The following is a 121,103-nucleotide window of genomic DNA, read 5'->3' as shown; positions in this document are numbered from 1 at the left end:
GGATCTCAAAATCATACAGTCATTGTTGGAAAGGGTTCAAATACACAAAAAATGCTGGAAAACCAAAGAATTTGTGGGACCTGAAGGATTTTTCTGAAGAATAGCAGGCAGTTCAACTGTTCAGGACAAACAAGGGACTCTTGAACAACTATCAGTAAACAAAAAAACACAGCTGTGGATCATTCAGGTAACAACACAGTATTAAGAATCAAGGGGATGTAAACTTTTGAACGGGGTCATTTTTATAAGTTCAACTATTATTTTCTCTTGTGGACTATATGTAAACCTCTTTTATGTGAAATATCTTATTCAGGTCAGCACTAAATAAACAATAACATGCATTTTGTATGATCCCTCTTATTTTGGTAAAATAATAAACATTTTGCAGATTCTGAAAGGGGTATGTAAACTTTTGACCTCAACTGTATATATATATATATATATATATATATATATATATACATATATATATATATATATATATATATATATATATATATATATATATATATATATATACATATATATATATATATATATATATTAACTACATACTTATTTAATGACAACTAAGTCAAATTAAAGGCGTTGGCATAAAGCGAGTGTGTCGCATCAGTGTGCATTTCAAGCGGGAAAATTGAGGCCACCAGCCAAAACATTATTAATGGGAGATGGGGGAAGGGGGCAGGGCTTCCAGGTGGTGTCAGTTAATAGCTGAGTATGCAAATGTCAAAATATGCCAAATGAATACACCCTTTTGGTGTATTTTTGCTTTCTAGCATACTTCCATGTTAAAAATGCAGACGTCCTAAACATAGGGTTCTTCAATCTTTTCCACAAATGGCTGATGTGGCTGCAGGTTTCTTGGTAGCTGATTGGAGACTGAGATGAACTGATTAAACAAGTGAATTAGGTTTGGGTCCTTCTTGGTTGGAGTGAAAGCCTGCAGCCACACTGGCCCTTTCTGGATGAGATTGAAAGCCCCTGTCCCAACGCAAAAAAACGCATAAAGGTCGTCAGATCAGATTTTTGGTATTTTCCATCTCACCCCTCCCCTGCACCCCCACAAGTCAGTGTTTCCAAATACAAAAATAAATGATCACATAAAACAAACCATTAGCCTATAAGCCAAATGGAAAATAACTACACAAATTAACTTGATCTCCCTTTCCATGTTTTTTTTTTCTGATGTCAGATGAGGGATGATTTTGTTAACTGACTACTTAAAAACCTCCTACAACACACACAAACAAACAATGTCATATGCATCTGGCACCCCAAAGCTTGAGATATTGGCCCTCTATTGATTTCCATTTGATCTGAACATTGTAGAAATAAACACATTCTATACTTTTCTTATTTCCCGCATGAGTCAGGTCATGAAAAATGTGTATGTACATGTGTGTTCATATGACTTTACTATTCTCCCTGGCAGACAAGATTTTCACATTTCTATTTCACTATATGATCACTAAGGGAGCATTCTGCTTACATTTCAATAAACCCGATACACAAACCCACTCCCACACTGCACACTCACAGAAAAACACTGATATTAACTCAGGGAGGTATACAAAAATAGATGATAAAAGGGAGGGGGTATTCTGACATTTCTGTTCTGCATAAACAGAGAGCTCTACAGGTAAGATGGAGAATATCTGCAGGGATAAAATATTCATACAGTCCAACACAACATCGAAATGTGCTATAAAGGCATATAAACTTTTAGAGCCTGCTAGGAACACAGCTCTCACTATAATGTAACGTAGCTCTGTATATACTGTAGAACATCCAAATCCTGGTCTAGGTACCTCGCAGTGTCAAGTTTAGCAGTGTCAATTATTGACCCACCACACTCACTTCAGCACAGGAACCGCTTGTTAATAATATGATAATAATATGAGAAAAATCAGATGTGTTAGAGCAAGAAAAAGCACTAAATCTGAGATTAAACCTGAGTTTAATGTTTATTCACATTAATAGAAAGAGGCATTATTTAACAAGCTATCCATATACAGTATACTGTGTCACTAAATTACATATCTTGAACATGATGGGGTAATCATCCGTTCTGGCACTGATGGACAGTTCTTCTAGTTCCTCCCTGTATTTCCTGGAAACTGGCATTCCAGCTGCTAACAGACTACATTTTAGTATGACTCAAGGCTAAATATAGGACTAACTAAAAGCCTGAGAGCACAGCAAGTTTGTAAATGGTGTCTAGGTGTTGCAGTGATGATATGTGTCCTGTGAGGACAACCTTGCGGGGAAAGCACGAGTTTACCTTGTGAATGAGGAGAGAGGTGTGAATAGGATCGCATCACAGAGACCTGGCAGCTTTACAGACGCAATGATGCACATTTCTCTCAGGTGACCTTTCCTCTGACCTGCCAGAACACCATACAAATTGCCACCAGAGACCAGCCATGAACATCTCCTCTATGAAACGCCACATCGACTCACTTTCAGTTACACTGTCTTAAGGCTGCTGCACACAAGCTGCATAACTGACGGATGAAAAATGCATACTACAATAATCAAAAACATGCAATACTCTGTGCCAACTTGTGTTGGTTTTTAAAGTCAAACCAAGTCTAATTTCTAGGGTTTTTTTTGGATGTGTTAAAAATGCAGTTAGCAGTAGTTCATTCATTGCATTAGTTCATTCACTGTTTTCGATGGAGGCTTTACAGTATTTCCAGCAGCAATATAGATTACTGTATTGACATATGGAAGTACAGTACTGTGCAAGTCTTAAGTACTTCTAAAGAAATTTTGAAAAAAAATATGTATGGTAATGTATCAAAAGAACTGCACTGAGCAGTAAACGGTAAAACAACCAATTAAAACATTTAATCAATTCATTATTTGTTTTTGCATTTAAAACTGCATTCATTGTCTTAGTATGCTGTTGTGCAGTTAGAACTTGTTTTCTTTGGTGTTTCCTTGTCAGAGGGTGAGTTACAACCTTTAGTCTAATGCAGCGTTACTACAGTTCTTCCTCTTTCTGCAGCCTTAATGACTTTTTTTATCAGAAAATAAAATTGCTTATTATTGTGCATTTCTTTAAAGTAAAATAAAAATATTTCCTTGTAACATGTTTGAATAAAGTAGGCATGAAGTAGACATGTAAGACAAAAAAAGCAGAGTGTCTAAGACTTGCACAGTACTTAATGCAGTCAGGTTCCAAGTTTAAGCTCTGTGAGCAGATAGACTGACAGAGCTAAAATGGGGATAAGAGGTGGTGACAACTTAAGGGCTTTTCACACAGGAGGTGACAAATCACTCTCCGGCTCCATCTGTCTGATCAGAATTTCCCACCACTCAGCTTAGCTTTTCATTTTATAAATGAAAGTCATTAAAAAGTATTTTAAAATACTTCACCAGTATAGACAGTGGGTCTACATACAAACAGAAATAAGAGCTATGTTACATATTTGATTGTGATTTTTTGGAATTCGTTTTTAATGTTAATCAGTTGTAAAGTTGTTTTAGCTGGATAGATAACATTAGCTGTGTCTGGCTACTTTTGGAGTTACGTGTTGTTCTTTGCTAGCCGAATTGTTCCAATGGGGATATGCTGCTCCAACCACTTAGAACTCTACATATTTTAAAATAAAACAAAAATTTTGAATTTCACTTGACCATCTTGTTATTAAAATAAAATTTACTACAGTTGGCAGGTCTTTTAAGCAGTTAGCGAGTTAGCTATTTAAAAAGTTATTTAAAAGCTAAGCTAACTGCTACTATTTTTTTGTGATCTGAAAAAGCATGAGAAACATGCTTTATGTTTGACAGCATGCTGGGTAGTACATTAATTTAAAAAACACCAATGTAGGTTAGTATGTTAATTTAAAAAAATACACTAAAATCAAATATGAATAAATTATTTGAAGGGAATAACAAGTAGTTTCCCAGTAGACCACCAAATATATATATATATATATATATATATATATATATATATATATATATATATATAGTGACACTACATACTTATTGAAACTTTACTCCTAAACAACCATCCTCATTGTTTTGCTCTCCTAAACTCAAAGTAATAATTTCTTTCTTCACAATTTCATAATTTGCCAATTTCCCCACCAGCCAGCTCATACAACAGCTACCAACTGGGGAGGACAAAGGCTAGCACATGCTTCCACCAAGACATGCTCATACGGCATGACAGGCCAGTGTAACACACTCAGAGGAAAATGCTATCTGCCTTATTCTGCTCACATAAGCTCACAGAAGCACTGGTGTTGTTCTGACTGAGAGAGTAATGAGAGAGAGATTAACGCTATCCCTCCCACGCAGACAGCATAGGAAGTTTTCTTCTCTAGACTCCTGACCACGGATGGCTGTGGAACCATCATGATTCAAACTCACAACCTCCCAACAATAAGGCAAACGTTTTCTGTTGTGTCAGTATGGAGCCCCCAAAGTAACAATTTTATAAATTTAAAAAATCCTTTTTTTTTTTTGTACTTACATTATCAACTCGATTGTGCTTAATGCACTTACTACATAAATTTAATATTTGTTTTGTTGAAATGGATGTTATCATGGATGGCTAACCAGTTAATGGAAGTGCATGATAGCCTAATGCTTGTTGAGCTAGTGGAACAATGCAGGATAGTTACCATATTTTGGCTGTGGGGATATGTGACTTTTGGTTGGTGGAAAAAATGGTGAGTTGTGGTAGCAAACTTCATAAACCCCTGTGCTTAATGAACACTTTGGCGTCTATTTAGAGTGAATTTGGCAAAACTAAATCATAAAGTGTGTTTTAATTTGCTTTGTTTATATTATGCAGTGCCCCCTCACCCCCAATGATTATTTCTCTTTTTGCAGTAGTGCAACATCATATTTACGCATATCAGAATGGGATTTTTTTTCCTGCTCCTTTTGAAGTGACTCTCTATAGAAATCAAATTAAATAAAGTATTAAGATGTCCTCGGAATTATTTGAATCTAATTTGATCTAAAACTGCTTAATTGGTAATTATTCACTCCCTCAGCCTGAATTAGAGATTTCAGTTGTCTCAGATGTGTCTATGTGAGCTTTGCACATTGTGATTTTGGCATTTTCTTCCATTCATCAATGCATATTTTCAAGCACTCTCATATTAGATGGAGATTGTTGGTGGACGGCAATTTTAAGGTCATGCCATAGACTTTCAATCTTTTTAATTCTGGGCTTTGACTCGGTCATTCCTAAACCCAATTTTTTCAAGCCATTCCTTTGTAATTTTTTCTCTGTGCTTTGATTCATTGTTCTGTTGGAAGTCCCCTCCACAAGTATTGGAACCGCAAGGCCAATTCTATTGTTTTTGCTATACAATGAGACATTTGGGTTTGAGATCAAAAGATGAATATGAGATGATAGATCAGAATTTCAGCTTTTATTTCCTTATATTTGCATCTAAAATGTGTTAAACAACTTAGAACATGTCACTTTTGGTGGCAGACCTCCCAATATTTAGGTGAGCAAAAGTACTGGAACAGATAGTTGTAAAGTAAATTAAAATAAATAACACTTAATATTTGACTCACAAATCCAAATATCATCAAACATCACCAAACTGTTGCATTCTTCTTTTGTGATTCTTTTCCAGGCTTGTCCCACAGCTTCTTTCAGTTGTTTGTTTTGGGGGGTTTCTCCCTTCAGTCTCCTCTTCAGGAGGTGAAATGCTGCTCAATTGGCCTGAGGTCTGGTGTTTGAATTGGGCAGTCTAAAACCTTCTACTTATTTTCCCCGATGAAGTCCTTTGTTGTGTTGGCAGTGTGTTTTGGGTCATTGTCTGGCTACATGATGAAGTTCTCAATTAGATTGGATGCATTTCTCTGTAAATTGGCAGACAGAATGTTTCTGTAGGCTTCTGAATTCAATCTGCTGCTATCATCATGAGTTGCATCATCAATAATTGTCTTGCTGCATGATGAAGTTCCTCCCAATTTACATAAAGATTAGTGAGCTCATTCCAGAAGCAGCCATGCAAGCCCAAGCCATGACATTACCTCCACCATACTTGACCAATGAGCTCATATGTTTTTGATGATGAGCAGATCCTTTCTTTCTCCACGCTTTGGCCTTTCCATCACTTTGGCAGAGGTTAATCTTGGTTCCAGAACTTGAACCTTGACTTTGTGGCTCATCTCTGTATTTCTTTGCAAATTCCAGTCTGGTCTTCCTATTCTTACTGCTGATGAGTGGTTTGTATCTTGTGGTATGGCCTCCATATTTCTGCTTTCAAAGTCTTCTTTGAACATTGGATTGTGATACCTTTTGATACCCTGCCCTGTGCCCAATGTTTCTGTGATCAGGTGCTGTTTGTTTTCCTTGGTCCTATTCCATGCCTGGTTGTTAGTACACCAGTGGTTTCTTTCTTTTTCAAAATGACTTGCATTTCTCCTAAAGACAGCTCCCTTGTCTTCTTGGTTTATCCTTTTTAAATTCACAGGTGAAACCCAGGGCTCAAACCAAGAGTAGAAATTCAGAGCTATTTATTGTTTAAACAATCAGTCTAACAGGGCACACCTGGGCAACAAGAAACACCTGTCAGTCACATGTTCCAATATTTTTGATCACTTGAAAAATGAGTGGTTTCAAACAAAATGTTCTAAGTTGTTTAACACATCTAGACGTAAATATAAGGAAATTAAAGCTGACATTCAGAACTATTGTCTCATATTCATATTTCGATCTCAAACTCAAATGTATAGCAAAAACAAAAGAATTGCCTTGCCATTCCAATACTTTCAGAGGTGACTGTGTACATATATACAAAGCCTAGATGCTCCACAGGGGCTAATAGAGAGGAGGATGGTGGATAAACTGAATTCAATTCTTACCAATGTCACATTTGTGATGTCGTCATTCTTACCTTAGTTGGCTAATTTTTATCTGTTCATTGCTGCAGTTTGTAATACTGTATATACCCTCACCGTCCACTTTATTAGGAACAACTGGACACCTGCACATTCATGACATTATCTAATCAGCCAATCATGTGGCAGCAGTGCAATGCAAAAAATCATGTAGATACAGGTCAAGAGCTTCAGTTAATGTTCACATCAAACATCAGAATGAAGAAAAAATGTGATCTCTGTGACTTTAACTATGGCATGGTTGTTGGTGCCAGATGGGACGGTTTGAGTATTTCAGAAATTGCTGATCTCCTGGGATTTTCACACACAGCAGCCTCTAGAGTTTACACAGAATGGTACGGAAAACAAAAAACATCCTGGGAGCAGAGGATCTGCAGGCTGAAACACCTTGTGGTGATTGTACAAGGTGTCCAAAAAGTCAGGAACCAATGGGAATATGTTGACCAAAATCCTCAAAAACATGAAACAGTGGCTGAAAAAATGCATAGAGTATAAGTGTGAATATGTAGAGCATAAGTTGTAAATAATAAATACTAAATGAAGTATATGTAGTTTTACTCTCACTGGTTCCTGACGTTTCAGATACCCAGTATTAAGCAGTGTTTATGTAATTACATTTGAAATTGTCTTTTTGTTACCACCTATACCAGTCTAGCACTCTAGCACTTCGACTCTTGTCTTTCAGGTTATGAAACCTTGCAGAGTCACGAGCCACTTTATATCTTTGCAGCTTTAACTATTTCAGGAGTCACTCTGGATAAAATGATCTGCTAAATGACTGAAAATAAATGTAAATGCAAATATCAAGTATCAATTAATTCTTGAGATGATCTTATTCATAAGTATATCACAAGATAAGAATCAGAAAATCAAATAAAAAAAATGTAAGTAAAATGTAAATAAAAATGGTGATGAAAAACAAATAAACCATGCAGGCACAGGCTCAGCTCTGATTAATTAAGCACCATGTCATTAATCTGAGAATGCCCTGTGTGCACGTGTGTGTGGCAGAATAGGTGTGATGTGTCTTGGCAGGGTCCCTGTGAGCATGGAGAGACTGGGTCAGGGGAGACAGCCCTGGCCAAGTGTTCCTAGGTCTCTTGAAACTAAAGAGCCAAGGGCAAATGAATAAATAAACAATTCCTTCCAATATGCTGCCCGCTCCCATGTTGTTGGCAGGCTGGGAAAACTCGCGAGTCCAGTCACTCTGTGCACATTTGTAAGACAAACAGCACTGATGTGCCCTTCCCTCCTCCATGTCTCTGTCAGAGCGGAAGTTAGTGAGTATACTTTATTTTTTCATTATGGAGCCTTGTAGTGTGTTAGAAAGAAACAAAATAATTCAATTGAGCCTGAAGAAAAAGACGATGTGAGGAGAAATTGTGGAGGATGCAGTGATGGGAAACTGGTTCTCATGGCAGCCGTTGCTCTCACACACTTCTACCAGCTTATTGTTCACCGTCAGGCTGGTGATTATATTCTAACCTTGACATCACAGCGGCTTGTAAATCAGCAGCTGGGTGCCACCAGCACTTCATTGCTGACATGCCAAACACACTGGGTGGGCTACAGCATATTAAAGTGGATATAAGCAGCCTAAGTACTCAATGAAGTATGATCACAACAACTCGACCCCTTAGAATCACTGGTCACAACCTAACAGGATTTGTGGGCATCACGCAGTTTAAATTCCAAACACTACACACTGCTTCACACCTTGGCAGTTATCAGCTACTAAGATGCAGCTAAAGACTTATTTATTTACAGAGGTATAGATGAATTCTAGTAGAATCAGCATATGGTGCTATTTATCAAAATATTCAGATCGAGAGAGATCAATGTGAAACATATTCTAGCTTGAAGCATGATAATAACTCCTTTCATATTTTATTCATGCAGTATTGCCTCCTCATTACACACCTTAGCATTGTCTCATCTCAGCAACTGTGGCATTGCTTTGTGGCCTTGGTGAGGTTTGTACCCAAATGCAACAAACACACACACAAACACATAGGCAGGCATGTGCAGACACACACACACACACACACAGCTCCAGGGACCCATCTGCTTCCCCTTTATTAATTCATCAGGCTTAACCATGCAGCTTTTTATTACATTGTTAGGTCTGAATTGGAATCAAACACTTCTGTGATTCCCGGCTCTCCTTAGATCTCTTCATTTCTAACACACTTCTCTCTTCGCTGTTTCCAGATTATACACCAGACTGTATAGGGGCTGAAAATATACATTAAATTTATACTATATATAAATCAAGGTCCAATAAAGACAAATCAATATCTCCTACAAAATGCATAGCACTGCATTGATCTTACTGCAGAAAATATTGCTTTGAAAGGGTTAAGTATTCATAGCTCAACATGATAGGTCTTTAGTGCAGAGCAAACAAACAAAACACTTCTTTATCATAAAGACTGGAGATAATAATTACAGATTAAACGGATGTGTTAACTATTTAGCCTAAATCGACAAGCATTTCTGGCCAGTCCAACACAATGTTGGATCAACACAGATTTGAGAATCACGCCTGCCCTGAAAACAACTGGACAAACCCATTCTTCATACTGGCATATGAATGGCAGTTCCTGTGGCCAGCTGCTCTCTAACTGAGCCAGCTGACTCTTACACTTAACAGCCAGTAGATCTGTAGCGCTGGTTTCAGCCATCTCCAGTCTGGCCAATACACAATGAAAAAGTAAAACATGCTTTCATTTCTGCACTCTGAGAGCTACTGGCATCTGCCTTACCACAAGCACAACACTGCCCTCCAGTGATTACTGCAGCAATATAAAGAAAGCGACAGAGAATTCATTACTCGGCTGCCATGTGATATGAGCTGAACTAATATTAATATTCAGACAAGTGCACAAATCATCATTGCTTAAATGCAGGCAGGCATATTTAGTAAAGACACGCAAGCAAATGCTGATATATAAGTACCAGATGAGTCAAGTTGTATCAATAAATGTAGAGTAAAAATGCCAATACAGCCATCTGGAAAAAGATGTTATTTAAGTATTCACATACCCATTTAGAAAGACCCTTGTCTTGCAAGGTAACTGTAAATTTACGTTTTAATACAACTACGAACAATACCAGAACGATACCATTGTTTTTGCCTTGCATACAAACTCCACAAGGCTTATATTTTATAATGCGGTGCCGCTAGAAAGTTTGTGAATCATTTTTCTGTATTTCTGCATAAATTTGACCTGAAATGTGATCGGATCTTCATCTAATCCTAAAACTAGATAAAGAGAACCCAAATTAAACAAATGATGCAAAAACATTATAGTTTTTACATTTATTTATACCCTTTGAGCAGCAATAACTTCATTCAAACATTTCCAGTAACCGGTGATAAATCCTGCACAGTGGGTTGGAGGAATTTTGGCCCATTCCTCCTTACAAAACTGTAACAACTCAGTGATGTTGGTGGGCTTCCTTGCATGAACTGCTCTTTTTAGGTCCTTCCACAACATTTCTATTGGGTTAAGTTCTGGCCATTCCAAGATGTTAAATTTCTTCTGCTTTAACCATTTCTTCGTAGACTTACTTGTGTGCTTAATGTTGTTGTCTTGCTGCCTGACCCACTTACGGTTTCAGTTAAGCTTTAGATTAGATGAAGATCTGATCACATTTCAGGTTTTCATTTACGCAGAAATACAGAACATTGTAAAGGGTTCACAAACTTTCTAGCAGCACTGTATATAATCCATTCTAAGCTTGATAAAAGACGAATTGTGAGTTTTTAAGGGGTTTACTTGGCATCTGCTTATGATAAAAAAAAAGTTGCTGGTTGTGATATTAGAAGTAAAACAATACAGTGGCCTAAATAGTTGCTAAAAAAATAACTTTTTCTCAGTATTACGGTCAGCATGCCAACAAAAAAAATATAAAACTTAAGCTTATGCTCCCTCAAAGACTGTAAGACAAAACAAGTGCAAACTTGTTAGATGTGCCTCTTCAACCACACTTAATCACGCTGAGTGCCATGGAGGGACACACAGACATCAAAGACTCACGTTCCCCTCACAGTAATGACCACAGAACGTGCACTTGTGCCATTACAGCCCTTGCCCTCCATTCAGCTAAAGGAGCTTCGGTATGACTCTGGGTCACAACCTGCCAGCATGGCATGTCACTGAGGCAAATGGCTCTTTAAGCTTCTTGTCTCCTCCAGCAAACAGCCATGTCATCATAATCACACCACAGGAAGACAGATATGTTTTGACATGTCAGCCAAGGAGCTTCCAGGCAGTGGGACATGGGCAGGAAACAACACTGATACCGCACGCCAGGCACTGCATGATATCATAAAGGTTTTTGAAAGGGTGCATAGACTGGACTGCCAGAGAAATCCACACAAGAAGAAAGTCTTCTTAACGATAGAGTTCTGGGGGCAGACACAGAACATAAAACGCAAGACTGTCAGCCAAAAGTCAAATGGCAGATGGAAAATATAACCCAACAAACTACCCACAAAACCCCACCCCCCAAAATACTCCTTATGAAGAAATACTATCAGAACGAAGCAGAAGAACACACAGAGGCAGAAAAGTGAATAAATAGAATACATTAAAGTGCAAATCAATAAATTAAAGGTTTTTCAACAGTCACCATTCTGGAAACTGATACCTGTGATTTATTGATAAATATTTAAGCAAATATGGCAATACAGGAACATATTTAAGCAAATATGGCAATACAGGCACAAGAAAGTCAGAATATGTTCTTCAAGCCACCCTAAATGAGGTGCCACTATCATGACAAAGTCAAAAACCTACATAAAAGCACAGTTTGGTGATTATAAACAATTATACATAATTATGTAAAAGGCTGTAAGAAATTGGAAGCTAATTTAGGATCTAAGAATATCATATCATTTCACCACATGGTACTGTATCACATCTGTTAGCTTGGTGAGATGAAGGATTTCATTAAAGATTCATTAAAGATTGGTGGAGAAAAAAAGTAATGCCTTTGAGTGTAAAGCTGATTAAGCCACAGTGCAGTACAAGGCTTGTCTCCAGCCCTGTAGTCTGAAAACTGAACAGATGATAAAGTATCTGTGGGAATCCATGTGTCTGTGGCCACGCTGGTTCTCTACTGTTGTGTCTCCAAACTCTATATACAGTATTTATGCCCACATTGTTTATAATGGTTTTAAGGTAACTGCTCATTCGTGCTACGTCTGTCCACTAGTGGTTACGGGGTGGTTTTTCCCAACAGCCTTTTGGACCACAGTCTTATTTATGTGTTTTTAGAAAATTCTTACATCATCTCGGTCTTGCTTCTCTCCCATGATGATGTGGTGATATTTTACATTTCCTTTGCTAATTTGCCCTCTTTGCATACTTCTCAAGGGAAATTTGGTTTCCTCAAACATGGCTATTTATTTTACTTAAATGAGGCACTAATTCACTCAGTTCGTGTAATTAAAACAATGCACACAACAGAGTGGCATTTTATTTAGCAACTAATTGTGCTGACACCGGGGAACAGGGTGTTTTATGTATTCACTTTCTAGGAGATTGGGGTGGAAAAAATACAGGATCTCTGCTCGTCTTTAATTTGTAGTCTGAATTTTAAACAGGCCGGAGTTAATCAGAGCTCTGTGGGGGAATATCACATTACCTTTTAACATCACAGATGAATGTATAATTACACAATGGATTCCCTGTTCCATCAGACATAATGAAGTTCTTGTTTACCAACAAGTGTTTTTAATATGAACAAATCAATTAAGTAATTTACGCTTAGCTACACCCTGGCAAACACTCTATTGTCTTCAGAGAACAATTACCTGCTATAGGTTAGTTTACACCACATTTGCTGATAACACTGTCATGTGAATACATGTAAAAATTGAGAAAGTAAAGAAAGTATGTAATAGATTATTACTTGCCAGTGTTTGATGGTGAACACCGTAAATAAACAAACGGCTAATTTTCCAAACCATTCACTGCCCTGTTGATTTTATAAAAATCTATAGCCTGTAGCAAAATATAATCTTAATTATTATCCATACAAATTGTCTGTTTATGTATTAGAGGGGAAAAGCACTGAATCCAAATCTATAAATGACATACATTAGGACTGTCAGAATTCATATCAAATAATCCAGCTGGCTTTGAAACTAGGATCTTAACTTTCACTATCCTTTATAGCCAAGGGAGCCATTAGGACACAAAAACCCTAAGCAGAGGCCAGATTTCATTTTATGACTATTACTGGTGCAGCTGGTGATAGAAGTAAATTTATCTTGTGTGAAAAGGAATCTCCTTTGCCTGTGTTTATTGTGAAAAGGTTGAGGAGTACTTACACATTAGGACTGCAACGCAATCTGGGTCGCGCTGCTTGAAATCATAACCACTTATCCTGAGGCCGAGCTTTTCTCCATGAGCCCCTCGCTGCTGGGGATCTGCCAAGCAGAGCAGAGGAAAATTGGATAGAGAGCTCTGTCAGTGATAGCGGAACATCTTGCTGACACTTTGGGTAATGTATTTTGAAGTCTCTGTTATTCTAATGACCTTGTGCGATTTTGCTTTAACCACCATTACAATTACATTTTACTTTCGGTCACAGATCGGGGCTTCGATGTCCCAGGAGAAAGACAGAATTGCTCAATTTGAGTCGCTTTTTGAGTTGCACAGAAGAAATCAGGCTCCTGGCAGCTTTCACTTGGAGGATATTCAGTTTCTACCATAAAAGAGGAACATTTTCATCAAGACAATAAATCTTATTTTTGGTGTTTGTTCTGTATCTCATATTCTGCAGTTCTTCCCAATTATGCAGACTGATTTATTTTTTTCTGCATTGTTTTTTAATCTTCATGGTCAGCGAGATGAGAAGGCTGTAGTTGTGAAGTAAACAGTGACTCTTCGGAAAGCCTGCTCAAATTACCTTTTCACACATTATCAGAGCCTGACAGGTTGTTAAAACACAGATATTTTATCATCCAATTTCAATGGCTTTGTAGGCAAAATGTGAGAAATGAGCAAGGAAAATGGGGAAGTAAGGTATTTCCATTAGAGCTATATCTCACATAAAAGGAGTTGACCAAGAATTTGCTCTTATTGAGTATAGCACTCCCCTGTTCGTATATATCACCTCCGCTGAAGGATGGTTATTTGTCTCTGAGAGCTGTTTGCTCAGTGGACTGAGAGAGTTTCATTTCAGCTGAGAAACACAACAAAGCACATGAGCCTTGCTACCTATTATAGTTCAATTTCAAAAGAAATGGACAGGGAGTCAAAAGCACTCCCCAAAACATTGCAAATTAGACATCAAAGTTTAAAAATGATCTCTCTAAAATGTTGTTCCTCCACAATTATATCAGTGACAGAGTTTTTAATGGAGGTCTTTTTTTTAACACAGCATTCTTAAATTCATTTGGTCAGAAGGTGTTGATTAATTTTCTATAACAGCACGGCTCTGACAGTAGTGCCAACTCTAAGGCTATATGTTATATTACTCTATATTAATGTGCTTGTTCTAAAACATTAGCATTTGTGTAGAAACAGCTCATTCACAAAAACTTGCAGAACAGATGTTCCACATAATCTAAGCCTAATAATAAACAAATAGAAGAATGTGTGGTTATTCATCAAAGAAGAACATATAATCAGTGATATGGTGAAGCTTTCTGTAAGGAGATGTTTATTTAAAATTTATGGAAAGAGTTCCATACTTTCCGAGTTCCTTATCCGAGTTCCAAAAATAATCATTGGCAAATTGCTTCACTTTAAGTGTGTTATTTGATTCTGCTTAGCACTGGCCACATCATACATCCAGACATTTATAATTTTCCAATAACAGCAGACCCTCTCATGTTTTATGGCTTATTTCAAGCCCATGTCAACTCATTTTCATAATTAGCTGCTTACTGTTATCTATATCTTCTGTGGTGAATTTAGCACTGATTGTAAAAGAAAGAACAAAGAAAAATAAAGAAGAATCTTTTTTTTCTTCAATTTACAGATTTGTAAATTTCTATGGTCTGATGTTTTCTTCTGGCTGATTTGAGTTACGAGGAACTACATTTGTTAGCGGTGACATCAGGTCTACGAAAATACCAGTCAAAAGTTGCCATTTGCTTACATCAGCATCAGCAAACTGACTTCTTACCTGGTCACTCTGCCTCTTTATGCCTGAGCAAAACTGCATCTAGATAGAAATTTGAGCAGTTGTCATAATATAATAGAGCTTTTGTTTAGAAAGTAAGACTCAAAAAGGTTAACAGAAACAGCTATAAAACTATAGTATACATGTGTGTATATATACATGTATGTGTGTGTGAGTCTACCTGGTAGAAAGTGGACAGTTTAGATGTAAGTGCCAGAGTCATAGGTTTCCCAGGCCTCCACAGACGAATGGTGCTGTACATAAACGCAGCCCATTTGCAAGCGGAAAGCTGCAGTGGACAGACTAAACAATGCTGACCCTAAGCCTGACCTAGCCAGTCGCCATGGCGCTGTTGCCCCTGTGGCCCCAGCAGTCAACCCCAGCCTGGTAATGAACTCTAGTCACAGGCTCTGTCTCCATAGTGGAGCCCTGAGCAAACTGTGTGTAACCTATATGAGTGTAGTTTTCTTAAGAATTCAGATCTCCTTTTATGCATACTAAAACCGGGCAACATACAGCTGAGTGGCTTTCTTTGTCCACAGTACTTGTGAATACAGATTGTGTTTATTCACACATAAGCTACAGTAATCAATTATAAAGTGACAGAAGGGGGCTATATACTTCAGGAGACATCACTTAATTATTGTAAATATTATTCGACCGTAGCACATTGTCTTGCAAATGCTCATATGGATACGCAGACACATTTTATTACCTATAAAAATGAATTATAGTATCGAGATCACTCAGTCTAGCTTAATTTTTTACCAAATTACCTCCAAGGCTGATCTGATCCCCAAAGGTCAAACCACAGAAGACCAAGAAATACCAAGAAACACCTATTCCACCCCCACAGGGAGAGATTACCAGTGCCTGGTTTTTGTCAAACACAGATTCTCACGCTTGCCATGAGCATAAGCTGTTAAAAAAACAAACCCCGTGTTGCAGGCTCATTCTTTTCCCTTTACTACTGGAATTTGTTAAACTTGTGGATCTGGCTCTCCTATTCAAGATTCAAGTCTATACACGCTGTCCTACTCGGGGCTTAAACTCATATTGCACATTCAGTTGAGGTTTACTGCTGAACCCTTACACAACGTATAAAAAAAAAAAAACTTAAATTAAACAGGCTTTTCAAAGCAGCCTTCTCAATGCTGGATCACATCTGAATCCTGGCCTGAGGGCACATCATTAGTCGGAGAATCAAAATTTCTAATCCTCCATGACATATCTGACTCGCACGACAAAGCATCTCTGATGAATTCAAAATCTAAGTCATGTTCTACCAACCTGACCTAATCTTTACAAAACCAAAAAGAAAAGACTCTTTAAGGATGCTTTCATTGATGCTCTGTTGAAAAGCCCTTCAGAGCACAGGGCAGGGTGAATCAGATTAGACGTTTGGAGGTGAACTATCAAGGCGAGCAGCCCTGCAGGTTTAATAGCTGCAGCACAAGCAGCCCTAAACAAGCTGGAGGCCCGTTGACACTCGGCAGCTCCAAGCCACTGCGCTGATGGGGCTGCATTGATGTTCGGATTAGGGCACGCCTCTGTGATCAAGTGCTCAAACACTAGATAAAAATGAGAGAAACACCCTTTAATCCTCCCAAACTCCCCTTTAAATAGGATTTTAAGGCATATCGTCTCAAGTGACTTCTTTCTACAATGGCCCAATGTTTTGGGATTAATTCAGATGGCATTTCAGACATGGATTTGTTCAATTTTTGGACAGCTACAATGAGTGTGTACAGATGTCTGACTTACTTGAGCAATTATTCTGACGTGCTGATCAGCTAGCAGTGATGGAGAGAGGTTTTTAATCCACCACTGACCATTCAGACACAAAGAAAACCAAATGATACATACATTCCAATTGGTGCTATATTACACATGTCTACAGATGTGTGTAGTACACTTTTTCCCTAATCAGCTTTTATTAAGTTTGGTTAAAGCATCCCAGAACAATTGCAATTCAGATTTGCACTGGTTGTGCCCAAGGTCATCACCAATTTGACTGACAGCTAATGACAACAAAGAAGCATGACATATATACACAATAAATCTTCATCTGTGTTAGCCTGTGTTGATTCTGGGAGTGTAGAGTTTAAAGGAACTTACATTATGCTTCGCAGCCAAAACAGTAAGGGAAGGCATGGGAACTCCACAAGGCCCAGCAAAATTAGGCTACATTCTCATTACGAAAGGCTTATTTATGAGACTGGCTCAGAGCTCTTACTTCTCTTAATAAGGTAATGTGAGAAGACGTAAAAGGTCATTAGTTCTTGAGAACAATTACGTTACTGACTGGATTAGCTGGGTGCTTTAAGAAATCATAGCATACCTCAGTAAAGAGTGCTCAAATGGGCCTAGTTTGATCCTTAGTATTTTTATATATTATGTAGAATGATGGATAGATGGATGGATGGTTGGATGGATGGATGGATGGTGCATGTCAGACAAAAAATATTTTCCTGTGGTACAAAATATATTGACCATTACACTTTACACTGACACAGGAGACTCCTGCCATCAATGTTAAATAAATATCTCCTTACAGAAAGCTTCACCGTACGAATGAATATACATTTTTCTTTGCTGACATTTTTAATCCATTTATTATTAGTCATAGATTATATGCAGCTTCCACTATACAAGTCCCTATGAATGACTTGTTACTATAGAAACAATAACACATTAGAACAAGCACATTAATGTAAACCTGTGATTTGAACTTAAGTTGGTGCTATTGTCAGAGCTGCTGGTATAAAAAAATTAATCAACACTTTAATCAACTCAGGCTGGGATATAAATTGTCATGGTCAGTGGCAGATTTTGCATTAGTCTTTGTCTCCCTCTGTTGGATTGACTAAATTCCACCAGTATATAAATGATCCTCATTCTCAGTAACAGAATCTGAGAAGTCAGTAAAATGGTGAAAAAACCAAGCTGCCTCTGTGAAACTGCAGTTTGCACAAACTGAAAGTTTGGATTTGGAGTGTTGGTCAGGTCTAACATGTCCACTGCTCTGACAGGCCTGGAGTCATTAATCACCGGGCTGAGTGGTGGTGGTGTGATGGAGGCAGGGGCTCTGATTACGTCCTGATTAAGGCCTAGTGTGTGTGTGCATGGGAGCGTGTGCTGTGCTGATTACGTCCCCAACACCCCACAATGTGTCTCCACATCAGCTTGGAGAACCACAGGAAGCCACAGAAAGCCAGTGTGTGAATGTGTTGGTGGGCCACTTAATGGGCTTGTTTATGCTGAGCTCAGCAGGAAGAGACTTGGAAAAAAGCAACAGAACTGTCCTGTAGTCCTGTCGTTACACAAACACTTCAAGCACTTAGTAAATATGAAAGAATAAACATGTTTTGATAGTGGCAATACCATATGGGGGAGGGGAGGTGAATGGTGACAGAAGACGCTAGCTACAAATGAAAGAACAATACACAGCTAACTAATGTTAGCAGATTCAAGCGGCTTATAATTAAGCAACATAAGTTAACATAAACGACACAAGTCGACTTTTGTGTTAAATTAATTCATGGTGCAAGTAACACAGTGACATTCAAATTACAAGACTTAGTACCTAATTCACTAAGTTCTCCTCTGTATTTACATACTCGCTCTTCGCAAATCGAACTACATGTCCAGGCGATGACAAAGCCTAGCCTGTGGAGAAGTGGTATGGCCCATGGTAGGGGTGTGATGGGTGTTTGAAAGCGTGATTTACATGTGTCAGTACTTAACATTTTAATGTTTAGTTGTAAAATTGTTCAGCAGCTGAAGTATTAAGAGCATTTTGTTTTTTCTTTATATTATTTGAAAAGTCAAAGTTAAGTCTCAATTAGAGGGGGTAGAGCTCCCACCCCGCATGCACAGTAATCCTCAACCAGATCACGCACAGGTTTTCGTACTACTGAGAATATATAACGTGTACAGTTTATTAGCGCCGAAAAATCGCTATTGTATCGACAAATAAAACGAACTTTTCAGTGGTTGTGATAAATAACAATAGGTACATTCATCGTATCGTGCCCTATCAGCTGTTTGAATCTTTTATGTCATTACAAGTCCTCTGTAAACAAGGTCAAGGCCTCTCCTGTCCTGGTCCTGCAGTGCTTTTTCACCACACTAATCCCATGCACTGAGGACCAAATTCAATTTCCATGCTGCCCGCTGAGTCCATAAACAACACCGGAGAGCATCTGGGGCAATTTATGCGCATTTCAATTGAACCTCCCATGTCCGGAAATGGCACTTTGTAGTTGTCACAATCAGTTGAACACGGTCAAGGCAACATCTCTGTTTTAAATGCAGTCATTTAATCTACTCTTATTTGCCCAGGTTGGTCTGATCAGCTATCAGCTACCAAAACACCCAAAACACAGTCAGTAAGATTCTCTAACTGCCTTACTGTTGAGTTAGAAAGAAAGAAAGAAAAAGAAAAACAACTAAAATCGTTTTGGCAGCTGGTCACTGTTCAGACCAAGCTGCATTTTCAGCAGGAATAGCACTTTATATATATATATATATATATATATATATAAAGTGCTATTCCTGCTGAAATTCCTGCCTATTGTATATAGATATATATATATATATATATATATATATATATATATATATATATATATATATATATATATATATATTTACAATACTGTGCAAAAGTCTTAGGCACATGCAAAGAAATGATTTAGAGCAAAGATGCCTTCAAAAATAATGAAATTAAATGTTTCTACATTTAAAAAAATACTATAAAGAGCAGTAAACATTTTTTTCGCTTAAAAAATACTAGTCTCAGGTACAATTTGTGCAGTTTTATAAGGAAATGAGCTGTAAGTGTTACTGAGCATCTTGCAGTAACAGACACAGTTCTTCTGGAGACTTTGACTGTTGCACTTGCTTCTTATTTTTGCAGTAAAACCCTTCATGCAGCCTTCATTATGTTTTTTTGTCTGAAAAGTGTCTCTTATATAATATGCTGCTTTCTTTACCAACATACAAACATTTTTGTACTCAATCAACAATGCAATATATATATATATATGTCTGATGAATAAATGTAAAATTGAGCATAAGCTTTAGCTTGAGTGGGGTAGTATTCTGTTAGAGTCAGGATCACTTTATCACTTTCAGAAGAAACAGATCATCAGATGCTTTTCTGCTGTATTGGTGAGAATGAAGTGGATCATATCTATTGATTAGGAGATGCTGCTTCGTATTGAGATTATATACTGGTCTATTCCTGATAAATATTTACTTAAAATCATGCTTCATTTGAGCTTGTTTGTGTTATCACTGAAATGCGGTCACAGTAAACAAAGATAAGCCTCAAAACCACCTTGTTCACCTCTGTGCTCCTTTAATCATTTGTTTATTTAAGTAACCTTTGAACTTCGTGTAGGCGTTTTCCATTTCAGGCCCCTGATTTCAGTGGATAGCGTCTGGATGTGCACTGATACACACAAGCATTTCACAAGCAGTGAGCTTTTCTTCATCTTGACAAAGCAATTGCAAAAATCAAAGGAAGCACACTTACAAGGCTACCAGAAACCCTGTATTGCGAAAAAGATGCAGTGTGTGTAATAGAAGCTGGGAAGTCAAAAGGTCAGAGTTAGTTTTGAAGGTTACTGTTCAACCCATTACTCTTGGGTAATGAAGTGCTCCAGCTCCATGTGACACCATGCTGGCATTTCTGGCTGCCCCACACTCAAAGCAGCTTTCTTTCGTGCTATCAAAAGGCCTAAACACAAAATTTGTCCTCTCTGACCTGGCTGTTACCATGGGACAAGTCAAACAGACATATTTCTACCCATGCTCTATAACCCGAGGGCAATGCTGAGTGTAATTATACATCAGGCACACAGTCTGGCCTGGCTCCTCATAAACACAGGCCTCACAGCTATTCCAGCGCATTCTCTACACGCTCATTTTCTTTAGCCCCTTGCTGGTTTTTTCCCCTTTAAATTTCCATTCTGTTTGGCTGTCCCTGCATTTGTGCAATTTTAAACAACAATTTTCATAATCCATAATGTAATTACATACTGTATTATGTGTGAAGCAAGAAGCCTATTATCACAAATTGCCTACATATTATTATTAGTGCAATACCTTAGAACAGAGTCAAAAAAATAAAAACATATTAAATGTTTTATGTGATGCTAGAATGTCTCCCCTACTGAATAACTTAAGAAAAACATAGAAAAAATATACTGATATATATATGTTATAAATAAAAAAGGGTCACTGCTGCAAGAAATGTGAACGTAGTTTGTTTTCTTTATGAGTGATTATAGCTCCCAAAACACAAGCCGAGCTAGTCAATACTAGTTATTTTCCAGCTTCCTTATTATTTGACTAAATTGATCAATAAATGTTTGAGATTTTCAAATTACTTTACTGTTGAATTCTTTTCTTTAAAAATAATTTCTCTACAATGTACCATTAGTATGGGTTTTCATAAATTGTCTCTGTTCTTATAGCACTGACCAGTGGGCAAAGATACTCTACCATTCTGACCAGCTCCAACTTGTGTTCTGGTAGATGGTAGCTGATCAGATCAAGCCGGACTTTTCAGCAGCGAGGCTAATAAAAAAACGTGAACTCTGACATTTCTGCACATCAAACTTAGTGAACAAGAGGGATGTTCTTAGCATATACATTTCCTTCTGAAAGTATGGAACTGCAAGACCAATTCTGTTTTTTCTATACACTGAAGACATTTGGGTTTGAGATCAAAAGATGAATATGAGACAATAGATCAGAATCATTTCCTGATATTTACATCTAGATGTGTTAAACAACTTGGAACATTTAGGTGAGCAAAAGTATTGGAACAGATAGTCTTAAAGTAAATAACACTTAATATTTGTTTGCATATCATTTGCTTGCAGTAACTGAATCAAGCCAGTGACCCACTGACATCACCAAACTGTTGCATTCTTCTTTTGATGCTTTTCCAGGCTTGCACTGCACCTTCTTTCAGTTGTTGTTTGTTTTGGGGGATTTCTCCTTTCAGTCTCCTCTTCAGGAGGTGAAATGCTGCTCAATTGGGTTAAGGTCTGGTGATTGACTTAGCCAGTCTAAAACCTTCTACTTTTTTCCCTGATGAAGTCCTTTGTTGTGTTGGCAGTGTGTTTTGGGTCATTGTCTTGCTGCATAATTCTCTGTAAATTGGCAGACAGAATGTTTCTGTAGACTTCTGAATTCATTCTCCTGCTACCATCATGAGTTACATCATCAAGAAAGATTAGTGAGCCTGTTCCAGAAGCAGCCCTACAAGCCCAAGCCATGACACTACCTCCACCAAGCTTGTCCAGTGAGCTTATATGTTTTGGATCATGAACAGATCCTTTCTTTCTCCACACTTTGGCCTTTCCATCACTTTGGTTCCGTAACTTCACCTTCTGATTCTTACTGCTGATTAGTGGTTTGTATCTTGTGGTATGGTCTCTATATTTCTGCTGTTGGTTACTTCTTTGAAAGATTGTGATACCTTCATCCCTGCCCTGTGGAGGCTGTTGGTGATGTCACTGACTGTTGTTTTTGTGTTTTTCTTCACAGCTCTCACAATGTTTCTGTCATCAACTGCTGTTGTTTTTTTCACAGACCTGTTCAGTATCTGGTTGTTAGTACATCAGTGGTTCCTTTCTTTTTCAGGACATTCCAAATTGTTGTAATGGCTATGCCCAATGCTTGTACAATAGCTCTGATCAATTTTCCCACTTTTCTCATCTTCAAAATGGCTTGTGTTTCTCCTTTAGACTGCTTTCTGGTCTTCATGTTGGTTTATCCTTTTTAACATGAAAATGCAGTCTTCACAGGTGAAACCCAGAGCTCAAACCAAGAGTAGACATTCAGATCTATTAATTGTTTAAATAATCAATCTAACAGAGCACACCTGGACAATAGGAAACACCTGTCAGTTACATGTTCCAATATTTTTGATCACTTGAAAAATGGGTGGGTTCAAACAAAAGGTGGCATGTTCTGAGTTGTTTAACACATCTAGATATCAGGATATGAAAGCTGAAATTCTGATCTATCATCTCATATTCATCTTTTGATCTCAAACCCAAATGTCTTCAGTGTATAGCAAAAACAACAGAATTGGCCTTGTCTTTTCAAGGGGACTGTATACGGACGTAAACATCTCTCATCATTCATCTGACCCTCACTTTACTACGTCTAAAACAGTGTCAGTGCATTATTAGCTTTTATTTAATTTTATGTGTAAATCTTAATTGTCTTTATTCTTATGTTAGAATATATTTTAAAAATGCTATGAATAACAGGTCCTCTGTTGTCATTTGTGCAGTCAACCACTAGATGGCGCTGAATATTAGGAAATGCATTTAGGCTTCAGTCAGTGAAGGAGTGGCTGCTGAATGCTGAAGTGAAAGAAGTGTAGTGTTCCTGTGCATCAGGGAAGGGATTAAATTTGCCTAAGGTAGTGCACTATAGGAGCAGAAGGCTTTCAAGGGGGAATCAAGGGGGAAATTCCTCACACATGTTGCTGTGATCTCCTAAACAACCAGGCAGAACCAGACAGAAAAGACAAACCCATGTGTGTTGTGTTCTAAAAGAGATGTAACAGAGATATGTTGACAATTCCTTATATATACATACACACACACACACATATATATATATATATATATATATATATATATATATATATATATATATATATATAATCTATATCCTATAGAATATATATGGAATGGAGATCCGGAACTATATTCCAGGGGTTTTTAAACTTTTTATAGTCAAAGACCCCTTGAAATGTAAAATAAATTCCATGGACCCCTTCAGTACAGATTTATTTCATGAACATTAGTTAAATGTGTACAATAATATTGACAAACACATTAGGCCAAAGTTAACATTATTTATAGACCTGCTTGTTATGGTAGTTCGGCCATTCAATTCAAGTGACCAGTCAAACAGGCTAATAACTATAATAATTCAATAATAAATATAATAACTTTAATAATGGTGCTTTATCATTTCCACCACTGTAACTACAATAAAGAAATCACTGACCTCCTGGCTATGGACCCCACTTTGACAGTGATGATAATGTAAATTCTATCACAGCACAATGGTGATAATAATGTTAACATATTACAGTTTCATAAAAAATGCATTCATGTTAAAATGATAAAAATTCTTCATCAAAGGCAATTGCTAACTGCTGTGAATATTCATTTGATCATTAAGGCAAAATGTGTTCATGCTGCTAATTTAAAGGTGTTACTGTATCATGTATCATTGACAGATAAGAATTAGAAGATATTTTGCTATTATGTTATTTCTGAGACTGTCAGACAAAAAATACTAAAAATGTAAGGCCAATTGTAGTCAGTTAAATTAAGCACTTAACACAGAATCAAATTTATCCTCAACTTGTTTGATAGCATTTCAATGATGTCAAGGTTCAGAGCTCCACACAATAACACACACTGATCAGCACTGTTCCTACAAAGCTGCCATGCATGACCATTACCATTCCAAATTTGCAATTTAAATACCCCACAATAGAGGGCTTCCCCTTTCAACAAAGATCAAAAGTAGAAGTCTGTTAGAAAGCTAAATCTGTTAAACATACAAATAACCCTTGAGAAACCCCATATATGACACACTATTATCACAGATTCTGGCATCCCAAATGCACATCTATGAATGATGTTTTTAACCATTAGAAAAGTCTTAACAGTCAGTAAGATAAAGCAGCTGGAAAACAGCAAAATTTGGGGAGTTCAAGAGAAAGAATAGACTATGCAGACTGCGCTGAATGTGCGTGATGTTTGAGAAGGGGGTGGTAGGGCTGTAATTACATGCTAGACTGTAAAGCACACCACCCCCAGGCCTCCAGGGAAGCGCTTGTAAAGGAAGGAAGGAAGTCATTTTTGGAGCCTAAACAGAGAAAGCCTCAGGAAGAAAAAAGAGAAGAAAAGAGAAAGAAAGATAGAGAGGTTAGGAGGGGGGGAAAGTAGACCAAAAACAGACAAAGTTTAAGGAAATGTAAATGTGGCATGGAATTATGGGCGCATTAGAGGAAGAGGCACAGTTTCCAAGCCAGGAATAGAGGAAGAGAGGCAAGGACGAGGTGGAACGTTATAGCTCATTGTCACACAATGCTCTCTTAGCCTTTGGCCATGACTGTCTCCACACCAAGGCTAGGGAGGGTGGGAAGTAACCCAACTTAGCACAGAACACTTCCTGTAGCACATGATCAGTGACAACCCCTCATGGGTCTCATTTACTTGATTTCAGGATTAAAGGACCAATATGCAAAATTAAATATAATATGTAGTGAAACTTGCTTCCAGTTGTTATTTGTGAGGGGAATTTCTGTATAGCTATCATTGATCTATACGTGGGCTGTTTTTCTAACAATGAAAATAAAATGCAATATCATTGGGCAAGGCTTAATACTTTTGGGTTAATGTCATGAGCCACCTTTTTGCAATAGCTAGACAATTTGGTAATTTTTTTCCACTTTCCCAGACAAAGGACATTTTACTGGCATTGCAAACAACACAGACCTTTTCCTGGAGATGTCAGAAAATGTGAGGATATCTTCTTTATTTACAGTTTCTTTACTCACAAAAAAACTATCTAAAAACTTCTAAACATGGGATTATATGTATATGTTTCAATCCGCTAAAGTGACTATATCTTGCTCTGAGTAGCTCATTTTGTCACACTGTACATTTCCCATCAGAAACTGGTGCACACAAGTGCAGAGAACCTATAAGACCTATAAGAACCTATAAGATTGCAACCTTCATGATCCTGAATCTTGTGGCCAGCTAAGTGTACAAAGTGTTTCATCTAATGTACATTCTTTGTGGGCCATGGATGGAGTGTCTGAGGCCGAGCCTACTTTTGGGTCAACAGTCAAGCAGTTTTACAACAATCACCAAATGACAATAAAATAGGAACATCTTGGTGGTAGATTTTTGTAAGTAAAATCAATGTAACCGCTAGAATATCAAGATTATACATAATGCGAATGTTCATGGTGCTTTGGTGAGCAGTGCTCAAATGGCTAATCGGTGTCACAAACACTCCTTGGAAACAGATCACTTGCTCTGGGACTGGGTCAATAACATGTTATAGAAATGTTGTGTTTGGAGTTGGGAGTGCTGTTTGTTGGTTGATTTTGATGAGCAGAGTGCTGTAGAACAGAGGGGGAGGTGAACACACACTGCCAAAGTCCTAACACGGAGGCACTGCAGGGAGCTTTGCAAGGGACAGACGGGTATCATGTTCACATTTGTTTCAGATTTCAGCCATGTAAACAAAGGGAGGCAGGCAGACACGCCGGGGCCCGTTTAAATTAGGCCCCAATAAGATCTGTTGAAACCACCCCCCTCCCTCCCCTCCTCCTGCCCTGAGCTGTACATAAAGCCCAAATCCTTTGATGGGCTCCAAGTTTGATCTTGCTAACAATTATTGTTGTTTTTGTAATTATTCCCTGGTTCGAGTTATAAAACGTGCAATGCTTTGGTGGAATAGGAGGGGGAGGGAATGAAGCCTTGTGCTCACTCACACACTCTTGCACATGCAGAGGGAAACTAGGAGACATAGCAAAGTTCCCACATGAGGCTTAACTGTGCCCAAAAATTACATCATCCTCTATAGGGTTTGTGTGTGGGAGAACGTAAAAGGGAAGGAGGTCCAGAGAGTGAGCTGAATCTTCTTTTTCTCATATGCATTCACTTGCCTAAAAGTCCTCCCTTTAAAAATAACAGGAATAAATTAATGTCCATTAGGATAAAAGGTACCATATATTAAAGTTAGTCTTAAAGTTAGCCTTGAAATAACACAAATATGAAGCCAAAGTGAGATCAATTTGATACAATTTTTGACAATAATATTTAATTCTTGGGTTTGATGTTGAGGAAGTGCTCATTGAATTAAGTGCATGGAGTGCAGCTCCACTCTGCTGCAGGGTCCCCAGTCTGTTTACACCACAACTGGCTGGAGCAGGTCTGAGCAAACAAGTAAAAAAAAAAAATAGCATGCATTAAGTGAACCCGGGTCTAAGGAGCTCGACAGCACAGATCAAGCCAGACTTTGTTAGTTTCTGGAAGCAACTTCTGGGTAAACCAAGCAGCCATTGAAAGGCGGAGGGGCTGTATAGAGGCTGTTTTGTGTGGCAAGGTCAGTTATGGATGTGTGGCCAGACTGGGGAGACTGGAAACCTTGCAGTCCCTCTCTCTTCCTCCGTGCACATGCAGTGCCTCCCACCATGCCCACTGGCAGCCAGAGATGGGGTTGATAAAGCAGCTTTTGGCTTGGCTTCTGCTGACCAGTGTGGGAAAGCGACGGCTCCTCCCAATCTAGGCAGAGGATATGGGGGCCAGCAAGTGTTATCTGTGCACAATAACATCCTGGTACGTGTTGCTTACCACAGTGTTCCCTTCCAGTAAAGCAGGACACAAGAAAGAGGCACTCCGATGGAGGAAGTACATCATCAGACGTTAGCTCGAGGACAGTTAGTGATGCAAACTGAATTTGAATCTGTGTACATGACAGAAATACCAGTTATGAGTTCATTCTTATAGGCAAGCAACAACATCCAGAGCTAAAGTGAACTCAAACTGATATAAGCGTTAAAACACTGATGGCTGAATGAAAGAAAAAACAAAAACCCAAAAAGAAACCCAAATAAAATGGCTCAGAGCAGGTATCCCAGAGTCTTTAAGAGAAAAGAGCACCAGGTTATAGGTGCATGTATTCAGACAGTGACCTCTGGTCTGAAGTAGCCAGATGGTGCAGCAGCAGCAGGGTCTGAATGAACACAGCACAACATCCGCTACAGGATGTAAACAACAGGTGGAGAAGCAGTCCAAACAGGCAAACAGGAAGCAAATTCAGACAGCTGTCTTACACTCCCACCAGACAGGAAATGTGGGGCCGAATCTTTAGGTTGTGCTTGATGTGTTTCTTTCCAAAGCATTGTAGTCTGAAATACAAAAAAAAAAAAAAAAAAAAAAAAATCACAAAACAAACCAACAAATAGCATCTTGCTGGGTTTTGCAGCCATTTCTGTATGTCCTGTGTCTACTTGACGGCACAAGCGCTTATAAAACACATAACAAGGGCTGCTATAGACATGTAGTGGGCAGACTTTTTTTTTTTTTTTAAAAACAACCAAGAAAAAGGGAGGGGAAAAAAAAAAGCCTAAAGGAAAAGAAGCATCTGGGCCACGTTGTTCAGCTCTCCCTAAGATGGGAGCAGGAAGGCTTTCAGCAGAGGTAAAGAACAGCTTTATTTCAAGAAGCAGGAAAATGAAAAAAGTGAACTCATTATGAGAAAATACGTCGTAAATGTTTGCACATGTGGAGTTTGATGCTATTTGCAGTCATCAAGTTGCATAGCAGGCCAAGCCTTTGGGGACATTCTTCCCTCTTCCAATCTCCCACCCGATAATCATCCATGTGCTTTTTCAGAAACATCCTGAAAAAATAGCTTAATGTCCTCTCTGTATTTCACATGGCCAGACTGAGGTATGGGTCTGAGAAAGACGCATGTACATCAGTAACACACCACACAATTCATACATCTACTTCATCCTGAAGGCCACCGTGCTTGTAAGCATGGCTCAGATTATGCTTATTTCTCTATTATAGGTTATGCAAGGACAAGCAGCTCGCCTGTAAACTGTGACGGCATTGGTGACAAGCAGCATGAACACAGGACAGAGCCAATAAGTGAATTTCTGTTTTATTTTTATTGGGAGCTAGGACACACATGTAGAACTACTTACTGGCCAGGCCACACTTCTGGTAGTTCTGACATGATCTACCTGTATTTACAAAGTACTTTCTTTCTTTTGTCCTCTCAAAAGCAAAGAGCTTCATTGAACATACAAGTTAGAAACAATAAAAAAAAATAGAAATAAAAATGTACATCATACACTTGATATAGTTTTTTTTTTTTTTTTTGCTTTTTACAGAGGTAAAAATTCTTATTGTAAAAAACAAAACTAATCAATACAATAGGGTTTATTTAATCTTTCTTTTAGTATACAAGGAGACAGATTAACAATATGCTTCAGGCACTTTTTAAACATGTAAAATGTGTGTAGTAGCAAGACTGCACTGTGACAGATGTACAGACTTCTTTTTTTTGTTTTGTTTTGTTTTAAACCACAGGTATCCCGGGCTCTTAGTGAAGAGGATGATGTTTATTCAGTATTGCCAAAGCTGATGGAGAGCCAAAAAGGATGTGCTGTGGATGAAGGATACAGTGACACTCCTCCCTAACCTCCCATGTACTGACAGACATTCTACATTTTCAGTGAGACACAGCTGTGTTTGTAATGTACTAATATGACTGTAGCTCCCATGAGCAGGGTGAATGTTATGGTTTAAACACAGACATTAGTAATAGCCATGTACATTCAAAGACCGAATCGTGCACATACAGCTTTACTAGCTAAACCAGATAGTATTTCTTCATTGCATGATTTTTATGAACAGTGACTGAATGATTGCAATGTCATTCACGGGTTGGAGCAGGATATAATGTCTGAGACAGACTATACACACGTACCAGAGCTGCCTCACAGATTGTACGATGCCATTTATCCCTACTATGTCCTTCTACACTTTAAACACATTCTCTTAATTAAAAAAAGGCTCATTTGATGTGATCATATTTGATATATTACAAAAATATTCTTCACTTTCTCTTGATTTAAAACAACTCACAAAGATGCGTCTGTCTTATGAGTAAACGTCGTGGCAGACACAATGAAATTGCCATCACTTTTTTTTTTTAACCAAAATTAAGGCTTTGAGAAACATCAGAGATCATTTTGGCAAATGTCCCTCTAATAGGTGTCCTGTTCTTTTAGTTTTCCTATAGAGCAGGATCAGTTTTGAAAACGAGAAAAAGAAAAAAAATTTTCCACTAATTTTAAAGTGTTAAAAGCCACATGTCGGAGTGGGGAAACAGATACTCGTCATGCATTTCACTCCAAGCATAATATACACTGTTCCAACTGGGCTCCTTCTACTCTCTCATATGACCAGGCTTCTAGTTCAAAAGCCAAACTCTATGTCCATATTTCCTTCTCCCTTTGGCTGGTGATTCAATTGACTAAGAAAATAAATATGACAAAAAACCCAATAAACAATCTTTGGATATCAATTATGGTCATTTAAAAGAGCTCCTTATCCACTATTCTAATCAACAGAAAGCAAAAAGTCCACAAATGTGGTTGTGGATATAATAATCAATTTTAAACATATACATATGAGTATACAGTATTTACATATACTCACACTGCAGCTTATGTAAAATTTGGCTTAAATACAATAACAACAATACTATGCTGTAATACAATGTTCTCATTCCTTTACAACACACATGCAGGCTTCTGCACTATTACACGCACACACACACACACACGCACGCACGCAGTCCCAATCAAGCGCGCACTGTGAACCTCACTACAGGTTTAGTGTCTCAAGCTAATCTCACTGTTATTATTTAGTAAGTTTTGAGGGTTTCAGATAGATTACACCTCAGTTAGCTGGCCATGGCAAACAAACCCAAAATCAAACAACTGATTCTGCAATCGAGTGCACGCACAATTAAAAATAAAGAATTCAAGTTCTTGAAACTAAAAATCAGTGTAAAAATATAAAGTACCTGCATAAGTAATGCTTAACAAGTTGGCTCCAAAAGGGCCACCTGAAAAAAAACAAGAGCCATTTTTTTCACCAGGAACTGAAGAGAACGTCCAGAAAATGAGAAAAGGAAACATACACAGGAACGCACATACACACACGCACGCACACATTTATATAATATAATATATATTCATATTTATATAAAAAAGAAAAAATATTCAAGCCAGTTAAATGCACCATTTTTGTTCTTTTTGTCTGTCTGGAGTAGGAATTGAGACAGACTAAAAAGGAAACTGAAAAGACACGATGAACTTTCTTCCTGCCTCCTGTTGCCTTCCTCAATGCCGCCATTTATCTGGGTGCGTTCAGTATGTGATATATTGGGCGGGATCAGTGTCAGGGGTCATGCAGCGGCCTTGTGCTTCCCACCACAGCAGCCACAGGCCACGGCACATCGGTGACAGGCGTGCAGCGGCGGGTAGCAGCAGAGGCAGGGAGCGAGCAGTGCAAGGCCGAGTAGGGCAAGCCAGCGCAGGCAGAAACGTTCGTCGGCCGTGTCGCATGAGCAGGGATCAGAGTAATCGCCCTCCGGATCCGACATGCAGTGGTAGAGCAGGCTATCTGCACACCACATGCAGCTGAAGCGTCGGATGCACACACGGGCCGGGTCTGGAGCATCAGGGCAGCGGCCTCGGCCATTCTCCTCATGCCGGAAATAAACGCCGCAGTAGACGCAATGTCGCCGCTCACCCAAACCCTCTTCCTCATCCTCCTTGTGTTTGAAGCTGATTGGCTGAGAAACCACAGCTCCGCCCCCGGAGCCTCGGCGAGGGCCCTTGCTCAGCTCTGACCCCGGTGCATACGGATAGCTGTAGTCATGCTTGGCTGGTGCATCGCCCTTGGCGAAGTGCACGTAAGAGTCGAGACCCTGAGCACGCGCTGCTGCATGCCGGTAGTCCTCATAGCCTGAGAGCCAAGCACGCTCACGTGGGTTTATACGCACAACCTCCTCCTCTTCATCTAGGAAGCTGACACGCCGTGCCAACCTGGGTGCTGCCTGCAGGACAGACACAGCAATTAAAATTTTAAAATGCACATGTGCTGACTAAAGTCAAGTCAAAATCAGAAAACTTTCAGAAAGTGGGGAAAACATGATGCAACATAAGAACACAGTATGCAAGCAAAATGAAATAAATGTACAAAGAGCACAATAAAAGTCTGAGCACTACAACAGGTATAAAGTATTTGAAGACTGTAGCCCTTATGCAGGCTCATAAGTCAAATGAAAAAAGAGGGGTCTAAAGATACATACATATGTCTTAGATAAGCCAAAGTCAAATGTGTACGAGAAGTGTATCTGATCTGTCTAAACACCACCATATCCATTTGCCAGATATGTGTTTATTAAGTTTTCTGCCTCAGTGCTGTCACCCACCTGGTCCAGAAAGTAGCGCTCTGAGGTCCTGTACTGCTCATGGAAGTGACCCAGAATGTAGTGATGGTGATGCCGGTGTGGTTCATAGAAGGTGGAGGTGGTCAGTGGCTGCATGGCCTGCTCCTTTTTCTGGGATGAGTTGGACGAGCTGTCAGTGGCGGTCTGTGGCACAGAGGGGGTGGGGGGAGGTCCAATCAAAAATACAGCTTAATGATCAGATAAGTTCAGAGCAAAGTAAAGGGTGAGGTGTAAATACAGAAATCAAAGCAGCATGAGGAAAAAGATGTGTGGTCCAGTGTTCCAAGGCAAGATAAGACACCAAAAAGGCAGGTGCTGTGCTGCCTAAGTTTAGTTTTCCATGATCTCATGGGCTACACTGTTCTGTAGCTATTCACAATACACTACACAAACACATACACACACATCATTGTAGTGAAACAGACATGGCTCAACTTCAGTATGCAATTTACAAGAAAAAAAAAAAAAAAAACCCTTAGGCCACAAGATTTGTAAAAACTTCTCTGAAGTCTCCCTGTTATTAGAGAAGCTCTAAATGAATACAGGCTGCTCAATTTTTGGCCATCACACACGAAACCCAGAGCTCTAGCCGATGACATCACCAGGCAGAGATCTATGGAGGCAAATACTTACTATAGGCAGCTCTTTTTCTGAAGGAGGAAAAAGGGCCTCTGAAACAAATTAACTTTCAAGAGCTCCATTAATGTGACCACATAAAGTGATTACACTAAATCACGACCAAGGGAAAAAGTTACTAATTATGCATACTTTGCCCAGCCAGCTTCCTGAAAGATGAAGGCATGTGCTGTAACACCATGTATGTGTTACTGTGCACACTCAAGAGTGTGTGTTATGAAGTCAAGCAGAAGGGAAGTGAGGGTGGATTTGTGCAGCAACGCAGCAGCCACGCTCACTGCCAGGTAGGAGTAAAAGAGAGGCCCCAAAACACAGCCCTGTTTCAACTTGTCTGAGAGTCAATGGACATGGGCCTCTCCCTCCCTCATTTCCTCCCTCCCTTTTCAGCCTGGCCACAGGTCTCACATCCAACATGTGAACAGCAATGCAGCCCTTTTTCTCCCAGGCTGCTCTCCAATGAAAACTTCGGCGCGCTTGCAAGACACAAAACATAAGAGTGGTGCAGACAGCCAGCTGCCTGTGGAGAGAGAGAGACAGACAGGCAGACAGACAGACAGACAGGCAGACAGACAGAAAGGCAGGCGGACAGACAAGCTGGCCGGATGAGACACAGCCCGAATCATTAGTGGCTGAGATTCTGGATGTGTGGCTTCCTTTTTGGCTGCATTGCTTGCGTCCACCACTACCGCCTCCAAAACCACCACCTGCCAGGTGAAGCGTCTGTGTGCGCAAACACAGCTTCCTGAACACTGCATACAGCCAAATGCACTCCTACACAAATATTAGACTTGAGTAAAATATTGGTGAGGTATTAATGAAGTATATTGTTCATCAGCCTACATGCACATAGACCTCAGCACTGAGTAAATATAACTGCTCACAAAACTGTAGCCAGTGAAAAGGGCTTTGTAATCTCCCTTTTTAGGACCAACTCACTCAAAGAGTTCACAGACAGCAGGCTTAAAATAAGATCAGCTCAGGACAAGAGAAAGGGTTGCTGAAGTTCCACTCAAACTGAACTTTTCCTTTTTCCATGTGTGTCTGAATATGAACAGAAGCGTTTGTACTGGGCTCTCTCTCCAGGTTCCAACCCAAAGCCTCGACCGAGCCGGCCTGGTCCATGCTTCCCCTCCATGTTCACATAAAGCCCTCAGAACTGTGGGCCAAAAATAATACAGGCGTCCCTCACAGCATTGCCAAGAGCCTGAGCCAACATGATTTAAAAATATGCTTAGAAGGATAGCTGGACCAGGCCTGCTAGAGATAATTGAAAACACAGACCCTTTCGAATGTTTACAAGGCAGGCCCGAAAGCGCCAGGCCCAAGCTCCCAGCCCAAGAGGGAGAGGATGGAGAGCTCGAAACTGAGTGGGAACAAAACAAAGTAGGAGAGAGAGAGAGGACAGAGGGAAAGCAGACGCAGCAAATTTAACCAAAACGATTAACCTCTTTTTAAAAAATCAGTCATCTTATCAAAGGGCTCTAAAGTTAGTGGTGTGGTAGAGATAAAGAGGGACTTCAAAAGGCACATGTGGCTTGACTCCAATTCAAAGGCATACCTTCCTAGCAAGCACAGCAAATACAGCAGTCTTAATGATTTGCAATCAGTGGCGCAGTGGGGGAGGACAGCGAGATAATGAGTGGGGGAGACAGAGCTGGGCAGGGGCCAACACATTTGGGGGACTGCAGACCTTTGGGTAATTTCACAAATTAGCCTCTCTTCATTAAGTCTAAGAGTCAGAGTGGCGAACCCTACAGCACCAAACCACACCAGAGCACATCATCTAAACTCTGACCAGCATGAGCACCACCACATGAGACATTCTGTGACCCTATAAGTCATAGTAGGGGCAAAAACACTTTGTAAGACAAAATCATACCAGAGACTCTTAGAGGAGCAGAGAAATAAAAGAAAAAACATCTGTTGTGTCTGATGCCTCAAAAAAGAATCAGAGGCTATGAAAGTGTAGAAAATGGCAATTATACATATAGTCTTTTTATTCGTGTACTCGAGCAAAAAGTCTCATACTTTATAAGTCTCAAACCACTTAGATTGAAAAGCATTTAGTGTAAATGTACCTGCTTGTCTAGTGTGATTTGTCCTGAGTACCATCACCTAAAAAAGACAGATGATCAACCCAGGGGGAAGAATGGGTACAAGAGGGAGGAATGAAGGGACTCCTCAAATTTAAGAAAGAAAAAAAAAAAACACTGATTCCATCCCTTTTCTCCTCCCTCTCTCCAGGACTGTTAGTCCTTCATATCCCACTTCCTTTGTGTGTCCTCCAGGGCCCTGGCTGTGAGCTCCCTAAACAGTGAGGCCCTTCTCTCGCCTGGGCTTTGCTGTTGTAGCACAGGAAGTTGTCAATCACACCCTCCCCCTTCCCCTTCCCCACCCCCTTCCCCACCCCCTTCCCCAGTCAACAGGCAGCCAGAGTCAGAGACACAGCCTTTTTCTCAAACAGTCGTGTGTTTACTGACCCAACCTGAATCACTCTGTGTGCAGCAATGGAACTTGCATATATAACCCACAAACACACCTCAATTCAACACTTAGAAGGTGAAAACTTGGAAAATAAAACATGTTAACATGTTTTTTTATTGTGGTTTAATATTGTGCTTATCTTTCTGTGGCATATTATCGCTCTATACTGCGACACCACAAGTTTCAGACTCTGACTCAGATGTTTCAGTGTTCCAAAGCATGGATCATGTCTCCTGATAAAACACACATCTGTCCTATACACCATAGCAACACAATGTACCATCCACCAAACATCTACAAGCACCACCTTTGTGTGTGACAATGTTGATTCTACAGGACTGACCTGTCACACATTTTTTGAAAGAGAGGAGTTGTAAACAGTGTGTGAGGTGGATTGGCTTGCTCAACCGCTGAGTGCACTGCAGGTGACTCATGCAGCGTTGGTCTTTTCTCTCTTTTTCTCCTGCATGGGACGTTAATGTTATGGCTGATGCAACAGAACCATGCGAGGCACGTGTACACGCCCCCACCCTGGCTAAAAGCGCACAGGTTACACTGACTAAAAGAATGAAGGACTTCTGCTCTGCTTCTAAGGAAATACAATACATAATCAATTCTCAAGGCCAGTGTTGTTCCAGTATGAGTGGCAAGACTTCTACAAAGTGTGTGTGTCTATGTGTGTGTATTTAAGTGACACACCCTGTTAACTGGAAGCAGTTCAACAGTCTCTGAATGACTCCTCTGCCCCGTTCTGAATGAACTAAAATAGTCAGGGGTTAAGTATAGGTTAGCTCAGGAGAAATAATTTGGGAGGAATGCACACCCAGGACCACCCCCCCACCCCCCCATACACAATCTTTTGGAGCTGTAAATCTGGAACAGCATTTCCCAACAGCAATATTTGGAAAGGTCATGCGTAGCCCCAAATGCACCAGTGCAGCTTGGTGCAGCCTTGCTACAGACCATTATCTGCTCCCAACTCAAGAAAAAAAGAAAGCTTCTTAATAAAGCTGATACAAAATTGCAAGTGATTTGAGCATATTGCAACAACTGCCTACCCCCTTCCCCAACCACATGGTTCCGATTCAAGAGAATTGTCCTGAATGCATAAATTCCTGGAAATGGAAAGGACTGTGGATTGAGTTTCCCTTAAAGTTTGGGGTGCCTGGCTGAGCCATTGACTCGTTTTGGCTCAAAAGTGAGACAGACAGCAAGGGAAAGAGGAGCCGTGAGGTTTCCCCTGCACCCTCCACCTCCCTCTCCCGCCACCCTGGGCTGCAGTAAATCAGGATGGCAGTTAGCTAGAAGGCAGCTGCTAATGATAGTTTTACAGAGGGGAGCAGGAAGTCACCTCCTGACCCCGCCTGCTGCTCCTTGTCTACCATGACTGGTACCAAAATGGGAACAGAAAAGCAAATTCTAAAAAAGCAAAGCAAAACCAAAAACTACAGGAAACCTGCCCCGTGTTCCGCTACCATCCCACCATCTCCGCTGAAACAAAGGGCCACCTTTCCCGCTGCAGCCTCTGCAGGGTAAAAATATCACAAGGACCCAGCCTTTTCTGGGATGTTTCACAAACAAAAAGACAATAAAAAAAAACAGGAAAAAACAGCTGGAGGGAAGTGGACTTGTGTGAACTATGTGGGTGAGAATGTTAAAGTTAACCTTGCAATCTCTCTGGTTCACTTAAAGCACACACAAACAATCTGATTACAACATACTAACAAATTACAGTGGAATGCATTCATATTGTTGAACTGTTTTTTTAATATGAGCAGGACAAAGGATGTGCTTTCATACTGGAACTGGCAAACTGTGTGGTTTGAGAGGTAAAAGTGGCTTACTGTGAAAACATCGTCGTCTCCTAGTTCAGCTTCATTCTGGAGTGTTGAAGAGGAAGTTGTGGAACCTAAAATACAACACACACACACAAAAGAGACATGACCGGACAGAACCTCACATATCCTGTCTGTTAGAGGCGGTAAGTGAGGGTGGGGGATGGAAAGACAGCGGAAGAGAGAATGCACACAAAGGGACAAACTGAGAGCGAGAGAGAGCGAGAGAGAGCGAGAGAGAGAGAGAGAGAGAGGGTGAAACACACAACTGATCATGTGACTGATCGCTGAAGGATGAAATCCAACTCTGAGTGACCATTCCAGTGCAGATCTCTGAGGCCTGTATCACGTTCAACATGCGGCTTGGAAGCAATATAGAATCGTGTGTGTGAAACGGTCACTATCGGGCCCTGGTCTAATACTGAATGCTGTCCCTTCTCTTCCTTTCAAACACACCTGCTTCAGCTAGTTAAAATGATCAGTTATCGTGTGAGTAGTTAAGGCGGGTGTGTAGTAGTAGCAACAAAAGCTTAGCCTCCCCACTTTTGTAAATTGCACTGAAACCTGCTGTCGTTAGAAAGGTAAGAATGGCTAAGCTGTGTTTTTACTCTCACCACGCTACCTTCTGTTATGTCCTCCAGGGCTTTCCGTACCCCTCGGTCAAAAGCGCGGGCATCAGCAGGACTCTGGAACGTGAGGCCACACTTTTTGTTGTCAACCTTCCAGTGATGAAACGTGGGCGTGGCCTTGGTGTAGATAAGATCTTTCCTCACAAAGCATTCCAGGACCACCTGGCAGACAAAACAACACCACCCATCACCAACATCCTACCAGCATGTTAGCACTGTAATAATGATGTAGCAAAGTGCACAAAGACCAGTCACACTTCAGTGGGCAATGGAAATGATGAAGCTGTGCATATAGCATGAGGCATAGTTCTGGTGTACTGAACCCAGTGAAACAACGGATTCGGGTTTCTACCTGCTTGTCTTTGAGGCGCTCTCCATGGATGAGGAAGTCGCTGTGGCCGCTCAGCTCAGCGGGTGCCACCTTGCAGACACCGACTCGGCTGAGCCCTCCACCCTCCTGTGCTAACCAACCCCCACTCGAGTCATCCCGGGTCATTACCACCGCTTTGACGCGTACGATGTAACTGTCACTGAGAATAAAAAGAGAGATAGAGAGAAAGAGGGAGAAAGAAACAGTTGGGTCTTAGTAAATAGTACCAACAGTAACCCAAGGCTTCTGCTATAATCTTAAAGATACTTTACCATAGAACTTTAGTAACGAAACAAAGAAAAATTGCTAACACTTTACACTCTTGTAACTCACATTACTTAGCGCTTAAATTAACATGAACAAACCATGTACTTTAGCAATAATACACCAGAAATTAACAAAGTAACTAACACTTATATGTTCATACCATCAATGAGGAAAATTAAACCAACAATGACCAATATGGAGCAACACCTTGTGTATGAGGTTGTTAAATGGCAAAATACCAAACTGAGGCTGAAAAGCAATTCCAGTATTTATACCTGGAGACCATTAAGTTCAGTAAGTTCAGTAAGTAAGGAATGTGCTGTAATGTAAGTTTTGTAATTTATGTGAACTTTATATTTAGTCATGGATTGAATAAACATTAGTCATTTCATAAGCATTTACACATAGGTGCATTAATACGTGTAAACTTGTCAACATTGCTTAATGCTGGCGTTCATGGTTTATTAATGTTAACTAATGTAAGTTACTGTAAAGCATTATCAAAAATCCCTCTTTAGGAAATAATGAAGATTATGCAAATCCATTTCACCATGACCTCTACCAGATGAAGAGTTGGAATGGTATATTACTCTCCCCAAGCATGTGAGCAGGGCAAACTGTGCACCCACTTGTATTCATCCAGAACTTTGCACAAAACAAAACAGAGCAACTGTGTTATGTCGTGCATACCAATGAGGCAATCAAGTATCAACACAGACAGCATGTTAGTTTGAGTAACTAACTCAGTGAGTGGAAACGCTACTCGTGGCCACGAGACAATAACACAGAAGGAAGAAAATAGCTCCCTTTGACGTATTTGCACAGAAACTAGTCAAATAGCTCGGATGCAGTTTACTTTTACATTCACTCGACTTAGCAATGCAAACAGCTCAGTGAGTCTTCTCTCCTATTCTTCCTCTGTAATGCTTAGCAAGCCAAGAGTCAGCCTTATATGGTAATCTAAGTCAATGTGTTCAATAATTAACTAGAGTGAGAGAGGGGAGAGAAAGTGAAGGAGAGAGACGGACAAAGAATGGAAGAAATGACAGGAAGGAGGTAAGGCCCGTCTGAATACTACTGGCTCACTCAGAGATGACTCAGAATGATCAACCAGTCAATTATTCTTTCAAAGATGACTAAAATGACTAGTGGTCAACTAGTGGTAGTACTATACACTCATCTAACACTTTGTTAGGAACACCTGTACACCTACCCATTCATGCAATTATCTAACCAGCCAATCATGTGGCAGCAGTGCAGTGCATAAAACCATGCAGATACGGGCCACCAGGTTCAGGTAATGTTCACATCAACCATCAGAATGGGGAAAATATGTGATCTCTGTGATTTTGACTGTGGCATGATTGTTAGTGCCAGATGGGCTGGTTTGAGTATTTCTGTAACTGCTGATCTCCTGGGATTTTCACACACAACAGCCTTTGGAGTTTACTCTGAATGGTGCAATAAAGAAAAAAACATCCAATGAGCAGCAGTTCTGCGGAGAGAAACACCTTGTTGATGAGAAAGGTCATTAGAGAATGGCCAGACTGGTTCGAGCTGACAGAAAGGCTACAGTATCTCAGATAACCACTCTGTACAACTGTGGTTAGCAGAAAAGCATCTCAGAATCTACATGTCAAACCTTGAGGTAGATGGGCTACAACAGCAGAAGACCATGCCTGGTTCCACTTCTGTCAGCCAAAAACAGAAAGCTGATGCTGCAGTGGGCACAGTGTTTCACCAAAACTCGACAGGTGAAGACTGAATAAATGTAGCCTGATCTGATGAATCTCGATTTCTGCTGAGGCACACAGATGGTAGGGTCAGAATTTGGCGCCAACAGCATGAATCCATGGACCCATCTTCCATCTTCCAGCATGATAATGCACCATGTCACAAAGCAAAAGTCGTCCCAAACTGGTTTCATGAACATGACGATGAGTTCAGTGTTCTTCAGTGGTCTTCCCAGTCACTGGACCTGAATCCAATAGAACATCTCTGGGATGTGGTAGAACAGGAGATCCACAGCATTAAAGTGCACCTGAAAAATCTGCAGGAATTGCATGATGCAATCATATCAACATGGTGCTGAACCTCAAAGAAATGTTTCCAACATCTTGTGGAATCCATGCCATGAAGAATTGAGGCTGTTTTGAGAGTAAAGGGAGGCCCTACCCAGTATTAGTATAGTGTTCCTAATAAAGTGCTCAGTGAGTGTATATATAATATATACTGTAATAGCATTATACTGTTACATTCATAAATTGCAGTTGGTGTGTTTTGTGAGAATGCTCCAGAGAATGTCAGTAAGTTCTTCTGAAGAAGGCTGGCACAAAAAGAAAACTGAAACTCACTTTTTAGTTATTGTGATGTGTTCTCACAGGTCAAAAAAATCTTGATACTATCAGCTCTGAAAATACAGTTTCATAAATAAAGGTCTGCTACATAAAAATAAGCTGAAAGTGGATGTGGCTTATCACACAAGATGCATGCTGGTGACATTATGCCACTGTAATAGCTTATTAATCAATAGCCACTTGATAAGTAGATCATATATGATTGGGAAAATAATGATGGTGAAAATAATATTCATTAATTTTAAATTGCCAACGAAAGCACCACCACATAGCAATAACTTTTCAAGCTAGTAGGACTTTATGTTCTATGAACAATGTTGCAGTTATTTACCCAGAGCCCATCAGAGTCTTAGTTTTTGTTAGAATATTTTAGATGTAATAAAAAGTTAGTTATTATTTAATTGGTGAATAATCCTGTTTATGTTAGTTAATTAAGGATTGTGTTCCACGTCCATACATCCCTGAGGCATGACAGACCACTAGCAGATGGACATGACCCTAATAGCTCTCAAGAGTAAGACCAGCCATGTCTTTGAAAGATAGCAATGGTGATGGAGAGCAAGTAGATTACAATAAGGGTCATGAAGCCTGTAGTTCAGGCACCAGGCCATATTGCTCCTTTAACATGTTTTTTCCTGCACTGTGTCCCTCTTGTGAGAAAAGAAAAAAAAAGTTCTTTAAATGTTGAGATGGACATTAAAGTTAGAGACATGTATTTGATCATTTTTATCGAGGGTGTTTGTTAGCCAGGGCTGGATACAGAGCCAGTGCCTAATCTTAAATTGCTGGGGGTAAAAAAAAAACAGTAATATTATTTTATATTAGCACTACATTCTTTGTGTACATAAAAAAATTGGGAAAATGGCCATGGGATTGAACTTTAATGGTAAAATACTATCTGAAAACCAAATGTAAAACTTGCCCCAGTTATTTTCATGCTGCAGGTGGATTATGTAACAGTTCGGGTCTTAACCTGAGGGCTGGTTATTCAAAAGGTTTATTAGTTATATGAATCTGCAGTGACTCCAGCTCTCTGTTAATGGAAAGGGGAAAGCAGTATATGCTAAACATTACAGCAGGAGAATAGAGAATAGAGCTGCCATGCATCAGCAGCTCTGGAGAACGTATCCAGTATCTTAGTGAAGGGCAGAGAGCTGGTCAGAGGAAATCTACGCCACCTCCAAAATTTATAATGGAAACATCAGTATTGCCTCCCTGGAACTTGCTTCGGAACAAAAACTAGTTATAAATGAATAATACTTGGAGTACTGGGAAGTAGTGAAATTATAGAAACGCTGCTAACATAATCCTGTTTTTCTTATGCGTCTGTGTGAGGAGTGTGACTGTGCTGATACACCCACTCACCGAACAACCTACACAGCACACACACTCACTAAACGCAGGGAAAACAAAAATCTGAAAAAATAAATAAAGATTTTAGTCAAGTTGACAACAGTGCTTGCTGCCACACATGCAGTAAAGCTCTACTAAGGGAGGCAATACAAGCAATTTGGCAAAAACACCTGTTGAGAAAGTACAATATAAAAACTACAGAAATGTACCGTCCTCCTACTTTCACAGTCACATCAAGCTCATCCAATGCAATTATGCCTTAGCTACAAGAAACAGATAAAGAGCTTGCTAATTCTGTTTCTTTATAATAAAATATAAAGCATGTTTTTGAGGACAGCTCAGTTAGTTCTGTTTGGAAACCAGAGTGAATGGGAATCTACTAAATTAAACCTTACTGAAATAGACACATGACAGAACTTGGAGCACTTGTCACTTATGCAGCCAACAGAGAGAAAATGTCAGCGATATGTGTGTGTGTGTGTGTGTGTGTGTGTGTGTGTGTGTGCGTGTGTGTGTGAATGCGTGTCCGAGTGAGTCATCCGTCCCATCTGTGATGTAGAAATTCACAAAAACACCTCTCTTTCCGCTTTTCTTTTTCATCTTCTGGTCTGGAGCCATCACCCCCTCACCCGCGGATGGGTGTCCACTGACAGGGCGCTACCACGCAGGGAGCACGCAGCAGGCTCCAGATGATGTACAGCACTGAGCACTGCAGCACGGAGTGTGTTTGACCTCTTGCCAAATACCTTCATTTTATCCATCACTTCACAAGCATTGGGGCAACCAAAATAATGCATTATTTAACATTCTTCAGCCTTTAAACCCCTTGTCTTCAGCTAAACATTTCTTTACATTAAATACTGTGTTTAACAATCTTGGTGGAATGTAAGCTTAAGACATTTGATTGTAGTAGAGAAATCTCAATGGAAGTTACAAACAGCCACAATTCATTATAGGATCTTGTTTATCTTTGCAAGATAACCAAATTTCCAGCCACTAAATTATCATTACATAACACATCGGGTGATATAAGGACAGCACACAGTTTGTGTAATACTCTACTTTACATAATTAATCCTTTAGGCAAGCACATTCTACCATGCTGCAGGAAAGCAGACTGGAACAAGGCTGCATTTGCCATTATCAATCCATACAAGTTTGTCCTATTACCCAAATGGATTATTTTATAATTATAAATATATATATATATTTATAATATATAATTTTCGCATACTATTATTTTATATATATATAAAATATATATATATTTATATATATATAAATAATAGTATGCGAAAATTAAAAAGGGAAGTTAGAGAGCTTTTTTGTGTAGTCTGTTTATTGTCAAAGACAGAAAGGGCTTGAAGGCAATCTAGGACAAATACAACAAGAAAATAGCACATTCTTTTCAATTACTTTCATATGCTCTTATAAGTGTTGCTGGAATATAATATTTGTTCTTACTGTGTGATTCACATGATGCTGTTTTCTAGAGTTAAGACATTAATTTAGTTTTCTTTCTTGTACCAGGATAAAAGAGTGAGCACTCTGCTCCTCTACTACTGATCACTTTGACTTTCACCCCACGAACACCTTCATCTGTGAGGATTTTTCCCTTAAACATAAGAACATACTACAACTAAATGCCTGTGTGCTAGATCTAACCTCAACATCCACGTGTCATTTCTGTATTATATTAACACATTTTGCTAGCAATTCATAAATAAATGTCACTCTAATTAATAGTAAAAGACTTCCTAGTGGAATAAATAATTTCCATCCCTTTTCATTATACTTTTTCAACATGTCAATGCAACTGAATACATTTCATTCTCAAAATAAAATGTTCATTAGTAAATAAAAATACATTTCATTATCAAAACACACTTTTCTGTATTACGGTAGTGAAATGCTGAAACCTGTTACCCAGTAGTCCGATATGAAGACAGACAGACACATGAACAGACATGTACAAAGACAGATAAACGCACAAAGAGAGACAGATAGACATAAAGTGATCCTGTAACGGACACTGCCTAGTTTGCAGCCAGCACCAAATAAAGCAGCATGCAGAAAGCTGTACTAGACTCAAACTGATTAATTAAAACTGTTTAATTTAGAAGCAAGATCCTCTCACTAACATGAGCAATTGGCTGGACCTGTTTCAACTCATATCATACTTCCAGGTATAACTTAGAAGATGTGTTCCTGGGCTACACAGGCTATATATCACCACTGCGCTTACGCAATCACACAGCAATCAATTTAAAATGACAGCACATACTAGACGATATTTTACTCACGTTTACAATGGATATCGTTTGTCACCACACTATTCTATCCAGCTTTAACTCTGTTGCTTCTATCCATATACATCAACATGGGAAGATATTTAAAATTTTTGGCCAGAAGGTCATGTCAAAGATAAACATAAATAACATACAAGCTGTCTAAACGCCCTACAGGACAGAGCATTACACACAAGGCCAAATCCCACAAGCGTTCCAGCCATTCAGAGCCACGCTGTTACTCTACACATAACCTCACCTTCCACTGATGTTCATCTTTCTAAAGCTTAGAACTATGTTTTGCATTCCCATTTAGCATTCTCTGACACAAAACATTTGTGACGTGACACCAAAAAATGGGGGTTATAATATTACAGACCTTCGACGAATGCAAATCGCACATACATACACAAGCACAAGCATGCCCACACACACGAGCAGGAAAATGTACAAAGGCATCTGTAGCCATGACTCCCTCTGTTCAATTCCATCCCAGGCTGTAAAGTGTTTCATTGTGTGTCTGTGTGTGTGTGTGTGTGTGTCACTGCAATTTCATATCCATGCAATGGCAGAAACACTCAGAAATCTTTAAAAGCAACACACAGGAGGTCCCAAGTCAGTATGATTACAACTAATTTGAAGTATAGAGACTGTGGGGCTATCCTTATGCACAATATATTTATTTATTAATATATTTATTTATTTATTTATGTTCGAATGAATATCAGAACTAATGCAACTACATTAGATTGTAATGTGTATATTATAAAATTATATTGCTATCTGTTGAGATATGTAATGTGATATGAATATAGTCATGACATCACATATGTAAACAGACCTCCAAGTATTTAGCCTGCCATACATCAAATACAGAAAATTTTGTGGGATCTTTCATTCATCTACTTGGAGTGATTTAAAGATAATGGCAGGTTACATAACAGAACATGTCTGATTCCTCACTGTGCTTGCAATATACTCTAACTATAGAATGTCTGTGATTTGTTATAGTGGTCTTTTGACAAAATTGTTCTATCCCATGTTATACCCCATGTAGGGTGGAAACAAAGTGATTTATATATACTGTGTACTCACACACACTCGCACACAGAACACATTATTAAGAACACTATAGTAATAGTGGGTAGGGCCTCCCTTTACTCTCAAAACAGCCTCAATTCTTCATGGCATGGATTCCACAAGATTCCTTTAAGATTCAGCACCATGTTGATATGATTGCATCATGCAATTCCTGCATTTTTCAGGTGCGCTTTCGTGCTGTGAATCTCCTGTTCTACCACATCCCAGAGGTGTTCTACTGGATTCAGATCCAGTGACTGGGAAGACCACTGAAGAACATTGAACTCATTGTCATGTTCATGAAACCAGACTAAGACGATACTCGATACTCAAACAGGCTGTGGCATTCAAGCAATGGTTGATTTGGTATTAACGGGCCAAAAGTGTGCCAAGAAAACATTCCCCACACCATAACACCACCTCTACCAGCCTGGACTGTTGACACAAGGCAGGTTGGGTCCATTGATTCATGCTGTTGGTGCCAGATTCTGACCCTACCATCTGCGTGCAGAAATCGAGATTCATCAGACCAGGCTACTTTTATCCAGTCTTCAACTGTCTAGTTTTGGTGAACGTGTGCCAACTGCAGCCTCAGCTGTCTGTTCAGACTGTCAGACAGAAGTGCAACCTGACGTGGTCTTCAAGGTTTGATGTGCTGTGCATTCTGAGATGCTTTTCTGTTCACCACAATTGTACAGAGGGTTTATCTGAGTTACTGTAGCCTTTCTGTCTGTTCTAACCAGTCTGGCCATTCTCCATTGACCTCTCTCATGAACAAGGTTTTTCTGTCCGCAGAACTGCTGTTCACTGGATGTTTTTTTTCTTTATTGCACCATTCTGAGTAAACTCTAGAGACTGTTGTGCATGAAAATCCCAGGAGATCAGCAGTTACAGAAATACTCAAACCAGCCCATCTGGCACCAATCGTGCCACGAACATAATCACTGAGATCATGTTTTTTTTCCCCATTCTGATGGTTGTGAACATTACCCGAAGCTGCTGGCCCATATCTGCATGACTTTATGCACTGCACTGCTGCCACATGATTGGCTGATTAGTTAATTCCATGAATGAGTAGGTGTACAGGTGAGTGCTCAGTGAGTGTATATGCCTGGAAGGCCCAGCTGTCTGGTGTGATTTTAAAAGGAAATAACCTAGGTCAGCTGCTTACATCATAAAAGAAGTTACTGCTGACCACTAAATTCCAGTAAACACAAATATTTCCCTGACTAACCACGGAAGGAGAAATAGGGACGTCCATGGGACAACACAGTGGTTCTTTCCGATTGCACCACAGACAATAAGCTTGTTCTACTGCCAGGTTTGCCTTCAGTGACCAGGCTATGACTACAAGGGCTGTTCCGCTGAAATGCAAAAATGACAGTAAACACCACAGAATCCCCTGTGTACGTGCTGGATGGAGATTCTCACGTATGTGCTAACTGGCAAAGGGACAGAGAAAGGAGAAGTTAAGATGGAAGCCGTCAGATTTTTCCCTCCACAGTTGTGCCTATTAGATCATGATCAGGGGACATCCAGGTCTAAAAAGTACACATGACTGTACCCATTCTCACAGTCTTAAATAAGTTGCCAATACTACCCCAAGTGAACAATGAAGGACACCAAGAGTACAGACTAATCCAGTCATCTCTGAAGCCTATAGAACATGTAAACGCTTATACTGTTTACTAGGATTAATCAAGAATGAAGATATTAGGCAATCTACAGGAAGTTAGATTAGTTCATATTGTTATCTACAGTTGTTTCCAACATCAAAGGGCCACTGAGGTGTAATAGTGAAGACAGCCATTTTACACATTTTACACTCTCTAATAGCACCAAATGCCACCAAAAACACACAGAATCACACACTTTGGGTATTAGTCACCTATTTATGGAGAACTTTTAAAGATGGCAAGCTGCAATTAATGACTCTTTCTGGTCTGGCTAGGCTGAGGGTGAGTAGGCGTGTGCTCGGTTTGTGGATTAGGCAGAAGGTGGTAGATGGCTGCACAGAAACACAGTAGGCTTTTTTCTCAAGTCCTACCAGTGGAGGAGGGGAACCTGAAGCACCTTTGAACCTACTCACTCCTTTGTAGGGAGACTGTTAAAAGAGTAGATGCCTGTGGTTTGAAACGATGTGCTTATTTCAAACTCCTGGTCATTCTCTTTCCTTCGTCTACATAAAGTCGATGCTGAATGCTTAAACCGGATACTTAACCTCCTTCTTTGTTTCATGCTTGGATGATTCCTCTCTTATTAAGCGGTTGGAATAATGTCTGGACATTTTGATCAGTACTGGCTTGCTTCTTTGATCATTTTAATGGTTATGTGATGGCTCTGTGTAGCAGTCTACGTACTATAAGTTCAAAAATCCACGCAAAAACATTTGAGTTAATCATGGCGTTCCGAGTGTTTGTAGGAGGCTCTGAGTGCAGCCCACAGCGCTCCCTTCCTCAGCCTGCAAACCATGGCACTGATCACCCACACGTGTGCACACACCCACACACATTCCCACACGCCAGAAACTTGCAATTCAGAACAGCATCCAGCCAAACTGTCTTCTCTGTCCACGGAAAACAAAACAGAGAGCCACAAGTGCCGCAGCATGGGGAGGAGACGGAGAAAGAAACCAAGACAGCAAGGAGGAGGGAAAAAAAAACAGTCAATCACACAACAATCTGGAAAAACCAGACGTGACAGGGCTTACCGGCTGCTCTCATTCATCTCTGCGCATCCAGTGGTGTCGCTCAGGGCATCGGCAGTACGAAGAATGGAGGATGAGCTCGGCCATGGGCACTGGAGCCTCAGTCCTTGGCGTGCACAACCAAAGCTTCAGCTATTCTCACATACGACGAATGATTCAGTCTCCTTGACAAACACGGCGAGCGGTGGAGGATGAGTCATCGGCAGGCAGCCATTCTGCCTTCAGCCGCAGGCCTACAGCCCAGTGCTGCTTTCGCTCTCAATCCCTATATTCTTTCTTTCTCTCTCTCTCTCTCTCTCTCCTCCCTCTCTCTCTCTATCTCTCTCTCTCTCGCTTTATTCCTCTCTTGCAATCTCAAGATAAGAGTGAAAGAGTATATGATCTCCACACTGCATAGGTCCAACACACCTACACCTTAAGCTAAGACTACATCCAATGACACCCACACATGCTGTGGGAGGTGCATGTGCATCTGTGTATGTGAGAGAGACAGAGATCAACCTAACATGAAACAGTGTAGTGACTGTGTATCTCCACATCAATCCACCTACATGCACACCACTATGTTTCTGAAGCCTATACAAAAGCATATGCTTTTAACATTCCATACGGCCATTTAGAAGGAGAGATTCAGATGTACCTATAGAAAAACGTTTGTAACAAATGAAAGGGTTTAGTACTTAAGAACATTACAACATGTCAGCCTATTTTATTCCCCTTACATATATGTGAAATACAATCATTACTGTATCTGTCTTTTAAGGCCTGTAAAGCACCAACACTAGAATTCCTGCTCAGCTTCAATAGGCACACATAACTCAAAAGCAGATCTAATACCTGCAAGCCTTTCATGTGCCATTATCTGTGTGCTCACGTGAATCGTCAGGAAACAGTACAAAGAAATGGCCAAATCCAAAGGAGGAGCTTTTGAGAGCGCCTGGAAGGAGTAGATTGTCATGATAACCCAGGTCAAGCCACCTACAATAGAAGGCTCATTTTTTTAATGTTGCTGTCTACCTGTGGCAGTCTTTAGGTTAAATCTAGCACTCTGAATAGTTCAGAGGTTTAAAACCCTGAGGAAACCCATAAAGCTTCCATGTAGAACCCTAGGACATAATTACTCTCACAGAAAAGTATGTAGATCGCTTCAACAAAGAACTGCTAAGCATCCAAAGAACCCCTGAGAAGCTCCTTTTTTCTAAGAATGCATGAGACTGAAATGTCCAGCATAACTTTTAAACAGCATGGCAACAGTCGGAAGTTAACGATGGTCCAATTATAAGGAGGGTACTACGTACAGAGAAGAATGGCTGCCCAAGTAGCATAGATCAATGTCCAAGAAACAACTTCCCCCATTAGAGGAAATGTTAAAGATGTACACTGATAGTTATTGTTATTCACCCCAGTTTTGTGCAGCTGAAAGAAATGTAGACGTTGGCAGACATGTGAACACATGAGCTGTCACATGAGGATGTTGGAATGGTGAGTAAAGCCAGTACGATTTGTATCAGATACTTTTTGTCACTTTAGGGCAAACAAATGCACAATGATAAGGTCTTCTTAACCTTTTTTAAAGAGAAAATAAGATTCTATTTGTCAAACAATTTTATTGAGTATTGAAACTATTGTTAGTGCTAATGCACTGTAGCCACAGAGCCTTGTTTTACTTGGAATTAGAGATGGCATTAGTGTTGGGAGGGTATCAATGGATCAACTATTGGAGGAAAACAAAGAACCAACCCGATCCCATTCTCTAACAAATCCAGCCTGAGATATCACAGAATTGCTTGTAGCACTACGTAACCAAGCTCCTATGTAAAGTATGTCGAGAGATAACAGTAGCCATCATTGTCACCTTGATCACCTTCCCATTGTCCCAGTGATGATAAAAATAAATCTGTTTTGGGACACTTTCAGCGTGATTACATATTACTATTATATATAGTAATGCAAATAAAGTTAGATTGTAGTTGGTGGATCACTGTGTCAGTTAAGATCTTCTCTGATTCCCCTGGCAACAGTAAACTGAGCAGAAAAACTCTGCCACTCTGTTACTATCTGTGATGCTGCATTTTTTAAAAAGACTTAAAGTGGACAGCAGTGTGCCAGCTACTGCATAGAAAAATGATGATGTTGTAAGAAACTGAACAAAAGTACACTATTAACATCAAGCCATGCAAAGTTTAAAGCATTCAGACTTTTCTAGTTAATCATTAGTGTTGAGTCACGCGATGGCAGAACTCTTCTACTGGTTATGTGTACTAATTGGTTTCAGAGCTGTTAAAGGAATTTTAGTGGATTGACATCGAATATGTTAAGAAATTTAATATTTATGAGTTGTTTTTTTTTTACGTTTCTTTGAATAAAAAGAGCTGCAGTTCCATGGCTATGCATTTGTAACTGATGGCTATGAGTGCCTGGGCATGCGGAGATGACCATCTTCAAAGAAGTGTTTCATTCAACAGTATCAGTATCAGAGGAAAAAGTGGCACTGTGCCATGTCTATTTGGAACAGCGATCAACTTATCAACTTTGTCTTCTCTATCCTAGTTCACGGCTACACAACATGTAGTTATGTTTTATAATCGCCAAAATCACCACACAGTAGACACGGTATCAGTACGGTACACTCTTAGCACCATAAAGAGCTGAAAGTTCTTTGACCTTTATAGGTTCTATGTTGAACTCTACAGCAAAGATGTTCCCTTTCAGAAAAGATGACAAGTAGAAACACTTTAGAAAGCTAAAAACATTACCCACCCAAGACAGTTGCAAAATAGACATTTTGTTGGTATCACCTCCTTGCTCTAACCATACTGAGAAAGAAAATACATACTTGTACACGAGCACAGTACTACGTTAGGCTCCATGCGTCAACGCAACATAAGATCTCAAGCATTACGGGTTCGTAACAATTCGGGGTCAGAACTGCTTTTGAGAGACATCCAATACAAACTTCAGAAAGCCCTGAGCTTTCACAGTCTTTCAGAGCAGTAGGAACACATTAGCTGCAATGAAACAATGAATCCGGGCAGTAAACAGAAAGGCATGATATGTGAAAGTGCACATTTTATTGTTGTCCACTTAAATAAAATGGCAGCATTACGACTGAGATGGCGATGTTTCCGTTTTTGCTGTGGCTTCATCTGAGGAAGATTATACACAATCATATTACCAGTGGAAAACATTTAATGAGGGATTCTGAATTTCTTCAGAGCTCGATTAAAGCAGTATACTCATATGACTCTTCTCCAACTTGTCTCTTATTACGATTTAAACTTTTTTTTAGCTGGTTACAAGGTTTAAGTAATTAAACACTTGCTCCATATAAACAGCTCCACTTTATTAACTGATGTGAGGTTGCAACTTTCCTGCCCAGAACCGGGTAAGACCACTGAAAACGCCCTCTCGACTTGTAATTTCAATTCATCAACTTGGAGTAGTCTTCTCAACTACCAGTTCCCTCCCCGTTTATAGAGTGACATCAGACCAACATGGCTGCACACACTGCGAACAGTATAAAGTAACACTGACCATCCTAATCATTTAATCATCTAATCATCAACATTAGAGTTATCACTAACGTTAGCTGGTTAGCTTGTTGCTAACACTACTCCTTATTGTCTGCTGGCTAGCTTGTTGCTAAGCTACTCGCCATTGTCCGCTGTTATTGCTGTACTGCAATTTCAGTCTAAAATGTTGCATGAATGTTTGAAGTTCACTATATTGGAACAGCACCAATAGCCACTCAGGCCTGTAACTGTAAAGTTTGGTTAAAGATGCTTTTTATGAGCTTTACACATTCTGACAGAGCAAACAAAAGACACGCTTTCATGGAGGCATCCATGGTTTTTTTTCCATTTCGCACATCGAATGTGCCAAGCTGGGAAATGATGTCATTATTTCTTGCAATTTACCACTTTCAAGACACCACAAATGCAGCATAAGCATGTTTACGGAGCTTCCAACCCTCCATTCATTCACACATCATACAGTCACAGTAGAAGTGAGCAGCTGATTTGGACGATTCTGCATCAGAGAGCCACTTTCCTTGCCGCAGTCTGTGCCATCCCAAGTACCTTTCCAAAGCTGTAGAATTGAAGGCATCTGATGCCTGTTCAAATAGAAGTATAAAAGGGCCCTAACACTCCACAGATAAACTGGAACAGCAAATGTTGGAGAGGAAATAGCTTTTCAAGTCTGTTATATAATTTTGACCACAGAGCACAGGCCTGGTGGTTCAACAGTGGGGCTGATTCAGGATTGCATGTTATTTAGACCCTGCAAACTGGCACAATCAACAAAGGTCACAAAAATCATTTGTACTGTTTGGTTGCTGAAATTAAGTATTTGCTTGTCAAAAAACTCATAATGGTAAAATTCAGGTCCCAAACATTATAAAGGAGGGAAAATTAGTATAAAATTTCACGTATTTATTTAAGCAAGTTTATTTATTTTTCACTTAAATGTCTCATTCATTGTTATGTTCACTTCATTCACATCCAGGATAACTACATTTTCTTTAAAGACACACTCCAGCATAAAAGATACTTAGGACATGGAATAATAGGACATAGCCTAAGTATGCCTATGACAGTAACAGGATTTTAGCCCTAAACCTTGTTCATGTACACTTCCACAACAAAGTTGGCCAACTCTTAACTGAACACAGCACTGTGCTGGGTGTGGATGATAAATGAGTTGTAAATCCACATGGTGGATATACTTTCTGATACAGCGATTTTTCCGGGTGAAAATTTAATTAGTAGCTTGTGCTCATAAACTAACGACAGTTTTTGGCATTTCCTAAGTCGATGTAACTGAAATCCATGTTTGCTGTGCCATTCTCACAGTGCACAGGCTCTGAAATACCTTCATGAAGTTTTCTGTTCTAGACACAGGCAGTTTCTGATTGGAGTCAAAGTTCTGTATCATCACCACACATGAAAAGAGACTCTAAAACCACAGGCAAAGGAGGGGGGGAAAGCCTCAGGCATAGTGGCTTCCGCCCTTTTTGGCAGGTGGGTTGAACAGTTGTACCAAACCTGATAAGGGCAGACTGTTACTTCCTCAGATAAGGCTTCACTAACCCTGCCTGGCCCACGCACAACAGCAATCCAGCAGCATGAGAGGGGAAAACACACATGCACGCGCACACACGCACACACACACGCACCCTTATTTCTTCGGAAATCTATCTACTATTATTTTCTGCAGTTATAAGATGTAGTGTATCCCTTTTTTCACAGCAGATTCACCACTGTGTACATTCCATGCAGTAAAACATTAGAGGGAGGCAGACAGTAGCATTGCTTTATTTCAATTTCCAAAGTAACTGGGTGCAGGATAGTTTCAGACATAGAGCCCAATTTTGGCCCTCAACAGCTATAGTTTAAAGCAATTTAACACAACTGGTTTCTGTTATGAAACTCTGAAACTCACATCACATAACAGGATTGTGCATTTCACTGTACACGTGAGAAATGAAAAGTGAAAAAGAAATATAGAAGTATACTAGTTTGAGAGCAAAATCACAAAAAAGCAAAATTTTTATAATACATTTTTAATGGAACTATAAATAAATAGTATTTATAAATAAATATTGACACAGATCATTTAGAAGCGCTATACTTCCATGCTGGTATTTGAAGCAATCGGCCGGTGTGTTGACACGCTGAAACATTTCAGCAGATGAGGCATAGCAACCTCTCCAAACAGGTGTTCTTATTTCTGCACTATAAGGAAGCAAATGATTACATTTTTGCCTTCACTATGTGCAGCATGAAAAGCTGTTTTTCACTGAGCACAACTGATCGTCAAACTCACTTGATTTGTAGATTACAGATTTAGGCCATACACTGCCAACACAAACCTAAATAATACCTCAATGCATTATCTAGGGAAGGCGTTAACTGCTCCTACTGACCCTGGACTTATTTTTGAATGGACGGTTATAGAAATGGACTAAGCAGGATGCCTGTGCAGTTGCTTCCACAGGCCACATACACATTACCATATGAGAGTGTCGAAATGAAAAGGGCCTCGTTTGCTGTGGCAAGGCTTTAAAAGGGGAGCATTTTGTCAATTGTAAAGAAACAACAGGTTCAATAAAGCACAGATAATGGTTTCCTGTCTGGGACATGACTGAAGGACTATCAGCGCTCCCTCCCAGCAGAGACCACGGCAAAAGGGTGGGGGGAAAAATGACAAGGCACTCATTCTGTGTGAGACTGAGGGCCCTGTTTGGACAGGCCTGTTTTACAGCAGCGGAGTGGCCTACACAAATAAACCATCACATTTTACTACTCAACTTGACCAATAAAGTTCGAGGAAACAATCAAATTAAAAATTAACAGCCTGACTGGCTGGGCAAAGAACATTTGGTCTTTTCCGCTGTTCTACTCAACAGGAATGAAACATAGACCTACAGAACAATGGGACATCATAAGGATCCAGTAATGAGATGAGCGATAGTGCTCTAAAACTTCTTTTACCAATTTAAAGAACTGTTCTGCTCACTATACACTTTCCACTTCTTTGTATCGTTAAGGATTCTTAGCTTACTCTTCCAACACAGCAAGCAAGCAAACTGCCTGCAGAGGTCAAGATTCGTTCCATATGCATTTTACAGTGCTGACTCACACAGTCATTACGTAGGAATCAAATATTACTTGGCTTTATCAGACCACTTAATGTAAACTAAATCAGTTTTACTCTATTATGACAATAAATCGTATGAAAACGTTAAAAAAAAAAAAAAAAGTATGAAGACATACGTCAGCTCAAAAAGTAATGCAGTTGTATAAAAATGACTTATAACAGCTGAAACTACATGGATTTTTGTACTCAAACATTCAGGATATGATTTTAACAATGACCAGAAGGCTGCTGAGATCCAAGTGCATGAATCAACGTGTGAAAAGTGGGTGAAAATGAATGCGTCTTTGTGAACTGATTCATTCACACCATTCTGAACTAAAGAACATGGCATGCTTCTTTTTTTTTTTTTTTTTTAGGTTGAATGCAGATTCAATTAGTAGGAGGAAGAAGCCTCTGAAATGTATTCTCAGCCACACGCCACGTGTCTGAGGTGTTTTCATCATGCAACTGGAAGCACAAGTAAACTTTTCAAAACACTTCAGGACAGCATTACCTCAAATCTAATTCCACCAAGAAATAAAGGCTATTTGTATGAAACGTCAAGCTTTAACGCATTATGTTCTCATTTGGAACGTAAGCCGATTTGAGCAAACCTAATCTTGTTCAACTGGACGCCAAAAAAAAAAAAAAAAAAAAAAAAAAAAAACACCAGCCATGTATCCTCTTACAGAAAATGAAGTGATCATCAGTGCACATCTTAAATCAATGAAAGAGGCATAACACATATCACTTCTCAAACCACCTTCCACTGTGTTCCTCATGTGGCTGAGATGTCGAACACTAGCACGTATTAAAAACAATGCTGAGATGAAATAACTGGTTGACAGAAATCTTTGTGGGTCAAATTAATTCCTGAAGTGTACGCTTCTGTCTGAGGTGTACATTACTGTCACAAAAGCTGTACAGGGGATTAAAGCCCATTTCCATATTTCTGCTAAACTGATGCATACTGTATTAGTCATTAACTCTGTAACTCTACAGGTTTTATACTGTTAAAGGACATTCACTGAGACTATTTAGCACAGTCACAAGGTTTGTACAGCTGTAAAAAGTTAAAATTTAATTGAAAGCAGAGCCTGGCCCTGTGAGTCACACTGAAAATGAGGATGTGAAATCGATTCTTGCTGTGCAGGATTGCCCATGGCTACATTGACCTTTAGCTGAATGCCATTTCTTCATCGTGGTCTTCCTCTGGGCCAAACCGAGCACATGTTTGTGTTGTGCAAATGCTGCCAGGATGAACACAGTGACATGGCTAGCCACTGGGTATGTCTGTCCATGCTCAACTGTGTGACAGTGTGGTGAGGTAGATCACCCAATTTCAGTGTTACACGGGGTTTAAAATAATGTTTTTTATTTTTATTAAACGAGTTAGTTGAATGCTAACTGATGTAGCGAGTATACAGCTACTGGCTAGCACAGCACTCAGAGCTAACCTTTATCCTATAGCTTACTGCTTTCCCACAGCCAGCACACAGGAAGCTAGCTTAACTCTTTCAATTAACTGCTTGTCTGTAATGCTCAAGGAATTAAACAAAAAGATATATATATATATTTGATGATATTTAGGTGCTCAGTATTTTAAATAGCGTGTTTCCAGTCGCTTCAGAAAATCAAACTTGATCCAAAATATCTCGCGCGAGCCAGATGGATGGCCGTGTCCCAAACCGAATACTGTGGTACGAAGTAGGAGGCAAAACAGTACATGATTTAGTCGCATTATTTATTAGCGGCTAGTGCGTGTCTGTGGACGCTGAGCCTGTGTAGCCTGCTGAATGGAGCGCGGCCTGGCGCTTCAGCTCTTTTATGAATGAGAGCAGCGTCAAGCGTGGAGAGAGGAAAAAAAAACAAAACAAAAAACCCTCCCTCTGCCCTCTTCCGTAGGACAAAACTGCGTTCATTCAACACTGAGGCCTCAATTTTCTGCTTTTAGAAACTTAGCCGTAAGTTCTCGCGATAGCTGCGCGCTGTATGCACGAGTCAGGTAAATCAGTCTGGAGCTCAGAAAGGCCTGACGAGAAGCCCAGAACCAAGCCTTACATCCAAGCCCTGCACATACAGTCTACATGCACAGGGAAAATAATGAAATGTGCATTAAAAGACAGGATGCTTTAGCAAAACAAGAAAACATTTTACACATGAGCTTTATCAAATTTCACTGAGGTTCATGGGCCAATAAATACAATAAAGCCAAATACATGTCAAACAAACACACACAACTTATATATATATATATATATATATATATATATATATATATATATATATATATAAAATGTGTGTGTGTGTGTGTGTGTGTGTCTGTGTGTCTTTCCCACATGCATAAACTCTGCAACGCAAATGGCAGCAAGCCTTTTTTTATGAATGAAGCACTGTATGCAAATGAGAGCGATTCAAAAGCTGGGGGAGAGGGAAAAAAACACAAATGGCGGATGCACTAATATCATTCAGCTCTCCTGGTCTTTTCAGTGTGCTGCATGTGCACAAACGTGCAAAACGCCACATAAAGTGCAGGGAAATAAAGCGAATCCCTCATTCAGAAGCTAAATGTGCACGTAAAGCTCGCGAGACGTGCACGAGAGGAGAGAGCTTTTTACGAAGATTAGTAAATGCCTTTAGTTGAAAATGTATCCGAACCGCCCCACTCGCTCCACTCTTCCTCCCTCCCCTGAGAAGCAGAGAGAGCCCCAGTCCTCCCCCCACCCCGCTTTCCAGCTCTCTCTGTCAATACAAAGCATTTCAGCAGAAAGAGTTTGTTCAACTTTGGCCAGCGGCGCGTCTGATCCGCTCGCGTTCAGCAGGCAGATGCGCCACAGGCAAGCGCGTGCACAGCAACCCACAGCAAACAACTGGCTGTGGACTCAGCAGAGAAGCAGGAAAAAAAGGATTCTGCACCGTGTACTTACTCGTTTGGGTGTGTTTCTTCAATCATTTTCTCGTTTCACCTAGCACAAAATCCCACAGCGGGTGCACTCTTTTCGCTCGTCATTGTTTCTTGCCACCCTTTCCCCCAAAATAAATCCCTCACATGTCACTGCACTACTACTGTCACTCGGTTAGCCCTTTTCGTATTCGGTTTGTTTTTGTTCTCCTCTTCGTCCCTCCGTTCCTGATGGCTTTTCGTCTCTCTTTTTTTCCTCCGGAGCTAACCAGTTGCTGATGAAAGTGGTGAAGGACGCCAAATCCGCAGCCGCGAGTGAATAAGCCCTGGTTATTCTTTCCCGTAAGGAGCATTTGCATGGATTCCGGACAGGCTGTGGTGCTAAATGCGCGGTTGATGTTGCTGAGGGTGGCCCCGTACGAGCCCCATCTCTCATTACTCCATGTTGGATTGTGCAGCAGAGAAGGCGAGCAGGCACACAGCACACAGCGCGCGCAGGGCGGAAGTGATGACGTCACAGCGCACCCCGTTCGACTGCAGGCTCAACGGCTTACAGACTGCGTCCAAACCCCTCACTGTACTTTCCACACTACTGCACACACTACAGCACACACTACACTGCTTAACCTGCTGTTTAGTACAGAAGCGGGACTCCACTATAATCTCAAACCACTGCTTTAGACACCCCGACTTTATTCCAGCTGATCCATTACCTGGAAATATTCAGCTTTACAACAAAATGAACGGCCACTGCACTAACTAGAACTGAGACTATTACTCCAGCGAATGGGTCTGAAGTGGTGCTTTTCTGTGCCTTTTCCTGCTGTTAATCAGAAGCAAAGGTGGCCAGCCAGCCCCTCTGGCTCCGTCCCAAACCGCACACTACCCCGCTAACTAGCAGCCTACGTCACAATGCAGTTGGGGTAAGATTGTGAATACTACACGGAGGCTTCTTCTGCTTTTCGGGACGAAGCCTTTATCAGTGTCCCTCCTGAGAACGCTGAGGAGTGAGAGCGGCTTTAATCAGGCTTTCTCACTTCTGACAGAGATGTTAAACAGGTCCGGTCCAAATTCCTCGCTGATCACTTGACATCAGGGGTGTTCTCAAAAAGATCATTCAATCACTGCTGTTTTCTAAACCAGATATCATCACTGCTTAGTCTGATTTCTGTCTGTCACACAGAAAGTGTTGTACACTCGAGTACTCTTAGCACACTTGACAATAGTTAATTGTTTTGGCAGTCACAATGGACGTTATCTACCAGCGTTATTTGGATGCCACCATCTGGTCAAAACAGACATTTTTACCCTTTTTTAAAACTGAGGCCATTTACACTGCATGCAGGCTATTAATCAACACAGTTTAAATAAAGGCCCCGTTTTGTTTTTTCTTCATTCTGAAAGGCAAACATTCACAGACTGCTTAAAAGTGCAAAATCTCATCATTTTACTGAACCAGTTTCTTTTGAATGAATACTGAATGAGGTTAATGTGTAAGTATTAACAACTGCAAAAACTTCAGCACACAGATTCATGTGTAAAGAGCCCCGTAAAACACTATCATGAAAATAAACAAAAAGATCCAGATTATTTAGAAATCATGGTCTTTATTTAAATCAGCATTAGGCAGTTATGCTATGATCAAAAAAAGAGCAATAGGAGATCCAGCCACATCAACTGCCCTTGGCACCAGATAAACATTTATGGAAATGTACATACAGACAGCAAGAGGTGCCTCAAGTATACATGAGGCCCCGACACTCACACATGAAAAAAAATTAACCCCATAATATTTCCATGTCTATCCATCACATATTTATTCATTTCACAAGCATCAGTCATACTAGATTCCCCCTTCGGTTACAAAGTGACTCATTTTGTCTTAACTTTACTAGACTACACACTGATGCATTCTATGCCAGACAGTCTGAATAATGCACTGCAAAAGACAAAATGTAATGCAAAAAAGGCGCGAAAAGGCTAAACAATTTCCTCATATATATATATATATATATATATATATATATATATATATATATATATATGAGGAAATTGTTTAGCCTTTATAAAAAATCATAATAATCTTCTGGAATAGCTGGAAGATGGAAAGGACTAGCTAATGCCCATTTTAAAGGGATCGTTCAGTAAATGCTTAAGATCAGGGAAGGGGAAAAAATGGAATAGAATACAATTTTAAGCTGAAAAATAGAAAAATACAAAATTAATTTTAGCCCAACACATCAAAACCCTGAGCACAAGAACTCATTAATGACAAGCACTTGACACCTGGACAAGGAGAGAGGATGACGGGGAGAGACTGAGAACTGCTTAGTGGGTCCCCTCACACAGAGAAAGATCGATGTTATGTACACAGAAGAGAAAACAATGAACTATCATTGAACTGAGTTGTTCAGTTTCACCCCACATTGTCTTTTCCCCAACAAAAATTCCATAGAGGGTAGAACATTTCAATCTTACTTTACTGGACTGGCATGACAGAGCTGTCACAAGAAGCCTTCTCCACTTTTATCAGTTTTTATCATAATGCATTAAAGTGGTAATGCGGCTCATTTTGTATTGAGACACTTTACTTTGGTGTTAGAAACCCATTCTTCGCTGCAATACTGCAGAAGACCGGCTTTGTTTTGAACGAGACAAACACTGACATAAGTTGAAATGACTGCTTGTGACAACTTTACGATCTGGTGCATAAGGATAATAACAGAGAGCCCAAAAATATGGATGCCAAACTCCTCACCTCCCTCCCCAGCAGCCCTAATACACCTCCCGGTCTGTCCTTCCCAAAAGTGATCATGTGACTCAGTGGCACGAGTAGCAGAATGCAGGAGGTGAGAGCTCTAGCGACACACAGCTGGACAGATGCTCTGGATATCCTATACGTGGGAGAGTGGAGAGGACGCAGAGGGTTTAGCAGACGCTAACAGTTTATCTGACTGTGACGCCGAGCTTCTCAAGCACGCGCACACCCTTCTCCTGATACTCCTCCCTCGTCAGCCAGAAGTTGTCCTTGTCCTTCATGATGTCAGCCAGCACAGCTCCACCCAGGAACACCATGTGTTTGCGCCGTGGAGGATCTTCAATCCGGATCTTGAATTTCTGCAGGGTGTTACATAGACACGCTATAAGTATAGTGCAAGAGGAAATTGTCTTTCTGTTCAGCACTATGAGAACATTTTTAGTTCAAGTAATTCCAATATATTATTTAGTTTTTAATTAAAATTATATTTAAATGAATACTTTTAGAAATTAATGTGTTACTTTCAGAAATTCTGTTATTAAAAGGTACAGTTTTAATTTAATTGCTTTTGTTATTTGCTAGTCTCATAACTGAAGCCATTTTAATTATATTATTTCTGGCCTGGAAAATTAGCTTCATCCTACTCCAGGGCCTCATATTGGAACTGCAGTTCATCTCACAGACAATAGAGGGCTCTAGACATCATGGACTGCTCCATTAATAGGTTTTTAATGCCCCTGACAGACAGCACAGCTTGCTTACTATATACACTTTAGGCCAGGGATATTATACAGAATATAGTAGCTTAGACCATGTATTATAGGCTACACTTTTATTATCTAACCAACAAGAAAAAAACATAGGTCTACAATGGCTACGAAGGAAACAAATGCCTTTATGAATAAATATTTCATATTTCAAATCCTGGCAAATTGTGACTGAATGATGACTAATTTATGGTCCTGGAAAATAACAAAACTGTCCAAAAAACTCTTAAATAGCACTTAATGTCATAGGTAAAACAGTCCTATAAAAATGCACTTTGACAAAATGCATTATACCACAGCTTAGCCGAATTCTCAAATCTGAATTACAGCTTTATATTAATGTTCTTAATGGTTATATTAATGGTCTAATATGTTATTTGTTTCTATAGTAACAGTACAGGTATTTCAGATGCTCCATATAAGCCAAGCCTAAAAGTAAACGGTTTTTAAAAATGTGTTATTGTTTAACAAAGAAAAACACAATCGTTCATATGGTGAAGTCTTTCGTTAGGAGATGTAATTATGTAATATTTACGGAGGAAGTGTGAGCGAGGGTCAACACTTTGTAACCGTCACGGCGCTTTGTAAAGTTTCCCAGCATGGGAAAGTTTTTGGGACAGAGGAGCTTACGCTTACTGGTTTCACCACAAGCTGCTTTTTTTATCTCATTAACTTCAAGAGAGAGAAAAGGAGATACTGGGGAGGGAATGGTTGTTTACCATTGTTATAATGTAAGTGCTAACAGGAGCTAACATTGTCTCACGGATGTTCCACAATATTTAATGTAACTATAAACCGTTAAAAGCATGGTGTTATTCATTAATAAATACAAAACTGTAATCGCTGGCAAATCACTGCTGAATAAGCATAATAACACTTATAGCACTAATAACACACTCTGGACCATGCTGCTATACAAAAATAACCTGCTTTATGTTGGGCAATATCACACCACACTGGCATGTATTATTTTTGTATAACAGCCTGATCCGTCTTGTGTTATTCCTTATGTAAAGCTGCTTGTAGAAAACTAATAACAGTATAAAAGACAGTTGCATATGATTCTGCAAATTCCCTCTATCTGAGCCCTCTCTTCTATAAAAGCTACACTATAAAGGACGGAAGGGCACAAAAGTTGTATGTAAGCAGACAATGTGTTACTTTAGTGAGGTTTAGTATTTAATAACACCATTAGGGAACACAAATAGCTACAATCAGTCAAACCTTTATGTCCATAAGATGTTCAGTAAAATGGCAGGATGATTATGGCATTTATTAGACATATTCTTGGATTCTTTAAATACTACAGACAAGGTCAGGATTACTTTAGCTAAACCTGCCATTTTTCAGGTTATTTTCAGAGTTGCCCCAGTAACTGATCTAAAATTTGTGCACTCCTTCGGGCATGAAAATATCCAGAATTTCATGAATCTCACTAAGCCTGCTTTCTGGAATGGACCCCAGCAGTACTCAACGCCAGCCCTGGAGGTTTTCTTTCCTCCTACACACCTGATCCACCCCATGAAAGTCTTGACAATGGAGAAAACTTTAAAGACTGTAGGGCAAAGAGTTCTTTTTTCCTTTAGTTTCCTACTCTGTGAAAGTTTAAAAACAGTTGGCATATAAGGATCTCAAGAAAGAAGAGTTAATGAGATTGTACACAACAGATATGCTGCCCAACCAGATCAGCTGATTCAACAAGCAGCTCAGAGTTTCCTTAAAATGCTTTTCCAAGCTAATTCTAAATTCAGAGAGCAAAAATTTGAGTCAGAGCCCAGGCTGTGTGTGTGTGGTGCCCAGGTCTTAGTGCTGTACCACTGGCCAGCTCACACACAGACTGCCAGGAGCACTCAGAGTTCACACAGTTCCACCTGCTGGTCAAGAGGCAGTACTTCAGCAGATTTGCTGTGCAAAAAATAGCAAGAAAATGTAGGTGTGATGGTACTGGACATTACGCATCACATGCTTTTAGAAAGTACACAAAAAATAGATAGCATAGCATAAGCGTGTTCCTGATGGATTTTAGTTTTGTGTTAGATTGAGCATACTCACAGAGAGCTTGTCCACATCCCCTTTAAGCACCCGCTCTAGATAGAGCTGCTTGAGTTCCCTCTCCAGTCGGGAGGGCAGGCCTGGATACATGGTAGAACCGCCTGAGAGAACAATGTGTTTGTAGAACTCAGCCCTAAAGGAGAGAAGGAAAGGCACATTATATCAAAGAAAAAAAGAAATTTAAAGGAGGGTTAAAAGGTGCAGCTGGTAATGTTGCTGTTGAATTCTCGAATCTGATTGGTCAGAAGGGGTTGATCATCTATAACAGCTGCTCTGAAAAGAGTTTGTCATGTCAGGCTCTGTGTGTGTGTTAGGGGTTGCATAGAATAGTTAATCAACACATTCAGTAGTGATAAGGAGAGGTTAAACTTAACTTACTGTACATACATTAATATAAACATCTATGAAACAATAAACTTGGATTAAGAACACCAGAAGGGCCAGAGTCCAGCACAGTTTGGCGATTTCCTTGCTCTAATATCCGATTCAACTCATCACTTACCAAGTTTTAATATGAGTTTTATATAAAACTGTCCTAGACTCTGACTACCCAGGACTTGGGCACCTCTGAAATAAACTGACTTTACCTGGTGTCGATGTCTGCTGCCTGAATGGTGTTGAAGAGCAGCTCAGCCACTCCCACTCCCTCCACGTTAATCAGATGAGGCTGGAAAAGAGCCTCAGGTGCCTCAAACCTCTCCCCTCCGACCTTTATCACTCTGCCATCAGGGAGCTACAGAAAAATAAAAAACAATCTGAAATTAAAGAATATTTATGATAGGACAAGTCAACCAGTCAATTTTAAATGTCATCTTAAAATTTCCACTTTAAACTGCAGTGTCATGTAGACTTCAGTTTGGTTCTGCACTTTCTATCCAGCAGAGATTGAGCAATATTAAAGTACTTCAAAATTTGTCCTTCTGTGTGTTAGTATATGGATAGAATGTCACTTAAAAAAAGACTTTACAATCAAACACTCCCTTCTGACTGGTCAGCTGGACCTGAGCCACAGGTCTGAGTGGGATCCCAGAGTCCAGCAGTGATGAGAAGATGGCGGAGTGTTGCGTGGGCACATAAAGAGTCCATTGAGGGGTGTCCAGATGTGGAAACACCCAGCGGCCCAGCTGGGGAAGGACTGTAGCCACGCAGGAAATGATGTTACATGCTAGTTAAGCAGCTCTAATGCCACACTGACCTCTTTGTTTCACCACTCACCATTTTTTGGCGTCACTCCCCCATCAGTTCTCTCTTTAGGAAAATGTTGGGGGAAAAAAGCGAGACCTTCAGCGGAAAATTCTACTCCCACACTCACACAGGCATGACAACAGAACAAACTATTGGTCAGCAACCTCCTCCTCTCCTTCACAGAAACTCATCTCAAACCTGTTGCTGTGCCAACTGATGCTTGTCCTCTTGTAACTAGCCGAGTCGAGTCTGTGTGTAATGCCAAGTGCACACTACACAACAGTCAGAATCTCACAATCACTGGCCCTTTCATACTACACAATTTTAACTGCTTGTGATCAGTTGTATGGTGGAGGTAGTTGTGCGCACAGACAAGGTGCACACGCTAAACATGATCTTTTACCTGGAGAGATCCCTTTCAAAGCACTCCTGATCCCAAATCCTGCTTTATCATGAAAATAATAGCGAGAGCTGTCAGTCATATGATTCTGTGACTTTGTTAATGTTGTGTATAAAAACAAGAAATAAGGAGATTGTCTATTCTGCAAAGAGAACCAGACATATTGTGCAAAAGATACCTATTTTTACACTGTGCACTCTTCGCAACAACCATTTGGGTACAACATGCCAAATAATTTCGTATAGAAGCAGTATTATTGTGTTTACTCACTTGTCCTTGCCTTTCCACAAATACACTATATTGCCAAAGGTTTGTGGACACTTGACCAATCACACCCATATGTGCTTGTTGAAAATCCCATTCCAGTCCCCCTTTGCTGTTATAATAATCTCTACTCTTTTAGGGAGACTTTCCACTAGATTTTGGGATGTGGCTCTGGAGATTTGTGCCCATTCAGCCACAACAGCATTAGTGAGCATAGGGTTGGGTGAGGAGGCCTAGCATGTATTTAGCATTCCAGTTCATCCCAAAAGTGTTCAGTGGGGTTGAGGTCAGGGCTCTGTGCAGGACACTCAAGTTCTTCCACACCAATCTTGGCAAACCATGTCTTTATAGACCTCACTTTGTTCACAGGGGCATTGTCATTCTGGAACACGTTTGAGCCCCTGAGTTCCAGTGAAGGGAAATCTTAACTGTACAGCATATAAAGACACTCTGGACAACTTTGTGTTTGTGGAAGGCCCATATGTGAGTGTGACGGTCAGGTGTCCACATACTTTTGGTCAGTGTATCTAGTGTATAGTGTATCTATTGATGATTAACTGGAACTGCAGCACATGAGAGCAGATGAATCTGATTTCCTCTCAGGCTCTCATTGGCTGTTTCTCTTTAATGTAACTAGTTGCACAGGGGTTCACACTATGTCTAATCTAATCAGATCATCTGCTGGTTACAAAGATAATTCCAAATTAATTCTACAAACATTCAACCACTTGGTTTTGTGAAGAGACAACCCAAAAACATAATGTGGGAGCATAAAAAAGCGAGTAGATTTGGGTTCAACCTGACAAGTCAGGATAAGAAAATGCTTTACCATTAAATGGTAGACATGACTAAATAAGGAATAGCACACTACAGACTGTGTGGTTATATGAAAATAGCTCAGGCTGGGGTGGTGTGATACATTACCACCCTGAAGCTGATACCACAGAGATTTGCCAACAATTACAGCATTTAATCTATTAATGCATGACACCACGCATTTTACCGGTTTATATTTAGATTAAATGTTGTGTAATGTCCATCAGACAAGTTACTCCCTCTGATCATTTACATTATAGCCACGACACACAGCCGTTCTATCACCATGGAAACCATTACAAAGCACTAACAACTGAGACTCTATCTAAAAAAAAGATCAAATAAATGTCTCCTAACAAAAAACTTCACCCCACCAATGATTATATGGTTTTCTTCTTTGTTAAACAACACTTTTTTTTAATTTGTTTATTGTTAATCTTAGATCATGCAGAGCGTCAAGCGTACAAGTCCCTGGGTATGAGCTGTTACTATAGAAACGATAACGTATTAGAATGAGCTCATTAATATAAACCTATCGTTCGTGTTACAGCCGGAAATACCGTCCAAGCGGAGTGGTTATAGAAAAATAATGCACATCTTCTGATCAATCAGATTTGAGAATTCAGCCGTGCGTATTCTCAATTTTGTGTATGTGTGTGTGTATTTTGGACTGACCGTGTAGGATTCCACTAGTACAGTAGTCTCCAAAGCAAGCTTCTGCTCCTGCTCGATATTGTATCCTACATAACAGAGTTTCTCCTTCATCATGCGCACGGTCTCAAAATCTGCTGAGTGGTTGAAAGCGTATCCTCGCAGCAGCAGCAGCTGGAGAAAAATAATACAAGCACAATGCTCTATTAACTGCCAGCTTTCAACCAGCGAACACTTACAGCCTACATCTAGTCCCTAACACCAGATTAATAACAAAATCTAAGCGCTTCTGGATTACTAAACTGTCCAAAATTAGAATATATCTTCTAACTGATGCCAAGTCCAACAAGCAAAAGTGAGTACCTTTATAAGATATCGAGTGATGTCTCTCCCTGCTATGTCCAGCCTGCGAGTTAAATGAGGAAGAGAGAAGCCTTCGTATACAGGGCAAATGTGGGTCACACCATCACCTGAATCCACCACGACTCCCGTTAATAGACCTGAGAATCAGAGCAATGCAGCATAATTCAGGGGGAAATTACAAGAACATTCAAGCAGACAAATACTGAAGTCCAATTTCATAGTTATAGTGGGCAGAAAAAGTCTACATATCCCTGTAAAAACTGCAAATTTCTGATATTAAAATAATGAAACCAGATAAGTCAAGTCAGATCTTTTTCCACCTTTAATACTGATATTGAAACCAATAAAATTCAAGTGAAAAACAAATAGAAATATTTTAGGAAAAAAATATAGCACTCATAGCCACTTAGGCAACTTTTCCACTTGCAAAAATGCTCCAGATCTATCATACTGCGAGCGGATCTCCTCTGCACAGCCCTCTTCCTCAGGTTTCTGATAGGATTTAGATCTGGGCTCTGATTGAGTGACTTGGATTTTTACTTTTAGTGACTTGGATTTGTGCTCTGGTTCACTATAATACTGGAAGGTGAAAAATTTCTTAATCTTCAGCTGTCTGAAGCCTGCAGGTTTTGTGCCAGAATAGATATAGAATATTAATATAATAGATATAAAATAGAGCTATCCATGACTCCCTCCATCTTGACTAGAACCCAAGTCTCAGCTGAAGAGAAGTCGTCCCATAGCATGATGCTGCCACCATCATGCTTCACTGGGGGTATGATGTTCTTTGTGAACATCAAGCTTTCTTGTTTTTGTGCCAAACATACTGCATCTTTTAGAGTTATGTCAAAAAGTACTTCTTTAGTCTCATTAGACCTCAGCTCATGTTGCCACATGGTTTGGGGTGATTTAGGCTGATTTGGATGTTTTTCATGAGAAAGGGCTTCCATCTAGCCACTCTACCCCATAAACTAGACATGTGCAGAATATTAGAGACTGGCAGCCTCCCTAATAAGTTTTCTTCTTGTCCTTTTGTCAATTTTGCAGGGACGTCCTGTTCTTGGTAATGTCACTATGGTGCCCCATTTTCTCCACTTGGTGATGATGGTCTTCACAGTCCTCCACAGTGCACTATAGGCTATTATCTAGCGAATTTTTAGAGTAACCCAACAATAGGCAGTTGAGAATCGACAACATACAGTCATCCAGCATACAGTCTAGCAGCTCGTTTTGTGGGGTTTTAGACGTACCTTCAACTGTGTTTCTAGCTAACCAGGGTTTACAGGTTTCAGCAATATTTCCAGCTCAACAATATCTCAGAAACTACACAAAATACTTTAAACCAACCCAAAAACGATGGCCTAGGAAAATGGTGCCGTTTCTCAGCCTTTGAGTGGGAAACAAGTACGTCACACGTATTTCTGATGTACAGACGTTATCCACTCTATAATTCCCCTTTCCCTTTCACTCTTTGCAATATATTCTACAGCAGAAATGGGTCTACACATCATAGACACACTGTTTCTACTTACACGTTAGCATTTTACAGAAATTTATTAATACATTTAATTCAGATTATCTGCCATAAAAAATTGTCAAATATGTCAAATAACAACAATTTTTAAAATTGTCGGTGAGTCAAAATAAGTGATTAGTATTCCAAAGGAATATAAAATGTATGGAGTTGTAAATCAGGACATAAATGAAGATTACTTTTTGTTAAATGGCTGATATAAATGGTGGGGCTCCACCTGCCCCATGGACGAGCAGCGACTGGTGTGCACACTTATGCAACCAGGTTACTGTAAGTTTTTTCTTTTTTTTTCTTTTCTCTAAAAGGTTTCTATTTTTTTCCACTTAAATCTTGTTGGTTACGATATCATATTAAGGATAGAAAAAGACCTGACATGATTTATCTTTATTTCTTTTTTACACCACAAAAATCTGGATTTTAACAAGACTTTTTTATATCCACTGTATGTGTATTTGTTCATATTTAGGTATGTTTATGTAGTATGAAAGCTAGGTGGCACAGAAAGCTTATATACATGCAATGTTTACAGCGAAGTTGTATCTAAAATGTGCTGGTTAAACAATGGTGATGTGGTAACATACCTTGAGCATACAATGTGAGAACAGCCTGAATGGCAATATAAACCCCTGAGAACTGATACGTCTCAAACATAACCTACAGAAAATATAAAACAGACAGATTAATTAGTGTTCCCTTTTTTACTGACCACATATACAGTGGCAGTGCACAAAACACCTGATTTAGTGCAAAGCCTGCTGGGGACTCAGACATGAGATACATGCAGATACTGATGGGGCCAATAAAAAAAATATATACCCCATGTTTTATGGAATACTCCAAATAAGTCTATCCTTCTCTCTCTACCTACATAGAGACATATGTATATTGTCTACCTGATAAAGAAACCCAAGGAGTAACTGCAGTGTACTTCAATAATGGTTGTACAAGTAAGTTCTGAATGGTACATAAAATTTCCAGAGACATTTTTGACAACCTCCTACAGCTTTGGAAGCACTTTGCTTGCACAGCTGATGAAGGACATTTGTCTGAAAGGTCCTGTGTCACTGGAAGCTCTTCTCAAGTAAATATACATTATATGGCCAAAGGATTGTGGACGCCTGACCTCACTAATGCTCTTGTGGCTGAATGAGCACAAATCCCCACAGCCACGCTCCAAATCTAGTGGGAAGCCTTCCCAGAAGAGTGGAGCTTATTATAACAGCAAAGGGGGACTAAATCTGGACTGGGATATTCAACAAGCACATATGGGTGTGATGGTCAGGTGTCCATAAACTTTTGGCCATATATCATATCAAACCAATTCAGGGCAGTCTGTCAGCAATCTGAACGCAATAAAATTTCACTTATTCAAGCCTATATCAAATACTTTACCTGTTTGTAAACATGATTAAGCTGCTCTCTCTTATGTATTTGCTGATTTTTAGTTCTCTTAGACCTGCTGGTACTACTGCACTGAGAATGGTGTGAACTGTGTAGCGTTTTAAAGGGTGATGTACATACCTCGATGATCTTCTCACGGTTTTTGGTGGGATTCATGGGGGGCTCGGTGAGGAGAATCTTGCAGTTGCGTGAGTCAATGTTTAGTTTCTCTGGACCAAAAGTGTAGTCCCACAGGTGCTTCATGTCATCCCAATTCCTGACAATGCCATTCTCCATCGGGTAGTTCACCTCCAGCATGGAGCGTAGCTCACTCGCCTCATCACCCACCATCAGGTCCTAAAAGGTCATGGGTTAAAATTTACTAACACTTACTTTGCTCATCACTTCAGTCTTTAAACTTAGACAAGATGTGTAAAGAAATATTCCACACTTTTTTAAACTTTAATCTCTACCTGCTGCATCCGCAGTGTATGAGATATACCACAAACAACAATTTCAACATGTTTCCCTGTTCTGAGAAAAGAACAGAGAACCTGCATACTCACTCATAATGAATGTCTAATGGCAGTTGCTAGAACAATGGTTCTTTTCTCAGTGCAGTTAAATTTGTGAAATTTCATGCCCCTGTATGCTACAGATGCACTGAACAGTGATTAGGATGAAAAATGCTGTTAACATTTCTTTAGAGGACTAACACAGCAGTCGGGAAGAATCGCACCGAATCCAACCTGCACTTACGGGATGTCCATGTGACAGCACAGCTGCCATCATGGACAACATAAGCAGCATGTCCATAAGATGCACACAGCACTGGGGTCTTTGCATCGCAAACCTGACTCTGTCTTCCACCATTTGCACTGTGGGTGACTTATAAGCCAAGGAAGGTTCCGCTGTGGCTCACAAGGAGCATTAGCATGAGACGCGCAGCCACTGAGATGAAATGGATGGATAGCCGGATAAATCCCTCCTCAAGGGGGCTTACTATCATTAGTACAGCATGCACTGAACACAACTCCCCATGCACTGAAATCCGTTAGGCATTTTCACACACGCAATCACACACACTAACCCTATTGACCATTCTTTACTCTTGTCAGGTTTTGCAGTACCCATAACCTATACTCAAATTCACCAAGTGGCAAAATTGAAGTGAGTAATAACTGTAACTGTAATAATCAGTGAGCCCAACTCCTGTAAAGCTGAGCTGTGTATCAAATCACATGTACTCTGTATTATTAAAAGATGATTTATAAGAATACATCAGTGCTTTGTGTTCAATTTGAGAAAAGCAAAAACACACAATATAATAAAGACCTGAATGATGTGCTATATTTTCTGAACAAATGGATCAGTGGATACTTTTTGCACTAACCCGTTCTATCACGCACCAGGAAATGAAAGGAGAAGGGTTTGTAACCAATGTAACCAATAACAGACAGAACTGGGTCTGCAGTGCAGCTCTGTTTCAAAACTGTCACTGTTAATTAGATAGCTATCCACCATCAGACTGCACTGAACACAATCCTGCACCATTGTTTAACACCAATTCTCTTTGAATGGGAATTTCCCACCTCTAAATCTACTCATTATTGAGTACACCATCTTAATAATTGCTGTCACACTATGTCTTTTTTTGTAGACCATAATACTGACACTAGCGCACTGACTGTTTGCATTTTCACACCGAAAGGTGCAGTGGAGAAAAGCAGAAACGCATTACTCCAACAAGATGACTCCCTTTTGTGTTAAGGTTTTGCAATCTTTTGAATTCATTTTTATCTTGTTCCCTACATGGCACAATCAGCTCCAATAAATAAACAAAACTCCACTCATAGTCAAACCAATAGTACTGCTTAGCTGCATGAACACTGCAGTCTGCACAGAAACCTAAAAGACATCAGTGACTGGGTAATAGAGTGCACTACCATGAAGTTGATGGCTTGTCTTTAACTGAGAGTGGACATGTTTAAGCCCACTCACTCCTGTATAGACAGATATATTACATGGCCAAAAGTATTTGGACACCTGACTTAATCCCCCCTCCAGATTTAATCCCCCCATGCTGTTATAATAACCTTCACTCTTCTGGGAAGGCTTTCCACTAGATCTTGGAGTGCTGATGTCGGGTGAGGAGTCCTGGGGCGGAGTCGGCGTTCCAACATATATGGGTATGATGGTCAGGTGTCCACAAACTTTTGGCCACATAATGTACTCTACTACCTGTTCTGACAAACCCTTATAGCTTTTCATGTTAGTGCGCTTATTTTCAAAAATACTGCCTGTGCTTTGACTCTGGAGGGGTCTGGCAGCACTGTGTTTTTAGAACAACACCCTACTTAAAATCCACTTGTCTACCCTGCTTCCTGGGCACTACAGGCTTATTTGACCTACACCAATGTCATCTGCCCTGGAGCTCTGTGGAATTATGTAATTGCACATTAAGGAACTGAGAACAAGGATCAAAAATAATTTTTTTTTTAAACTTTTTTTTGTAGTAACAGTCAATGGCATACATCAAATTGGCTAACACTTCATACGATACCTCAAAAAAAAAAAAAAAATGGCCCAGGCACTGACTACTTAGACAACAACAAAACTGTACTCTGGTGGTGTTCATTTAAACCAAATGCCCAAACATTAAACTCCTTCCGTCTTAAGGCTGACAGAGCAGAGAAGAGGAACTCGGTCTATGGGGTTTGGTGTGACTTTGAGGCATGACCATATTCTATGAAAGACACCTTTCAGCTTTACAGCTTTAAACTTGTAGCCACAATGTAACAGCATTTCCTTTTGTTAATAAAAAGAAAAGAAATACTGTGCCAAGAAGGAGTGGTGATGTGGATGAGACAGGCTATGTATATAAAAAAATAATGTTAGTTACAACTGCAAAAACAGCAAAACAGACAAAAAATTTAAAAGCAAAAATGTATAAAGAAGCAACAAACAACAAATATGCTGTGAGTGAGATGAAATTCACAAACGTAAGAAGAATTAGACGAGCCACGGCACCGAGGCATTACTACGGCATTGACTTTTCTTGTTGAGGTATGCTGCATGATGCATCACACAATTCTCAACAGGCGATTGGTCCAAAAGCACACATCAGTCTGCACTTACCATCTTTTTTTTATTCTACCTCAACACGTGAAGAGGAGAGAGAGAGAGAGAGAGAGAGAGAGAGAGTGTATAAAGAGGAAGGATGAAGAAGACAGTCAAATCATGGAAAAGAACAGAAGCTAACCTGAGCTAACATTAACTTACACGTATGAAAAACTGTTAGCAAACTGACTGATGGCATCCAGAAGTGTCTAAATCAATCATGCACTCAAAGAAATGCAAGATTATCTGATTAATACACAACCTATAGGTAACATAGAGTCATGGGAAAAAGTAATCCTTCTTAATCCTACTCCACAATGATTAAGCAGCCAGGTGTTACAAACGAGGTGCACAAAATTAGTTAATCATCAAGAAGTGTGACTACCTCGATAAAAACCAGAACTTTTGGCAGTTCAGTGTTCTGGAGCACTCAGGGACGTGTCTACATCATGCCAAGACCTCAGAGAAGCAATTGTTCCTGCTCATCAATCTGGGAAGGGTTATAAGGCCATCTCCAAACAATTTGAAATTCTATAGTGAGAAGGATTGTGACCTACAGGCCTCTGTAAGCACATTAAATGTTTATGTTCATGAAAACACAAACAAAGAAAGACTGAACAAGTATGGCTTTCATGGAAGGGTGGTAGGAAAAATGCCCTTCTCTCAAAAAAGAATACAGCAGGATGACTTAGATTTGCAAAATTACATCTGAACAAACCACAAAAGTTCTGGAACGATATCCTTTGGACTGATGAGACCAAGGTGGAGATGTTTGGTCATCATGCACAGCCAAACACAAAACTAAACATAGCACATTACCACAAACACCTCACACCAACTGTCAAGCATGGTGGTGGAGGGGTGATGATTTGGGCTTGTTTTGCAGCCACGGGACCTGGGAAACTTGCAGTCATTGAGACAACGATGAGCTTCACTTTATACCAGAATATTCTTGAGACAAATGTGAGGCCAAAATTTCCTCAAAAGATTTGAGAGACTGATAAACTCCTACAGAAGACATTTACTTCAAGTTATTGTTGCTAAAGGTGGTTCTACATGTTACTGAAATGTGTTTGTTGCTGTCATCTGAGGTTATCTGTTTGTTTATAGAAGTTGGAGAGGATTGTTATTTAGACCCTGACAACTAAAAATATAGAACTGAAGGACGGTGTACTTTCTTTTTCCCATGACTGTATATTATTGACAATAATGTTCTTTCAAAATTAAATAAATTGAACAGTTCTTGTATCATTTCAACAATTCAGTGGAAATAATTTTTCAGTTTAAGAAAATGGGCAAGTTGTGGACCGTCTGGAACTCACCTTAATCTCAATGTTGCCAACTTTAGCTGTGGAGCGAATGATAGGCCTGCCCACCAGCGCAGGGAAGATGTGCTCCGGAAAGTTGGAACCTGCATAGCCACACTTCACAAACTACCCATGAGGAAAAGAGAGAAAGAGAGAGAGAGAGAGAGAGAGAGAAACAGTGAGGGATGGGAAAAAGATTAGGAAAAGTCAGTATTTATGTCCCAGGGCAAATTATCTTAAACCTGTTTCAACTGAAAAAGACTAGGCTGTTCAGTGGTATCTTTATTTTTATCATTAGGTAAAACTGAGAAGGGGATTATTTTAGAAACATGTCTACAATATTCACATACATTTTCAAATAACAGTAAAGAATGAGAGTTCAATCTCAGAGTAATATCAAATACACATGTGACTGTGCAGTGTGAGTTTAGGGCTTTAAAATTTTATATATATATTTTTTAAAGTTATAATTTGAATATATATTGAAGAACTACTCAGTGCCTCTTGGTCAATAACCTGTACTTCATACAATAGTGAGATTCTTAGATTTCTTGGCCCAATCAATTAATAATCTGAATACTAACAATATTGCTTAGGGACATTTTATATGCTTGTATTAAGCTTATTCTGATGTGGGTGTGGGCAGTACGACAATATGAAGTGATATCTGATTGCATCATTGGTACTGTCTTAGAATATTGATCACCTAAAATCAACTCCAGGATTGTTTGCACCTTTCAAAAGAATGGGCAAAAAAGACTAAACATTACACACATTACACTGCATTTATCAAGATGGATACAAATGGATTTATTCATTAGTAGGTGCATTTACACATGAAATTTGGTATTCATGAAAATTCTGTAATATTGGAAAAATGTTTATATCCTACCCATGCTCCATTACAGCTTTAATAAAACACTGATAAATGAGGCCCAATGATTGAGACACTTTTAAAAAAGAAACCTACCTTTTCATACAATCATACTCATAAAAACTACTACAAATAGTAACTGAAAGCAGTATTTTATTAAACACTGCACTACTTAAGAGAACTTGTGTTTGGAAAAATACTGTTTAAAAAAACAACAAAAACAACATTTTGAAAGCTGAAAATATCACTTATTGCATATGTTTTTAGGTCATTTTCCTGAAGGGTGAACAATAATTATAAAATTGTAAGATTGTAATTAGTAGTTTTAGCAATTACATAATTCTCAATTACTTATCAACTGCACATTTTATTATAATAGTTAAATGAGTCTTGGACAGCTGGTAAATAACCAATAATACACAGACCTCACTTTAAAACATCTGCCTTAGATGATCGGCTATTTCTATTCACTTCTGTCACTTGTTTATTTTTTAGCATTATATCATTAAACAGTCATGTGTGGTGTATATATACTGTATGTCCTGCCTCTCTTCCCTTTTCTGAATTGCCATGGATGTATAAAGGGGACATTACATGAGCTCTAATAATCGTGCTTAAATATATATGATCTTTATTTGAGACTGTCGGTGATGAATTGTCTGCCTTACATGGTCATACTGCGTAGGCTGGAGTGAGCACAGCTTCTCTCTGCTTTAGGCTGTGGCTTTTAAGGCCAATCTCACTTCCTCCTGATTCATCGCCTGAAAACTGTCTGCCTTCCACTGCTGCACTTCCTCTTCACAACAAGAAAGTGTGTTTTACAATGAGAACCAAACCTTGTCCAAAATATAACCTTACTGGCTAGTCAAAGAGTTACATCCAGTGTTGCCAACTTAGTGACCGTCACTAGATTTGGCAATGTTTTGGATGCCTTTAACGACGTTTTTTTTTTTTTTTTTTTTTTTTTTTTAAATGAGCCTTGCGAAACATTTAGCTTTTTGAGCAGATGTTCACAGCTGTCCTGCGCTTGGAAAGGCTCTCTAGCTCACACCACAGCTGATGATTATACGAGTTGAGACAGCAGGTTCGGTGGATTCACCAGCAGGATGTAAAGCCTGACTGATCTGCACTTGATGTCCTCAGCAACCAAGCACTGATCACCACTGTCTACCTCACTCACACACTTCTTTGTTTTATCATTTCTCCTGAATGGGCTTCTTGGCTGTAATACGTAATAAAAGCGAGTTATTCCATCCATAACCATCTGTTTCTTTTGTGTCCATTTCCCAACTACTCACTACCACTGCTTCATTCTGGCTGCATTCTTGATTGAAAAGAAGGATTTTTAACACAGATGGTTTGAATCCACTGATAAACAGGTTGTGGTGTCATTTTCTATTGTGATAAACCTCAGTTCTCTGCTATTCCGAGCGTCTTCAGGAAATTATTCTTCACACGATTTGATATGTAAATGAGCCCGTGACGTCACTGGGCGACTTGTGAGAATGCTCTGCCTTTTCTCCCTTGAGAAGAGCTGGAAACACTGATTACATTTCATTTCCCATTTTTAATGTGTCTAGTATTTACATGACGAAATGAAACCAGTTGGTGCAGTTTGGTGCTCACTATAAACTCGACATGTTCCATTCAACGACAAGACAGTGTGTGTGAGAGAGAGTGAGAGTGTGTGTGTGATGAACTGCATACAGGAGCAGACAGGAGCCTGACACACCTGCTCACTTTCTTCAGCAAACTAGCAGCAATGCCAGAGGTGGCTAAGGAAGTCAGGTTAACTCAGCAGCATCAGTGTGCACTCTCACAGGCTAGCAGTGAGGTGTAATGGCGCAGATGATAGAACATGATATGTGGGTCACTGTAACACCGCACACTCACACAGCTAGTCACAGTCCCACAGCTGACACCGCAGCTCGCTAACTAGCCAGTGCTGGCAGCTATGTCACTAACGCGAACTGTCCAAGACCCTGCTTTGACTCTGAGTGTTTGTCCCACTTCGCTATCAAATTATTTTTATTTTATATTTTTAACAACCTCTAAGTTTCTGGCAACTATTTCAAAACCAAGCGCATAAGCACGTCCCTTCATAAACAAGGCGGAGAGCTAACGGAGACTAGCTGTGAAGGAAGTTAGCTAACTGGCTAATGTTGAGAGAAAATTATAAAACTGGATGCCTTCATTTCTAAGACAAACGTAGTACAGCTGTATCATTCACCACCCTGATTATTCGCAGTTGAGGAAAGGTCTCAGTTTCAAGTGCAACGCTGCTATTAGTAGGGCTTTGACAGCAAGCTAACTATGCTAACTTCCTGTCAGCGTCCATTCTTTCATGTTCTGCGGCTTATTCAAAATGCTCGTAATGAGCTGAAATGTAAAAGCAGGAGACTTACCCCAGTTCCGTTATCACAAACCACCACTTTCCTGCCCTGGCTGTCCATTTTTCAAAAGGTAGGAACCGATAGATTCTGATGAAGTTTAGGAGCAAACTAAAGCTATGCCGAACAGCAGGTTTGTACTTCCTGCTGCTGCTGCCTCAGTGCCTCAGTTCCTCAGAGGCACTCAGTCAGTGTGCTGCCTCCCTCTCAGCTCTGCTCCACCACAGCCTCCACTCACCTCATCAAACTCTGCCTCCAGACTGTAAAACCCACAATAAAAGGTGTTCACAGTGGATCTGCGTTTAGTAATGTGTGAGCTATGGTGAAATGTGGTAGAGCAGTTTTGGGAGAAACACCTGGCAGTGTGCTGTCACTGTTACTGGTCTTATGGAGTGTTCTATCAGTCACAGAAATATTCATCTGCTGAGTGTGTGACAGCATTGAGTGTAAACTGAGCTGCTGTCAGAGTTTTTCTCAGGTTTTGGTGATGGGGAAGCACATTAGTTAATACAGGACACTTTTTTTTAGTCTTTCTTTCATAGTTTTACAAAATTTACAAAATGTCTATAGTTTTTTTAGTCTGATACACCTGTAGCATAAGCATAGCTATATATCTGTAACATAAGATTGTATATCAGTTCTCTATGAGTAACATATCAGATTGGAAAAACGTTAATAATTCCATCAATACAGCCATAATATAGCCGTAGGAATTACAGCAAAAAATTCGGGGAAAAAATCATGAGATGAAATGAAATATTAGAAACAATCTAAATAAGTTTTTAATAAAATTGTTTTAGACTGGCAGTCATTGTGAGGCCTTGATAATTCCACTGGAATTCACTTCACTACGCTGGTTGTGCTCTTTCACTCAGCTGCTCACTGCATTTCTCTGCCTTTTTGCTTTTCTTCTCTCTTTCTCACTCCTGAATGAATGAATGAATGAATGAATGAATGAACACATTGATGATCTCTATAATGATTTATGCAGAGAGAAAATTGATATTATATCTGCCACATATTATCTTACTGACTGAATAATAGATATTACAAAATGTTTGAAAAACCTTCATGTATAAAAATAAGTATAGTGTGCACCCTTATGAAACAGCCTGACATCCAGTGAAACCCTTATATTCAGTGAAGCAGTTAAAATCCTGTGATTGTGTAATCCCTATCTTAGTGCATGCCTTACAGGAGCTCCCTCTGTTTTAATGCTTTTCCCTGAACCCATTTCTGCTGTCATGGTATGTCATGTCTTATTGTAATCATGTTTTATTGGTCAAGGTGCGTTTAGGCAGCACATGAGAGATCATGGTTTGCACAGAATTCCAGCAATGATGTGAACCAAACGTGTGGTGCTAATTGTGACTAGTATGTATGCTGCCTTGTATCAAGTCTTGAAGAAGGATTTGTACTGTAACTAGTTTGATGGGTTGCGGTGGAACATGTTTACACAATGGAAGCTGACATTCACAAACACAGGCTTGTATGAAAAACATGGCATTGCATTAAAAATATGAGGAGTAACAAGACACCATGTAAGTATTGTTTGCAAAGTTTAGCATTTTACCTAAACACACCTAATAAGTATAATATCTGGCTTGCTAGAACTAAAATAGCAACAGGTCTTCCAAGTAGCACTTTCCAGACTCGGATTAGTTTGTTCTGCTTACATCTGAAATTGCAACACATCAGCTTGTATGTAAATATCAAATAGTGTGTAAAAAAAAAAACAAAAGCCATATGGTGTATGCCTCGCTGATTTTTTTCCATAGGCTCTGTGGTAAACATGGACCATCACTTATTAACCTTTAGTGATAAGGTTTCTTTACCTCAGGTCCATGAGGTGGATCACATAAAAAGATCAACATAAAAAAAACAGAATTTATAAGACAATACCAAGTAACATAAATGTTACAGAACTCAGACTGAAATTTTGCCCAGTTAAACTGCAGCACGTGTAGGAAGATAGTGCATGGCAGAAACCAGGCCTGACCCTACAGCACAGGTTAGTGGTGCAGTGGCTGTGCAGTGGCTGTGCAGTGGCTGTGCAGTGGCTGTGCAGTGGCTGTGCAGTGGCTGTGCAGTGGCTGTGCAGTGGCTGTGCAGTGGCTGTGCAGTGGCTGTGCAGTGCGCCATGTGCTGCAGAATCTAACACACCCACTCAGGGGCGGAGCGTCAACGCTGCTAATTAGCTGCTTAGATTAATCAGGTGTGATACCGTGCATTCAAGTGCTCTTGGGAAGTTCGTGTTTACGAGTTGGGAAGTCGTAATTACGAAGTAGGTGCGTTCAGGTCACTTATGTCGGAGTAAGATGGCGGTGTACCTTCTCTTAATTAACTACAGAAAAAAATACGGCAAGTTTTTTTTCACTCTGCTTCTAGGAAATGAAGAATATAGAATGCATATCAGGTGTGTTTTGCTTTTTTATGGTTTTAATCAATTAATGAAGCCACTGTACATTGTAATTGTACAATGCTATCGTATTTTGTGCAGGCAATTAGCTTGTTATATTGTAAATAAAAAAAAAGCCTGATAGACATGTCATTGCTAAATACACATACAGTTTCAACTAATTTACACTCAACTACAGTTTTCTTACTGACACACCCTCAACTCTGAGCTCAAAGAAATCCCGAGTTTCCCCACTCGTAATTACGACTTTTTGGTGGCGTTCATATGCGTTCAACTCGTAAATACGAGCTTTCCGACGTCACTCGAACGCACCATTAGAGCAGGGAAACATGTTGGGAACCTGTGCGCTGCAAACCATTACACTCTGTCGTAGTGCTACAGTTTCACCATCAGATGGCGCCCACATGTCCTCTGTCTAATTTTTATCTAATGTTCTACATCTAATCTAATATCTAATATTTGTCTTACTTTTTTTGTAAATAAATATTGATTTCCCTGAAAATGGGTAATAATTGTCTTCAATAACTATTTTCATAAACGTTCCCAGATGCACCTGAATAAAAAAAAAAAAAGACAAAACAATCGCTCATTAGTTATAAATAGAATATATCATTAATCATAACACTGTTACTGTAGTTGTTTTGAGCCAGTCGTGTACAAGCACGGAATGATTCCGCTTAGATATCGGCGGAACTCTTCCTCTGTCCCCAGTTTCCAGCCGGAGTGGAATCATTGTAATGGTCCGTTAAAATCAAAATGGCAACTCTGCTGTCTCCGAGGCAGTGTGATAGCAATCCTGCAACACCCGGAGCACAGTCTTTAAAGGTATGTATAACTATTATATGGTGTATTTTGCAACCTATTTGCATGTTATTTATGAATTATAATGGAAACTTGGTATAATTGAGTGGATAAGTGAAAATAAGCGCGCGCATCTCGCCGGTTTCTTTGTGTCTTGCTAGGTTGCTAACCACTCGGCCTGGCTGATTGTATAGCCATTCAAACATAAAGGTTGTTAAGGGTTAAGTCTCGGTATTGTCACCGTGTGGCTTAAAAAAAAAATACAAACTATGTTAAGTCTTGGGGACATAACAGCAGCATAATGTGTTATATTTGGCTGCGATAAATGCCACAACCGTGCAGCAGAAGCGGTATCGCTCTCTGAGAAACAAAACAAACGCCAGCTAGCTCGCTTCGGTTACTCACAGACTCACTTCACGCTGAAATTCCCCTGAAGAATTGCCTTCGTTTGTGCTAGTGATGTGCACTGATTATCAGGACAAACCCAAATGAAGCCCAGACGCAGCAGGAATAATATCAGTGCAGGAATGCTTTCTATATTTGTCAATACATATAAGTAGTACATCATTGATTTAATATCTGTTTAAATATATTTTATAAAATACAATGCAAAGTAATATAATTCTGTTAATTAAAAGGTTTGGTTGAAAATGAGCCGTTTGGGAGCCAAAAGAGTTTGCTCTCCTCAGTGAGCTGAGACAAGTGATCAGCCTCACTGAAAAGAGCGAGGCAGAATTCCCATCAGGAGTTTGTACTCTCTTTAGGATGACACGGAGGAGAATTCGAGCGACGGCAGCCAGGCGCCCAAGAGACGCAGAATGGGGTCAGGAGACAGTTCGAGGAGCTGCGACACCACCAGCCATGAACCAGGGTACGAGCTTTTACTGTGTTAGTCACCGAGTTCCTCTGGTACATGCTGAAGAGCATCCCAGCTGAACATAACACTTCCTGCAATTTGTTTTTAGATCTTAATGTGAAGAGTTTAGTGAAAAATCTCAAATGTACACTATTTTCTTGAATTATTCAGCCAAGGTATAATTGGCACTGGAGCTAGGTGCCTAACACATCTATGGGACCTTATTAACACCAGTTAGCATCATATTGACTGTATTCTGAAATCTGATACCGTTTGTACAATTCTAATTTAATAAAACACAAGACTGCATTTAATATTGTAGCTGTAAACCGATTAGCCATAACATTAAAACCATCTGCCTAATATTGTGTAGGTCCCCCTTGTGCTGCCAAAACAGCTCTGACCTGTAGAGGCATAGACTCCAAAAGACCTCTGAAGGTGTGCTGTGGAATCTGGCACCAAGACATTAGCAGTAGATCCTTTAAGTCCTGTAAGTTGTGAGGTGGGCCTCCATGGATCGGACTTGTTTGTCCAGCACATCCCACAGATGCTTGATCGGATTGAGATCTGGGGAATTTGGAGGCCAAGTCAACACCTTGAACTCTTTGTCATGTTCCTCAAACCATTACAAGAAAACGTGATTCATCAGACCAGGCGAGCTTCTTCCATTGCTGCATGGTCCAGTTGTGACGCTCACATCCCCATTATAGATGCTTTCGGTGGTGGACAGGGGTCAGCACGGGCACTTTGACCGCTCTGTGGCTGTGCAGCCCCATACACAGCAAGCTGCGATGCACTGTGTGTTCTGACACCTTTCTGTCATAGCCAGGTTTAACTGTTTCAGCAGTCTGTGGTATTGTACGAGACGGACTAGCCTTCGCTCCCCACGTGCATTGGGCGCCCATGACCCTTTCACTGGTTCACCGGTTGTCCTTTCTTGGACCACTTTTGGTAGGTACTAACCACTACACACCAGGAACACCCCACAATACCCTCCATTTTAGAGATGCTCTGACCCAGTTGTCTAACCATCACAATTTAGCTCTTGTCAAAGTCGCTCAGATCCTTACACTTGCCCATTTTTCCTGCTTCCAACACATCAACATTGAGAACTGACTGTTCGCTTGCTGCCTAATATATCCCACCCCTTGACAGGTGCCACTGTGACGAGATAATCGTGTTATTCACTTCACTGCTCAGTGGTTTTAATGTTATGGCTGACTGGTGTAGACCTTCATGAACAGTATTTCTAATAACTATATTTAAAATACAGTGTACTTTTTGTAATTTGCATTGGGTGATTATAAAAATGATTTTTTGTATCAAAGCTCTTTTGTATTCTGTATTTTTTTTTTTTTTTTTTTTTTAATGCAGATATTCCTTCAAGTGAACTTGATGTAAACTGATGCTCATGAGATTCCGGAGCATTTTAGAGGATGTTCTTGCACCAGAGCTGCGTTTATAGCTAGAATTTCTCTGTTAGCACCAAAGGCTTATCAACGGCAGTGTGTTGTGTGTGTGAAAACGTCTGCGCTTCTCAGAGAGGAAATGCAAATGTAGCAGTGTGCCAACTTGTGGCATGTTGCAAAAGTCATGTGTGTTTGAACTTTAATAAGTGTTTAAAGGATTTCACATGATTAGTCATGTCTTTCAATATTTTCTACTTTTCAGTAGCTATCAGCCTTGATACGAGCTGTCAGGCAAAGCTAGACAAGTTAAGCTTGGAGAAAAAAAATGCAACAGCAGTTTTATAAAATGTTACTTTAGAACAACTATTAAACAGTTTTCATGTTTTTGTTGTGTTTCAGTACTATGTAAGTAAATTAGACATATTTACATTTTGTATTATCTCGGCTGTGTTTTTGCCTAGTCTTTCTCATACATTGTGAGAAGTCACACAGATTACTGGAGATTACTGAAAACTCATTGTGGCTTTTTGGGTAATTTTGATGTTTCCACAAACCATTCCATCTATATAAGAAATGTTCAAAAACCCTTCATTTATTTTATAACAGTGTTTAACTTCTCCTCTTCCTGATATGAACTCTTCTGTGTCTTGTTACAGACCGACATATTTTCCTGCTGAGAATCTGACCGAGTACAAATGGCCCCCAGACGATACGGGAGAGTATTATATGTTGCAAGAACAAGTCAGCGAGTATTTAGGAGTCACCTCGTTTAAGCGGAAATATCCAGGTATTAGGCCTACCTGCATCCCCACACATGCATTACCTCGTCCCCTCCTCCTGAATGGGATTACACGGAATAGCTGATACACACTGGTTTTATTGTGATGTTTAAGGGTGCTTTTGTACCTAACCTAACCTTTGCGGACCAAACGTACTTTTTCTTTTTCTTTATGTCTGTTGTGAATGGTTTGAATACTTCTCCCACACACACTCAGGTGTGCAGTAAAACAACTGAAACCTGGTCCTCCAAAAATCAGCGACTCTGTCCTCGTCCAAGTTAACCATCACAACACAGATTTACAAGAGTCCACACAAAATGGCATGAAAGGTGCTAAGTGCCTGTAGCACTGCGGTAGAGTTAGTATTCATTTCCACATGCAAATCTTTTGGCTCTCATAACATTTAAATTCACAGTGAAAGCTGCTGGTACCTGAGCCACGTCCTTTGTCTGATTTGCAGCAGTATGAGCATTGTGAGCCTGTGTTAATAGGTTAATAAAAAAAAAAACTACCAAGTGCAGAACAACATGTATTTATCTAGAGCACATGCAAATTAATGCACACACACTTTTTTTTTTGTTTCTTAAATGATGCAGAACAGAATGTATTTATCTAGAGCACATGCAAATTAATGCACACACATTTGTTTTTTTGTTTCTTAAATGATGCAGAACAGAATGTATTTATCTAGAGCACATGCAAATTAATGCACACACATTTGTTTTTTTGTTTCTTAAATGATGCAGAACAGAATGTATTTATCTAGAGCACATGCAAATTAATGCACACACATTTGTTTTTTTTTCCTTTAAATGATTTAAATACATTTTAAAGAACATTTTTAGGGAACGTCTCCGATATTATTAGCTAGTAGGTAACAACTACATCCTGTCTTTTTTTCTAATTAAATATGCATTTGCACGGCCTGCAAAGGAAAACCAGCTGACAGAAGCAATAAGTCACCATAAAAACATACCCCTCCAAATTCCTTACCAATCAAAGAACACTCACATGATATGTGATGTGCTTGAAAAAACAGTGTGTCCCCAAATGAAATAAAAAAATGTTAGTGTCATAAAAATTTAACTCTGGCACAGACTTTAACAAAAAAGTAGGTGTGAAAACAGTCAAATTACTTCTTGTTTGATTCAGGTACTGTAATAGCAAAATAACTGATCTTCCACTGAATCTATACCACAAATGTGTGTGTGTGTGTGTTTTGGTTCTTTTCTAGACCTGGAAAGGAGAGACTTATCTCACAAAGAAAAACTTTATCTTAGAGAGCAGAACGTCATCACAGAGACGCAGTGTACATTAGGTAAGCTTTAAGCTTTTCCCCAACATGTAGGTGTAAGAAATTTCAAAGTATTTTCAAGTTGGTCAGTGCAATATGACAGTCTGATATTGATGTTTGATATGTTAACATGATTATAAATTAATCTGCGTATTGTCGTCGTTGGGATTTTGCTAAGAAAGCACCAACAAAACTGTAGAATCATATTATAATCAATAAAAAAATCTATATTTACAAATAAATTAAAGGAAGTCCAGTCAGTCAATTGGTACGGTGAATAACGTATTTATATTCACCTTTCTCTTTATTAGGAGCACCTGCACATTCATGCAGATATTTAATCAGCCAATCATATGGCAGCAGTGCAATGCATCGAATCAAGCTGGTCACAAGTTTCATTTAATGTTCACATCAAACATCTGAATGAAGAAAAAGTGTGATCTCTGTGACTTTGATCATGGCGTGGAAGCAGAAGGGCTGGTCTGAGTATTTCATAAACTGCTGTTCTCCCCTGGGGTTTTTACACACAACAGTCTCTAAAGTTTACGCAGAATGATGCGAAACACAAAAAACATTGAGTGAGCGACAGTTCTGTGGGAGGAAACTCCTTGTTGAAAAGAGCTCTTAAAGGAAAATGGCCAGATTGGTTTGAGCTGCCTGGAAGTTTATAGTAACTCAAATAATCACTCTTTACAACTGTGGTGAGCAGAAAAGCATCTCAGCTTGCACAAAACATCGACCCTTGAGGTGGATGGGCTACTACAGCGGCATTAACAACACATTAGGGTCCATTTGTTTGAGCCAAGAACAAATATCTGTGGCTATCAGTGGGAACAGGCTCACCCAAACTGGACAGATGAAGATCAGAAAAAAAATCACCTAGTCTTACTCCAGTCTTCAGCTGTCCAGTTTGGGTGAGTCTTTTCCCATGATAGCCTCAGATTCTTGTTCTTTGCTGACAGGAGTGGAACCTGATGTGGGATTCTGCTGTTGTAGCTCATCCACCTCGTGGTCTGATGTGCTGTTGCATTCTGAGATGCTTTTCAGCTCACCACGGTTGTATAGAGTGATTATTTGACTTACTATAGATTTCCTGTCAGTTCAGACCAGTCTGGTCATTATCCTCTGATCTCTCTCAGCCTGAAAGAAATACTATAGAAATATTATAGAAATACTCAAACCAGCCCATCTGGCACCAACCAATCATACCACAGTCAGAGTCGCTGAGATCACATTTTTTTCTTCATTCTGATGGTTGATGTGAACATTACCCTGAAGCCAGTGGCCCGTATCTGTGTGATTTTATGCATTGCACTGCTTCTGTTACCACATGCAGCGCTCCTGCCAAAGCCATGATGTACTGCTCTGTTTACACTGGCCCTAGCAGGAGCATCACTAGATTATTGCAGGGGAGGCTGGAGCCCAAAATAAGTAAACGAAATAAAGCAACTACACGTATGCAATAAGTGTAACTTTCACTTATTGTTCGCAAGTTACTATTGATGAGTTGGGAGTCATAAAGGACGGGTTGCAAGTTGGTTTTTATGCCACTTAAACCCCTTGTCCCCATCTTTGCTTCAAGTATAGTGAGTGATACAGTGATCTTGTTTTAATTTTTAACCTGTATATCAAGTATTAATTTGTAATTCAAATTTGAACACGTTTAAAATTGTCTTCAGATCATTAATTTAAAAAGCCGGGCTAATATCTGGTGCCTGCATTTATATGGTTGTTTTGTTTCTGCTAGGGCTTACGGCTTTGCGCAGTGATGAGGTTATTGATCTGATGATTAAGGAGTATCCAGCTAAACATGCAGAGTACTCGGTTATTCTTCAAGAGCGGGAGCGACAGAGGATCACCAAAGAGTACTCAGTAAGCACTCTGAGTGCGGTAAGTAATATAATTTTATAAACGGACAAATTTTAGTTCAAGCTTATTCATCTGAAATTTGTTAAATTAAAGCTACAGGATATACAATCTTTGAATTCTGCTGTCTGATAGACGTATGATATTGCAAGCTGCATGTTTCAGAGCATATTGTGGTGTGTGGTGTGTGCCATGTTCTCTGTTGACACACATTAATCTCTCAGCTGTGAGTGCACACAGTCAGAGAGCATTTAGGGCTGCGTACCAAGTAGTGTGTCTAAATAGTAATTACTCTAGTGGTGTACAGACAAACTATTTGGTATGGGAGAATGCAGTTTGGGATGCGACAGACGTGTTTGCGACTCTGAGGATATAATTAAAAGTTGCAAGTGAATAAAAACATTATTGTGCACATCATTGTGACTGTCAGTTACTGAGTCCCAGGTGAAAGATCAAAACCTCTCGGTTACTCAGGTGTATTCACACAGCGTGATTGTGTAGGCTCACATCAGTCAGTTACCTGATCTGTGTTCTCCATCTGTTTTTTTTTTTATATCTAATTTGTGTATTTTGTTTTCCTGCCTGTCAAAAAACATTAGGCACAGGCCACTTACTATTAGCACTACTAGCAGGCCCTTTCACACCTAGCATCAACATGCATCCTGGGTGAACAGTTTGTAAGTGGACAGCACTATGTCCTCGTTCACGCATTGTGATCTGAACACTCAAACTAGTGCTTGGGGGTCGTCTGGAATGCATATGGCTACATCGCATTTGTACTGTGAAGCGAATGCGTATCTGACAGTAACAAAGGATCGACTAATCGATTGCGTCATTGCTCTAGCCAGAAAATATGGAATCATTGCTGTTTGGAAATGGCGCTGAAAGGTAGAGCTTTCTGCCACTAGGCTAACGGATAAAGATGATGCTATAACAGCAGACACAAAAGCAGCTGCTTTACATAGCTTCATTCATTTCATCTCTCATTCATTTATAAGTTTTTATTAGCAGATCACACGATTAAAATGGTTGAAACAGACCGTACAGGTACATGAGAGAGAATTCGCAAGACAGTTCTGCGTGAAAATAAATGCAGCAGAAGACTGTCGTGATAAATGTGAATGGCAGGCTTTCTCCAGCGCAAACGATGTATGAGATCCGATCACAAGTGGTCACCAGAGATGCGTTCGTAATGCTAGCTGTGAACTCTATGCGTCTCGGCTGTCCTTTTGTGATCTGATCACCCAGGACGCATGTTAATGCCAAGTATGAACGGGACCTTAGTTACAAATCCAGGGCTAGCAGACAACTTAAATCACTCACTTGCTCTTTCCTATAAAATAGTAAAATACAGAGAAACACACCAAAACATCCTATTAGTCACTAGCAGGCTCAACAACTTCACAACCGGGTAACGAGGATAAATTGTATGATTATCATTTATTTGTTTGCAACCAAAGGGAACAAATTTGCCTTTTTTGTTCATATTATAGAGTAGTAATTCATTCATTTCATAAAAAATAGCTTTAAGGTAAAAGGCAACATTTTAAGCTTTTGAAGGAGTGGCTAGGTTTACGTAAGGCCTTGAATTGTTCCTTTTGTGCATTTGGTTTGTACTTTTGTTTATATTTATACATACACAAATGCAATATATATATATATATCTTTGACTCTGTAGCAGCAGCAAAATCCTCAAAAGGTTGAAGCCAGCAAAGTACCAGAGTACATCAAGAAAGCTGCGAAAAAAGCAGCAGAATTCAACAGTAACTTCAACAGAGAACGCATGGAGGAAAGAAGAGCCTACTTCGATCTTCAAACCCATGTAAGACACAGCAGAGTGAAACGCACTGATCACATCTGCATATCCTTACCTTTTCATTCAGATACAACATGAACACCTGATGAAGTGTATAGTGAACACTACAGTGTATAGTACAGTAGTTTCATTGGAAAGACGTGATTGGATGTCTGTGTGTGATTAGATGTGATGTTGGATATTATGGGAGGTTTCAGTTAAGGGCTGGTTTTGTACAAAGCAATATCAGACTTGAATTACATTAATTGCATTATAATCTGAACTACACAGATCAGCTTCAGACAGTAGTATGTGCACTGCCTCAGAGTGTCGTTAATGTTTAAGCCCCCAGTGTTTTTCACGTGGGCTAGAGTGTGCACGTTTTCAAAAAGGAAGCACTTACTGTGCACAGAATATGTACTCTTACACAACCATTTGTGTCGTTCAGCAAATTCCGGATGAATCGTTATTTTCAATTGTTATTTGTAATAATAACTTAATATTATTCAGAACATTCTTTATATACAGTTGAGGTCAAAAGTTTACATCCCCTTTCAGATTCTGAAAGGGGGATGCAAACATTTGACCTCAACTGTATTATAATTTATTAGTAGTAATTATAATTTCTAACAACATATTGGAGAGTTTTGATTCCAGACTTTCATCCAGTGTCTGATTCACTTTGATGACGTATAGGCTATGGAACTGGTGGACATTTTCTTTATTCCTGTCATTAATACAATCATACATTTTTTTTGTGCTAAAAGTCCTCATATCTAGGTTTTTATATGATGTAATCATGCTCTTCAGATATTTTTTTTTTTTTTTCTTTTTCATGAGCTAGGATGCATTTAGAGGCTTTATATTGCAAATTACGTCCCTGCCTTTCTTTAGCCAGCATGTTGAACTAAAATGTTGCATCTCTGTAAGTTTGGTTTGTCTTCTTTTGGTCTCACAAACAGCTTGTTCTTTTTCCGTGCAGATAATTCAGGTACCTCAAGGGAAATACAAAGTCCTCCCACCAGAAAGGACAAAGACTGGGCCCTACCCAGTTGCCCTCATCCCAGGACAGTTCCAGGAATACTACAAAAGGTGTGATTACTAAACCTAAATTAGCTCCTTATTGTGTCTGTAAGCACTAACCCAAGGTGCTAACTGAGCTAATCACGGCCTGTAAAAGGTTTTTTTTTTTTTTGGTGTGTATGTGTGTATGTGTGTATGTGTGTATGTGTGTATGTGTGTGTGTGTGTGTGTGTGTGTGTGTGTGTGCTTGAAGGTATTCTCCAAATGAGCTACGCTACCTACCATTAAACACAGCTTTGTATGAACCTCCACTGGACCCTGAACTGCCTGCCCCAGACAGTGATGGTGACTCAGATGATGGTGAAGATGGAAAAGTGGATGACGGCAAGAAGAACAAGGGCTCCTCTGTAAGATTTAAACTCCTCATTATATGTTACTATCTGCCGTAGGTGGGACACAATATTCATTATTATATATTATATATAATTATAACTTTAAAAACCATGAAAATAACCATATCATGTTTTTATCTGGTGCCTGCTTACAGCTTTATATTCAGAAGAGAACAACATTAAATGTTGTTCAACACTGCCATGGCTGGTATTACATATTACAACCACTGGCAAAAATTATGGAATCACCACACTTAGAGGAGGTTCACCCAGCTTTTTTACTTGATAGCAAACAAACAAATCACAGATATGACACAAAAAAGGTTTTGTTCAATAGCTTAACACTCTGGTTTGTGAAATATACATAAAAAAAAAAATTACTGACATTTTTTTTTATTAATGGCATGTCTTTTTCCAAATCAAGTAGAGGAAAAAATTATGGAATCAATTTTTAATTTCCATTTCTAAAACAAATACTGGGACAAGTCTAAAAATGCTAATAAGTCAGCAGTTAAAAGGGAGTGCTTACACACTTTAATGGGCTGTTGGACTTGGCTAATTGAAAGGAAACATGGCTCCAATGAGAGAGCTGTCAGTTGAAACAATGGAAAGGATTATAAAACTCCTTCAACAAGGAATTTCAACATGGAGTGTGGCCAAAGAAGTTGGTTGCTCCCAGTCAGCTGTGTCTAAAATTTGTTGCAAGTATAAACTTAATGGGAAGGTTATGAAAGGTAGATATACAGGCAGACTAAGGAAGATGTCAAAGCAACAGGATAGAAAACTCAAAGCACTATGCCTTGAAAATAGAAAATGCACAACAAAACAAATGAAAAACAAATGGGCGGAAACAGGAGTCAATGTCACAGAACTGTAAGAAACCGGCTGAATGAAATGATATTTATATATAGAAAAGCCGAAAGAAAACCAGCACTAACACCAAAACAGAAGAAAACAAGGTTACAGTGGGCTAAGGAGAAGCAATCATGGAGTTTGGATGATTGGATGAAAGTGAAATTCAGTGATGAATCATGAATCTGCATTGGCCAAGGAGATGATGCTGGAACTTTTGTCTGGTGCCGTTCTAAAAAAACATATAAAGATGACTGCCTGAATCAATCAAATTTCCCAACTCATTTATGATATTGGGTTGCATGTCAGGTAAAGGACCAGGGGAGATGGCAGTCATTACCTCAGCAGTCAATGCACAGTTGTACAGTAAAATTTTGGACATTTTCTCATTCCATCCATAGAAAACAGGTTTGGTGATGATGAAATAATTTTTCAGGATGACAATGCATCTTGCCACAGAGCAAACAGTTTTAAAGCTTTTTTTCAGGAAAGGCATATCAACTCAATGACATGGCCAGCAAACAGTCCGGATCTCAATCCAATTGAAAATTTATGGTGGAAAGTAAAAAACCTGGACCATGTTAAGGCTCCACCCTGCAAAGCTGATCTGTCAACTGCTATTCGAGAAAGTTGGAACCAGATTGATGGGGAATATTGTTTTTCATTAGTGAGGTCTATGCCTCGAAGAATAAAAGCCAGAGGAGGAGCAACAAAGTATTAACTGTGTTTTTTTGTTGATGATTCCATAATTTTTTCCTCAACATTGAGTGATTCCATAATTTTTTCCTCTACTTGATTTGGAAAAAGACATGCCATTAATAAAAAAAAAAATTTCAGTAATTTTTTTTTATGTATGTTCCACAAAGCCAGAATGTTAAGCTATTGAACAAAACCTTTTTTGTGTCATATCTGTGATTTGTTTGTTTGCTATCAAGTAAAAAAGCTGGGTGAACCTCCTCTAAGTGTGGTGATTCCATAATTTTTGCCAGGGGTTGTACATATTTTGGTTGGGGAAACTAAGATGGTTTTAGAAACAGTCTAGTTGCAACAGAAAATATGGTTCGTCCTGTCATCCAGAGCTCACAAGTGTAAATCCTGATGATGACACAGCTATCCGTGGCCGGGAGTCCAAGAGAGCGAAACTGGCCGTGTTCTCAGGGCGGGAGGGATGGCATGCTCTCTCTCTCCCCTGTCAATCACAGTGACACTAGCCAACCATAGGACATCTGTGAGCTCATGTATGCAGAAGTGGGCACATAGTATCCTCCGGGTGTGTTACACTGCCCCTGCTGCTCCTGCATGAGCAGCAGTTGGAAAAGATGTGGTCAGCTGGCTTCATATGCCTCAGATGAACAAAGGAATAGCCTTCATCCTCCCTGATTGCTAGCTGTCGTATGATAAGGAAGAGCTGCCTGATGAGAGGGAATTGGCCATGACTAAAAAATAGGGAGAAAATTGGGGGAGAAAAAACCCAGCCTAGTTAAGAGAATTGCAGCTAGGATGTCTAGGATGATAATAATCCCATTTCAGATACTGCCATGACATTAATAGCTGACAATATTCAGTATAAGAGGAATTTTAGTTGTCAACACTGTTGCGGTTTCCATACAGGACAGTTCAACAGGAAATACCTCTGATGGAGACAGCCAGGACAGTGGGGTCCAGTCCAAAGGCAAAAGCAAAGATGCCACTCCACGCACCCTCCAACACAAATCTGTTCCTGGGTACAAGGTAGAAGACAAAAGCCCCTGATAATTTTTTTTCTTCCCCTTATTTTGCCCTCTCAGTTTTTCTAGCACTTTCAAATGAGAAATCCACCTCTGTTCATCTGACCCAAGTCTAAACGATGCTATAATCTTAACCAGCACACACACACATACAGGCAATTTTTTTGGGACTGCAGTCATCAAGGGAACTTTATTTTCCAAGTGTGGTACTTGTTTGGTACCGTTCGGCCTTTTGAGAGGTCACTTTTTCAACACAGACTTTGGGAGCAATAATGTTCATGCCAGTAATGTGGCACTGTTGTTATTTTAAGGTTTTAATGCTGAGTTGCACACATTGGTTTTTCTTTCTTATTTTAAAAAATATATATATATATTTACCCCTACTATATAAGCATTACTTCAGATGTTATGAAATACCTCTTGGTCAGTTAAGCTGAAAGGCGAGTGTGGAGACATGATTGGCTGCTACTTTCCAAGGATTTATATTTATTATCTGTAGAAATGAAATCTAAGTTTTCTTCTTCGTAAAGGAGAATTCCTTCCAAAAACAAATGTCATCAAAGTAAAAATCATGCAAGATAAAAGTTTTGTACCTGCATTTTCTTTTGCTCGAAACCAAGTGAATTTTTTCAGAATGATTGGGTAAAGAAACAATTAAGAATAACATAATCCTGGCCATTTTGGGTGGAATTCACCTGCACCTGCAAGATGTGGTAGCATGCAAGTGTTTCAAACTACTGTTTGACATGAAACAGTTTTGGTAAAATGGATGGCACTGATTTTGTAGTCGACCAGCCAAGCCATGTTTGGTTTCCCTGTTTTGCTTCTGGCTTTTCACTGCAGTGTATCCGTTACTTGTTACTAGTTACGTTAGCCTTGTAGCTCCAAAACTAAGAAAGGAAACTTAAGACACCAAGCATATCTTGGCTGATCAGCATTTTTTTTTTTGTTTGTTTGTTTTGCTGTTGTCAAAGCACTTTGGATCAACAAAAGGTATACCTTCACAAGAAGGACTGAACTAGGACAAGCACTGCTTTGGAGAAAAAAAAAAAACGATATCTTTTCTTTTGGGAACTTATTGTAAAAAAATCACACTTTACACATCTCAATAATAATCAGTATTTAGTAGCTCTTCTAATCCTCTCATGCTTTGTTCTGTAGTTAGCATTACAGGACGTTCTGCCTGTATAGCTGTATTGTTTTATTACCATAATTTTATACTAAGGCCTGCTTTAGATCCAAATCCAAATAAATCTTCTTATATTTTTGCACGAAGGAGCATATTAGTTATCAAATCCATCACATTTAATCTAACGTATCTACCTCGTGAGACAGACCCGATTATATAAACCTGACCCTGGAAACGTGTTAACCATTTCTAGGGCCGCGCGATTCTTAATGAAATAAATGGAATACATTTTTTTGGACTTAGAGTTGAGATCACAATTCTCACTCAAGATTCTTTGACCAGTTTTGTAAGGAACAATGTGTATATTTATTAAAATCTTGCATCACTTTTAAAGACTGTGGTAGCTACATTTTTCTAACAGATGTTTGTGAATGACCGATGAATGATGTAATGACACATTTGTACTGCAGTAGTCTAAATAACAAAAATAACTGCCATTTAGTATAAAACTGCAGTCATGTTAGGGTGCCAAGAGCACAGTGTGCCCTCCCAGAATGAAAACGAAACCAGCCATATTAACAGCTGGTTAAATCATTAGTTGTGTCACTGTTTCAGTTCTTCTGTCAGTAGTAACTCACAAGACACTTTTTAATATGCACTACATAATATTAAACATATTTTCCTTCTCACTACAACCTTGTGTTTGGGGAAATTTAAAAAAAAAAATCACTTATTTTTAATAACAACCCCACACACCCCACCCCATCCCACCCCAAAAAAAAAACACTAAATGTACCAGAAGATCCTCATCTTGTGGTGTATTTTTCCCATCCAAATTTTATTTATATACTCTTTAATATTTATTCATTGCGATAATTAAAGACTAAAATGCAATTATTATAAATTATAATTGTTATAATTATTATAAATCATTTTGTGTAAAGCATGCTAGGTACAGCTTCTGTTGATCCATTTCCTGTACAGGATGATAAGTTACTTTACATCTCTTCTACGATTTCCTGTGTCCTGTTGAGTGTTATAGTGCAACTACTATGTCTTTTACAGTGATATTGTTTCCCCCTTTTGTAATGCATTTAACTGCATTAGAACGTCTCTTACTGTGACAGAATGAAGGCTTATATCCTCATGTTGACTTAACTGTGAGCTTTATTATCAGCGAAAATCTGTCTGACCTGCAAGTTGCCCACCTACTTTGCATTTGCTGATGTCCTGACACTGCTCTTTCTAGCAGTTTTTATAGTGTGGTCTTTGACCTGTTAGACCTGCATATTAGTTAAGCATTTGAATAAAAAGATTTTAAAGAAAGTAGGTTGCAGAGATTTTTTGGTGTGAGCGCTAAACGACAATATTCAGCCTATTATCAGATCAAGTGTTTCATGTGTGCTCTTAAAGCATGAAATATGAAATGCTTTTTTTTCTTTTCCTGTTAGTTATGACTTTTTTTTTTTTTTTTTTTTTAAACAGCCTGAGAGGTAATGCAGAACTGTATAAAGGCATTGCTTTGGTAAAGGGAAGCTTATGAGCCCTAATTAACATTAAGCAAATAAACAGTTTGCCTACTTGGGTAACACTGCCCAATGTGTTTGCACATATTAGACTATTATTGTTTTGTTGTTAATTTTTTGATTGAAGATTTACTGAAATAAAGGATCATGATATTGCTGATGTTTGATAAACAAAAGTGCAAACAAAACAGGGTTTCAATTATGAGATGCCTTTATTTAATGCAAATACAACAGATATTTGCTACTTTAAGGACTCTGAAGATACCGCTATACTGTGTGAAAAGTGCTGTATGATGTCATTTTATTATGATATCAATATCATATTGCCCAACCCTGCTAGCGTGTGTTATATGGACCTACTTACACTCTGTTTTACTGAAAACGTTACGCATATTATGCTGTTTAGGTTGCTGTACTTTGTTTAAAACTTTTGGCCTTAAGTGAAGACCTGAAATTGAGTCTTATAAGTATTTTGGTTTGTGAGGCCCATGACCACAGAGTCTTATGGGAGTTGTAGGACCTTTTGGTTGCCATGGCTTTTATAGCATTACTCTGCCCTTGCAGCCTAAGGTCATTCCCAATGCTATATGTGGCATATGCCAGAAGGGTAAGGAGTCCAACAAGAAGGGCAAACCAGAGGCACTCATCCACTGCTCTCAATGCCAGAACAGCGGTAAGTAACTACTTCAAATGTGCTTTTTCTTAAATAGTTATTTAAAAACATACCTAAAGTAGCACTATACACTAGGTTATTTACAGCATTTTTACAAAAAGGGGTTCTGAGAGCCATGGACAGTGTACCCATGATTAGATTTTTTGAGCATATTCCAGCTATGATTGGTTTTCATTGGGTTCAAATAGAAACCTTTTTTAAATTATTATTTCAAAGTAAAATGAAATATGAATAACTGAGTTTTAGATTTATTTACTTCATTTTTTATAAATCAGAAAACTTTTGCACTTGCCTATATTATTAATTGGTTTAAAAGCTTTGCCTTATTTTAATCATTTATTTGAAATTGCAAAAAACACACAGTAGGGGGGTTAACCATCTGTTTACATCATGCTCCTGTCCATCTCTGGTCATTTATGTTGAGAGTGCAGTTTGCGTGTGCGTGTGTGTGTTCGCTGAGGGAGACCTGTTTGTGTATTCAGGTCACCCGTCCTGCTTGGACATGAGCGCAGAGCTGGTAGCGCTAATAAAGACCTACCCGTGGCAGTGTATGGAGTGTAAGACTTGCACAGTGTGTGAGCAGCCCCATCACGAGGAGGAGATGATGTTCTGTGATAAGTGTGACCGTGGTTTCCACACCTTCTGCGTGGGAATGGACTCCATTCCCTTGGGTAAGAGTCTCCCACTGATATGGTTTGTTGACTAAGAGTAATTTGTGCATACTGCTTGCGTTTGAAACTTTGAATGAATAAGCAGAATAGTGGAGAAGTCCATATGCTGCAACTGTGTCTGTAGTACTGTGCACCTTAACCTTTACAACCGATATATTTGTTTCTGATCCTGATCTCAATTTTCGTTAAATCCTTGCACACCATCCTGTGATCTTCAGCTGCATTATAGATGATAGAATTATTCAACTCCTTTCCCTGTAGAACAGCTTTCAGTGCTTTGTTGTGGAACTACTGAATGTCCATGTTGGTTTGGTTGTTGCCTAAAGTTAATCGTGCTCTGCATTTTTATTCTAGGATGCTGGGTTTGTGATTGCTGCCATAAGGACATTTCATCACCTAAGAAAAAGGTTACTGGCAAAACGCCAAAAAAATCGAAATAAGATTATGTGAAAAATGTCAACCCAGGTGCTTGTGTGTGTGTGTGTGTGTGTGTGTGTGTGTGTGTGTGTGTGTGTGTGTGTGTGTGTGTGTGTGTGTATGGCAATTATTTCTGTTGTTTTGTAACTGAAAGACTAAACATGCAATCATTTGTGTGTGTGTTTTCTTTTTCTATTTCTTATTTGGTATAGTAATTAACCAATAGCTGTTTTTTTTTTTTTTTTAACTCTTTGTAAAATAAAGTGCAAAATGTCATTGTTGTTGCTCTCCCTTCACTCTGTAGTCAGATATACTGATCTGTTCACTGAATATTATTGCTCATCATGATCGAAAGGTACCAAATGGCAGAAAGAAATAAAGGAAGCAATGAAAGTCTGCAGGTGGTTACCATCTTGTATGCTCTTTCAGAAAGCTGCACTTGGTAACCCCCAGTTTTAAGGCTCTAAGTTAAGCAGTGATGCCTGTAAGATTCTATAATTAAAGGCATTTATGTACGATTTCTTTTTGAAAAATTGCCTCTGTGTGAAATACTTAAGAGCACGTGGCTTCTCCCTTGTGGGGACATTCTAAATGATGCAGTGTGAGTGTGAAGAAGGTCCACTAGATGGAGATAGAGCACCTATCTAATCCTGGCTTTCTGGATTGGTGTCAAGCCAGGATTTATCTCGTGTCAGGATTTATCTCGAAATCCATTGGTTCCTTTTCATATATTTGATTTCTGCATACTACAATCATTTTGTCTAGACTTGTAAACTTATATACTTCACCAGTTCCAATTAATGCAAATTCACTCCAAAATATTTCATTATTCAACCATTTTGATGGCTTTTTGTTTAAGGTGCAGCATAAGGTTGTAATAGTTGGAAGCAGACTTTAAATACAGTACAACATACTACTAAGATATTAAAATAATTGACACATTGACTGGTGTATAGTAATTTCAGCATAATACACGTAATTTGTGTTAATTCCTTACACAGCAATAGAATTATAGATCAGTTGTGTGTAATAGTAACATCAACCTTTCATATTCTGCATTTTTTTTTTTTAATAATGAAAAGAGTGCATTTTCTTAAGAGCAATGGATAATTTTATGAGTTGGTTGCTTTAAGCATTATTTCTACTCTTTCCAAACATGCTTGTGCTTTCAGGTTATAAAGAGTGTCCAAAAGGTGTACAGGTGGGGTGGAGTGGAGTGGAGTTTGTCATTTCATCCATTTACAGCCAGTTAGTACATAGTGAAATGAAACAACGTTTCTCCAGGACCAAGGTGTTACATAAGACAAACACAGAACAACACAACTACAAGAGACTACATAAATTTATACATGAAGTACACAAGTGCAGACAGCACAAGACAGTACAATGCCTACTGGGATAGACAATGGGCACAGTAAGTCCCAGTGCAGCGCCGACCAGTACACAGTTCTATTAGAAAGTGAAATCCAGTGACAATAGTGCAAAGAGTACAATGTAAGTATCTGAAATAGTGTAAACGTAAGAGTAGCAGCCTGTGTACAGTATAATAAATATTGTAGCAGCATAATGTGCAAAAACGTGCAGAAAAATTGCAAGAGGATGGAGGATGCTTTGTGTGTGTATATGTATATACATTTACATTTATGGTATTTGGCAGACGCCCTTATCCAGAGCGACTTACAGTGTATGTGCGTGTGTGTTCTTTCAGTCCAAATTGCATAATTGCACATTTCTGTCCAGTTGCATAGTAGATAAATTATTCACCAGCCAGCCTTACAGAATTTGAAATTCCATTAGAAGCTTGAAATGAACAGTTTCCCTTTTCCCTGCATGCCTGAGTAGAGGATATGTGTGTGATATGTGAGGATATGAGCATTATTTCCCTCTGTTTTGATGCTGGAAACTAAGCGGTGGTGAGGCTGTAACGATGGCCCTCATGTACTGTATAGTTAAACAGTAGACTCTGAGCTCCGGCACGTGCCTCACACCTGTCACTGCTGCACAATGAGAATTCTCCTGCTTCTTTGTTAATAACCTGAGATCTTTCAAGTCAGTGTCAAATAAAGATATAGAAGGTGTAGTAAATGGAAAAAAAATGGATACATATAGGCCAAAGATTTTCTCTTTCTTTAGTTAAGTCACATGAGCCACATCAGACAAAAAGACATATAAAAAATGTGTGTTATTGTTGGACAAGAACAACTTTAGGTTATCAAAATTCTGTGAGCAGCTTGCTGTTGCCAATTTGGAGCACAGACTTTAGGGCTAGGAGAAAAAAACCCCACCAAATTGCCTTGTACTCTGAGATCATACCTGTACTAGGTCTCCTCCCTCTCTTCTCCATCAGTGGCCTAGTTGCATTAGTTAGACAGAGGATGTGTTTTTCATGAAGACTGCAGAACATTTCAGTAGGGCTATAGCTACTGGTGAACAGTATATATTACTGTAAAGACTGGTTGTACATCAGCTGATGTTAAGCTTAGGGTGTAATTCACCTTTTATCAAAGCAGATCAACTACTAAACACTCAACTCTATATTAAGAACACTATTACGCCTTCTCACAGGAATCTGTGGATGGACCTGATCTAGGCGTGTGCTAGTCCGCAGGTGCCTAACTAAAGCTTAGCGCTGGTTGCAGTTGTTGTATGACTCTACACAGGTTTTGTTAAGCATAAGTGTTAGAACTCTGCAGCTGCACTGTCACCTCGAGATTCTCATTCCGCCATGACTAGTAGCACAAGCCTCCAACCACTGCTTGCTTTATTTCTTTTATTTATTTATTTATTGATTGTGGATTGGGGGGGTGGGGGCTTCTGGTAGCTTTTGTGCTGAAACAAAATGGGTGGAGCCTAATAATACAAAGGTGCCAATAATCATATTATGGCTGTCAAGTTATTTAGATGTTCCTGGTTTTGCCATCAGTAACTCACCGCACTCCTGTGAGTGAAGACAACATATGGATAATGCCCTGGCTTCCTGTTTTAATGCAGTGTTGTTCAGGCTGGGTGGACTCCTGGGAAGAGGAGCACTACCTTTGACCTCTGGGAGAACTCATTTACTCTGGCCCGCAGTGAGAAGATGATGGGATCTGCAGGAAGGGATGTAGCCGTCCAGCTGTCTTTGGAAACAAGCTGCAATGCTGTAGGATCCCAGTGAAGTGAAAGCTGCCCTTTTACACAGAGCAGCAGTGCCTGACAGCCTCATCCATTAGTCACTAAGGTCACCTTTTTTTTTTTTTGAAGATTTTAAGCTTAAGGATCTCTTTAGGAAGCTCATTATTTGGATCATTAATTTTTTTATCCCTCTAGGTCACAGGTGACAAGCTCCTCAGTGGGGGAGTAATCATTTATCTTCTGCTTTCTACGTCTTTTTCTGTTTGTTTTCTGATATGGTGTTTTGTTCATGGTTGGGAGTGCAGCACTTGTACGTTTTCACAATGAAGCGTTTGATTTTACCAGGCTTGCCCCCTACTACCTCCATTCCTAATGCAGGACAGCTGTGGAACCTCATTCCTGGACCTTTATGTGGCGCCGTGGACGTAATTCAAGCAGCCATTATTTACACACTCAGACCCATCCTTCTTGACAAAAGGAAGAGAGCCTGACGAAAATTGTCAGCAGCTATAAAATATCCCAGAATCCACCTGTTGATGTTCCATTCTGTGTCTAAGTATGATGTAATGTGGCAAACTATCATCACGTTCAACCTGAGCCCAAGTGCGACCTGACATATCATAAACAAATGCTGTGCAAAGAGCAAACTGTGGTAGTTCTACTATCAGATATCAGATAAATCCGTATTCCCCAGCAAAGATGTGTGAGAGCTTCTTCTGTTAAGGAAAGTAGAAATAGTAGTAATTTATGGCAGATTTATGGATAAATATCCAAATATTACACAGAAAAATCCTAAATGCTGGATGAACACGATTCATTATTTATTCACTATTGAGCAACTAGTTTTTATTTATTTTAATATGTTTTGCTGTGTAGATGCAGTGGTTCTCTGAACATCCTTATATTTAATATCCTTAAATTTAAATATGTTAATATTAAAATCTGTATAAAAAAAGCCTAAATAAACATGAGAAGAGCATGGGTATTCAGACCCATCTATTCTGGTAAACCTTAATTTATTCAAATTAATTCAAATGCCATGTAATTGATTACATTAACAAGTTGCCTGATTGAGTGAATGGTCTCTGCTTGTGTGCAGGATTAAATCAAGTGACTACGAGGTTCCTCAGTGAGACAGTGAATAGAGTCATGCAAGAATCTTAAGGTTCATTCAAAGCAGGACAGTAATAAAATGATCTGTTTCAGTCAGTTTCTCAGCAAGACAATGGTCTGAAACCCATAGAAAGGTATCCTGCAGTGTCTCCAGAAAAAGAAAGTGAATGTTTTTGTGGGGCTTAAAACCATGAACTGAATTGTGTTTAATGCAGAGAAACGTAGAGACAGTTCATCATAGATGGTTCAGGGCCTGTGAGATATTGTATTATTGTATTGTATTTCATAAAGGATAATGAAGTAAATATTTGACTTAAAAATTCCTACTAAAAAAATGTAAAAGAATGTTTAAGTTCTTGACTATTGGTTCTCCCATCTTCAGTAATCTTACTGAGACTGTGACTAGTCAAACCCTGCTGCATGTTTTGTTGATTGCATTGAACACTTACAGAGTCATAAGTTGACAGTTGGGTAGTGTCACTGCCTCACAGCTCCAGGGTCCTGGGGTCAATTCTGAGCTCAGGTTACTGTCTGTGCTGACTTTCTGTGTGTGTTCTCCCCGTGTCCGTCTGGGTTTCCTCCAGGTTTTCTGGTTTCCACTCACCTCACAGTAATGTGCCTTTAGGTGGATTGGCCCTGCCATGGACTGGTGTCCTATTCAGGGTGTGTCCCCACCTCACACCCAGTGTTCTGGGATAGGCTGCACTACAACCCTGACCAGGATAAAGCTGATACTGAAGATGAATTAATGAATATATGCTGCAACATATGTGTGGCGGCCTGGGAAACCTGTTTGATATCGTGGCTGAATTCTGGAAAACAGCCAAAAAAATGATGAAAACTCTTTTTCCTTGCTTATAACATACTGTATATGCCTACATGCTCAAGGGTCTGGAACATTTAATATAATAATAATAATAATAATAATAATAATGAATGAATAGATAGATAGCCATCCATCCATCCAACCATCCATCCATCTATCAGCTGTAAGAGCCTTCAAGTAGTTGTTAAATTGTAATAGAATTTTGTCTTATGTAATGGGAGTAAATTTAAAGTGTTATTAACTCAAAACAACTTGAACATGCAAGTTAGTTTAAGTGCTTAAAATGTTAATATAATGTAAAGTAAATTTAATGTAAAGTGTAAGTTACAAAAAAAGAAAACATTTTGAAGTGAAAACATTCTGATAATTTTTTGACATCAAAATGATTATCACATAGAAATATGTTCCTGTAATGAACAACCATAAAGTGAAGGAAATTACTATTTTACTATAACGTTACATGGACTTAAAAGTTTTAACAAAGACCATTAACCTGACAGTAACCTAGTCTATGGCCTTATTAATGCTATACAGCCTGAACTGGCTAACTGACAGCAGATGATTGTGACACGGGTGTGTTAAGTGAGGGAGAAAGCTGAACTCTGCACTTCTGTGGCATTTCAGGACTAGAGTCTGACACACCTGATATAAGCCTAATAATAAGTTGATTTTTTAAAAAAATTCTATTTATTTGTCCAGCACTAGTCTCTCTGCATAGCCATTTCCTTATAATAGGCAGTTCTCTTTGACACTTTGTATAAGCTTGCTTTATTCAGCTGAGCTTCCCCCAAACCAGAAACACAGGGCTCAGCACTTGGCAAAGCAGTCACTTTAAACCTCCAATTATCCAATTTCTAAGAAAAGGGTAATCCATCTTCCTCAATCACAGCTGGCAGACATAGCTTATACATGTCAGACACAGTCTTGATAAATTATGGCATGGACTATACCACACTTTTGATGTGATATACCATAGGAGTAATTTTTTTAACAACATTTTGAAAACCACAAGAAACTCTTAGGAACATCTGTCACGCAAGGGATGTAGTCATGTCACACATTTTAATATGTAGGCCTTAGGAAAATAAAAAAAAATTGTCGCATCTATTCTGTTAGTCACTCAGCTTTGTATGTCAGAGATCCAGTTCTAGGGGTCGCAGCATGTTCTTTTCTCTGCTCTGTTTATTAACTATGGTTCAGCTTATTATTGAATTATCAGGCTCTTGAAGTGTGTTGCAGGGACGAAAGAACGTCAATTCTTGTTAATGTCTTTCAAGACCTGTGGTTACATTTTGTCATTTATAGTACATGGTAAATTACAGCTTCTCACCAAAGATATTTAAGCAATATCGCACAATCAAGAGGGCTGTTGTGGTAGACCGCACAATCAAGACGGCTGTGATTCGGCCATAGGCACGAGGCTGCAGGTAATCACAGCCATGCTGATACTGAAGGTTCAAGGCTTATTGTCATTGTTAAGGACAGAGAAATTGTTGCACATCAGCATGATTACGAGTGTGATATTGCTTTTGTAAAACCGTTCTATAAACAAAAAATTAATTTAGAGTAACTGATATTTATGACACAATCTGGCCAAATATTTTGTTAATTTTTGCTCCGACAATGAAAATAGTTGCCAGAAATGCCACAGCTGGTTAGAGTGTCGTGTGTTCCCATGCAACACACAGACTGACTGACAGCCTGTAATAAGTGTAGTAATGGTTTCAGTGTAACGAACTATTGCTACAACCGGAAACTGGAACACACACAAGCGGAGTGATATAAACAGTGAAATGGACCAGTGCTGTTGTACTAAATATCAGCACTCTTGGAAAGCTTTTTGTCCAATCAAATTAGTGGACCGGAAGTAACTGTGGATAATTATGCAATAGGATCAGATAAGATGCCAATTTGTCTATAATTTGCCATTATTTGTAAATATTGAGATGTTTTATAATGATTAAGCCAAATGAGTTATCCTCTTCTGAAAAGTGGAATTTTGAGACACTCAAAGGACAAGGTTTTTAAACCAGCAGTCTTTTACAGTATCTGTGGTACAGCTGTGTTTGTAGGATTTTGAGGAATTTTGAGTGGGTAGCTATTTTATACCTTTAACCACTATATTTTATATCACATTCCATAAGATCAGTCAGCTTTTTACTTGCAAAAGTTATTTTCTCCTTCATATTCCAACTGTTTTATTAATGTTAATTTCATTTGCTGAATATAAACACATGCTTATGATGGCAGAAGGTGACTCCCAGTATCAGTGCAACAAAAATGTAAAATATTGTCTAGCATATAAAAACATGTAACTGAGCTATGAACAATAAACAAAAATTAAATCCTGTGTATTATTTTCATTTGAACCGGCTTAAACAAGTTCATGGTGAACACAGGGACCCTGGCCATCTAATCTCCAGCAGAATTAGACAGCTTGACCAAAAGTGGCAGAGTCCCAGATCACTGCAGCAATTGTAAGGGACCACAGACAAGAGTTAGAGACCCACTGGGAAGAGAGAAAACATTCACTGGCCCCGTCTGACACAGCGGGTCAAGAGGTCAACCCCAGCCACTGTAGGCAGCTTAGAAGAGAGGGTGTCCATGCTCCCCCCCCAGCGCCATCATTCTGAAGGCCGGGCAGCTGGCAGGTGTCAGGAGTTACAAAGGGCCATCTGTGCGCAGAGAACTGTCCCCAGTGTTCCCTCGCTTCACTACTTCATTAAACTTTTCACTTTATAAACCCACTGAGCTGACCAGGGTGTGGGACACACTCCAAAAGCTCCTATCCCAGAATGCCTCACTTAGCCAACTCGACTCATCTGTTTTTGTATGTTGCTGTGTTTGTGCCAGTATTTGGATAATGGGAAAAAAATTAATCATAGTACATTTTTGTTTAGCATGGCTCTTTGTCTCTCCTGAAGTCATGAAGGATTTTTTTCTCTGTTAATTGTCAAAGATTTAAAATAGCAGAAGTTAGGAAATTATTTGTCTGAACCCTTCACAGACTCTTGCATAATGCATAATACATGCAGCTTTTTGTTAACCACCTTTTTCATCACCTGTTTGTTCTATATACATAATAAAAGTCCAACTTTTGTGATATGCACACGTACCACAAACACCATGTTACATGATTAGTCCTACATGTAGCTCTTTATATGTCCTTACATAGCCTACAAAAGAAGAAACTGGCATCTGAAAATCCCTGGGTAGCCATTAATTGTCTGAAAAGTTTCAAAAGCGATGACTAGACAGAATACAGAAGTAGACAGAGACAACTGGGCCCCTAGGACTAGGCTGCTGTTTCCTTGTGACTTCCTTTTGGGTGTTTAAACAGTTAAGTTGGTAACAAACTTGTGTGGAAAGGGTGGACTCAGGATATGGGAGGGAAATGGCCAGAGTAAGGAAAGGCTCATTCTTTGCATTGTCAAATAGGAAATGGGCACAGATTCCAAGGAAACTGTCTTGTTCCTGACTAATAATCTGGTCAGGACCTCCAACTGTGCTGTTTGCCTGTCCAATATGTGTGTAGCTTAGAGGAGCAAGTGTGCGTATATGGGTCATGAAAAAGACAGTATTTAAGATAGGCCACTGCTTGGAATATGAATGTGATAGTACATAACACCCAACATTCTACAGGAAGTCCCGCCCTTTGATAAGAAGAGCCAATCTCCTTGTTAGTAAAAGCATAAAAGAAAAAAGCCAGGCCTGTTGGATTCTCACACGATACAGATATAAAATGCTGCTGTCTCTGCCACAGTTTGGCTGGTTCTGGTTCTCGGTATGATTCAATTTATTGTGAACGATTTGATTTGAATTGATTTATAGTGAAAAGGACTCATGGATGTATCTGTAAAAGACTCCTTATTCTTTGACATTTTGTCTATTTAAGGGTTAATCATTTTTGCTTCATTATAGACCCAGACTAAGACAAATATTCATGAACATCAGGGGAATCGTTCATAAAAACACTTGTAAATAAGGTTTGCATCACCAAGCCATTTTGTTCACAGTGATTTCAAATTTGTATTTGAGACATCATTTTGTGAATGTGCTCTGGGTTTATGAGTCTCCCCCTCCATTCATGTAGATAGGAGCCTGATCCTGTGTGACTGAAAATAACTGTGCAGGAGAGTTGCCAAGATGGCTGCCAAGTGAACAGATTCTCATTCACACCTATGGGCAATTTAGAGTCGCCAGTTCACCTACACCAGGGAGGAATCACACACGATGCTGGAAGAACATGCACAGCCAATAAGCAAGATCAACCCCAGGAACATGAAGCTCTGAGGTGGCAATGCTAATGCAATCAGCCAACAAAATACATATGATGAAGTCAGCAAACTATGATTAATGAATGTTGAGCTTTAAATCATTTTAAAGTTAGTATGTCATGTAAAATTATGGGGAATAATGAAATTGGCCGGCATTGTTCTGTCTGGACTGGGTGATTTGTCCTGACCTGTGTGCAGCACAGTGTTGAAGCAGGTAGTGTTGGTGCCTCACAGTAGAAGTGTGAATCAGGACTGGGGTCTAACAACAACTTTGCAGGAGCAGGCTGTCTCTTACATTCTGAAATGATGAATTTGCTTAAAAGTGATGTTTCTAACACCGTATTCCTTTGTGCTATGCGTTCGTTTCTGAAGGGGCTATGCTGAAATTCCTGTGTGTGCCAACAGCTGCAGAGGCAACCCAGCCCCTATCTCAGGATGCTGCTTGTGCTCCTAGTGAGAGAAAATGACATCGTGTAGTTGACGCTTAAGATAAATCAAAATATAACACTTCTGTCACGTAACAATTGCACTGCTGTTGTAGCCCTGATGAGCCATGTAAAAAAATATGTCATACATACCAAGAGCTTTTTTTTAAAAAAAAATAAAAAGTTATTGTTTTGCTAAATCTATTGTATGTGCTTATTCTAATAAAAGAAATAATTCAGTCATGTTGAACTGTGAACTGGTTAAATGTATGTTTATGTGTTGCGGGCCCATGGTCATGATTTCACCTAGGGTCTCACAAACCCATGGGCTGGCCTCTGTGGTTATGGCCACTGTAGTTTAAATGACCCGTGTGTTTAAAATTAGTCATTAGTCAAACTTTATGTGGGAATAAGAGGGATTAGTCAAATTTTCTGTAGGAGTGGGTGGGAGTGCAATAAAAAAATAGTTGCACTAATGTTTTCAGTGGAATGTTTTCTCTGTTTAGTTATAGAGAGTATATTCGATCATCCTTACCATCCCAGATTTCAAATGGAACAAGTTCAAGAGCACCCCACTCTGAGAACACAGCAGACCCAGGATCAGTTTGAACTTTTATTTTCGATATCACCCTCCTGATGTGACACACATGCACCGTGGTGTCACCAAGAAAAACAAAGAAATGAAAACAAGCTTGGTCTGGACCACTGCAGCACTAATCTGCTCTGCTCTGATCTCCAGTCTTGTGCACTCTTAAAGAAAAGTTCACTGTCAGACAGTGAGGAAGCATCAAGGAAATCAAGTGTGTGTGCGCTGTGTCAGTCATTACTCTTGTTTCTTCCCCAGACCCCTCCCTCATGATGCAGACCCACACTAAACTGCACCCTCACCTACTACAATGGCTAACTGTGCCCTCGTTAATTCCCTACCTTCCCAACAGCATCAACTAGTTTTGTATCTGGTTAGTAACATGTACTCTGAATTCTGTAAAATACTGTACACTGTCAGGAAAAAAGGTACTAAATGGAACCTTTCCTTGGTACTGGGCTGGTACCCTTTCTTTTGTACCTTTCGTATGGCTGAATGTTTGTGGACACCTGACCATCACACCCGTATGTGGTTCTTCCCCAAACTGTCGCCACAAAATTGAAAGCAATTATATAGGATGGCTTTGTACACTGTAGCATTACAATTTCCCTTCAGTGGAACTAAGAATCCCAAACCTGTTCCAGCAGGCTTCCTCGCTTGACATCAGTGCCCAAGCTCACTAATGCTCTGCTGGCTAAAGGGTTAAATCCCTACAGCCACACTCCAAAAATGTAGTGGAAAGTCTTCCCAGAGGACTAAATCTGGAATGGGATTTTCAAAAAGCACATATGGGTGTGATGGTCAGGTGTCTACAATCTTTTGACCTTATGGATCACTGTCTTACCTTTAATCAGCTTTTTAAAATAACACTATAAAGGACAGTCTGTACATGCACATTCCCAGGGATTAGATTCCAAAGGTACAACATATCATGAGTACAACATATCATATTTCTAAGAGTGTACTACTAATAACAGTGGGCCATATTCACAGTTGAGTTATATGCGTGTAATGATGATTTAATACCAAAATTAGAGGTAACTGCAGACTTATGTGCTATTCAGAAATTATGCAAGAGTTGCTTGTGTGAGGTGGAGTTTCAGTAAAACAGAGTGTCTCAGTTACGATCGATTCTTGGACCTAGGTGTATTTTTCCTGCATGATATTAGCTCAAGCAAAGAGCAGTAAGTCCAGTGCCACTGTCTGATAATTTGATGCAACCACTAAATGTCACACTGAAATTAACTTTTTGGGCAGTAAATACACTAAAAACTATGGAATGCCATTTGAGGTTAGTATTAAATACATAGATATGACACTATTTATTAATTGATAGTATTGTCCACAAAAAGGTGGGGTTTTTATATGGAGGATATTGGAGGAGATAGCGTCTTAATTGGAGACTTTGCTTATCTTGAGAAGTGAATTGTTTATATTTAAAGTTATAATTAATTTAAAGTGAGTGCTAAACATAGCAGATGAGTGCTTGATCAGATTAGTCTTTTAACAATGAGCATGTTTTCATTACAAAGGTGCACATCAAAAACCCTGGTATTATTTTATTAATTTAACTCACAATAGCAAAATAAAAGTATGATAAAAATATCCCATGCATCCCATGCACACATTTCAATTTCATGACCTTGATTTAGTATCTCATAGCTTCATTAATTTGTGCACACGATTAACTATTAAAACTGTTAAAAACTGTTAAAACTCATAAAATACAAAATAGTAGGAGTGTCTGATCATGTGCTATTTTATAAGCTTCTGAATGATGATGGTGGAAACCATTTAGTTAAATTAAACCAAACTTTACAGTTATTAATGTGATAATTAAATCTAGGACTATTCATGCCACAATATAATGACAATATACTAGATCTATATACACCGATCAGCCATAACTTTATAAACGCCTAATATTGTGTAGGTCCCCCTTGTGCTGCCAAAACAGCTCTGATCCATTGTGGACTCCACACGACCTCCACACGACCTCCACATGAAGGTGTGCTGTGGTATCTGGCACCAAGATGTTAACGGCAGATCCTTTAGGCAGATCCTTTAGGTCCTGGACTTAGCACATCCCACAGATGCTTGATCAGATTGAGATCTGGGGAATTGAAAGGCCAAGTCAACACTTTGTCATGTTCTTTGTCTTGCCTCTTTGTAATGTTCCTCCAACCATTCCAACAAGTTTGGTGCGTGGCATTATCCTGCTGAAAGAGGCCACTGCCATTAGGGAATAGTGTTGCCATGAAGGGGTGTACTTGGTCTGCAGCAATGTTTAGGTAGGACGTACGCATCAATGTAACATCCACATGAATGCCAGGACCCAAAGTTTCCCAGCAGAACATTGTCCAGAGCATCACACTGTCTCCGCCGGCTTGGCTTCTTCCCGTAGTGCATCCTGGTGCCATATCTTCCCCAGGTAAGCGACGCACACGCACCCAGTCATCCACACGATGTAAATGAAAACGTGATTCATCAGACCAGGCCACCTTCTTCCATTGCTCCAGTTCTGATACTCATGTGGCAATTGTAGATGCTTTCGGTGGTGGACAGGGTCAGCGTGGGCAGCAAGATGTGATGCAAGCTGTGTCTTCTGACACCTTTCTATCATAGCCAGCATTAACTTTTTCAGCAATTTGTGCTACAGTAGCTCTTCTGAGGGATTGGACCAGACAGGCTAGCCTTTGCTCCCCATGCGCATCAATTACCCAGGGGCGCCCATGACCCCGTCGCCAGTTCACCAGTTGTCCTTCCTTGGACCACTTTTGGTAGGTACTAACCACTACATACTGGGAACACTCCAAAAGACCTGGTGTTTTGGAGATGCTCTGACTCAGTCGTCTAGCCATCACAATTTGGCCCTTGTCAGAGTTGCTCAGATCCTTATGCTCGCCCATTTTTCCTGCTTCCAACACATCAACTTTGAGAACGGACTATTCCCTGTTCATATTAGGAAAAAAAATCACCTGATCTTTCTCCAGTCTTCAACCGTTCAGTTTGGGTGAGTTCAGTTTGGGTGATAGCCTCAGATTCTTGTTCTTGGCTGACAGAAGTGGAACCTGATGTAGTCTTCTGCTGTTGTAGCCCATCCACCTCAAGGTTTGATGTGTTGTTGTTGTGCGTTCTGAGGTTTTCTACTCATTACAGTTGTAAAAAGTGCTTATTTGAGTTACTATAGACTTCCTGGCAGTTCAAACCAACCTGGCCATTTTCCTGTGACCTCTCTTATCAACAAGGTGTTTCCACCCACAGAACTGTCGCTCACTCAGTGTTTTTTTTTTTTGCACCATTCTGTGTAAACTCTAGAGATTGTTTGTGTGAAAATCCCAGGAGATCAGCAGTATCTGAAATAAACAAACCAGCCCATCTGTCACCAACAACCATGCCATGGGTAAAGTCACAGAGATCACATTTTTTCCCCATTCTGATGTTTGATATGAATATTAACTGAATTTCTTGGCCTGTATCTGCATGATTGTTTGCATTGTCCTGCTGCCACATGATTGGCTGATTAGATAACTGCATGAATATGCAGGTGTCCAGGTGTTCCTAATAAAGTGGATGGTGAGTATAAATCACCATATTAGTCTTTTTTATTTTTCATTTTAAAGTTGTCTCTTGGTTTTATGTCACATCATATTACATTTAACAGCAATGTAAAAAGCTACTTTCTTTTCAGTCCACATTTTCTGTCTATTGATTTTTTTTTTCAGGCTTAAAGGGAAGTACTTGTGGTTAAAGGTGGTGTTCTAGATGTGATTTCAATGTGATTAGATGTTTGTATTATTCAGATATTTCTGCATCTTTCAGACTAAGCAAAGGCCAAATGTGAGTAATGTTTTACATGTAGAAATGCAGTCCTGGTCACAGCACTAAGTTTCAAAAGTAAGTAACAAGTCAAAAATGACACCCTGGTTATGCGCTAATCAAGGGGTTCCATCGATATATATCTTAAGATCCAACAAACCTGAGACAGTGCTTTTATAACCAATTTATAAGACATCTGTTGACAAGACAAGACAAGCTGTGTTGAGCTTAAGAAAGCTGGAACTCGTCCATTGTTTGATACTGGACACAGGTTGTTATAGATGGGAGTATGGCAGCTGAAGTGGAACTAATATTAACAGAGCTGCAGGTCACTCAGATTAGAGATATTGAGAGTTCATATATTGATCACTATCCATGATTATTCATTTCTTCCACAGTTAAAGCAACATCTGTTTCAGGACTACTTTTAGGCTGTTTTGTTTGAGTTGCACAGAATGCTTCAAACAGCACTTTAGTTAACAGCCATACACAGGCTAAAACTGTCCAGTTTCAATGCTTTTTTAGGGTACACTGTTAACAATGCAGTTGCTGCTCCATTCACCTGGCCAACATACCCGAGTGGTGCTTAGTATTGCTCTGTATAGTTAGGGAAAGAATATTAGATCCTTATCCTTATCATTCAAAATGAGGATGACTAAGTGTTCTTTTGTAAATATTTCTAACAGCATAAAACAATGGGTTCAGAATAAAGAATCAGTTAAGAATATTCCATTTGGAGGAAATGGTACCGTTTAGGAACCATAACACTAAAACGCCCGACACCCATAGACCATAATCTGTACCTTGAAAATGCAAGTAAATCAGGTTCATATGACTATATGGTACAGGGTATATGGATGTACTAGAAGGTTTACTTTACAAAGGTTACTTTGAAGACCTAGTAAGAGAAACAAATGGAGTGAAAGGATCTAATTTTTTGTATGAATATGAACTCATGCCAATGCATTTTGAACATAAACTATACTACTTTTGTTATTTTCCAAAACATAAGAACATAAGAGAGAGATTGCATGAAAATAAATGTAGGGTGGGGACTGGGTAGATGATTCATTCATCTATTCAAATAACAGGGGTGTTACGTCTAGTCCCCCATATTGGACACCTCAAAGTGCTCTTTCCATTGCTCAACAATATCAACACTGACCTGCACTCACTTTGGGTAGATGATAATGAATTTATTTTCCTAATTAGATCAAAAATAGAGGCATGCTGGTGAGAAAAAACTGGAAAAGGGAAGTTCAGAATCTTCAGAAAGTGGGCAGCATGGTGACACAGCAGGTCGTGTTGGTACGTCACAGCTCCAGCATTCCATTGTGAGCTTGGTTAACTGCGTATTTGCAGAGCTTTGCATGTTTTCCCAAACAGCCACACCACCACCCCTATACTGTAACAGATAAATAACTAAGAGTGAGCCCAGGCCAGTTACATACAGTCATTAAGAAAGTTGCAAGGCAATCTTTTCATTAATTTAATAGAGTGAGCACTTCATATAATGCACTTAATATAAAAAAATCAATGACAAGGTGGTATGATTTGGCCTGATGTGAAGATTACTGTATTAAGGTTACTGTTATCAGCTTACATTCGTTTATAGTTACATTTAAAGTTGTGGAACACTTGCAAGTTAGTTCCTGTTATCATGTGTTATTCATCTGCTATCAGACTCAATTTATTTGCTAAAAGTTAATAAGACCAAAAAATACAGCTTGCTAAATAAATGTTTCCTCACAGAAAACTTTTTTCAAATCCATTTGTGTGGAGCATATGATATACATCTCCCTGTGTACGTTGTTACTATAGAAACTATAATGTATTAGAACAAGCATATCAATAAAAACCTTTCAGCAAAGTCATACTGCTTTAGAAAATTAATCAACAACTTCTAACTAATCAGAATCAAACATTCATCATTACTGTGGCATAAGACCCTGTATCTATCTAAGGGCAACAGTGATAGCTTGGCAGTTGTAAGAACCTGAGCATCACAGCAGAGGAGAAACTGCAAATATATCAACATAAGCAAAATATTCAATTCTGAGTAATATTTTCTTATGTATTTTCTTTAGCTATTCATTTAATTTTTTTTTTCAGTGGTATGCTTTGTGGAAGCTCACATACTATCAGAGCAAAGGGAAGTTCCTCTGGTATGTGACAAAAGTAACTCTGACATGCTACTGTATCTGTCCTGCACAGTTACCATCTGTACCCTAAACCACACAATTCTTAATTCTTAACCAGTCTTAAATTAAGTTCTGATCAAAGCTGTAAAACTTTGATATTCTCACTGTAATCAACAGCAGTTGTTATCTGATATGAGCAAAGTCATCTTATAGTCACATAGACAGAAACCATTATTTTTAATGGTACTAATTATACAAAATCTTGATAATAAATTTTATACAGTAAGTTACAAAAATACAGTATACAATATACAAAAACGCAGTAAATGATATACATAGAAAATGAAGTCAGTGCAAAATGTTCAACTTTCCACTGCATAACTAATTTCATGACTGATTTTATGTTAAAATATGCTGTTTCACCTGGTGGGCTCTTTTCCATGTGTACTTACTGGCCTTTTTACATACTTGATCTTTTTTACTGTCCAGCTTTTCTCATAAAATTGGAGGGGAAAGAAATTTGCCAGACAAATGGAAGTGATAAACCTTTTTTCTTTTTTTACTTTTTTTTTCTGACATACTCTCCTCACGTGGCTGGAGGCCACCCTGCTGTGATGTGAGCTGGACTGTACAGTTCCAACAAAAAGAGCCCAAATGCCCAAACAGTTTTAGCTGAACCTTGTTATTATTTCCTTTTTGAAACATGTTTCTCTCAGATTCTGAGAGTTATGCAGACAAATACGTTATGATGTCATCAAAGATAATAACAATCCATCAGCGAACAGGGGCAAAAAAGTAAATACTCTCTACATTGTGTCAGCTTAAGTCAGTCACTTTATGGCTGAGGCTCTGTTTACTTTAGTATTTCTTTTTCCCCTTCCCTTTGCAGTAGATAGAGGGCGGATACTGGCGACGGCTTCCTCTAGGTCCTGATACATTTCCTCACTAAAACTTTTGCCCAGAGCTCATCAGCACCAACAACATCAGAAGCATGCTGCTGGAATGAGTGTGTTTACACATGGAGACAATTTAATTTTTGTAAATTAATTATTTCACTTTGTAAGATTTGAATTCAAACATTATTTACTCCAAAGCTGTGCATTTAAATGTATCTGTTTATTTAATATATCTCTCTGTCTAAATTCCACCCTGAACCCTGATAAGCTGCTAAACAAATCATGGCCTCCCAGTTAAAGATGTAAGACTCTACTTTAAGCCCAGGTGGTGACAATGCAGCAAGCCGAGTGAAATGAGCCACAAAATCGATGGTGCCTGCTGCAGTGCGAGAAAGAAAGTAGAGCGTGTGCGACGTGCGCTGATAAAGCATGTGTGCGATGTTTAGTGAATAGAGACCTCTGCCAGGCTGGCGCTGACCATTAGAGGAAATGTGTGTCCGAGTGACTGGTGTTATTGATTCCAGTCAACAAAATGAGTCCATGTAATCCGTCTGCCTTTGTTCCGTCCACTTGGCCGAGCGCTCTCATTAGCCCCCTGTGAATGGTCAACCTGTCAGCAGGTCAGCTCTCCAACCGACTGACCTCTGACTCTCGCTTATTCTTGGACAAATTAAATCTCATAAATGACAAATCCAGGCATGCTGTACCCTCTCCACAGCATGATCGACCCAGCTCCTGTGCCCATTATGTAGCCAGGCAGGAAGAAAGGCCTTTCAGTGGCACTCGTTAGACCTGCAATTGCTTTAATGTTCATCCATCCTGACAGCAGGCAGAGAAAAAATCTTGTATTGGGGAACACGGTTGCCTGATCTGCTCTGACACTTTTGCTTTGTATAAGGCGGTAGAGTGAGAGCGCTCTGTTCGCTTTTGGCCCAAAACGTACTGCAGAGAGATTCAGAGCATTCACAGCTATCTGAATGTGAGCGCTTTTTGTACTTTTGTAAACCTTTTAAAGTGAAAGAAAGTAAATATTCTATTCTATTTTCCTGATTATGCTGAGCATCCTAGAAAAATGCATGTGCAGAACAACACCAATAACTAGTAACAGCGAATATACATCTATCATTTGTTTTTATGTCTTTCTGGGACACAAGGGAGGAAGCGGCACAGTTTTCTGCTGCAGTATTTCTGGTTGTCTGCCGTCCCTTCTCAGCGTAGTTATCTTAATCAGCAACTGTCTGTTATTCTACCACAAGAGGAAGTATTGTTGTTTGCCTTAAAGGTTGTTCCATCACCCAGCATGCATCGGAATGCTTTGGTCCAAATTAAGCGGTTTTAAAAGAGGTAGCATAGAAGGATTTTTGCTATTCTGTTTTGCTGTTTGAATTTGGATCATTTTAACAATTCAGATAAGAGGAATCTATTATATCCTCACAGCGAAACATTAAAAGATTTATAAACACATGTAGTCCATAAAATCAAAGCTACATACTGGGTTAAGAGTGTTAATTTTTTTTAAATGGGAATGATAGCAAACATCTTTGTTGACTGGTAAATATAAATATGTGATGAAAATGCTCTAAGAAAAGTAATGACTAATTAGTTCAGCTTTTATGTCTGACTAAAATATGTCCTCTAAATACATACTTTGGTAAATGTTGAACTGCAGCTTCAAATTCTTTACTAAAATGGAAACATGTAAACTCTTAATTTCATTTTAAAGTGTGATAGTAAAAGTACCAGACAGATTCACAAATGAAAAACAAAACAAAACAAAACAAACAAACAAAAAAAACACTGATTTTAGTTACTGATGGTAATTTACTATACCTCTTTACTAAGGAACCAAGGAACTGATTGTCAGAAAACCTTAGCTATGGCTAATTAACAACAGCTTTATTCTTAATATTCTTAATCTTTCCTAATAACGTTAACTAGCATGATAATAATTCTGACAATACAAGCTAGTTGAATGGTAATAGCTAGCTGACACAATACAATGTGCCTTGATAAATGCAAAGTGTATGTAGCAACAGATAGATGTAAATGTTCATGTAAAAAATATTAGATGAAAGAAAAAAATTCAAGTAAAGTACGGATACGTTAAAAAAAAAAAAAAAAAGGCTTAAGTACAGTACCCACCTTTGATGCCCAGAAATGCCTGTACTTTTGCCCATCTTTTCACTAACACATGTATAGGGTTCAGAAAAACTGTATTTCAAGTCTTTTAAGATGAATATTTTGCACTTCATCACATTGAACGTTCAGAACTTTTACATTTACATTTATGGCATTTGTCAGACACCCTTATCCAGAGTGACCTACAGAAGTGCTCTTTGAAGTCTCTATCAATAAATATATCCTAATACTGCTTCATTGGGTAAGGGACTAAGAGTACTATCAGGCAAAAACCCTGTTGAGGAGGTTAGTATATTATGACAAATACACAAAAGACATGGAGATTCAGCAACTCAGCTGTTCAGAAATCCAAGGGAAGTTCATTCCACCACCTATGCACCAGAACAGAGAAGGGCCTTGATGCATGCTTTACTTGTACCCTGAGAGATGGTGGGACCAGTGCTAGAGGATCGGAGGGACCGTGGTGCAGTACAGGGTGTGATAAGTCCTTTAAGGTAAGTAGGTGCTGGTCCATTTTTGGCTTTGTAGGCAAACGTCAGTATTTTAAAGCTGATGTACGAAGCTACAGGAAGCCAGTGGAGGGTGCATAGTGTGGTAGTAGTGTGGAAGAACCTTGGAAGGCTGAAAATATATTGTGCAGCTTCAGTCTGGACCAGTTGCAGTGGTGGTCAAATGGTTGCAGTGGTTGCAGTGGCGCACGGAGGCAGACCTGTGAGGAGCAAGTTGCAGTAGCCTAGTCTTGAAATCACAAGGGACTGAACAAGCACCTGAGTGACCTCTGTGGATAGAAATAGACAAATTCTTCTGATGTTGTAAAGGAGAAACCGGCATGATAATGTCACTTTAGGGATAGTTGGGGATGTTTAGTTGGGGATGCATCTCCAGTTTCAGCTGATGAGCTGCCATCCATGATGAGATGTCTGCTAGATATGCTGAGATCCGTGCAAAAACATGAGTGTCTGAAGGAAGAAAGGAGAGGATATTTTAAGTGTCATCCACATAGTAGTGGTATAAAAATCCTTGTCAGGGTTGAAAAAATCAGTCAAATTGTCAAATCGTTTCCTCTTCTTCACTCTATCTATAAAAACAATAAAAACACTCTATAAAACAATCCTTTTTACTTTTTTCCTATGTTCTACAAAAAAAACACATTCTGTTTTTCAAAATCTTTATATATATATATATTGACATGATCTCTCCTTAATGGTACTTATCATTTGTTGCATGCTGCAGACCAGTAACCTGGGGGATAAAAGTGTTTGGCTCTTAGTTTCATGTAAAAATTAATTCAGGTCATCATTGTTGTAGGTAGATTTTATAATATCACTGAAACCTACTAAAGTGTTAGAACATCACTAGAAACAATCTGGGGATAGTTATATTTGTAATAAATAAAGAAATGCATCATGTTTGTAGTAAACATCGTTTTATTCAGTTTGATTCTGTCTCTTTTGCTTCTTCCTTTCATAAAAAAAGTTGGCATGGGTGACGCCTGGTCCTCGTCACCCCTCGCCTTTTTTCCCTCTGCGCCTCCTCCTCTCATTCTATTCATATTCAGATGAAAGCAAGCCCTCTCTATCTGGTTATTTACATACTGGGGAAGTGCTGGGTGAGGGACAGCCATGTCTACTGGGGGATGAGAATGAGGATGCCAAAACAAGCCAGCAGTTACCAAGACAAGGATGGAGCAATGCTAGTCACTGCATTAATAGGTGGTGTTCGCCATCTGTCCGTTAATGTAGTGAAGCAGCCTGTAGACCTGTGGCTTCCACTGCAAAGCGAGCTGTCTGTAGGCAGGGCCAGGACCAGAGAGGTCCCCATCATCACATTCACTGTGGCTGGGGAAGGGGACACAAGTCGAAGATGACACACCATCACTCTATTCAGTTATTCAGTACTGTCTGAACACCAGATTACATATTTCATTCTGTTTTGGTGTTGGAAACTGCTTCCAATTTGTGCTATGGATAGTTAAATAATTCATACTTCGTTCAACTTTTTTCTGTTCTGTTTGCTTTCATTTCTATATTCTTCAATTCTGTGTTTATATTACATTAACTATGTTCAGGTTACTTTATTCTTAGAGTGACAATTTGAAATAAAAGTGGTAGAAATAGAGCTGCCCTTTTGTAAATATGAAATAAAGATATAATGTCCATTTAATTTTATTTGAATGATTTAGCTAGAAATATAGTGAATGTATTTAAATAGCTGTTATAACTTGATTGGTATAAAATAAAAAGGATGGCAAAGTTGGACACTCACTGCTAAAATGAGCATGTTAACAGGACATGATAAGTTTGCAGAGTAAGGATCATTAATTCTTTTGCCATATGTTTCTTTTCGCAACTGGTCCTATTTATTCCTAAGCACAAAAGAATTCAAACGAAGGAAAGTTTTGGCCATATATAGAAATACATTTTGCAGTACTTAGCAAAAGAGGTTTAAGGCATGATGTTGAGTTTCTATGAGCATAAAATACTACTCCCTACAAACACTGCAGGAGGACATAAGTGTCTGTCCATTGTCCTCAACACTGAAGGATTGCCACTCATTGTAGGAAAAGCAACGAAGGTCCAACTTTTCCCGTCTGCTATTGAAAATGATTATCATGTGAAGAGAATGGAGCATTCAGTGTTTGTGGTCATTAATCAGCCGTCAGTCCGCTCGTCCATTCCCACACATCACATGATGATGTCTTAAAAGGCCCACACCCCTCTCTCCCTTCTCTACAGCCAATTGCAAGTCATCTGGCTTTCCCCCATTTTTGGGATCAAATCAGTGTGGGCTCCAACTTTAGATATGTTCACACAAGCAAGCCATTTATAGAGAGTGTTGGGTCTTTTTGGTGAGCAGTGTTTATTTGGGATTCAACATGTTCTGTGCTGTGACCTTCACAGGTCACCAATGGTCCTTCATATTCAGCATATGACCTGCAACGACCACAAGCATTATGGCCAGCAGCTGCATGCAGTGCCCTGGGTGAGCTCAGTTCACACAGGCCACCAGAATACAAACACATAAAGAATAAGATGCATTTATCACTGTGTGACAGCTTCATTTTCTTACAGTGTTTTTTGAAGTGTGTTCTATTCTCATAGACTTTTGAGGGTGGATTAAGCCCATTGAAAACATTGAGAACGAATGTTATGTCCACATATTGACATTTGGTGCACTGGTGGACTGATTGATGTGGTCCTCATTAATGTCATTGTTGTGTGAATTTCGCTGTATCTTTTTCTTAATCCGAGACAAATTATTTGTACAGAAATGTCACAGAGGCCAATAGAAAATGACCCAGGATTAGACAGTGTCACAAGCTGTTCATTTGTCTCTGTGTGAACTGACGCATCTTCATTTTTCACATTGTTTTTTATTAAGTGGAGCCAACATCAATTTTAAAAACCTGCAGCAATAGCATACAACTAACTCATTTAAAAAGTAAATGTTTAGAACCAACAGTATAAAAAAACCCTTTTGGTGTTTTTAGTTTGCACTAAATGTCTGCAGAAATGTTGCTCCAGTTTCCTGTAACATAAAAAACTGTCAGTAGATTTTTCTTTGTGAAAGTTCCAACCATAAAAGATATGTTTAACACCATCGTGCCAACAGGAAAGGTTTTAGAAAGTTCTTCATCATGATATGTTCACAGAGAGCTTACACAATAAGACAGTTGTAAGTACATGAACATCAATTTCCACACTATTTGCTGCTCCCTCTCCTTTAAGTAGCAAGTCTTCAACTATTATTTGGGTGTGCTTTCATTCCTCCTCCACATTCGGCTTCTCTTTTATGCTGGACTTGGAGATGTGTGCTTGGCTCATACTGAATACTTGCTTTGGGGGCATCTGTTGCCTTATAGTCCTCCTAACATCTGCTGCTATTGCTCCCCATTCCCAGCATGCTGTGGGATATGGTTTCTCCCAAAGGTGGCCTTTGTATGCACCATTGTGAATTCGATCATTGTTTTCTACAGGCGGTTCCCACGATGCAGAGGAAGTTACTGCCATGCCTAGAGACACATTGCCACACTCCCCTAACTGTCTCAAGTGATCAACCTCCATAAAGAGTGACCAAGCTTTTGGAACTGTTACATGTATAAGAGAGATCACCTAGGGAATTATTACAGTCAGTGATATCAGTACATATGGTGCATTAGTGAAATGCCATAGGATAGTGACAGAGATGAAAAAAAAAGGATGATGTCTACAGGCTTTTTCATGAGGTGGTGAACTTATATTGTATAGATGGAACATATAGATGGTATCAGGAGTAGTAACCTTTTGTCCAGTAATGCAACATAAGAAGTTATTCAGACATCATGAGGCTTGTGGAATTTGTAAATTCTGTAATTAGTCTTCATATACTACGCATATTTTATCTGATGTGTACATTATTCCAAAGGTGTTTTTTTTTCCATTTATTTATTTTTTTAATTTGCTTCTGTGAATTCTGGGAGTCCCTGTGAGAGATAGGAGAATTGGATCCAGAGTCACTTTTAAAGTCAGAATTGAATGGTACACTACAAGTTTGGTACTTAGGATGAAACAGATGTTAATAATAAACTTTACGAACTGGCTTCATT

General features: G+C 39.4%; 3 protein-coding genes across 3 annotated transcripts; 1 reads left to right on the top strand and 2 right to left on the bottom strand.

The window, feature by feature from the left end:
• Nucleotides 1–28,760: 28,760 nt before the first annotated feature.
• spred2b (sprouty related EVH1 domain containing 2b) lies at nucleotides 28,761–58,727 on the bottom strand. Its single transcript, XM_026941706.3, has 6 exons — nucleotides 57,718–58,727; nucleotides 38,082–38,259; nucleotides 37,723–37,891; nucleotides 37,110–37,174; nucleotides 32,128–32,289; nucleotides 28,761–31,749 (listed from the first exon to the last, which is right to left on the bottom strand). The coding sequence occupies exons 1-6, from the start codon at nucleotides 57,741–57,743 to the stop codon at nucleotides 31,096–31,098; spliced, it is 1,254 nt and encodes a 417-aa protein (XP_026797507.1). The 5' UTR covers nucleotides 57,744–58,727; the 3' UTR covers nucleotides 28,761–31,095.
• Nucleotides 58,728–59,279: 552 nt separating this feature from the next.
• actr2b (actin related protein 2b) lies at nucleotides 59,280–77,780 on the bottom strand. The gene is made up of 9 exons (XM_026941717.3): nucleotides 77,569–77,780; nucleotides 74,305–74,415; nucleotides 70,004–70,219; nucleotides 69,064–69,136; nucleotides 66,949–67,085; nucleotides 66,610–66,759; nucleotides 63,857–64,002; nucleotides 63,270–63,402; nucleotides 59,280–60,809 (listed from the first exon to the last, which is right to left on the bottom strand). The coding sequence occupies exons 1-9, from the start codon at nucleotides 77,614–77,616 to the stop codon at nucleotides 60,639–60,641; spliced, it is 1,185 nt and encodes a 394-aa protein (XP_026797518.1). The 5' UTR covers nucleotides 77,617–77,780; the 3' UTR covers nucleotides 59,280–60,638.
• A 2,903-nt stretch (nucleotides 77,781–80,683) lies between these two features.
• On the top strand, nucleotides 80,684–97,715 carry phf10 (PHD finger protein 10). Its single transcript, XM_034303119.2, has 12 exons — nucleotides 80,684–80,797; nucleotides 81,538–81,644; nucleotides 83,695–83,825; nucleotides 85,052–85,135; nucleotides 86,859–87,001; nucleotides 88,656–88,799; nucleotides 89,755–89,864; nucleotides 90,049–90,202; nucleotides 92,651–92,770; nucleotides 95,986–96,094; nucleotides 96,577–96,765; nucleotides 97,120–97,715. The coding sequence occupies exons 1-12, from the start codon at nucleotides 80,729–80,731 to the stop codon at nucleotides 97,203–97,205; spliced, it is 1,446 nt and encodes a 481-aa protein (XP_034159010.1). The 5' UTR covers nucleotides 80,684–80,728; the 3' UTR covers nucleotides 97,206–97,715.
• Nucleotides 97,716–121,103: the final 23,388 nt, after the last annotated feature.

Source organism: Pangasianodon hypophthalmus, chromosome 3 (genome assembly GCF_027358585.1).
Source record: "Pangasianodon hypophthalmus isolate fPanHyp1 chromosome 3, fPanHyp1.pri, whole genome shotgun sequence".
Lineage (NCBI taxonomy): Eukaryota > Metazoa > Chordata > Actinopteri > Siluriformes > Pangasiidae > Pangasianodon > Pangasianodon hypophthalmus.
The sequence above is the reverse complement of the archived record's forward strand: the minus strand, read 5'-3'. Positions and strand labels throughout refer to the sequence as shown.

Excerpts from the sequence above, each read along its gene's own strand:
- phf10 (XM_034303119.2), top strand. The coding sequence starts at position 80,729 with ATGGCAACTCTGCTGTCTCCGAGGCAGTGTGATAGCAATCCTGCAACA. Across the intron at positions 89,865-90,048 it reads TTCCAGGAATACTACAAAAG|GTATTCTCCAAATGAGCTAC; the intron begins GTGTGATTACTA and ends GTGTGCTTGAAG. Across the intron at positions 96,095-96,576 it reads CTCTCAATGCCAGAACAGCG|GTCACCCGTCCTGCTTGGAC; the intron begins GTAAGTAACTAC and ends TTGTGTATTCAG.
- actr2b (XM_026941717.3), bottom strand. The coding sequence starts at position 77,616 with ATGGACAGCCAGGGCAGGAAAGTGGTGGTTTGTGATAACGGAACTGGG. Across the intron at positions 74,416-77,568 it reads TTTGTGATAACGGAACTGGG|TTTGTGAAGTGTGGCTATGC; the intron begins GTAAGTCTCCTG and ends CCTCATGGGTAG. Across the intron at positions 69,137-70,003 it reads ACCGTGAGAAGATCATCGAG|GTTATGTTTGAGACGTATCA; the intron begins GTATGTACATCA and ends TATTTTCTGTAG.
- spred2b (XM_026941706.3), bottom strand. The coding sequence starts at position 57,743 with ATGATTGAAGAAACACACCCAAACGA. Across the intron at positions 37,175-37,722 it reads CCTGGAGGACATAACAGAAG|GTTCCACAACTTCCTCTTCA; the intron begins GTAGCGTGGTGA and ends GTTGTATTTTAG. Across the intron at positions 32,290-37,109 it reads GAGACGACGATGTTTTCACA|ACCGCCACTGACAGCTCGTC; the intron begins GTAAGCCACTTT and ends TCTGTGCCACAG.